We start from the raw sequence: 144,179 nt of genomic DNA on the forward strand, positions 1-144,179 counted from the left end.
AACTTGTTGATTGGATGTCCAAATGAATCGAACCGCACTATATATATAGGCTTCTTGTGGGTCGAAATGCTCCCTTTCAGGATGACTTCATCAGGCAAGGGTCGACTTGGTGTGGAGGTGACAAAATTCATTTTTGACTAAAAAATAATTCTTTTTACATAATTCAAAAGTTCAAGAAGGGTCCCATAAAATATACAATGACTCTAATGACTCAATATAAATCCTAGGAGTCCATGGGGACTTTGACTAATAAAAAATGACCCAAGAATGAAACCCATGCTTTAATAAGTCATTGTAATTGTTATCACCCCAAGAAACTCTCCTAGGTTGTAGCTCGGAGATGCTTGGGACATCACAAACTCAACTTAATGTTGGAAACGGATGAATGGAAGGAATGATGCATATTCAAGCCAGATAACCACTCCTACTTTGCTTGACTCCAGACATGCGTGAATACCCCCAGACAACAAGGTTTTAGACCACCAATTACTCACAGCTTAAGGATTAGGTGAATATGGAGAATACTGACCACACCAGCAGATGCACAGGACCCTGTGATGGCCAGCTTGGTGGGCTCCAATATTGTAGCAATAATGCTACAACTCCTGGAGCTTCCTATCTCTAATTTTATCAACCCGGTAGTTCGTAACAAACTTGGCAGCGACGGTGTTGTATGCACAAGTACTAGCTCTTGTCGCAGCTATCACTTGGCCAGCTGGCACAAGTCCGCTAGGGCTCAAGCCAACTTCTATATGCTCTCAGAAGAAGCTTTCTAAATGATGGACGAAGGCTATCTCAAAGGAAATTAACCTACTTTGCAATAATGAACTGAAAGCCAACAAAATAGGGAAACCCTAGTAAACCCTAATCTGACTAGTCTAATCTCTATGATGCAATGGTGGGAGTGCAAACTTCTAGAAATGATGCCATTACTTCTAGTGATATGAGATGCATGAATTTAAGCTACTTCTACTGAAAAGAACATTGTTTTTTTTATTTTTGCTTAAGTGGTTGGAGTTATTATGATTTTGTTTCTTATTAGGGTTTGACTGTGCAGGGGTAGTTCGAAGGGAAAGAAAGCTTGGGAAAGGTCAGGAGGGCTAGGAGAGGTTCCAGGGGATCCCTAACGTCGTTCCACAGAAGTCCACAACGTTCAGGTGCTCGGAAACCGAGTTTGCAGGCTTCTACAGGATGTCTGCAGGGGATCCTACAGGAAGCTCGGGATTTCTACAGGAAGTCTGCTAACTTCTACAGGATGTTCTGTGGTTGGAGTTTTGGGTGATGGAGGAGTGGAGGAGTTGTATGGGTGGATAGGTAGGATGGAAAGGGAGCTAATGATGGCTCAGGGACGGAGATATGAGATGAGGAAAGAGTGGGTACAGTTGGTTGGTGGATAGAAGGGTGGAAGCAATGAAAAGTCCAAAAAGATGGAGCTACGTGAACAGTAGAAGTGTTGGGAGGCCAACGAGCTAAACAGAGGTTGGGTAGGTGGCTTTAGGCGTGGTTGAGAAGAAGAAGAAGATAACAGAGTGATGCAACGCAGTGTAAAGGAAACAAATCTGCACAAAACCGAGAATTCATCAACCTATCCTAACTGTGTTATTAATTCAACGAACAGCAATGTAAACTTCAGAGAAAAATCGTGCATGGAGTTGGAATGAAGAAGTACTGCTCAAGATCAGAATGCATGGATGGATCTACAATTGAAATGACTGTGTTGCAGCTTGAATGAAAGTATAAGACTGCGTTTCTTTGGTGGTTAGTACGGTCTTCACCCCCAATCTCTAAACAGAGATGGCAATGAGTGCACTGTCAACCTTTTCTTGGAGCTCTAATGAATGCTGATCCTCCTACTCTAATCTAAGCAACTAAAAGCACTTGAACCGTAAAATAATCCTACTCAATCACATAAAAGAAATCAAATCAGCAGACTGTAATTTCCAAATGCATGTCAAAACAGAGGAATAAAGTACTGAAAGGAAAGACAAGTAACAATAAAAGGAAGAGGAGGTCTATTGCTCTCAGGTTGGGCCCTAACCTGAGAGCTATATCTCCCTTAAAAACTCATAATTGAATCCAAAGCTGCCTGCCTTTATTGAATAATCATGAGTCTAACATCATGCCAAAACTGGCTTACAAAAAGCAAAAACCGAGCTGTAGCTCGTGCTTAGAAATTGCAATAGTAATTCAAAAGTTCAAAAAGCTCCTATCAAAGGCCACGGCCTTAATATTTATACATAATGAGGATCAAGCTGGCTTCCTCAATTAGTGGAGCTCGGCTGTCCAACTAAAAGTAAACTGCTGTAAACTGTTGTTCCTATAGAATCTGTTGGCTGCCTTTAAGCTCGGTGGGGAGAGCTGTTGGAGCTCGGAGTTAGGGTGGAGATCACGAGGGAGGTCATTTAAGGTTGTAGACAACCTCCCTATAAACCTGCAATGCCACCTTTGTTGTCTCCTTGTCTCCTTCTGTGTGGTCTTTGCTCCCTTTAATGCCAAAAAACCTGAAATCATCATGTATTAGCCACATAGATATAATGCCTGCCCTTCTTCCTACAAATAACACGAATATACCAAGAAATGAATGCATAAGTGATAAAAGATGAAGGGTTGAGCAAGGTAAATAGGCCAAATGATCCCAAATTGTTACCAAAAATTGGGGCTCATCATCACCCCCCAGCTAAAATATTTGCTCATCCTTGAGCAACTTAGTCCAACTCTTCATCCTTCATTGCTTTTACTGCTACCCTTACATCCCAAGCCTCTGTGGTAGTGTCCTCCTTATTGATATGAAACCCAGATTTCCTGTTCACCTCTTCCCATTGTTCACTGTCATCCTCCTCTGTGATGCCTTCAGTCAATCCTAGCAGCAGTGGTGGGCTGATCTTAAGGCCAATCCAGCTGGCCTGGAGGCTTTGCATGGATTTCTTGTAAAGGTCTACCCTTACCAAAGCTTCCCTCATCCGAGTTGGAGTATGGTACTCTCAGATTTTCAAACTGTGTGCCAATGTATTCCACATGCGTGTGCATGCTTGGGCAGCATTTTCTCCTAACAGTCTTTCCATGTCTTCAAAATGAGCTATGGCTTGGGCCTGTTGATCCATATATCTCAAGGGAGCTGTGGGATCAGTAGACAAGTGTTGGTGTGCTGAGATGAGTGCAACTGGATCCTCTGGTTCTGCTCGAATGAACAATGGCTCGTTCAATTCTCGGTTCATGACCGATTTTTCTTCAGCTGCTCTTTGATCCTCATGGTTCAACCATGAAGCGAACGCCATCAATTGCATATCACCCAAGGCAGTATTGGGATCCCAGGAAACTTCATTAGGCAAGGCCAAATTGTGGAGGTAGAACTCTGCTAATTTGGCTTTATCTTCTGACGAACTAGTACTGCACAACTCAGAAAATTGTTGTGGGTATTGGATCTGAGAAATACCTCTTCGTGCCAAGATATTTATTTGGAATTGCAGCCATTGGTCTTTCAAGTACATACCATAGGATTTTGCAGGTTGTCTGCACTGTATTGCCTCCATGGCCCAACTGGCCATGCAGGCCAATTGTGCTTCCTTTTGCTGCAGCTGTTCTTTTAGAGCTTGCACTTCAATTTTTGCTTGTTGCTCTGCTTCCTGTAGAAGTGTCATTGGCTCCTCAAGACCGGTGGTCAGCTCCTTTTTGCCTTATTGTTCTTCTGTGGTGTCTTTGGAGGATGTACCTGCCCCTGCCCTCAGCTCCTGTAGCTGCAATCTTAGCTTCTGGTTTTCTTCCTGTAGGTACACTCTTTGGCAATTAGCCACATGTTTAGCCATGGCTAATTCACTCCTAACCTCCTTGAGTTGCTCTTGTAAGGGACCTATGTCCGCCACACCCTTTGACTTGGCGATCTTCATCCACGTGTGTGTACGGACTCTTTCTTCCTCTAATGCAAAAAACAGGGGTACAGTAAATTTCTGCGGTATGATTTTGCCCGCCTCTAGAAAGGTGTAGTATGAACTCAGACTAGGCTGAGGGCTGGGCTCTGGTATATGTTCTTTTTCAGCCTCTTTAGGTGGCTCTACCTCGCCTTCCCCTAGTGGTGATGAGGGTCCTTCTCCTTCCATCTTCTCTGTTTCCTGTAGCCGGGCCAGAGTGTCCTGTAGAACATTTTCAGCCTCCTGTAGCCGAGCTTTTTCAGTCAACAGGTCTAACTTTTCTTGCCACGTAGTTTTCTTTGGGCTCCCCCTCTCATAGGTGACTGATATCCTCGAGGGGGACGTTTCCTTGGGCGATGTAGGGGCATCTTCAATAATAATCGGGTTGTTGGACAGAGGCTGTGGCTTGCCCGTCTTTATCCTAACACTTCTTCGAGCTTTAAAGTATAGAGGGGTCTCCCTCTTCCTTTTCTCTTTTGGATTAGGTGGCGTGCTGAGGGCGGCCAGCATAGCTGTTGCCTCCCTTTCACGACTATCAGCTTTCTTCTCCTTGGGTTTCACTTTTTCAGGGCTTCCTATAGAAGACCCTGTTTTAGCCAATTTCGGGCTTCCTGTAGAAGACCCTTTTTTAGTGATTTTCGGGCTTCCTGTAGAAGACCCTTTTTCTGTTAATTTTGGGCTTCCTGTAGAAGCCTGCTTTTTCTTTCCTGTAGACACAGGTGTCACCACTTTGGCTTTCTTGGTTGCATGAGTTTTGCTTTTTGGTTTGGTTGCGGGTGCTGATGAGGTACTTTTGCTGATGTGGACCTTCTCAGCTTTGTCTGTTCTGCTCTGCAACCTTTTCTCTCTTGCTGACAAGATGGGTGTGTCACCTTTTTCCTCAGCATCCTTTTTCTTTTGTTTCTTCTCTTGCTTTTTCTTCTGCACTGTGGTCGGGGTCTTCTGGCCTATTTCTTTCTTTCCCGCGACCACTGTTTCTTTCTCCTCACTGCTGGAGGAACCACTTTCCTCGGTCAACATCCTTATGTCTCCATCTCTTGTCAAATTTCTGAATGCTTCCCATGAGAGGGGAACCTTATATGAATGAAGCGCATCCTCCACGAGAAGTTTGATCAATCCATGGTGGGCTACCTGATCTGGTATGCCTTCTTTTAACTTTGTGGCACACTCAATTAGAGACTGTAGCAGGAAATAAGGAATGCTCAGTTTATTTTCTACAGGAAGATCAATCTGGTGCCTCAATTCAGTGAGCAACCGAAAGTGATACCCGTACACAATGCTAAAACGGCCTTCACAGGTTATATACTTCATGATTTGCAGGCTAACTTCATTCCATGGTGGCAGCAAACTGGTTCTACGCACCCCATTTTTGTCCTCTGAGAATTCCTCCTCAGGTGGAAAGAATTCTTTCTTTGCCTGCTGGCTCAACTTCCTTTCTTCCTTATCCCATGGAAAACCCATTGGAAGTTCAGAAATTCGACTGATATATTGCGGGGTGAGCTTGAGGCTTAGGCCCCTGAAGTTCACGGTGGCCAATGTTTTGGATTTCGGCCTCAAAGCTTGTAAAAATTCTTCTACCAGTTCGTCGTCATAACCCTGCAACTTGTCACAAAAGGATATCCATTACACCCGTGTGAAGAGCTCCACCACCTCCTGGTTTTCTCTTAACTTTGATGAATCAGTGGGTTCCCGTCTAATAAACCCACCCGGCATGATAAAAATTGTTGCTAGAGGTGGCGAATGCGGAAGAAGTTTAGCTTATTGGGACAGAGCGTAGAATTACGCTTCCGTCATGCAAATAATCCACAAAACTTATCCCTGAGGACCTTAACACAGTTTAATTACACTGACATCCTGTAGAACGATAGTCTATGCACAGCAGACAATACTTGCAACAACACCAGACTGTAGACGACGATTCGGCCACCTTTAAAAACCAATTGCATGGAGAGTTCAGGGTTACCTTTTTATCTGCCACATTTTTACGTGAGGAACCCGCCTTCCTGTAGAAACAGCTTTCCTGTAGGAGCAGCGCGTGATTCCTGGGGAAGACTGCAGTTGGTCTGTGCTCTCGGTGTTGCTTCACAGCTGTTCTGATAGCCAAAGGCTCGGAGTTTCGAACTATAGAGGGACCCGAATGTTCACTCGAGCTTCAAACGGTGAATGATAAATGCATGCGGGCAATCTAGCCGATTAGATTTGAATCGGCGGAATCCATGGCGCGGGGGTGAGCTGTCCCCGCCGGACCGTTGGATGACGTCGTTCCATCATTTATCTGCGAGTTCACTTACTACTGCATCATCCCTCCAGCAGATCCGCCGTCGTTTCTTCTCCTAAATCCGTTTTTCCCGACGAGGATTGTTCTCACGTGTGTGCTGCCCATTCCTTTTGTCACGGCCGCCACCCAAACATCCGAATGGACCATTAACCAGTCGATGTGGCCAGTCAACTGGCCATACATCCGCTCAACCCATTCACTTCACACTTTGCAAACAATTCAAAGTAAAATTCATGCAATCTGACGGAAGAAAGGGTCGAGACACTTACCTGCGCGGCTGCAACACGATTTTTCGGGTTTTGGACGATGATGAATGGATCTATCTGCTGCTGGTGAATTTGCACAGGCCCGGAGGTTCACGTTTACAGGCTGCCGACGATGGAGTTGATGCTTGGCTGCATGCGTCCGCGTTTCCAGTGCATATGGCCAGCGCTGTGAATAGTATACACTCTAGCGGGCTTAACTGTTACAGGACTCCCGCGGGATGTCTTGTAACAGTTCTTCCTCCTTGGGTGCATGCTACACGACGGAGGATCTGGCCTCCCGATCACGCTCCCAGGGCTTCTGGATGACCGGAATGGATATTGTATGAGATCTCAGCGTTTTTTTTTTATTTAAAAATTGATTTTTCTTGATAACTCATCGATCTGCTTTGTTGGTGCAGGTAACTTCGTTGCATGTCGACAAGGATGGCAGGACGAGGTTACAACAATGTGCAAGGGAGATAACAATAGCTTGCATGCGTCCAAACCGATCCTTAGTCGTTAGATCTCCTCATAAAATGGATTCTGGGCCGTCCTGAACTTCTACAGGAAGTTTCCTGTAGAAATACAGAGCTTCCTGTAGAAAGGTTGCGTTTCCTGTAGAGAGTCTGCACCTTCCTATAGAAAATCTGCATCTTCCTGTAGAAAATATGCATCTTCCTGTAGAAAATCTGCGTCTTCCTATAGAAGACTCAAGCCGTGATAAAATTGCACGTACCTTGGAGAAAATGAGTATTCTTGGAGGAGGTGCTGGTGAGGTCTCCTGACAGCATGATAAGGATCCTTGGCTTTGAGTTGAGAGGCTTCCTCTCCTCCATAGAACACCTGCAACCTGCATGCAACTTTACATTATGAATTTGCTGACCTTGTTTTTTTCTTATTGTTTTTTCTTTTTTTTCTTTTTCCTTTCTTCCTTTTTTTTTTTTTGAAAGATAACAGGGGCACCTCAATGAGATTTTCACCCTTACCATCTGCCTTAAGCGCCTCAGAGAGATTTTCACTCAAGGATCTTTTTTCAAATCTCTTTTCTTTTTTCTTTTTTTGAAAGACAATAGGGGCGCCTCAATGAGGTTTTCACCCCTACCACCTGCCTTAGGCGCCTCAGAAAGGTTTTCACCCAAGGATATTTATTATTTTATTTATTTATTTATTTATTTATTTTTAGATCTTTCAGGGTATGCCCAAAGGAGAGGCAGAACCCTTCTCTATGACCAACACTGATTTCTCCATAGTTTTGATGAACTCTTGTCTTGAGAGAGGCTTCCTGTAGATCTTCAATCGATGCCCATTGACAAGCATGGGGATGGCTTCCTCATCAATGGTCCGAATAAGAACAGATCCATTGTCATGATATTTTTCCACTGCATATGGTCCTAGCCATCTGGTTCTCAGCTTCCCCTTGAAATTTTTGTATCTGGATTCATACAACAAGGCCCAATCTCCCGGCTGAAATTGCTTGTCATGGAGATGTTGGTCATGCCACACCTTTCTCTGAAGTTGAACCACTTCCGAGTGAAGGAGGGCCTGCATCCAGTGCTCGTCCAGTCCATTCAGCTGCAATAACCTTTCTTGTTGTGCATGGCTGAGATCTAGATCTAGCTGAGCTGCCATCCTCAAAGTGTTGTATTCAAATTCAATGGATAGCAAAGCTTTCTTCCCATAGACCAGCTCATAAGGTGTGAAGCCGGTGGTGGTCTTCCAGGTTGTGTTGTAAGCCCATGTGGCCTCAACCAGGCGATCTTCCCAGTCCTTTCTGCTGCTGCTCACCACCTTAGTCAAGATCCCTTCTAATGCTCTATTGGTGACTTCCACCTGCCCATTTGCTTGAGGGTGATAGGGGGTGGAATTCCTATGCTTGATCTTGTGATGAACTAGTAAGTCTTCAACCAGGTTGGATGTGAACTGGCTCCCTTGGTCGGTGACTAGCTCTCTTGGGTAGCCAAACTTGTAGAATATGTTTTCTCTTAAGAACTCGGCCACCTTTTCTTCTGTTGCTGCTTTGATTGCTTTAGTCTCTGCCCACTTTGTCAGGTAGTCAGTACACACAATGATGTAAGACCTTTGCCTCGAAGGAGGGTTGATTGGACCCACAAAGTCCATACCTCACTTCTCAAATGGCTCAAGAGTCACTTGAGGTTGGAGAGGCATCTCATCCCTTTGAGTCGGTTTCCCCATTCTTTGGCATTGGTCACATTGGCTGATATATCTTCTGACATCTTGATGAAGTGTGGGCCAATAGTAGCCTGCCTGCAGGATCTTGAAGGCAGTTCTCTTTGCTGCAAAATGTCCTCCACAAGGCCCATCATGATAGGTGAGGAGGATATCAAAGACTTCCTCCTCCCTTACACAACTCCTTAAGATCTGATCGGGGCCAAGCTTGAACAGATTGCCCCCAATCCAAGTAAATGAGGCACTTTTTCTGATGATTCTGCTCTTCTCTCTTGAAGATAGGTGCGGAGGGAACTATGCTGAAACAAGGTAGTTTGCTATATCAGCAAACCATGGAGAGAGTGATGAGATAGCAAACAGATGTTCATCGGGCATCTGGTCATCCACTGTTCCATCCTCATCTGCAGACAAATCCAATCTAGATAAAAAGTCAGCAACAACATTTTCTTTACCTGGTTTGTCAACAATGGTCAAATCAAACTGCTGCAACAAAAGTAACCATCTAATAATATGAGCATTCACATCTGGTTTATTCATTAAATATCTAATTGCAGCATGGTCTGTGTGTACAAATGTTTGATAGCAAATGATATAATGTCGGAACTTGTTCAGTGCATGGACCACAGCCAAAAACTCTTTCTCAGTTACAGTGTAATTCAGTTCAGCTTTGGACAAGTTTTTACTAACAAAGTAAATGGCATATGGAAGTTTTTGTTCAACTTGTCCTAAAGCTGCACCTATGGCTTTGTTCGAGGCATCAGTGTGGATGTGGAAAGGTAGGGCCCAATTTGGACCTCTCAAGATTGGGGCTGACACCAACTTGTCCTTTAATTTATTCAAAGCCCTCTGACAATCGTCAATCCACTTAAACTCCACATCTTTTGCCAACAAGCTAAACAATGGCGGGGCTAGCTTGCTGAAGTCCTTAATGAATCTCTTGTAATACCCTGCTAATCCTAAGAAACTCCGAACATCCCTTACCTTTTGAGGAGGTGGAACCTTCTTGATGAGAGCAATTTTGTTAGGATCCACCTGTAACCCTTAGCAAGAAATGGTATGGCCTAGCACGGTCCCTTCAGTCATCAAGAATTCACATTTTTCAGGACTAAGGGACAGGTTCATCTCAATGCATTTGGTTAGGACTTTTCCCAGATTGGACAATGCTTCCTGGAAGTTGGCCCCATAAGGAGTGAAGTCATCCATATAGATTTCCACTGCATCATGGACCAGCTCCGAGAAGATGCTCAAGACAGCTCTCTGGAAAGTAGCAGGAGCATTGCATAGCCCAAAGGGAACAACTCGGTAGGCAAAGGTACCCCAAGGACAAGTGAAGGTGGTCTTATCTTGGTCTTCCGGGCTGATTTGAATCTAGTTGTACCCGCTAAACCCATCCAGGAAAGAGAAGAACTTCTTTCCTGCCAGTCCATCCAACACTTGATCTATGAAAGGTAGAGGGAAATGGCCTTTCTTGGTAGCTTTGTTCAGTTCTCGGTAGTCCACACAGATTCTCCACTTCCCATTTTTCTTGGGAACCAACACCAGAGGGGACACCCATTCACTATCTGAGATGGGGTAAATGAATCCGGCATCCAACAGTTTTTGCAATTCTTCCTTGACAATGTCCTTAAGGGCTGCATTCATTCTCCTCTAAGGTTGCCTAACCGGTTTACAATCCTCTTTGATGTATATGTGATGGGTACAGACCGAGGGATGGACTCCTTTCATCTCCTTATAGCTCCAAGCAAAAGCATCTAGGTGACTGGCCAGCAGGCTACACAGCTCCTTTTCCTAGGAAGGAGATAGGGAGGAGTTGATCTTTAACGTTCTCTCAGGGACGAACTCCAGATTTTTGACTCTGGGAGTGACAGGGTTGGTCATACAAAGATCCCCTAAGGTGCTGGCTTGGGCATCCTCCACCAATTTTTCTAAGGATAGTGCACTGGAAGATGGATTCTGGATCAAGGTCTCAATCAAGTCATCCTCGGTTGGGGGGTCTCTTCTAGTGGTATCTAGGGTGCACAAAGGTGTTGAGTACACTTCATCCTCTTCTCCTTCCTCCAACCAAAGTGGTAAGTCATGCTCTAAGGAAGGTTGGGCAGGAGGGTATAGGACTAGCTGCTTGGACATAGGACCATTTTTTATGGTCATATTTCCTGCACGACAAATTATGTAAGCATCTGCAGTGGCTAACCAAGGCCTTCCCAAAATAAGAGGATATCCAGTAAGCTTTGCCTTGGGTTGCAGAACCAAGAAATCTGCAGGGTATTCCCAAGAGTCGACAGAGACCAAGACATCCTCCACAATCCCTTCGGGAGTCACAGTGGAGAGATCTGCTAGTTGTAGAACTGTCGAGGTCTTCCTCAAGGAACCCTGAAGATTGATTTTGAGCATGGTATCCCTGGTCATCACATTAATGGCAACCCCCAGATCAATCAAGGTGTGAGGTATGATGGTGCCATTGATGTGGACATCTACTACAGGACTCCCAGGATCTAGATACTTTGGGCAGATGACTTGTCCTAACATAAGGTCAGACAGTTGTCCTAAGACATCGATGGTTGAAGCATCTCTCTTTCGCCTGCCTGGGTGTTTAAAACACTTTTCCTTAACCAGTTTGTTGTATATTGGCACATCCTTGATGGCTTGGAGAAGTGGTATTTTCACACACAACTGCTTGAGCTCACCCAGGAGCTCATCCTCCTCTGGGTTGGGTTGTGTGGTGGCTGTTAGTCTCTCAGGAAAGGGTGGAATAGCCTTTGGTTCACTTTCTTGTTTATCTTCCTCATCCTCTGGGGGAGGAGGTTGGCGATCCGGAAGAGTCTTTCCAGATCGAAGATTGATCTCCTGGATCTCCACAACATAAGTAGGGCATGATGTTTCCCCAGTGTATACCTGTTGGGCCTGTCTATTGTTGGGGTTCGGGTTCAGTTGAGCAGGTATTTGAGGTTGCCTCGGAGGAGCAGGAGGTAATGGTTGAGGTTGAACTAGTGGTGGAGGCAAAATGGCGAGAGGAGTGTTGTACTGGGGCCTCCACCCCGACTGAGGTGCATTCCACTGAGGCTGTGGCTGGGCATGTGAGTGATAAGAATGAGAAGTGGGTTGAGTAGGGTACTGAGGTGGATAAGACCATGGAGGAGGCATAGACCAAGAAGGATGAGCAGGGGGACCCCAAGAAGGCATAGGAGTCGATTGGTTGGGGCTGTAATAAGCTTGAGGTTCCCCTTGCATCCCCTGCTAGTAAGGTCTAGGTCCTTGCGGCCTCCTTTGGTTGAGGTAATAGAGAGGTTCAGTGGGAGCTTATGTCCCTTGGTACATGGCTTTAAATCTAGGTAAGGTTGGACATTGGTTTGTGGGATGGTCCTCCTCACAAACGAAACACACTTCAACCGAATGCAATGGACATTCGTTCTTAGGGTGTCTCCTGGTACATCTAGGGCAGAAGATAGCCAAGGCTCTCTCAGCTTCTTCCTTCTTCTGCTGGATCCTGAATGTGTCCAGCTGCATGGCAATGGTCTATCTCACCTCACTCTTAAGATCTTCTAATTGATTTGCAAACTCATGTTTGGAGAAAGGGACACCAGTTGAGAGGAGGTTTCCTCTACCTCGTTTCTGAGCTGCCCTGGAGTGGTTTCTAAACACAGTCTTGATGTCCTCATAAGGCAGTTGGTAAATGTCCCCCCCAGCTAACATGTGAAGGGTATCTAAGAGGTCTTCAGGGACTCCTCGGAGCAGGACCAACTTGAGGGATTCAGGGTCAAGTGTGCACCTGGCCCGCTTATAGCTAAGTTGGAACCTCTCCTCATAATCCTCTAAGGACTCATCACTTCCCATGGTCATCCGAAAGATTTCTCCCTTGGTTTCCTTGGACCTACAGTAATCCCGGTACTTGGTATTGAAAGCTTACTGCATCTGAGCCCAAGTGGTGATACTATTCCCAGGTAAGCCCATGAACCAGCGTAATGCTGCATCCTTAAGAGTTGAAGGGAAGAGTTTCAGCTTCTGCTCATCTTCAGTATAGTCATAGGTTCTACAAAGGACAGCAAACTCAAACAAGAAGGTATCAGGATCTTCAGCAGTCAGTCCATGGAAGTGAGGTAAAGCGGAGGGGCTAATGTTCTTCATTTTCATCTCTCCATTGGTCTCTCGGATGGGGAAGGCACCTTCTATTCTCTCATCTTCTCCTCTATTGTCAACCATAGCTTCAGATGGGATGGTTTCTAATTCTTCTTCTGCTATAGGATCTTCGTATATCTCAGGAGGTTCACCTATAGGTTCTTCTGGATCACTGTCACCGAAGAAGAGAGAAGGGTGACTCAGTGATGTGGTGGGGGTGTTGGGTAAGAATTTGCCTGTTTTATCTCGATTCCTACGAGGCATGAAATGGAAAGACTTTTTTCTTTTTTTTAATTTCTTTTTTCTTTGGTACCTGCAAAACTGAAGCAGATTGATCTACAACTAACTATCTTACTGAAATAAAGATGCAGAATTAAATTGAAAGCAGGAAAGAACTAATCTACTTTGCTCAAATGAAATTGCAGGAATGGAAATGCTAGTCTACGCTTGCAGAATTGAAACACTAATCTACGCTTGCAGAAATGAAATGGCAGAACGGAAATGCTAATCTATGAAAGCAGGAAATGCTAATCTATGAAAGCAGGAAATGCTAATCAATGAAAGCAGGAAATGTCTATGCTACTTTTGCAGAATGGAAATGAAATAAACTACTTAGCAGAAAGCAAGAGTAAGAAAATAGAAGAAAAGCAACAATTACTAATACTCTGACGCTTCCCCGGCAACGGCACCAAAAAGATGGTGGGCTCCAGTATTGTAGCAATAATGCTACAACTCCTCGAGCTTCCTATCTCTAATTTTATCAACCCGGTAGTTCGTAACAAACTTGGAAGCGACGGTGTTGTATGCACAAGTACTAGCTCTTGTCGCAGCTGTCACTTGGTCAGCTAGCACAAGTCCGCTAGGGCTCAAGCCAACTTCTATATGCTCTCAGAAGAAGCTTTCTAAATGATGGACGAAGGCTATCTCAAAGGAAATTAACCTACTTTGCAATAATGAACTGAAAGCCAACAAAACAGGGAAACCCTAGTAAACCCTAATCTGACTAGTCTAATCTCTATGATGCAATGGTGGGAGTGCAAACTTCTAGAAATGATGCCATTACTTATAGTGATATGAGATGCATGAATTTAAGCTACTTCTACTGAAAAGAACATTGTTTTTGTATTTTTGCTTAAGTGGTTGGAGTTATTATGATTTTGTTTCTTATTAGGGTTTGACTGTGCAGGGGTAGTTCGAAGGGAAAGAAAGCTTGGGAAAGGTCAGGAGGGCTAGGAGAGGTTCCAGGGGATCCCTAACATCGTTCCACAGAAGTCCACAACGTTCAGGTGCTCGGCAACTGAGTTTGCAGGCTTCTACAGGATGTCTGCAGGGGATCCTACAGGAAGCTCGGGATTTCTACAGGAAGTCTGCTAACTTCTACAGGATGTTCTGTGGTTGAGTTTTGGGTGATGGAGGAGTGGAGGAGTTGTATGGGTGGATAGGTAGGATGGAAAGGGAGCTAATGATGGCTCAGGGACGGAGATATGAGATGAGGAAAGAGTGGGTACAGTTGGTTGGTGGATAGAAGGGTGGAAGCAATGAAAAGTCCAAAAAGATGGAGCTACGTGAACAGTAGAAGTGTTGGGAGGCAAACGAGTTGAGCAGAGGTTGGGTAGGTGGCTTTAGGCGTGGTTGAGAAGAAGAAGAAGATAACAGAGTGATGCAACGTAGTGTAAAGGAAACAAATCTGCACAAAACCGATAATTCATCAACCTATCCTAACTGTGTTATTAATTCAACGAACAGCAATGTAAACTTCAGAGAAAAATCGTGCATGGAGTTGGAATGAAGAAGTACTGCTCAAGATCAGAATGCATGGATGGATCTACGATTGAAATGATTGTGTTGCAGCTTGAATGAAAGTATAAGACTACGTTTTTTTGGTGGTTGGTACGGTCTTCACCCCCAATCTCTAAACAGAGATGGCAGTGAGTGCACTGTCAACCTTTTCTTGGAGATCTAATGAATGCTGATCCTCCTACTCTAATCTAAGCAACTAAAAGCACTTGAACCATAAACTAATCCTACTCAATCACATAAAAGTAATCAAATCAGCAGACTGTAATTTCCAAATGCATGTCAAAACAGAGGAATAAAGTATTGAAAGGAAAGACAAGTAACAATACAAGGAAGATGAGGTCTATTGCTCTCAGGTTGGGCCCTAACCTGAGAGCTATAGCTCCCTTAAAAACTCATAATTGAATCCAAAGCTGCTTGCCTTTATTGAATAATCATGAGTCTAACATCATGCCAAAACTGGCTTACAAAAAGCAAAAACCGAGCTGTAGCTCGTGCTTAGAAATTGCAACAGTAATTCAAAAGTTCAAAAAGCTCTTATCAAAGGCCACGGCCTTAATATTTATACATAATGAGGATCAAGTTGGCTTCCTCAATTAGTGGAGCTCGGCTGTCCAACTAAAAGTAAACTGATGTAAACTGTTGTTCCTGTAGAATCTGTTGGCTGCCTTTAAGCTCGGTGGGGAGAGTTGTTGGAGCTCGGAGTTAGGGTGGAGATCACGAGGGAGGTCATTTAAGGCTGTAGACAACCTCCCTATAAACCTGCAATGCCACCTTTGTTGTCTCCTTCTGCATGGTCTTTGCTCCCTTTAATGCCAAAAAACCTGAAATCATCATGTATTAGCCACATAGATATAATGCCTGCCCTTCTTCCTACAAATAACACGAATATACCAAGAAATGAATGCATAAGTGATAAAAGATGAAGGGTTGAGCAAGGTAAATAGGCCAAATGAGCCCAAATTGTTACCAAAAATTGGGGCTCATCACAGCTGCAACCAGTAAAAAGGTCTGCAAATCTAATTCCCTAGTGAACATACAGGATGACAGATCTCTGTCACTGAGTGAAAAGAAACCTAATCAATACATTCCCAGATACATGCAAGATCCAAACACAGTGGTGGGATGACAACCCCTCTAATGCTAAACATCAAGAGTTCGGGAAGAAATGCAAATCAAGCACAGCCTAGAACAGAAAAGAGATGGAAAGTGAGTAATTAACAACAAAAGAAGCTTGTATTAGCTGAAAATTCCGATGAGATGCTGCAAGTATCAAAGTAGTTACAGTCTCCAGAAGTTGAACCTTACATCAAAACAACAACCATCAACCCCCATTACATCTATTTTTTGGGTATATATAGAGTTTGATTACAAAAATGTTCTATTGTTCTATGCGTGGAGGGGTCATAATGGACCACCAACCGCTTTAATTGTCTGATATAGTTTCTGATGAAATCTTCCTGCTTTAATGAACAAAATTGATCTTCTTGGATGCTATGTTGTCCTTCTCAGGTAGGTGGAGTGTTGTATAGAAGAAGTTCCATAACTGATAAATGTTGTGATCTGCTCGAGGCATGTCCTTCTCATTCTTGGTCATACTAACCTTGAATGCAGTTGTTTAGGAGTAACTGCGCAGAGTAATGAACACTGGCCACCTTCGTCCTTCGGCTACATGGTACAGGTCAAGGACACAAAGACTGCATGGCGGATGAATGGAGGAGGAAGATCTGGCTGTTGGATCGTGCAGATGGACGGTGGGGATCGTTTTGCAGGAGGAATTGGGAGATACGGGATCGGGATGGACACAGGCCGTTGGATCTCAAGCAAGTAGATCCAATGGCTATCGGGAGTCGAAGGTACACGAGAGATAACGAGCAGGAAACACAGTTCGCACGGTAAGTGGTATTCCCCACACCGCTGTTGGGGGTCGGGCAGTAATCGTATGTGGGCGCGCGATCCCATTCAACGCGCAACACGTGGATGACGGGACGTGGCAGAAACCACTTTATCACGAGTTAAAGAGTGGTTAGTTTATGGTCGCAGGGGAAGCGGATGCCGTTGGATTGCGCGGTAGATGATCGGACAGTGGAGGAAATAAACGGGTGGATCATTCATTGATTGTAGCGGGGACCGTTAAATCAAGTTGTGGTGATCAACGGCTGGGATCAAAAGGTGGTGATGGACTATGGGAGCGTAGGATCACATGAATATGGTTGTGCGGGGGCTTAAGCTTTGCGCTCAAGGCTTGGAGAAACAAGGTTTATACAGAGTTTTGGAGGAAAAACAAAGGTGGCAAGGGATAATGAGAGTGTAAGGAAAATGAAAGGGAAGAATAAAACGAACTGCTGCGAGCTCCCTTTTAGCATAAACACACAGCCAAGCTGGTATTTGGCCCTTGAATCATCAAAGTATGTAGCAGAGCTAACACTGGCTCCTTCTGGGGATGAGATCCTCCCTGTGAGGTCTCAAGAACCTGCAGATCAATGCCTTTCCTGTGAAAACCAATTAACAAAATTTCCTAGTGTTCCATTGGGCATGGAGTCTGACTGAACCTACACTAAAAACTGATAAAATAACATATTTACAACCTTAAGGCCAAGAGACCTTAAATAACATAAATTTTCAGAAAATGCCCATTAACTGGGCCATCAAAAACTGCTTCTCCTCCCATACTCTGCAATATAAAGGTGTTGTTCCCTTGGATCTGTGAAATAATAAAAGGCCCCGTCCAAAAAGCATCAAACTTCCCATGGTTGCCCTTTTTCTCTTTCAGTGCATCCCACTTCAGAACCAAGTCTCCCACCTGAAAGTTGTCTGATTTGGCCTTTCTGTCAAAAGCTTCCTTGATCTTATTTTGATGGGTTACAGACTTTTCAACCAGCTGTTCTCTTATTTGATGTACCTCTGCTAAATCAGTGATCCTTTTTGCCATGTCTTCTTCCTCATTCTGCGCTTCTTGTAGGAACTTGACCACAGGGAGAGTTAACTGAATCTGGAATACAACCTCAGTGCCATATACCAGCCTAAATGGAGAATTCCCTGTGGATTTCTTGGTGGTCACTCTATCAGCCCACAGTGCGTATTTCAGCTTAGAATCCCAATTCTTTTTATTGTCTTCTAGTAGCTTTTTAATTATCCTTATCAGGGTTTTATTGGAAGATTCTGCTAGACCATTGCCCTGAGGGTAATAAGAGGTGGAATGAACTAGCTTAATGCCCATTGAGTCACACATATCCACCAACTCTCTTGCCCTGAAAGCTGTTGCATTGTCTGTGACTAATTTATGTGGGCAACCAAATCTGGTGAAGATATTCTCTGTTAAAAACTTGATGACCACATTATGATCAGCCTTTCTGGTAGGGATTGCTTCAATCCACTTAGTGAAATAATCAGTGGCAACTAGTATCCACCTGTGCTGGCCACTGGAATGTGGATTGATTTCCCCAATGAAATCCAAGCCCCACTGCTGAAAAGGACCATTTGTATGTATTGGTTTTAGGGGTAGGGACTTTAGTTGTTGCTTTCCTTCAAATCTTTGGCACCTGTCACAAGATTTAACAAATGAAAAGACATCAGAGAACAAGGTGGGCCAATAATACCCATTTCTGAGAATTTTGTGGGCTGTAGTTTTCCAATAATGGTGCCCTCCACACATGCTGGAATTAAATTTCTGCATAACCTCAATAGATTGTTCTTTGTCCAGACGCCTCAAAATCATTCCAGATGGGTCCCTCTAGTAGAGCAGATTTTCATGAATGCAATATTTTGCTGCCCTGAGTTTAACAGTTCTAGCTTGAATTTGAGTAAGGCCTGGAGGGATTTCTAGCTTCAACAAGAATTTAGCTATTGCAGAGTACCAATCACAAGAAGCTAGATTTTTTTCCAATGACTGTCATTCCCCTGGTTCAGTTGCTTCTTCTTCTTCTGTTTGACCATTTTCTGCCATTGTACCCATGAAATCTATGTCCAACGATCTGCAATTTTCTTCAGCTAATAACGTGGCCAGGCCCTGACCTCTGACCAGCTTGGTGGGTTTCAATTCTATATTAAATTCAATTAAATTTGTAATCCATTTATCCCTTTTTCCATCAACATCAGGCTGTGTTAAGACATTTTTTATTGAAGCAGAGGGTACATAAGCAATTATCTTGGAATGCAGAATATAAACTTTGAAAGCTTTTAAAGACTTGACAAGAGCATATGCATGTTTCTCCGTAATATCATACCTCAACTCAGCATCCCTCAATGTCTTTCTAAAAAAAGCCACTGGATGCTCTGAGCCTTCCTCATCTGCTTGCAATAAAATTGTTGCAAGGGTGTCTTCAGAGGCAAAAGAAAATATGTGGAACTCCTTGCTGTAATCTGGACTTATTAAAGTGGGAGCTTCCATAATAGCCTTCTTAATAGACTCAAAGGATTTTCTTGTTGAATTAGTCCACTTAATCTCTGACCCCTTTTTCAACATGGAGGTAATATGCTTTACAAGTTCTGCAAATTTTGGGATAAACCTCCTCACAAAGTTTATTTTGCCCAGAAAGGACTGGATTTCTTTCTTTGATCTCGAGATAGGAAAGGTATGTATTGCTCTCACTCTTTCTGGGTCAATCTTGACACCTGCAGTAGAAACAACATGTCCTAACAACTTGCCCTCCTCTAAAGCAAACTGTGGCTTTTTAGGATTGACTGAAATCCTAAACCTTCTGCACTTCAGGAACACTTTCTTCAAATGTTGTAAATGGTCATGATGACTGCTGGAGTATACTATTATGTCATCAAGGTAAATAAGGACAAACTTATCCTTCTCCCCCACAAATGCTATATCCATGGCTCTCTAAAAGGTGGCTCCAGCATTCATCAACCCAAAAGGCAACTTAGCGTACATAAAAGTGCCCCAAGGAGTGGTGAATGCAGTCTTCTCTTGGTCATCTGGATGTACAGCAACCTGGTTATAGCCTGAAAATCCATCCAGGAAAGACATCACTTTGGCTCCTGAGACCTTTTGCAGCAAATGCTCCATCTTGGGTAGAGGATAAATGTCTTTTTTAGAGCACTTGTTTAAGTTTCTGAAATCAACACAGATTCTGATTTTTCCACTTTTCTTCCTCACCACTACCAAATTGGCTACCCATTTGGAATATCTAAGAGGGACTATGATTTTGGCAGCCAGTAACTTATTTATTTCTTTTTCAATCAAAGGGAGGAACAAAGGATTTATTGGTCTCATATTCTGCTTGAAAGGGATGGTGTCTTTCTCTAAATGGATTTTATGCTGGATAATCTTTTTGTCATAAGTTTTCAGGTCACTGTATTCCCAGGCAAAGACATCAACGAACTGCTTCATTAAATTGCAGTATTCGGCATTTTGGGCAGCATACAGGCGAGTAGACAAACTTATGTATCTTGGCTGATCTGGATTACCTACATTATGTTTACAGACTACAGATTGGTCCTCTTTTTGGGCAGCGTTATAAGGCACATCATTCTGGTCAAACAACTTTTCTAGCGGAATTAGACCCTTAGGTATGTGATTACTGGGGAGTTGGACAATGCTATCTTTTCCAATTTTGTTTCTAAGCTGGGATTGGGTACTTTCTTCCAAGGCTTCATTTTCTTGGTCAATTTTCATCTCGGAAAATTCATCAATGACTTGCAGGAATCTATTCACTTCATCATCATCTTCAAAAACTTTCCAATGCTGGACATTATCAGGCAAGGATGGCCTATATTTCATTTGGACTTCATAAACTAGCCTGGGAGGCATGGGAGGGATAAACATGCTAGCAAACACAGTAAGGGAATTAGTAAGCTGATTTTTGGTTCTAGGGATATATGAGATACAAAAATGATCAAAAGAATCTCTGAGTCTCCATACCTCATCTCTGTACGCTTTCAGCCTTGGATGCTTTGCTTGAGATGTTCTGTTTACTTGCTGAATGATCAGATCAGCATCTCAAAACACCTTTATATTTCTGATTCCTTTGTCTTTAGCAGCATTGAGGCCCAATATCAGAGCTTCATACTCTGCTATATTGTTGGTGACTTGGAAAGCCAGCTTAAAAGACAGATGTGTGCTTTCTTGTTCAGGATATATCAACACCACCCCTGCTCTTGCAGTCTCCTTGGAACATGCTCCATCAAAGAACATCTCCCAAACCTGACTTCCTTGCTCTCCCTTGGTCTGATTGACTGGTTTCTTGATCTGCATTGTGGCCTTCTAGGATTCTTCTATTTGGAGGATACATGCTCCAAAATCGGTGTCCACGGCATAAATGGGATGATTAGTAGGATTCTTCTCATCACTGATGATGTATGCTAACTGTGCTTCCCTGTACAATCTCCTGCTTTCTCCTCCAAAAACTGGGACAGTGGCATAAGATAAGTCATTCTGTAATGTCCCACCTAGTCTCTTAATCCATCCTCTAGACAGTAGCATGCCAAACTTAGGAGGGACATCTGCTACCACAATATCCATCATCATACTCTTCATGGGAAGCTGAGTTAAGGTAATGGCCAGGTCTTTGATTAATCCTAGGCATTTCACCTTTCTTCAATCAAATGAGAATAAATCATGATATGGTCTAGTGATATCAAGGCCTAACTCTTCCATGATAGCTTTAGGTATCAGATTGTGGTTGGCCCCTGTGTCTAGCAGGCAATTGTGGAGGATTTTGTCATGAATGGTCAAGAAGACATAAAATGATGGAGAATTATTATCAGTAGGTTCGATCATAGGGCTAAGCACAACTGCAGGCTTGTCATCTTGCAAATTGACATAGTCAGTGGAGGTTTGTGTGGCTTTCAGCTCAAGAGCCTCAAGGATAGGCTTTCTAAACACTTCACTCCTTACAAGTTCTAACAAAGGCACAGATATCTTTAACTTCTGGACTTCTGATTCAAAACTGAAAGGGGAAAGGGACTTATCAGGACCCCTTACCTCTTGAGCGGGTGCTTTGAGGATGATTGGATCAGTTGCTGGTCTTTTCTGTCTGATATTCTGCGATTCTGTCTAGACAACAGCTCTTTGGGCAGGATTCTCCTTAACGTTGTTTGCTTTTGACCTGAGATTATATCTTTATTGTTCACCAGTCTACAGAATAGCCTCTGTGTCCCACTCTTAACTATTTTGGTCCATTAGTAAAGCTTCTTCATATGCAACCAATGTCAAAAAGGTAGCACTACCATTATCTTCCATGCAATGAATTTCATCCTCCTCTTCAAACTGCTCCTCCTCCTTGACTACGTTTTGGAAAGGAGCCTTAACTTTTTGTTCTTCATTTGCTTCTTTACCCCTTTGAATGACTTGTAATTGCTCATTTGCTCTTTCTGAATGGATTTGGATTTCTTGGAGAAAATGTGTTTTAGAACCTTGTCTTCCCAGAACTCTACTCAACTTTCAGCTTAGATATCTCAGCAGCCAATGACTCTATCATTTTAGTCATTTTATCTAGTTTAGGTTTTGAAGATGAAGCAGAGGAAGAAGAAGCCTCACCTCTCTTCCTTCTTCTATCAGCATGTGTTTTAAGCTTTTCTGCAGCCATAATGTTTGATTCCACCTCCAGTGTTGCATCCTGCATGTCAGCTAGAGTGGCACATCTTCTTTCTCTCAAAAGCAGGCAGAAATCCGAGTCAAAGGCATTGGCATAAGTGAGTTTGGCAGAGGTGGGGGTGGGCTTTACTTCAGCTAGTATCTTACTATACATACGGTTAAATCTTTTATTAAAATCAGGCAAAGATTCCCATTCTCCCTCTTTAGGTTTCCAAACTTTGTATGGTAGTAGAGCAGGTCTTTTCTATCTCCCCATTGCTTCAGGAATGCATCATCCAATGCCTCAATGTCTATTATGGACCTATGGGGAAATTCTCTGAACCACTTTCTAGCCTCTCCATCAAGGCTCTGAACAAAAACTCTCATCCACACATCATCTTCACTGATATCTAAGTTATCAGCATAACTATAAAAAGATTCCAGGTGTTCTTCAGTTGTTATTCCCTTTGTACCAGTGAATTTGGGCATATATTTCTAATATTCTCCTACAGGCATGGAATTCAAAGGAACATGCAAGACCAAGGGTCCATACCTAGCAACTATGATCCTTTCCATCTTCGTGGGAGCTTGCTAGCCTGCCATGACTGGGCTATGTGGAAGGGTACTGGTAGATCGAATGGTAGGAAGTGATGAAATAGATGACAGAAATGAGGGAAATTGATGGACTGTATGGGATGCTTTCTTTGGACTGAGATCCAAAGGGGAACTGACTGAACAAGGAGCTCTATTAATCTCTAAAGGTATTTCTTTACTAACCGTGCTGGGCTCTAAATCTTCAAACTGTATATCCTCGGCTACAACCCTATCTTTCAGAGATGGATAAGTTCTCTTAGGCTTACCTGATCCTGATGCTCCTTTCTGTGATGTTTTCTTCTTTAGAAATCTTCTCAGGGTCAGGCACTGGGTCAGCTGGTGATTTCTGAGGGTTTCTTCGAGTATGCCTCACAAACTGAGCCAGAATTGAAACGTGGAGTCGCCACCAGGTAGGTTCTCCAGTAGAGTCGCCAGATAGATGATTACAACCAGAAATGTGTCCAGACTTTGTCTATCATCAAAGCATGGAACTGTGTCATTCTCCCAGGGAAGCTGAGCTTCAATCTCCTCTCCCTGGCAACGGCGCCAATCGATGTTATCACCCCAAGAAACTCTCCTAGGTTGTAGCTCGGAGATGCTCGGGACATCACAAACTCAACTTAATGTTGGAAATGGATGAATGGAAGGAATGATGCATATTCAAGCCAGATAACCACTCCTACTTTGCTTGACTCCAGACATGCGTGAACACCCCCAGACTACAAGGCTTTAGACCACCAATTACTCACAGCTTAAGGATTGGGTGAATATGGAGAATACTGACCACACCAGCAGATGCACAGGACCCTGTGATGGCCAGCTGCAACCAGTAAAAAGGTCTACAAATCTAATTCCCTAGTGAACAGACAGGATGACAGCTCTCTGTCACTGAGTGAAAAGAAACCTGATCAATACATTCCCTGATACATGCAAGATCCAAACACAGTGGTGGGATGACAGCCCCTCTAATGCTAAACATCAAGAGTTCAGGAAGAAATGCAAATCAAGCACAACCTAGAACAGAAAAGAGGTGGAAAGTGAGCAATTAACAGCAAAAGAATCTTGTATTAGCTGAAAATGCTGACGAGACACTGCAAGTATCAAAGCAGTTACAGTCTCCAAAAGTTTAACCTTACATCAAAAAATCAACCATCAACCCCCATTACATCTGTTTTTTGGGTATATATAGAGTTTGATTACAAAAATGTTATGTTGTTCTATGTGTGGAGGGGTCATAATGGACCACCAACCGCTTTAACTATCTGATAGAGTTTCTGATGCAATATTCCTACTTTAACGAACAAAATTGATCTTCTTGGATGCTCTGTTGTCCTTCTCGGGCAGGTGGAGTGTTGTATAAAAGAAGTTCCATAATTGATAAATGTTGTGATCTGCTCGAGGCACGTCCTTCTCGTTCTCGGTCATACTGCCCTTGAATGCAGTTGTTGAGGAGTAACTGTGCAGAGTAATGAACATTGGCCACCTTCGTCCTTCGGCTGCATCGTATAGGTCAAGGACACAAAGACTGCATGGCGGATGAATGGAGGAGGAATATCTAGCCATTGGATCGTGCAGATGGATGGCGGGGATCGTTTTGCAGGAGGAATCGGGAGATATGGGATCTAGATGGACACAGGCTGTTGGATCTCAGGAAAGCAGATCCAACGGCTATCGAGAGTTGAAGGTACACAAGAGATAATGAGCGGGAAAAACGGTTCGCGTGGTAAGCGGTATTCCACGCACCGCTGTCGGGGGTCCGGCGGTAATTGTACGCGGGCGCACGATCCCATTCAACGCACGACACATTGATGGCGGGACGCGGCGGAAACCACTTTATCGCGAGTTAAAGAGTGGTTAGTTTATGGTCACGTGGGAAGCGGATACCGTTGGATTGCGCGGTAGATGATCGGACGGTGGAGGAAATAAACGGGTGGATCATCCATTGATTGCAGCGGGGACCGTTAAATCAAGTTGGGGTTATCAACGGCCGGGATCAAAAGGTGGTGATGGACTATGGGAGCACGGGATCACATGAATATGGTTGTGCGGGGGCTTAAGCTTTGCGCTCAGGGCTTGGAGAAACAGGGTTTATACAGAGTTTTGGAGGAAAAACAAAGGTGGCGGGGGATAATGAGAGTGTAAGGAAAATGAAAGGGAAGAATAAAATAGACTGTTGCAGGCTCCCTTTTAGCATAAACACACAACCAAGCTGGTATTTGGCCCTTGAATCATCAAAGTATGTAGCAAAGCTAACAGTAATAATAATAAAAAATTCCTTTTTCATTCTTTTGACAAGTACATTACATAATGCCTCATACATTTATGAAGACGGAACATAGTTACATTTTTCAACATCCCAAACCCCCCCACATTCTCAATATGTCTTTGTGGATTTCTTGTTTAATTTGTCTAGACTTTCCTCCCCGCGCGCCCGTCGCCCCCCCGCCACCCACCCCCCCCCCCCCCCCCCCCCCACCCCCACCCTCTTGTCCTCATCCCCCTTCCCCTCCTAAAGTTTGATGTATCCATCCCTATGATGGTTGTCTCATCTCTCTCCTCTCCCCTTCCCTTTGAAATCACCTCACTCTCCTCTGGCTCTAGGACAAAGTACAATCTTTTTTCTAGAAAAAGGAAAGCCTTCTTTGAACCCCATATTTGAGGGTGACCTTCCCCTTGATCACAATTTTGTAGGGGGTTTGGGGACTCTTAATGAATCAGAGTTGAAACCCTTTATTAGAGGCAAGAATTATTTTATCTCTCTTGCTCAAAGACAAGAAAATATGGAAAATTAGATCCTGGAAACATAAATCAATCATAGGGGCTCTTAGAGCACCTACCCCATCATAGTAGTCCAAATTATTTCTCTCTTACTTAATAACAAGGAGCTCAACCCTGTTAAAAAAATGACAATAGAGCACTTGGTGGTTTCTCACAAGCCATAGGTCACTATCATTCAATAAATGTTATAGAGGGAGACAAAGCCACTCATGTTCTATACTTTGCGTTGTCAGACTGGGAGTTTTTAGCAATTTACGCAATCATTCGTTTGGGTGGTTTGATTTCTGGTTGGAAATGAGGGACCATGAATCTCATAAATGTATGGTCCATAAAATATGGAATTAGGGGAATTTTGAGGTCTAAAATGGGCCTCCTAAAGAAATTATAAAATAATAATGAAAATAATAAAATAATATTAGATTACATCATCAAATTTTAGAGGGAATAAAGAAAAAACTACTTTTTGAACTCGTATTTTCAACTTATCTTCCTATGGGTTTGCTCAAATTTTGAGCAGGAACACTCATTGGGTGCATAATTTGATTCCTCATCCAAGGATTACCCATGCTACATACTTTCGATGGACCTTGCTACATGAAAAATGAGAAATACATGACAAACATGATTGCAATAACATTTTTTCATGTATTTCTCATTTTTAGTGTAACAGAGTCCATCGAAAGTATGCAACATGGGTACTCTTTGGATGAGGAATTAAATTTTTCATCCAACAAGTATTTCCACTTGAAATTTGAGTAAAACATTACGAAGATAAGTTGAAAAAGCAGTGTTATCATTTTTTTATTTTTTTACGTTTTTACTCCAAAAATGGTGAATCATCCCCCATGGTTGACATTATCATCTTGAATCCTATTTGTTCTTATAAAGTTTATTTTGGTTGTACTCTTTCTTAGGAGCCCCATTTTAGACCTCAAACTTCCTCTATTTTTTATCAATTGAGTTTCATGCAATGGACTTAGATTTTAGTTTTCCTCTACATAAATTTGTATGGTCCATATGCTGAAAGAATTTTTTTTGGGAAGCCACATTTCGGAATCCACTCCTTCATGTTGGAAGAATTATCCTAGGAGGAGACATGAATTTTACTTTAGGTGCCAACAAAACTTACAATCCAACTGCTCACATTGACCCCCTCTTAGACTTCCTCCTAGGAAACCTAGATTGAGTTGGCCTACTCAAGATTGAACTATTGAAGTTGTCCCCAACCAAGATGAATAAAAGGGTGGGCGAGGAGGGAAAAAGGTTAGATATATTCTTAACCTAACAACCTTTCTTAGAAGACAATTTGAGAATCTGTCAATGGGTGTATTATGGATGAGATACAAACCATATCGTATTATCTTGGAGACAAAATCATCTATGCAAAAGTACCCTTTCCTTTTCAAATTGAAATCCCATTGGTTTTAATATCCTTCTTTCTTTCAAGTTCTCAAAGTGGCTTGGAGGCTTCTAGATCAATAAAATAGGGCTTTTCCCTTATTCAACTCTAGGAAAATCTCAAGTGATTAAAATCTATTACTTAATCATGGGAAAAACAAAAGACGAAAATGGACTTAAAACTTTTAGATGACCGTAAAAGTAAAAAAAAGGTCATTTGTCAAGATGTTATGAGGGGTGGAGATACTCTTTAGTTTAGCATGGGACCTTCTAAAATCCCTAGAATATCAATGAAGGAAAATGTTATTGGATAGGGAGAAAGAATCAAGGATAAAAATCTAAGCTCTATGGCTCCAATAAAGTGACAAAAATGAAAAAAAAATCCACCACTTTAAAAACCACAAAAAATCCATAAAATCGATTTTGTATTTCAAGATTGGATGGTAGTGAAGCTACGTTATTTCGGAACTAGCTAAAGAAGATATATCATACTTTAAAAATATACCCAAGGAGGAATTGAGGGCTACCATAAATCCAAGTAAGGATTTTAATATGTCCTTGATAACTTTCAAAAAAAAAGTCCATGTCCTTATGGGCTCCCAATTGAATTCTATTCGAATGTTTCAAATTTTTGGTTGACGACCTACTTAATGGAGTGGAATATTCTAGGACCTCTAGTCAAATTTTAGGTCCTTTCATGACCACTTTTAGTTCCCTTATTTTGGAATTTGAAAATCCTTCATATTTCAAGCAATTTCATGTTATCTCTCTTTGTAACTCTATTTAAAAATTTTCTAAAAAAATATCTTCAAATCACATCTCCCCAAAGTAATTTGGTTTTCTTAAAGCATGACAAATCAATAAAGCAATTGATCTTGATCAAGGAGGCATACACCCCATCTAGACTTGCAATCAGAAAGTTGTAGTTTACAAAGTTGATCTCTCCAAGGCTTTTGATAGAGTTATTTGGATTTATATATGTCTTCCACTTATCCAAATTGGTTCTCTCATTATTTTGTGGCATAGGTATTAAATTTCATCAATCCTAGTTCTTTTTTTATTCTTATAAATGGATCCGCCACCACTTTATTTCATGCAATAATGGGATTAAGACAAGGTTGTCCGCCCTCGTCACTTCTTTTCCTTCTTTTGATTGAAGGTCTCAGTAGAATAATATTTGATCCTTTGTCCATGAACGTATTCAAAGGAGTATATATTAACCCAAACAACTTATTTTCTCATTTACTTTTTGTTTTTGTTGATGATGTTTTTATTCTTTATGAAGGGAAATTGAGATTCATTATGCAAATGGAGGAACTTCTTGGCACTTTCTTCTTGACCACATGTATGACTATAAATAGATAAAAATCGTCAATTTTTTCTTGGGAGTTGTCAATGGAAGAACAAAAATCCATCTCAAATCTCACCTCCTTGAAAATTGAGGATATTGGCCAAGGTTTTAAATATATAGGTTTCATCCCAAAGCCAAATAGTTACAAGTAATTGGACTGGTTATGGCTAATTGCAAAAAAAAAAAAAGTTCATAATTTGTGCAATAGGTGGCTCTCCAAAGCGGGAATATTGGTGTTAATTAAACTAAAATAATTATTAATAAAACAAATAAATTAAATATTATGAAAAATAAATTAATTAATTAATTGATTAATTGATTAATTAGAAAACTAGGGCTAAATAATAAATAATAAATATGGTAAATAACAATAAATAAATAAATAAAAATTATGAATCAGATTAAACTAATTAATGAAACTATAAACTAATAAATTAAATTATATACTAATAAATTAATCTTTGAATAAAATAATAATAAATTAAAATAAAATAAATAAGAAATCATACATATGAGTGTCGGCTTCTTTAAAAATTAGGGATCTAGGTTTATTTATTCCCAGGTCATTTCACTCTTCTCTCAATAAGCTTTCATTCATATTCTATTAGTCCTAATGATGGACCCTCTTTGGGGTTTGAAACGTCGACAGAATGAACACAAAATTGTGGATAATCCGGATCATACCACTGCGAGGCCATCCTTGTTTATAAAGAAACATTAGAAAATATCAAGCAAATATCCTCTTGTTTTCTCTTGGTTGGCAATGAGGGTAAACAAACTATGGTTCTTTCCTCTTGGAAAAAAATTAGCAATCCTAAAGGACTAATAAGGTTTGGGTCTCAAAAACATATTTTCATTTTCAAAATCTTTTGTTACAAAAATTGTCTAGCATTTGATCAAAGGAAAAGGACTCTAGCTCATGTAATTAAAGAAAAATATATTGATTAACTATTTAGAATATTAAACAAATAAGCTTTTTCCTTTAGGGATCAAATTGCATGGAGAGATATGCTAAGGGGTACCACTATCTGGTTATATTGATTCGACTTATAGCTCAATGATTAAATGTCTCATGTTTGGTCACAATACACGCTTTCCCTCCAAACCTCCTTTGTTTCTCTTTCAGATACTCATGATCAATTAATTTGGGCACTCAACACTACTGGAAAATACACTCCCAAATTCAAATACTCAGCTTTGGATCAAGACCATCAACAAGGCCTAGATCCATGGTGGGGGGAAAGGCTATGGAAGCTAAAATGCCTAGCAAAAGTAAAGTTAGTTATGTGGTTACTCATTAAAAAAATATCTCTTACTAGGGACAATCTTCATAAAAAAGACATAGGAATCAAACATTTGTATGTTATGCAAACAAAATGAGGAATCTATTGCCGACCTCTTTTTTTCTTTTCCATTCATCCAATATATTGGGGGGATTAAGGAAGGGTGTAGGCCATTCCTATGTTTGGAATGGGCTCTCCGTAGATTCATCCCTCTCATCTTGGATCTCCTCCTAGCACAAGAAAAATCTGAAATCTATTTCCCTAAACATTCCATAGAGATATGGTTGGCTCAAAATCAAGTTATTTTCATAATAAGGAGCCTTCAACACATACTGTGGCTATAAACTACAATGCAATCCCAGATGCTTTCCATCAGCCTACCAAGTCAAAGAATAAGGAGCCCCATCCTACCATGTAGATTCAGACTAGCATTCCATGGGATTTTATTGATGGGGCAACCAAATGCACCCCCAATGTAATGGGGTGCCGGGGGGGGTCCATTTTCTCTCTAACTCTCACTCCATTGCTTTCTCAACTAGTATTAGGTAATCTGTGAAAACGCTATGTAGAACTCATGGCTTTAAAACTTCTTCTCCAGATTGTACATGAGCAAGGCATGTCTCAAATTCGTATAAATGGGGATTCTTTTCCTGTCAAAAACTAGATGAAAGAAACCTAAAATATTTAAAACTATTCTCTTCAGCCACTCTTTCATCACATCCAATAACTTACCTCATATTTTTCTTATATCACCTATGATCATGTGTAAAAGGAAAGAAATCGAGATGTTGACTCATTCTCAAAGGCTAGACTAGCCTTGGATAGAGGCACATGGAAGATCAAAGATATTAAAGAGGGTGTCTAGTTATGATATTTTCACAACACTTGACTTCACTTAGTTTCCTAATTGTTTTTGAGCTACAAGAAAAATCTTTTGCTTCTATATGATTAATATAATCTATCTCACTAGACATTGAAATGAAAATTTGTGATATAAATTTGATTATTAGTGACTGGTGTATATCTATTTTGACTATACTTGGATGACAACTTTTAGGAAATGTTTCTCTGGTTTATGATATTTTTTGGGATCAACTATTTTGGACTCAGCAATGGGTTTTGACCCATCTGTGTACTACATGCAATTTTCTCTGTAATTTTTTATATTAATAAAAAATTGAATGATTTTTCTCATGAAGAAATAAAAATTATGTCCATATCTTTCTTTTTGGTGTTGTTGCATCTCTCATTTGCCACATTGCCTCGTTCTCATTCTATTAACTTAACCATTCACAATATAAGATTTAGGAACTCTAAAACATCAATTGGCATACTATACCAAGATGCATTAGATATAAAACTATATGTTAAAACCACCCAAAAAAACCCATAAATACACCTATAACAACCTTTGAAAAATAAGGAGCCAAAGAAATATTTATTTAGGGTCATGACTCTAGACCTTACAAAAATGTTCCATGAAATATAATTGATACTTGCAAAGAATGAAACATCCAATGGAGATCCATTAATGGGGTATGCCAAGTGAAGGTATAAGTTATGCCCAAGAAGATGGGATCCAAGGGGCCACTCGCTACTTGTCTCAAGTGCCCTCAAAATCCCATTAAAATCTACCTAATGATAAGCCTAGGACAGGCCACTAAGTTTCCTATTCACGTCAAGGACAAGGGATTATTGGCCTCTTGAATCAAGGAATACAAAAGAATTGAATGATTTGATAGGATCACACACATCACTAGTCCAACCTATAAGTATTTACAACAAAAAAATGGCGCATTGCTTATATTGGAATAACACACTTTCTTGAAAGGAATTTGAAGCTCCCTATGGCAATTTTTATGTTTCATTTTTTTCAATCTTGGAGTGATATTTGGATGTCTAACTCCAAGGTCATAACCTAATTTAACACATTTTGTAAACTTTGTGTGCAAAGAGTGAGGTGATATTGTTGAACATGAAAAATTGCTTGAAATGAAATTACATAAATGATAGATTCTTAGAAGTAAACATACTTCTCTTTAATTAATCCTTTAAATTTATAGTCTTATGTCTACATAGTTTTCCTTTATTAGCTTAGATGCCAACACTTGAAATGATAGATTCTTAGAAGTAAACATACTTGTCTTTAATCAATCCTTTAAATTTATATTGTCTTGTATCTACATAGTTTGTTTTTATTGGCTTAGATGCCAACACTTGCATCAACATATTAGGTAAGTTGCATTTCCACTTATTTCATTTGGAAATCCTAAATAATGTAGCTAGAAACAACCATTAAAACCATAAATCATAATTATTGTCATGTTCAACGAAACAAGTGCGTGCTCCTTGGTGTGTTGTGACATGGACTAACCGCATATCACAAATCCTTAACTATGGCAATGAGTGTGTTGACTAACACTTGCAGGTTTCGGTCTAACGATAATCATGATTCCAATAATCGATATTAGAGAAGGCTTCTTCAAGAACGATCTAACAACTAAAAGAACAGGGACCATGTCTAGTCGAGAAGCATCAATCAAAATTGTTATATTTGTTGGAACACATTTTTCTTTTTGGAAGATAAGAATGAGAACCCATCTGATGCCTCTTGGTGTTGAAGTTTAGCAATCTATTACAGATGGATATTAGGTCCCATCTTTTCCTCCAACTGATCAAGATGGGAGAAATGATTATGTATCCAATGCAAAATCTATGAACTCCATTATAGGTGGATTTTTTTATTTAGAATTTGTTAAAGTTGTGCAGTGTGAATAAGCTAAAGAGATGTGAGACAAGCTTGTAGGCAACTATGGAAGAGATGACAAAGTAAAGAAGGTAAAGCTTCAGACTTTCCAGATACTATTTGAAAGCCTAAAAATGAATGATGGAGAAGATGTTGTTGCTTTTCTTTGAGTAGGTGAAGTGGTTAATTCTCTCAAAGGAATTGGTGAAAAGGTTGAAGAAATTAAAGTTGTTAAAAAAAAATTGAGGTTTCTTCCTTTGTGTTTTGATGCCAAAGTCTCTACGATATAAGAATTAAAGGATTTAGAGAATCTTAAGACGGACGAGCTTCATGAAATTCTCTTTGCAAACGAAATGAGGACAAGAAACTCATCACATAAGGAAGCAACATTTAAATCATTTAAGAAGTCAAGAAAATGCAAGTCCATTGATTGCTCTAGGGATGAATTCGATACAGAAATAACTCATCTAGTCTGAAAACTAAAGAAAAGATCCAAATTTGAAGGTAAGTTACCTCTCATCTATTTTAATTGTGGTAAGATATGACATTTTGTTGCTAAGTGTCCTTTTAAGGAAGATAATGATGATGAGGAAAAACCCAAAGAAAAGAGTTTTCAAAGGAAAATCTTCGAAAAAGAACAATCTCTATTCTGAAGAGGATAATGAATTTTTTTAGGAAGAAGAATAAGATTCCAATGATGAGGAAGAGAGATCCTATTTTTAGCCACAAATGAAGAATCCAACATAGACAAATTAGAGGAGCAAAAAGAAAAGGCATAAGAAGAAGGGGTTGAAGACATAGTTGATCTTCAAACAAAACTTATCAATGCATTAGAAGAGATTGATAACCTCAGGAAGAAGAACAAAACACTATCCAAGGAATCATATTCATCAAGGTTGAAAAAGAGGAAGCAAAAAGCGTGGAAGAAGTGTTGAGAAATCAACTAAAACAAAAGGAAGAAAATTGTAAAAATCTTGAAGCATAAATTATCTCATTAAGGAAAGAGCTAGATAAGCTCAACAAAAACATGAAAAGCTCTCAAACCCTAGATGTTATTCTCAATAATCAAAGATCACCATATGACAAGACTGGCATTGGTAATATGGGTGAGACTTCAAACAAAAAAGAAGCAAACAAGAAGTAACCAGGTAAGGAAGTTGAAGAAAAGACTGAAAGCTCCAATCTCATCAAGAGCAAGGACAAAAGTTGGGAGGAGTCTAGAAACATTGTTATACCAAGAAGCAATGTTAAAGTGTTAAAATTGCAAAATAGGGCCAAATTCCACCTTAGGACATTTCATATGGTGGAGATGATTATTGCATTGGATTCCTCTTTTCGAGAGGTCCAATTTTGATATAAATATCATCTCATTCTGACAAGTAGAAGTGGAATTTTGAATTTATTAACTTTCATGCACAAAATGTCAAGGTCGACCTCAGTCAAATGTAGGCTCAAGAAGCCCAATGGATGTGTCTCCTCACCCTAAACGAATTGTATAAATAGGAGTGACCTCTCTTCTCAATTGGACATCTATCACACACAACATTCATCTTTATATTCTCTTGATTGGTTCATATAGCTTGGGAAACCCCTCTCTCTATCTTGCACGTGTGGCAGGAGACTGAAAATTTCAGGGATAGAACAGGCCGAAATTTTAGAGAATCTAACCTGCGTTGACCAAGGGTGATTTGACAAGTTGACTTTGGTTTTCAGGGAAGAATTATGATTTTCCTAGGCATGGTTGTTGGGCATAGAAACCAAGGTGTTTTGGGCAGGTTGACCAGCGTTGACTTCAGATTTGACCGCAGTAATTACAGCAGTATTTCTCTCTCCTTTGACCGAATTGTTTTGGGTTGAATTTGACTCTCCTTGAAGGCCGAGTTGGATTGTTATTGACCAAGCTACTTGGAGGATGTTTTGGCGCTAATTTGACCAATGTTGACTTTTTGGTTAGGGTTGTAGTTGACTGTTGTTGACTTCTGATTTTGATAGGGTAGTTTTGATTATGTATTGGGCAAGTGAATTTGATCTATGTACTCACTCTCTCTGTTGAACTATTGAATAATAATAGGAATATTTGATCAAAGGGTTTTCCCACATTGGGGTTTTTCCCTGGCATCCGCCATATCTTGTGTCCTCTTGTCTTGGCTTGTCTTCAACACTTGTTTTAATGTTTTATCTACATTTACTGTCAAAGTGATTAAGTTAATGTGATTGCTACTGGAAATAATTGGAAATTGTCATTGGGTTGATTAGGAACATTGAATTAAACCGTCTTAAAGCATAGAACATACAATTGTCATCTAAAATTAACATGGTATCAGAGCTCAGGTGAAGACAAAGCCCAAGCAAGAGTGAAGAAAATCAATCACTAAGGGAAGCAGTTGGACAAGAGCTTGGAACTAGTCCCAATGACAACTACATCTTACTTCAAATTTGAGGACAAGCTTAAGTACAAATCCAACTATCATGCATGGAAGATGTATCTAGATTTGACTTTGGAAGAAAATGATGCCATGGACTATGTCAAAGGAAGAGTAGTGGAGCCTCCTTCAAATGCATCCGTAGTCGCACAAATAAAGTACAAGAAAGGTGACATTAAAGCTAAGAAAATTATTGTTGATTCTATTCACAAGCCTTTGGTTGCCTATATCTTTGATGTGGAAACATCTAAGGAGATGTATGACAAGCCGGTTGGGATGTTCAAAGTAAATAATGCAAATCAAGTACTCTTTCTCAAGAACAAGTTGAAAGACATCAAAATGGATAGAGTAGAATCCATTCAATGTTACTTCATGAGGATTACCGAAATCAAGAATGCTCTTCTATCTATTGGAGAAGTTATTGGTGACAGGGAGCTCACTCTTATTTCACTTGGAGGCCTTACAAGAGAATGGGATGTTTTTAACACTACCATCCTCAACAATGACAGGATTTCGGGATTTGATAAATTATTGACTAGATGCACTCAAGAAGAAATAAGGATTATGGAAAGAGACAAGCCCTCAAATGGAAACAATCCTACCGCCTTCTCTGCTCATGCTAAGAGGAAGAACAATGTTGGTCCAAGAAGACAAGGTCAAGGGTTCAAGTCGGAATTTAAAGAAGGAAGAAAATGAATATGCTTCAATTTTAACAAGTTTGGCCACTTCGCTAGAGAGTGTTCACACAAGAAGGATACTCCAAGAGATTATGACAATAATAACAACAACTACAAGGGCAATGACAATCAAAGGAACAATGGGTTCAACAATAAGGGAAAGAGGAATGCTCCCGCTACCCTAAATGGAAATGGTCGTCCTCCCAAGAAGTCGAGAAACTCTAAGTATGAATAAGTTAATGTTGTAAAGCAAAAACAATTATATCTTATTTCTACCCTCACCACTGCCTCTCCTCTGGATACATTGGATCATTGGTTGATTGATAGTGGTGCCTCAAGGCACTTAATTGGGTACAAATATGCTCTCTCAAACTTGATTGAAAAGAAGACAAATATGGATATTATACTTGGGGATAATGCCTTATCCCGTGAAAGGAATTGGGACTATTACTCTTCACTTAAATCAAGGTCAAACCATTCATTTACAAGAAGTGTTGTATGTACCTGATCTGAAAAATAGCCTGATCTCTATTTCTGCGATGGAAGATAAAGGTTTCAAGGTGACATTCATTGATGGGAAGGCTCATGTTTGGCAAAGGAACCCAAGAGATGCATTCACTCTTGGATTCAGGGTTGAAGGTATTTATCAGGTTGGAGGAAGTATGTTAGGAGCAATGACTTGCGATACTTCTCTTCAATCCGAATTATGGCACTGAAGATTTTGTCAACTTCATTACAAAGACTTACCTGATGTAAGAAAGATGGTCACATGTATGCCCAAAATCAACTTAGATCATGAAGGAGTTTGTCAAGGTTGTGCAACTGGAAAACATACAAGGGGACCATTCCCCTCAAGTCAAAGTCAAACTACCAATATTCTTCAATTGGTCCATTTTGATCTACCAGGTATGTTGCTCGTGGCATCTTTGGGTGGATATTTGTACTATGCAATTTTTGTGGATGACTCCTCTTGTAAAACATGGATATATTTCTTAAAGAAGAAGGACGAAGTGTTCAAATGGTTTCGCTCTTTCAAAGCCTTGGTCGAGAATCAAACAAGAAAGAAGATCAAAATATTGAGGATCAATCATGGGACTAAATATGAGTCAAATGAATTCATTGATTATTGTAAAGAATCAGAGATTAAGAGGGAGACCACTACTACATACACTCCTGAACAAAATGGTGATTATGAAAGGAATAATCGAACTATCATAGAAGCCACCCATGTCATGCTTCCTGACCAAGGTCTACCGAATTTCTTATGGGGAGAAGTTGCTAACACTATTGTGTATGCTCAAAATAAATGCCCACATCAAGCATTGGACTTCAAGACACCAGAAGAAGTTTTCACCGATAATAAACTTGATGTTTCTCATTTTATAATTTTTGGTTGTCTCGTATATTTTCATGTGCCAAAAGAGAAAAGAAACAAGCTAGATGCATCTCGAAAAAAAGGAAAGTTTGTGTGCTACAGTGAAACTTCGAAGGCATATAGAATCTATGTGCTTGGTCAAAGGGAAGTGGAAATAAGTCATGATGTCACTTTCAATGAAGATTATGCTCTTAGGAAAGTCCGAGATCTTCCTATCCCTAGGAAGGACAATGATGACGATGATGCAAGAAAGCAGGATGAACCTCTGTCTGATGACCTGATGCCCGATGTGGAAGGTCCGATGGATCCCATTGATCCACCTCCTAGTGAGCCCACTACTTCAAGAAAATGACCTTTGTGGCTCAAAGATACGCTTGAAGGCACTGAGAAACACATTTCACTGGGGGGACATTTTGTGAAAGCAAGAAGCCAAACAGGTACCAAGGGTACTTAGTTTCCATAGTACCATTGTACAATCTAAGCCTTGTACATTCGAAGAAGTTGTGAAACAACAAGTTTGGAAGGATGCGATGAATGAGGAGTATGAGTCGATCATGAAGAATGATGTATGGGATGTGGTTCCTAGACCCAAGGACAAGTTAGTGGTCACTTCAAAATGGCTCTACAAGATCAAACATGGAGCTGATGGGAGTGCTGAAAAGTTCAAGGCTAGATTCGTTGCTTGAGGCTTCTCCCAAAATGAAAGAATAGACTATGATGATATATTTGCATTGGTTGCCCGATATACCACCATCTGTTTGATCATATCCCTTGTTTCCTCGCAAGGTTCGAGCCTACACTAGATGGATGTCAAAACTGCTTTCTTACATGGCTCACTAAAAAGGAAGTCTATGTAGAACAACCTGAGGGGTTCAAAGTTCAAGATCATAAGACACATGTATGTCGGTTGAAGAAATCAAGCCCCCTAGGACTTGGTATGAGAGGATTGATAGTTATCTTATGAAGCTCGGATTTACAAGGAGAAATGTTGACTCGAACCTATACTTCAAGTTTTAAAAGGACACGCCTCTAATTCTGGTCCTTTATGTGGATGATCTCTTTCTAACAGGTGATGACTCTCTCATTCATCAATGCAAGAGGGAGTTGGCTTCTGAGTTCGAGATGAAGGACCTAGGACTGATGCACTACTTCCTAGGATGAGAGGTCTGGCAAAATCCAAGTGAGATTTTCCTTTCTCAAGGAAAATACATTGTCAAGCTACTTGAGAGATGTGGGATGGTGGACTGCAAGTCCGTGTCTACTCCGATGGAACTCAACTTCAAGAAACTATGTGGAAGTGTTGTTGGGCCTAGATTAGAGAACCCTTCCGAGTATCGTCAACTTGTGGGGGCCCTAATGTTCTTAGTGAAATCTCGTCCTAACATATGCTTCGATGTGAACACCTTGAGTCAATTTATGGTCAAGCATCATCACATTCATTGGATTGCTGCTAAGAATCTCTTGAGATATCTTCGGGGCACAACCCACTATGGACTGAGATACACTGTCGGGAACTTGAAGCTACATGGATATTCAGATGTTGACTGGGATGGTAGTGTGGTGGATCGTAAGAGCACGTCTAGGTGATGCTTCTCTTTGGGGTCTGCTTCAATATCTTGGATGAGCAGGAAGCAGAAATCGGTTGCTTTGAGCACCTTCGAGGCCAAATACATTGCTGCGAGTATGGCATGTTGTGAAGTTGTTTGGTTGAGGAAGCTCTTCAGTGAGCTATTTGAGCACGTTCTAGATACCACCATGATCTTCTATGACAACTAAAGTGGGATTTTCCTATCATAGAATCTCGTGTTCCATGATCGCACGAAGCACATTGATATCAGGTACCACTTTATTCGTGATATGGTACAACTGAGAGCAATAAGGCTCCAACACATCAGGACAGATAAGTAGTTCATAGGTATTCTCACGAAGCCTTTGGGGAAGGTAAAATTCTTAACCTTCCGAGAGAGAATTAGAGTCGTGGAAAGACCCTCCTATGAGGGTCTCGTATGAGTTGAACACTAAGCTCTGGGAGATCCTCGGGGCTTGGGGTACTTCTTGGAGCTATGAGCGACCATAGGGTGAGTGGTTTACCTTCCCCTAGTGGTGCGCTAGATATAGGGTGAGTGGTTCACCTTCTCCTGTGATACCCCATGATGGTTGACATGTGCGTTGGGTGATTGGTTCACCTTCCCCTACAAGTGTGAACACATGTATGTAGGGTGAGTGGTTCACCTTCCCCTACGATTTTCATATGCTTAGGATGAGCGGTTCACCTTCTCCTATGGCATATGAGCAAGATGAGTGGTTCACCTTCTCCTGCCTATGCCCCAGTACACATCCTACCCATGGAGTCTGGGAGTCATGGGAAGTACCTCTCATCTAGCCAATGAGTTGGGAAAAGTGATTAGGGACCATAGCACTACCGATGGACGCATCGTGTATTATCGTACTCCTTATGACTATGATGCATGGGGTTCAACAACTTGATCTGAGATCATGAACTGACTTTTGTCAGTGGAGAGTGGTAAGGTCTTGTGACTCACTCTCGATCACTTCTTCATTATTACTTCATGGTTCAGAAGAGTACAGTAGAGAAAAGTAGTGCTGACAGAGATGGTACATAATGATAAGATGGTATGATGATAGTAGATGGATTGGCAGGTGGAATTCTCCCTAATTGAGAGGGAGTGTTAAAATTGGCAACTAGGGCAAATTCCACCTTAGGAAAATTCATATGATGGAGATGATTATTGCATTGGATTCCTCTTTTCGAGAGGTACAATTTTGATATAAAGATCATCCCATTCTAACAAGAAGAAGTGGAATTTTGAATTTATTATCTTTCATGCACAAATTGTCAAGGTCGGCCTTAGTCAAATGTAGGCACAAGAAGCCCAATGGATGTGTCTCCTCATCCTCAACGAATTGTATAAATAGGAGTGACCTCTCTCCTCTGGACATCCATCACACACCTCGTTCATCTCTCGTCTCTTGATTGGTTTGTATAGCTTGGGCAACTTCTCTCTCTATCTCACACATGTGGCAGGAGGTTGAAAATTCAGGGACAAAACAAGCCGAAATTTTAGAGAATAAGACCTTCGTTGACCTACATTGACCAAGGGTGACTTAGCCAAGTTTGACTTCGGTTTTTAGGAAAGAATTCTGATTTTCCTAGGCCGAGTTATTGGGCGCAGAAACTGAGGTGTTTTGGGCAGGTTGACTAGCGTTGACTTCATATTTGACTATATAAATTACAGCAGTATTTCTCTCTCCTTTGACTAAAATGTTTTAGGTTGACTTTGACTCTCCTTGAAGGTTGAATTGGACTGTTGTTGACTACGCTGCTTGGAGGATGTTTTGGTGTTGAATTGACCAACGTTGACTTTCTGGTTAGGGCTGCAGTTGACTATTGTTGATTGTTGATTTTGATAGTGCAATTTTGACTATGTATTGGGCAAGTGAATTTGATCTGTGTACTCTCTCTTTGTTGAACTATTGAATAATAATAAGAATATTTGATCAAAGGGTTTTCCCCACATTGGGGTTTTTCCCTGGCATCTGCCAAATCTTGTGTCCTCTTGTCTTGGCTTGTCTTACGCACTTGTTTTTATGTTCTATCTGCATTTATGGTCGATGTGATTAAGTTAATGTGAGTGATATTGGAAATAATTGGAAATTGTCATTGGGATGATAAGGAACATTGAAGTAAATCGTGTTAAAGCATAGAACATACCATTGTTATCTAAAATTAACATGATGCTCTCAAGAATTCCATTCACAATGCAGTTAGCAATACAATAAGGGACAAGGACCAATAATCTTCTCTAATGTAGATCAACTCCAAAAGAATTGTATGATATTTCACACGGAACTAATTTAGAAAGACGGAGAAAACCATGCTCCTGTGCGGCAAAAATATTTCGCTTTTGGTAACAAGGATCTTCCACTGTGCAGGGACGAGGAGGCTGAACCCTAGCCGCCTCTACCCCCGGTTTCACCTCTGCATCTTGGTCGGGATCCGATGGTTATCGTTGATGCAAACAATGCAAGTTTCTCATGCATTGACCTCTCTTTTGCTGAGATTTGGAGCGTTGAGGGAACATGGGCGTGGAGGACCTGGCCGACACTGTTCTTGTTTTGTGCCACTGCAACTTGGCTGGGTGTGCTGGGGCTTCTGAAGGCTGTTGTGGAAGATAGATGGCAGCTTGTTTATTTTTTGGTTCGTCTGATACAGGAGGAGAGTTTGAGGGGGCGGGGGAGGAGTGACTACCCAGGCAACTTTTTCCCCCATTTCATGCCTCTCTTTATTGTTTGGGTTGCCAAGGTTTGAGCTTACCTGTCACGGATTCTTTTCTCAAGAGTGTTTTCACCTGTGGTGGTTTGGTGCTGAGTCTGAGTTGTTCATGGTCTAGTTGGTTCTGTCGTCTCTCTCTTGCGGTTGCACCACTGCTATTTATTTGATGTGTTTTGCAGTGGGTATGGTGTTTCTCTGTTACCCTCTATAAGATTGCTCCGAGTCTCAGTATTTTTCCGCTTTGGGGTTTCTGGGCACTTGTTTCTGCAGGATTGTTGGGGTTTTCATGCCCTTTTTTTTGTCTTTGGCCCTGAAGACTGTACTTCGGGCTTTTTCATGAATACTCCATTTGGAGTATTGAACTGTAAGTGGCTTTGCCCACTATTCTACATATGTTTTTTGCATCTACAACATGTAATTTTCTGAAATCAATGTAATTTACGCTTTTCCTCTGATAAAAAATAAATAAATAAATAAAATTAAAAAAATAATAATAATAAAATTAAAAATAAAAAATAAAATAAAATAAAATAAAGGTTGTTTCATTAAGGAAATGATACACAATCAGGTATCAAACTATTTTTCTTGGTCATTGTTTCTAATGCAAAATTTTGGACAAGAAGCAAGAGATTCTAGACCTTATAATGATTATGACAGAGGTTCTCACCAAACCTCTAAGAATAATATTATAACCAACAAAATCAAAGAATATTGATGGCTTCAATAATATAAATCATAATTCATTTGCTCCATTAACCACATATAGTACACAGTGTTACTGATGCAACAATTTTGGACATATGGCACAAGACTATCCTACAAAATCAAAAGAAAGGGTCTAGGAAGAGAGAGCAGGAAGAACTACCAATAGAAAAATGCGAACTAGTTATGTATGCTCGAAAAAATCAAACTTAGTGGTATCAGAGTTGTAGCTCAAGAGTTCAATACACACTTGGCTTGCGCCAGGGGGGAGATTGTTGCATGAAACAATTCAACACTTCTAGGTGTGTCATGACTTGGACTAACCACCTCTCATGGATCCTTAACTTTAGTGATGAGTGTGTTGACTAACACCTATGATTTTTGGTCTAGCCACAATTGTGATTCCAACTTGTCATGCTAGAATTAGAATGGATTTTCCTACACCAAGCATGGGAGAGTCTACTTGGGCTTCTCTTTCAAGGATAACCCTTGCTATTGATGCTAGGAATTTCAACCCATGGACAAATTCCATATGTTATGAATTGCAAGTCTATTTGGGCATGTTTTTCGAGCATAACCCTTGCTATTGATGTTAGGAATTTCACCCCATCAACAAATTCCATATGTTATGAATTGCACATGGGTGAATCACAGTGAGCTAACATGTATTTCACATGGACCAATGAAGAATAATCACAATTACCTTGTATAGGGCATACTTTTGGATACAAAATTTGTTTGAGGAAAATATCTTGCCACTAGAAAGTTCTCAACCTATAGAATGTAATGAGGACCTCCAAAACATATGTTCTCAAGATTAGTGACCTCAAAATATTGTTTTAATTTTTTGAACCGGTAGTTTTGATCCAATAGAGTGGTACTAATAATCTAACCTAAAGCACCACATATAGGTTTGAAATTTTGTCTTCCTCATTCCAAAGTATAAATTGAGCAATATAAAAACTATGTTGATCCATTTTGGAGCAGTGTTTGCCCATTCACTCTTGTTTTTTCTAGGGGTAACATTACCTTCCCTTCATTGGGTTGTCCAACATTGTGGCCTTTTCTCCTATTACAATTTTCCCATGGTCGAGACAAGTGACCTTTCCTTCCATAACTTGTTTAGCCTTGTTGCATGCTCCCCCTTGTTCCATTTATGGGTAAGTTTCCCCACCTTCACCAATTTGTCCAACATTGCCATCTATTTTCTCCAACTCATCCTTGCTTTGATTCAAGGCAAGGTCAATTTGCCTTGGTTCATCTAGCTTTGTCACTCTTTTCAATTCTTCACCCTTGCTCTTCTTAAGACAATCTTTTCTCTTGCCTCCTTTCTCTATACTTCCCTCAAGGTGGTTCTCATTTGTCTTTCTTGCCTTCCTTGGGGCAAGCTACTAACCTTGTGTTCAAGTTGTTGTTTGTCTCACAATTATATGTGAGCCCCCTTGGCAGCTTCAATAGTGCCTTAACAAGCTTTCACATGGCAACATCGACACTTAGTTAAGTGTAGGGATCATGCTTCTCACCTTATTCTCTTTTATTCTCACATTCACTATTATAGTCTAGTTGTTGTTGGCTTGATCATGTGATAATTAGATCTGTTTTACTTGTTCCCTCTCTTAGCATGTCGTGCTTGTCATGCATGGATGTTTGCTACATTTCTTCTCTTTTATGCATTTCTTACTAGCATAACCCCATATAAAGCACATTTGTAGTTCTCTTTACATTGATATTGGACCATGTTGGGTTTCCATGATAATTATCAAGTAGGGTAGCCTTATCACATGGTGAATTCCTCAAGTCAAGACATGTGTTCATGCCACCTTAATGGGTACCCTCATGTTTTCTCGTGCATCTTTGCTCTACCGACTTTTGTCACTTTATCTTTTTCTTTTCCTTCAATTAATTCCTTGCCCTTTGATCTTCAACATGGAAACTCCTTGCTCTTGCATTTTATGAATTGCAACTCCTATCATGGGGGGAAACACAATGTATAGTTTTTGCACTTTGTATTGAACATAAACTTATTTCATTTCATATTTATGTGTGGGGCATTTAACAATGCATTGGCCATGCATGGCATGCCCAAGGATGACATTAAGGTCCTCCTATCCATCCTAATGATGGATCAAGGGTGTTACATCCCTTCACTTAGTCTAAATGTATGATTGTGTTTCTCCATTCGATATTTACTGCCATGGTAGGGTCCTCTTTCATCTTTGCCTTCCTTGGTCTCATGTTTGGCTATAGTAAGAGCTTTGGCCAACCCATTCGAGTCCCTCCACTAATTAAGATCTTGCTTAGGCCTCATGCACTAGTTGGAGTTTTGGCTAGTTGAGGAGCCTCCCTTGGGCCCTTAGATGTCCCTAATTCATTAGGGCAAAGTTCTTAAGATGCTTATGTCATCTAATTTCCCCCATCTTTAGTGGCCTTGGCACATGTCTCAACCATGATTGTTTTAAGCCTACCATGCTTGTTTACAATCCTTCATGCTTTCTTCTAGTATTGAGCATGGGATTTTCAAAAAATACTCGCAATTTAGCTTTGACGTTTACAATACACTAGGTTAGAACTTGTACTTCGATATTTCTTCAAAAATTACATGCCCAATGGTTGGAAACAACCCTTGAGCATCCCCAAAATCTATTTATCACATTTTCCCTCATTGTAATGGTCTATGATTTCTTTCTCTCATGGTCAAAACTCTCTCAAATTGAACACTCGCCTTTTAATCTCCTTCCACCTTTCACACACTTTAACTTGTTGGGATTCATTATCACCATCAGCACTCCACCTATTTGGACCTTGTTACAATGGGTGCTTCCCTCTCCATTTGGATGAGGTTTTCCTTTGTTGCTTTGGTTGATTCAAATGAGGAGCATGGCTTAATCTCTTATTTACATTTGATCATCCATTCTCTCCTCCTCAAAGGAAACTTTATCGCAAGCCCATGTGCGAAGAGGTAACCTTCTCACCCAGGGACACACAAGACATTTGCACTTGCATTTACAATATTTATCTTTAGTTGTATCCTCAACTTATTTGTTTCTCTCATTCCATTTCATTTAAATATAAGATATCATAGTTTATTTCCACATGAAAAGGATTGTTACATAAGGATAAATAGTAGGTTCTAACCCTCTTTGATGTTTACTGTTCATCTATTTTCCTCGAGCCCTTGTAACTTGTTGCGGAGCTAGTTTAGAATACAATCGTTTAACTCAAAACCTTGCTAAAGGTTTTCACCCACCTACAAAAGTAATAAATCCTAGGCCCCTTTCCAACTTTCTCACACGTCAGGGTAAATATGTTAATCAACCTTAATGCATATTGTTTGTATACTTTTATTGCACTGAGAACGTTAGATAGATGACACTAAAGGAAAGGGGAGAGTTGACCCTAGTTAGTTTCTTTTCCTTTGCTAATTTGCAGATTTTGTTCTAAATTAACCTAATCTACTCACACATATAAACCCTAAAACAATAATATGCAATTGTGGATAATAAAAATCCCTTAATTTAGTGATCTACCTCTTCTCCCATTTTGGTTTTCTTTACTTCTCCCAAAAAAATTGAACATTGTGTTTTATCAAAACTATTAATAAAATAAAAATATACAATGTAACTAGGTAGTTCTCCTATAAAACTGGCAAGTATTGTGGTTATAAAACTGGGAAGTATTGTGGTTAGTTATACAAATATCTCAATTGATGGAAGTTAACCAATAAAAATTATTCAAAGTGGTTTGTGTTTTGTAAAAAGAACCGCATCATATAACAAAGAGTCCCTTAACTTGAGGAGTGTCAAAATAAGAGGACACACTCAATCTTGATTTAGGTTTGAGTTTTAAGAGAAAAATAGCAATTGCTTAAGAGAGATGAAGATTTAAACATTAAGAAAATAATTTTTAAGGTTTTGAAAGAAGAGTGAATTAACTTAATGATATAAATTTATATCATATAAATCATGTTTGTAAAGCATAGAATTAAAAAAACAATAAATAATGTAGAAGTTAAGTGGTTAACCCGACATTACTATATAAAAATTATAAAAATTATGTAATTTTATGAATATGATACAACTTTTAAAAAATCACATAAAAGTTAAGTGATTAAACCAACATACTCTTCATTTCATTTTGCAAGAATTGAACCAGATGGAAAGAATAATAGTGGTTCCTCTCATCCACCTCAGATAAAACCCATTGACACTTGATTTTATAACTTGCTCATTGAGTTCCAGCATATTTCTGAGGAATACATTCTATTTATAGTGAGTAATTATTACATTCTTAAGGAGCCATGCATGTTGAAGGAAAGCTGGCAATTCCTTCTTAAGGAGCCATGCATGTTGAAGGAAAGCCGGCAATTCCTTCCCAGGAAAGCGAGTAGTTTTTCTGTTCCATCATACTGATTTGGTGTTAAAATGAACTTGACTTGTCAAGTATACTCTTTTGAACATCCCGAAATTTTCATGTTTGTTTCCTAACATGTGGGTTTGAAAAAAAAACTTGAACATTGCAATGCTTTTCGACTCTGGAATAAAAAAATTCACACATTAATGTTTCAATGCATACATTTTTAGTCCATTAGTGCCCTGACCGCACTTGGTCATGGATAAGCCGTTTTTACAAACACACTTGATGCAATAAGCAAATGCACCTTCCCCGGCTAACAAGCTTTTACCTCGGAAGCCTGACTACAACCTGTGGCAGGCACCTCAATTTCATATAATTAACTTAAACTCAATTCGTTTTGCATATATATTTCGTCAATATTCATTTCACTCCCTCCCAGACATGCAACAAGACTGCTATGAAAATTTAGTATCAATGACGACAATCTACTCTGATTTTAACCAGAAAGTGCAATGCAAAAACTCTCACCGCGCATAAAAGTTTCAGGAGTTTGACTTCAAGAAAATACAGATAAGGGGTATTGAGTAAAACATTATGACTGAGAGGGTTTGTGACCAAATGGAAGATAACCTGCATTAATTTCCTTCCACTAAAACGAACTTGCTTCAAACCTTATTATCAAAACCTTTGAGTCCGGATTCTTAATTCCTACACAACCACTACCACCCAAATCCTCTCCCGCTCGTGGTATTGTTGGCAGTGGTAAACAACAACAAATATTCTCTCCATGATTACGATCAGACAATCCATAAATAAAGGGCATTCAATTCAATTCAAGTACATTCTTTAGCAATTAGGAGAATGTCTTTACATGAGAAAATGGCATACACCTGCGCCGTGGTCAACCTATACACTTTCTAGATATGATTTTTCTCTCTCGTTGTTCTGGCAATGACAGCTTGCTACTGAAAGGATCTGAACCTTTACAATATTAATCAGCAGCAAAGGAGAAGATAAATAACAGGAGATATGACTTACTTTTCCTAGTCCATAGATCTTTGAAAAGTCCATATATTATTGTTCCTTCAATATGTGTCCTGTCAATCTAAGATTCAATTCATTTATGTCACCACCTGAGAAAAAGAGTGCCACATCTCTTTGTATAATTAGTCCGTCACTACTGTCATGAACTTTCCTGTGACAATCTCTGATGCTTCGAGGAACCCCATGCCAAATCAGTTTCCGACCATTGCCTCCAGTCTCGAGGCAATAGCTAAAGTTTTTAGCTTCATTATCATCTCCCATGAAAATCAGAAAAGCTATATATACAGGGGCCATGTCTAATAGAAACGCTTCAAAATGTAGACAAAAGAATTGCCCAAAACAATTGATTACCTGCAAATGAAACAGTATGATGAACAATGAGTACAATTCTGAGTGTATAATACAAAGAATAAAAACAACGAAAAGACATTATGCTCAAACTATATGAAAGAACTCACAGTTGGCATCCAAATAGCATTCTCAACCTCGAGTGGATTTGACTTTACATATCGATGATCAAAGGTGCAACTATTATGCAAATAAACTTTGTGATCATCTCTTAAATGAGCCACCAAAAAGGGAATATCTCCAACTAGCTTGCATTCGGAGCCAGCATAGGGGCAGTTGTATGGCCTAAAATTGCACTGAGCTTCATGTCTTAATTCACTGTAGTAAGGATACATATCCTCACAACCATAGCTTTGATACATGCAAGTAAGTTCTTGAGATGATGTCTCCGTTTCAGGAGCTAAGCACCTAAAATTTCCAAGGTTGCATCTGCAGGACGGACACCAGTTGCTTAACCTGGATTTACATCCAGAACATACTGTACGAGTATTTGGGCACTGCATAAACATTTAGGAGAAAGCCTGGGTCAGACAAACAAATTCTCATGAGAAAATTTACTAAACTGATAAAACTTTTCCATCACTCATCTCCGAATGGGAACAAGCTTGCAAGGATTAAATGAAGAAAATACAAAGTAAATCCATAAATCTTCTTACAAACAATAATATGCAATTGGAAGGGCTTCAACAAAGGCAATATCAAAAATGTCCTTTCCAGAAAAGGAAGATATAAAAACAGTTGAGAATATAAGCTGTATAATCCAATGTTCCACCAAGACTCCGGTGCGGGGAGACGCGGGTGCGGGGAGACGCACAGGGGGGACGTGTGGGAGTACCCTCAAATTTTAGGGAAATTTCGGGGGTGCGGGGAGTCGTCGAGGTGTATATATATATATATATATATATATATATAAAATTCAAGTTCATATTCATTGTTCACTATTCAATAATGAAAGCATAAAAATATTAAATAGACAATTGAAATTTGAATCATTGATCGATCCTCATCATTCATTTTGATACATACATCATTCATATGACATACTCAAGTGACAAGTCTCATTATTGAATTAATTATTATTCATACATACCATGAGATTCAGAAAACAAAAATAAAAATCAATAATAAAATATTCAAATACATTGATCGATATCATTCATCATTCAATGGTTCATCATTCTACAATCTACATTGATTTAAAAACTAAATTCATCATTCATCATTCTAGAATCTAAATTGAAAGCAAAACATACTAGTATATTTTCAAAGTTTGAACACTAAATCTATATAACTCAAAGTTTCAAAGTTCAAACTCAAAAATAGTTAAGAGTGAAATGGAAATGACTTTGGGTTGAAATGAAATGAGCTTTTAACTTTAAGATTTAGGCTTTTAAGTTTTAGTTATTTAGTTTTAATTTTAATTTTTTTTTTAGACTTTTAAGTTTTAGTTATTTAGTTAAAAAAAAAAAATTTAATGGTTTTGATTTTTGAATTTTTTATTTTGAATTTTGAATTTTTAAGTCTTATTAGACAAATTTAAAGGGGGACGCCCAGGCGCACCCTTTTTGGGGAGTCTAGACTCCCACACTGAAGGGGGACGCCCAGAAGCACCCTTTTTGGGGAGTCTTGGGGAGTCTAGACTCCCACACTGGGGAAACGCACCCCCTTGCGTCTCCCCAAGACTCCCCAAAAAGGGTGCGTGGGGAAACGCACCCCCAAGAGACTCCCCGTCCCGGGTGCGTGGGGTGCGAGGGGTGCGCGCACCCGACCCTGGGGGACGCGTCCCCGTGGAACACTGGTATAATCTTTGCAAAAGTATGAGCTTCCATAATCAGTAATAGACAAAATACAGCGTCAAATAATTTATTTTTTGGGAAGCAGCATGTCCTCGTCATTTTTAAAAAGGCCAACTAAAATTCTATGACATATATGGATTCAAACAATCTTACTTTCCACACCAAGACCCATGTAACTTAGAGATGCTATTTAGTTCATGATGTAGTACACCACAAGAATGAATTTGTAGTATGACTTCTTCACCTAGAGCATTGAATATTTGCTCTTATTTACATTACTGTGTAATAGCAGCACTGTATCTAACATGAGATACTGGACAAAAGCAGATTAAAGTCAACAGCAACATAACTAACCACCATAGTTCAAGCTTTTAGAGATGAAGCCATTCAATCTCAGTTCATAGACTTTAGAAGCATAACAAGGAGAAATTTCAACATCCACACATTATTCATCCTAATGGTCATCACTGGCAACATTGAATACCTCAGTCAACACATGTGTCCTCTTATAAATCTTAGAGCTTAATGGCTAATGCCCATAATGGGCAAAGTGATCCGGGTGGATATTGGTGGCCACCTGCCAAATCCACTTGGACCCCCACCATTGTTTCTCTCAGATTTTTCAGTTTCCTTAATTGTAGCACAACTTACTATTTTTAGCAGTTTTTCGGGTCCTGAACTTCCAGAGCCGTTTTGAGGCCCTAAACGACGTTTTTTGGGAAAATTGGGAGCAACATGTGTCCATGGACCGATGTTGTTCTTCCCAAAGTTGTAGTTCTCTGATTGATCTTTCTAACAAGATATTGTGCGCGTCAAACAGGGATCATATGCCAAAGTTACGACCCCGAGAAGTTGATGTACCAATTTACCCAAACGGGGCCCACAGTTTGGCGTTTCATCTTCTAAGGTTAGATTTTTGGATGTTTAGGGTTTTCCATTGCTTTTCAACAATAAATAGGCCTTCGAGCCTCATTGTAACACAGTTCAGAGGCATGTAACCACCACATCTCTTCTCAGAGATAAGCTACCATCGCCCTAGCTGGTTTATTTCCATCTCTGTTTGTAAGAATATTTCAGTATTTTACATTAATGAAATGAAGTACATTTCCGCTACATCTCTGTGTTTATGGTTATCTCTATAATTTGTTGCGTTCCTGTTTAAACCCGGATTAGTGGTGTCAGAGCGGTCTGCTTTTCTTCTCTGGCATGTGCCCAACGAGGTCGGGATATAAGGAGTTAGGGATTATACTGGTCAAACCTTTGCAAGACTAACCCCGCAAATCCCGACGACCTCCCATGGCGGATGAAAAGAAAGACGAGGGAGCAGGAGATCCTATCAAAATCTTGCTCGAAGAAGCCCTCGAGCGACAAAGGAACGCGATGACGAACATTTTTTCCCAGATCCTTCAGCAGCTACCCAAAGGCGACGCATCGGCTTCCAGCAGCTCCTTTGGAACCGCCACGCCCTTTAAGGTACAAGTTAATTTGGAAATCCCCATCTTCGAGGGTCAAATAGACGCACATGTCACAGATAAATGGTTAAATCTGCTAGAGGGTTATTTTTTTGTTCATGATTTTTTAAGTCGGGAAAAGATTATTTTCACTCTTCTCAAAGCAGCCCCCCACGTCAAGGACTGGCAGGAAACCTACTGCGAGCTGAAGGATGAAAGTACAAGCTCACTATTTTCAACTGCACCCATTTGGGATTCATTCCGGGATGCCATCAAGGAACAATACTACCCTGTCGGAAGCTATGAGGATCAATACATAAAGTGGACCACATTGCGGCAAGGAAGGGACCAAGACGTGCCAGAGTTTACCAATATTTTCCATACCCTTCGCACAAAGTTGGGTATCAAAGATTCGGAGCAGCATTTGGTACTCAAATACCGCGGCTGCATGCACAAGTACATCCAGGAAGAAATAGAATTCCTGAACATCCCCTCGCTCGGCACGGCATATCGATATGCCGTCAAGGTCGAGCAAAAGTTTAAACAAAAGAAGCGAGACTTTGGATCTGCGAATTCGAAGCAAGGGAAAGGTGCCCCCAAACCACAGAACAAAGGACAAAGCCAAGGCGGGACGGCCCAAGACAACCCGCCAAAGCTGCAAGCAAAGAACAACGCCGTGAAGCTGAAAAAGGACACAGGAAAGTGGTGTGAGTTCCATAAGAGCTCCACTCACAACACAAGTGAGTGTCGGGCCAAGCAATCACTGGTGGCCGAGCTAAAGGTTTCAGAATCAGATGCATGTTCCGACTCTGAGTCAGAACCCGACAAGGGGAATGACAAAGGGAAGCAGATTATCGATGCAGATCCCAACGCCACCATTGCCACCACGAAGATACAGAAGGAGGAACCCGAAGATCCAGAGGAGGAGGAGCGTCTCTTCCACTCCCAGATGTGGGTAAAGGGCTCCTCTCTATAGTTCATTGTCGACAGCGGAAGCCAAAAGAACCTCATTTCGGCAGAGATCCTGAAGCGGTTGGACTTACCAACCACAGCACATCCACAACCGTACACTATCTGGTGGCTTCACCAAGGACGAGATCTTCGCGTGAGCCAGCAGTGTCGCCTTCCATACAACATCAAGCCCTTCACGATGAGGTATTGTGTGACATTGCTCCCCTTGAACAGTTCCTGCTGAATATCAAGTATAAGAAGGGCAGCACCAATAATGTTGCAGATTGCCTCAGTCGACCACCGATCATGGCGTTAACCACCGTGCTCAACTCTTGTGGGCACGAGACTTCTGATTGGCCACTTCTCTACAAAAGCGACTCAGAATTCAGCCACAGATACCAGGCACTCTTGGATGGTTGGCATGTTTCAGATTTTCACCTCCAGGATGCCCTGGTATGCCACCTGGGTCACCTTTGTGTTCCTTCAAGCGAGCGTGCCAAGATGATTTGGGAAGCACACTACAGTCGGGCTGCTAGGCATTTCGGGGTCAAGAAAACGGTGGCAGTACTGCAAAAGTATTTCTATTGGCCGAATCTTCGACAGGATGTCGGGAAGTACATCAGATCATGCACTGCCTGCGCCATTGCCAAACCGACCATCAAGAAGCAAGGCCTCTATACCCCGTTGCCTACCCCTAGTCAACCTTGGGAATCCATCTCCATAGATTACATGTCAGGCCTTCCTTCCACTAAGCATGGAAACAAATGTGTTTTTGTGGTCGTCAACAGGTTCTCGAAGATGGCCATTATGGCGGCCTGCAAGAAGAATATCACAACAGAAGCCACTGCTAAACTCTTCTTTGAACGAGTGTGGGTGCACTTTGGGATTCCACAGTCTATCATCTCAAATCGGGACAGTCAGTTCCTTAGTACATTTTGGTCCAGTCTTTGGTCGATGTTGGACACCAAACTCACTAAGTCCACAGCATTCCATCCTCAAACTGATGGTCAGACAGAGGTTGTCAACAGGATGATTGTACACATTGTGCGCATGTACAACTCAAAGCATCCACGCACATGGGATGAGAGCCTCCCCTATGTTCAGCGCAGCTACAACCGAGCTCTTCACAGCTCGACTGGCCACAACCCTTTTTAGGTGGGCTTGGGATTCTAGCCACTATGTCCCATTGATGTGGCCATGCCATTTGCAGCTACTCATACAGATTCGACTCATGTCCAGTCCGAAACAGATAAGGCAACCAGCTTCATTGAGCACATCCAACATATTCGCCAGCAGGTCCATGACATTCTGGAGAAATCAAATGCCAAGTACAAGCAGTGACATGATCAACATCGGGTGCCACACAAGTTTTAGGTGGGCGACAAAGTTTGGTTGCATTTGCAAAAGGAACGCCTTACTGGAGCCTATCGGAAACTGAGACCACTCCGATATGGTCCTTACACCATTACCAAGGCTGTGGGAGACAATGCATTTGAGCTCAGCATTCCCCCATTCCTTGGCCTGCACCCAGTGTTCAATGTGGACCGCCTTCGGCCATACTTTCCACCATTACTAGACACATCCGACATTGCAGAACAGCTCACACCCATAGAATTAAATCCAGATTGCATTGAACAAGCTGCAACTGATCGGATCATGGACACACAATTCAAGCATACTCGCCAACAGAATATCCAACTGTATCGAGTTGTCAAAGCAGGCCAACTCCTTCACCAGGGCAAGTGGCTCACCAGGGACCAAGTTCAGCAAAAGTTTCCTCATCTCATGGAGGAACTCAATGCAATGGGGACCATTGCTTCCTAAAGGGGGAGGAATGATCCAGGTGGATATTGGTGGCCACCTGCCAAATCCACTTGGACCCCCACAAGTGTTTCTCTCAGCTTTTCTAGTTTCCTTAATTGTAGCGCAACTTACTATTTTTAGCAGTTTTTCGGGTCCTGAACTTCCAGAGCCGTTTTGAGGCCCTAAACAACGTTTTTGGGAAAACTGGGAGCAACATGGGTCCATGGACCGATGTTGCTCTTCCCAAAGTTGTAGTTCTCGGATTGATCTTTCTAACAAGATATTGTGCGCGTCAAACGGAGATCATATGCCAAAGTTGTGACCCCGGGAAGTTGATGTACCAATTTAGCCAAACAGGGCCCACAGTTTGGTGTTTCATCTTCTAGGGTTAGGTTTTTGGATGTTTAGGGTTTTCCATTGTTTCTCAACAATAAATAGGCCTTCGAGCCTCATTGAACACAGTTCAAAGGCATGTAGCCGCCACATCTCTTCTCAGAGATAAGCTACCATCGCCCTAGCTGGTTTATTTCCATCTCTGTTTGTAAGCATATTTCAGTGTTTTACATTAATGAAATGAAATATTATTTCTGCTACATCTCTGTGTTTATGGTTATCTCTATAATTTGTTGCGTTCCTGTTTAAATCGGGATTACAAAGTGACAAGTTCGTAGCACAACCAGGCATCCTTTGTTTCACTGGAAGACCTTATTCGATTATTAATGTTATTGGATGAGGATCAGGCCTGAGTTAGTATAGAAGGCTTTCAAAGAATTTTGTTTTTGAAATTGCCTACATGCCTATTTTGGGATTGGTAGGACTGGATATTCCAAACTGTACAAAAGGTTGAATGGTTCTGATTGCAAGTAAGAGTTTGACGGAGATGCACATTGCAAAGGTGGTGATTTTTCTGCATATATGCTACATTTTTATCTTCAATAAGCAAGATGAAAGAACTATAATTGGGCATCATTAATTCAAGATTTACTGCATATCATTGCTAGGCATGATCAAAGACTAAATTAAACTCAAAGAATGGCATTCATCATTTGATTTTGGGCACTAACCCAATAGGCTACAGGATAGCATCGATGTTCTTCAGGATTCGACAATCATTATCCTCTATTCCTAAAGCGAGAATCTTCCTTGTGCTCAGAGAAAGCAATCAATTAGCAGATAAATTTACAGATAAGGTAGTTTTGGAGAAAAGTGATATCCAAGCCCTCACAATCTTGTTGCTCGCTCGGAAAACAAAATGGGTCAGATTCACACATATAACCCAATATGGTGGGAAATTAAAATGACTAGGAATAGGACAATTTTGCCAAAATATGATTCAAGTTATGGACCTAGAAATCCCCCAGCGAGCCGTCCAATCCCCAATTGTGTTTATGATCTACAAGGAAATGAAATGAGAAATCGCCCCACAAATAGCCCAACTGGACTGATAAATGAAATAAGCTACAATCACAGAAATAATCCAATCCAGGTAGCAAACAAAATCAGCTATAGCAGCAAAAGAAGCTCAATTCCTCTAGCAGGTTGTCCAATTCCACATCCTTTGTCTCCAAGTGAGTCAATGACAGAGCATATCCTTTCTCTAGCTAATTCTGGGGCTCCTATAGCTGAAGTAGCTTCTAAAGTGAACATTGCTCTCACATCCTGTGAGGAATTTCATCTTCACTGTGTCCGTTGTGGCAAGAATGGACATGAAACAAAGACATGTAGTATCCCATGGTAGAGAACCAGAGACAAGCAAGAAGAAAATGGTAAAGCTCCTAAATCCACTCAGTCTGTTATTGTTCATTGCAATACCACATAAATGAAGATTTATTCAAAACTCCACTTGCTCCTTGGAGAGATGCTTGGTTGCTTGACATTGGTACAACTTGTTGCTTAATTATTTTGGAAGTAAGCTATGTTGAAGTTTAGGAAAAATCCAATGTTATGAGTCGACACTCCAGCCATCATCACAGTACAACTTGTCACATGACTTTTCAGAGAGAACCCATTAAACAATTAAATGGCAATGTAGATGGTGCAGTAAACTACGTAGATTGATCCAGACACAAACCTATAGGAATTAGCACCATCAGGCTCAAATTGTCTGGATTCTCAGGCTTTCTTTTGTTGGATACCTAATCCTTGAGATTATGGTATTTTGTAAGTAGCGTTGTAAATATTAAATTAGGAATATGAAGAGATGAATGTCAAGAGTCATCGGAGGTCTTGGAAGATGAAACCAAGAGATATGTCCAAAATGTATTCATGTATGGCTCAATCCTCATAATTGATAGTGGTATGGCTTCATAACTATATTGATGGAATTGTTATGTATTTTGTATCCGTAAGCCTTGGTCCTTTCATATTTATCATTGGAAGTGCAATGTCTATATCCCTGCAGATAGTACACCTTCAAAATAAAAGATCTTCTCGCAGATAATGGTGACTATGAAAGCCATGTCTTTGAATTCTTATCTTCCTACACTGTCCGATAATATGAATGAGAATTGTTAGACAAAGTGTTTTTCCAATATAAATGAAGTTGGGTGGCCTTCTTATATTTTATTTGCTACTCTATACTTAGTGCTGGTTGAGTTTGGGATTTACTAGATGCACAGAGGTTTACTGACATAAATGTCTTTTGTTGAATGAATCTGAGTTGGTTGCATGGTCACCAACGGAAGATAACTGCTAAAAGCACAAATGTCCCTGAAATGAAGCATTGCAAAGCCAGAAATAGATCTTCATTGTGTCTGCTGTGGGAAGAATGGAAATGAAGTTAAAACTTGTAGGATCCTGTGGGAGATCTCACACAAGCAGAAACAAAGCAAAGGAAAATGTAAAATTCCTAAACCTGCTCAAGCTGTTATTGCTCATTGCAAGACAAGCATAAATGAAGATTTGTTCAAAACTTCATTTACTTCTTGGAGAGATGCTTGGTTACGTGTCAAGTTGTCACATGACATTCCAAAGATATTTCTTTGAAGGATTGAATGACAATGTTGAAGATGCATTAAATTTTGAAGATAGTTCCAGTCCTAAACCTATAGGAATTCGCACCATCGGGCTCAAATTGCCTGGATTCCCAGATTTTATTTTGCATAATGTTCTCTATCTTTCTGAATCGCAGAGGAACTTGTTGTCTCTTGTGCACATTACACAGCAAGGCCATCCCATTCACTTGTTCAATGGAAAAGTAGAAGTAAGGAGGTCTTCCAACAACATGGTTTTCATGACAGGATGGGAGGATGAGAAACTGTTGAAGCTGAAAGGGACATCTGCGCAGGCACGTAATTCTGCATGCCTTGCACACCATGATGAAGGTACGTTATCTTCTAATCTCTTGTGGCATGCTAAATTTGAGCACATCAATTATGATAGTCTTTGTGTGTTGAAGAGAAATGGTGTTTTTGGTTTTCCCACCATTCCAAGGAACTTGAAACAATGTGAAGCGTGTATCCTTGGAAAACACAGCAAGCAAACAGTTCATGATTCTACTTAGAGCATGTAGAAAGCTAGAGTTGATATACTCTGATTTGTGTGACCCCATGCTTGTTCCATTTGCATTTGGTAATAGATATATCATGACTTTTATTAATGACTACACCAAAATGTATTGGGTTCATTTGTTGAAAAAGAAATCTCAAGCAACTAATAATGGAAGGGAGTTGGAATGCTATCTTCACCAACATGGGGGTCAAGCATCAAAGCACTATGCTACACAATCCTTTGCAAGGAATGGTGTAGCAGAAAGAATGAACAAGACACTCCTGTTCATGGTATGTTCAATGTTATTTTTCAAGAATGTGAAGTTGATGTTTTGGGTTGATGCATGCATATATGTGAAAAATAACTATCTATCTCATACTCTTGGAACAAAATGTGGCATGGTTACATTCCTTCGACAAAGCATCTCAAGGTATTTGGTTCCACCTGCTATGCCTTAATTCCTAACGAGCAAATAAACACACTTGGTGCAAAGAGTTGAAAGTGCATCTTCTTGGGGTACTCAAGTACCACCAAGGCATATCATCTTTACAATGAGGTAAACAAAAAGTTCATTTTTTCCAGAGATGTGGTTTTTCTCGAATCCATTCAGAATGACAAGACTGTTGCATCGTCTATAAGTGTTTTTCTTTGATTTTGCTCTTGAGCAAGAGGGTGTTTCCCTTTACTTTTATGACCTTATATAGTAAAAGGACCTAGCTATGGGTCAACAAAAGTAGACAACATAAAGAAAACCCTCTCACATATAAACAAGCAGCATAGGACTAAGACACACAACTTGAAATGAAAAAAAATGTTACAATTCAAAGCATATATTAACATGATACAATATAAGAGTGAGCAGTATGCTCCAATATATCATTTTCATTTTTTGGAACAAATTGACAAGGGACAAGTTTGCTAACTAGATGTAGGCATTCCCAAGCAAATGATATCCCCACGTCGAGGTGATCATGTGACAAATAGTCCCAACATACAACATAGTAGCTTTCCCTAGCTAGCCTCTACCAAGTCAAGGTATCACAATGGACGTTAAAGGTTTCGTCAGTAATCCCAAGCTCCAACCAAATCAAGAGAAAACAGTTCTAGCACAAAAATAGTGCTTTATGGCTCCTACCTGGTGTTACAACTCATATTTGTATGAGGTTCCATCTTGTGATTTTCATCACATTGACAGAGACTACTTGTTGGTACTCCTGGAGCATTAGACCGACTAGAGGGATATATCTTCATGGAGCCCTTTTCTCTTCATAGCATTTTATAATTTGTTGGAGATCTTTGGTTGGGGGAATCTCACTTCTCCTTGGTTGGACAGTGATTGTGCTTGATGCTTGGTGGTCTTTTCACATGTGCTTGCTCTGTTGATCACCCTTTGGTTGCACTTTTGCTGGATGTGGAACATAGTATCTCATTATGGTGGTTTGGTATAAATGCTTATCTTGGATGTGCATCATGGTTCTAACTACCCAAGTGGTTATATGAAGATAGTTAGGAAATATATGTTTCGTGATTGTTGAAGTTGCCTAGTATTACATGATGATGTGGTATTATTTGGAGACACTAGGAGGGGCATTCTAAATGGTCTTCATATGTTGGATGTGTGATGGGGGACACACTTGATGGTTGGATGGTTTAACCTCATTGTTATGTCCCTTTCTCTTACGATGTTTTGCCTTTGTGGGATTTCCTAGGTGATTTAACTTTATATTGTCACATTTGCTAGACATCATCTAAAGGGGAAACACATTTCATGATGTTAGTACTCTCAGTGGTATGTAATTACCTAAGTTTGAGTTTGATATGGAGTATTACATTAGGATTTGATGGTGATCTAACATTTTCTTGATGTTAGATGGTATTTTGATCTAATACCCCCTTAGTGGTGGTGCATTTTGGGTTGGATCTTATGTTTTATTGTTATCATGCATGGGTTTTGCTAGGGAGAACATCTTTTATTTCCACAATAACACTTTATTAAAATGCACCCCTTATTGGTACACATGTTCATGGTGATTTAATTTGTCAATGACTAATTGCAAGGAGGACATTGGTTATATTTGAGCATTAACATTTGTGCACAAATGTTGAGGTTGCTTTAACTACTAAATGGTTAAATTAATCTAATTTATTGAAATAAAGGTTAATAGCTTGGCACACTATTTTATATGCTTCCTTTTTATGCTTGAAGTGGTTATTTGGAATAAGTTGGAGCTTTCTAGTGGTGCACCCTCTTCTTGGGCACAACTCTCAAGGCATGCAATATTTTATTGGTTTCTTAGAGAGGTTAGCACACGTCTCCAGGGAAAACTCTTCACTTGGATAGATGGCATAAGAAGGATGATTTAATCAATGAGTTCTAGTCACTTGGGGACATTTTCCTGAGGTGCACTTCACATGGAGAATATTTATGATTTGTTGGATGCTCAAGGTAGTTACATGGCACATTTTTCTAGGGAACACATCTCCTAGGTGCTCTCTCATCTTTATGTCATGCATATTTCAACTACACTTGGCATCTTTGGCCTTCATTGGGGACAACCCTCACCTCTTTGACTTGGCATTATATATTTTTATGTTTGGGCTGGTTATGGAGGTTGTTATTCAGAGACATGCGACACATGAGGAGAGTCACACACGAGACCTAGCACACTTTTGCACTTGGTCTTCATGCTATTTATGGGAGTTTATTTTTGGAGGGTGCACATGTGGAAGGTTTCTTCTTATTATTTTTGGATATTCTTGAAGGGCACAACTATGGAGACATTTGTTACTATTCTTGGATATATATATATATATATGTCATGGAGTTTTGGCATGGTCAAAACCCTAATTCACCTATATCTTCTTAGTTTGTCTTTGTGGAAATGGTCCACTTGCTATTAGGGGTTTTGACTACATATTTTCTTGTGGAGTGTTGCATCCACATGGCATCTAGCACATTCATGCATGGAATTGGTTACCTTGAAACTCACAAATGTGGAGTGGTTGCATGCATGCACATTCTTGTAGAGCACATTTCATGTGGACACTTGGCAATTGCCTTGATTTAATACTTGTTTTTGGTGGTGCATCCCCTTCATGGGCATTATTTGGTGCATATTCTTACTATTTTTGGATGAGGGTGAATTGCCTTAGAGAGCCTATTTTCCACATGTTGTAACATGGTCAAACATGGATCAACAAGAGATATCATATAACTACTCCCCTATTATAATACCATTTTGGGTTTTCATGTAGTTAAAAAGATAATATATTTTATTATATGAGAGATTTAACTCACTCTATATAAAATGGATTTTCTCTCCATTTCATTAGTAATTGGGTAATTGGCAGTTGAAGGAATGTCAGTAAGGATTGAAAATTAGATCTTGGAGAAGATGGTGTTAGATTCCCATGTATATCAAATCTAAATAGTAATGAAGGATGAGGTAATACTGCTTTACAATAAGATATTCCTTAAGCTATTCATGTGTTGTAAATCTGACATAGGAACTTCTTGTTTTCACTCTAACGTAAAGGCCTAGTAATGAGAACATTATTCTTCTAGGAAAAAGCAATGTTAGGAATTTTCCCTTGTCTTATTTGCTGTTTTTTCTGCTTTTATTACCTTTCTTCTATCATATCTAGTCTTATTCCCTTGTCTTATCTAGTAGTTGACTGGGAAATAATTCAGTTAATAAACAACACCTTTATGTTGGGTTGATGTGTGGCAAATCAAACTCTCCAAGACTACTTTCCATATCATAATTTCCAACAAGCATCTTAAGGTTCAACATATCAAATGAGTTCACTTTACCGTAGGTACACAATTAATTGATGAAGGTATCAAACTATATCTTTAAATTCTGTGGGAGGTGTCAAATTAGTCCTTTCACCTCACAACCTACCTTAAAGTACTCATTTTGTTACGACTCCATTAGTCCGTAGATGGGATAGGCATTGGTCCCTCATCATCCCATTTCCTTGTTCCCCTTCCTACTTTCCTTTCATTTGGATTTCCATTCATTTTCCATTTCGCTACAACTATTTGTTTTGCTTAGGCTAAATATTCACAAAATCACCTTGAGCCTCCACTCTATAGCCATAGCAATCTTACCTTTTATGGAAGCCCCCCTTGAGTTGGAGAAGAGCCAACCAAAAGTGTGAAGAAGAACTATTGAGGTGGCAATGGGTAGCCTTTCAAAATTGCACAAAACTAGCCCCTTAATGCTTGGAACTCGCTAGATTTTGTTGTAATATTTTGGTGTAGTTGCAAGGGATAAAGACCTTTTTTACAATGACATGCTTTGATTATGGAATGTTTTTGAAGATATATTTCTCATCTTGGTGACTCCACAATTGATGGCTTGTGGATTTTGGAGGTAAGGACAGCAAGCAGGCACTCGAAGAATTCACCTTGGCGACTCCACATTTCAGATATTGTATAAGGTATTACAGTATCCATATATTTTCAAAATCTAGCATCTGAAGATTTGAATTAATGGCTCCAACCAAAAGGAAGTTTTAGGGAGATTTATTTACCCCTTTGGATTTTCATGTATTCTTGGATCTCCAAGTCATCATTAACCTTGGAAATGGATTCTGGAAGCATCGTGTTCCAAGATTTTAAGGACAACCCCATTTGGCCTCTATTGATGTGTGTAAACCCACTCAAACAAAGTTTTACACATAAAAGGAGTGTAAAAATACTAATCTCTGACTGTATTTTATTAATCAAAAACGAAGGTCATATAGTTATACACAATGTTCCACCAAGTTTTTGGGACGTGGGGATGAGGGAGCGGGGATACGCAAGAGTGGCTTGTGCAAAAGATCCCCACCATTTTTTAAGAAACGTGGGGGGACGTTGAAGTCTTAAAAACTTATAAATATAAAATATATGATATATCATTGAAATTTTAATATTTATAATGTATAAGTCTTTATCATTATATAATATATAACACTTACATCAGGAAGGAAAATATATAACACTTACTGAAACAAATTTAAAACGAAAAGCATGATATCATATAACCATACATCATACATGTAAGTTTGTACCTGTATAGTGTAACTACTAACAATGTACAATGAAAATAAATGTTTAAAGTTTTAAAGTTTAAACCATATTGATGTTCCAACTATGAATACTAAATATCGAAATAAAAGTCAAGTCTGATACATCAAGAGTCAAAATTTTATAGAGTCAAGACTCAAGTCTAATATATCATATGACATATATCAAGATTCAAAATAAACTAAAGTCTAAAACAGAAAAGAAAACAAGTTAATAACATAAGAACATATAAAATGATAAATGAGCATAATTGCTCAAGGTAATGCCCCACTAGTCTCTGCATCGAGTTGTTGCATGAATAAATCAGGATCAACCATGTCACCATCTGAATCAGAATCACTTGCATTCTCAAACATGCTAAGTGGCACACCAACCAACCCCATCTGTGTCTCATCAAGTCTCTCCTCCATATCTACCCGTGCATCATCCTCTGGATCAACATCCCATCCTGTTGATGGTCCCTTCAAATACCCAGGTGTCTTCCTATGCTCAAGATATAGGGCACTGTGCACAACAACTAACTTCTCATCTCTTTTAGAGGTAAGCGTGTTCCTCTTGATAGAGTGGATGAAGCTATATGTGGACCAATTCCTCTTTGTTGCAGAGGAACTAGCAATCTGAGACAACAAACGCATAGCTAGTTGTTTGAGCCCTAGAGCGCCATCCCCATTCATCCTCCACCAACCAATCGGGTCATCTTCGGCTAGATCTATGTGATCTGCCCGAGCACCACGTGTGTTGAAGGGGCCACTAAGAGATGCAAATTGAACAAAGTGTCTTCGAAATTTTGCTCCCTCCTCATTGTACAACATTGCACTTGCATTTAGGAAGCCATTCTTTACCTCAGGATCATCAATAGGAGACACTCTCCCAGTCCTTTCAACATACCATTTTGGGTTTAATGCATATGCTTCCATGTGCAAAGGTGTGTTCATGCGATCCCACCTATGCTGAATGATGGGTCAAATCTGGGATGTATAGAACTCTAATGAGGGCTCCCTCCATTGAATGGTTGCCTTCACACATAACCCAACATGCTATCAAAGGTCTCATAGATTTCTCCAAGACTAAGAGCATCTAAATCAGTGTAACGAATGACCTCCACAATAGGGCCCAAGAATGACACCAAATAAGAACAATTTGCCCACCAATCATTGTCCAACACCTGAAGCATGACCTTCTTCCCCATGTCTGTCTTTGATTCTGACCACCTTCCCCACTCTAAACTCACAACCAAGGATTGTAGTTGTGCTTGTACCTCTAGCATCATCTCCAATAAGAGAAAATAGCTAGCATATCTATTATCGGTGGGCTTGAGGACTCATGTGAGCCCTGTACATGGCCAAGGAAGTGTGGTGGTTGCAGATAAACATCTGCACATCTCTAGCAGTTGTCACCAAGTCTGATATCCACGGAATTTTTCCAATGTCCTTCAATGCATTATTGAGTGCATGCACACAACAAGGAGTCCAAAAAATATGTTGATACCTACTTTGAATCAATAATCCAACTGATCTACAAACTGTTGTTGCATCTATCACAACCTGCACCACACTATCAACCCCAACATCCTCTATAGCTTCTCAAAGAAGCTCAAATTGGAAAGATGCATCCTTGCGCTTTCTAGAACAATCAACAGCTTTAAGAAAGAATGGACCCTCTGCAGATGTCACTATGGTGTTAATTAGTGGGCATTTTCGAATGTTAGTCCATCCATCCATAACAATAGAGCAACCAAACCTCAACCATGTTTGTCTCATTCTCTCTTTTTGCACATTAATTTTGAACACTTGTCTATCTAATTGTTGTTCTTAGCTTATGTTCTCCGGGCGGTACATATGAAGGCCCTATTCTTGCAATTGCTTGGACCATTTCCTTGTAATAAGGAGAACGAACAACATGGAAGAGAATTCCATTGGCAAAAAGAAATTTGCCAATTCATCATCTGTGTCATCTCAATCTAGAACATTATACATCCCAGACATTGTAACACCCATTGCACAAGAACGAGATGCACCAGTAGAACCCTTTGTCTTTTCTGATGAAGCACTGGATGGAGGCATATTTGTGCATGGATCAACATTTTTGCTAGAAGATAGTGTTTTTCCACTGACTGCCCTTTTAGGCTCCAAAGTTGTTCTCTTTGAGTTGGATTCAGGTTCTTTGAGGGACACATATTGACTCCTTTACCTGTAATAGCCAAAATATGTTGCTTCACTCTGGTATAGATGCCAACAAAGTGATGCCCACAAATATTGCAGAACCAATCACGTGAGCCACCACCAACCTTTGGATTTTTTGTCGAAAATCTAGTTACATAGTTAGAAGCGGTTTTAGAGGATTAAATGTCTCCTTTGCAAATTTTGTCAAATCTCTTGGTGGGCCTTTAGAATCTACACCATACAAAGGCCTATTATGATTTCCTACTCTCCTGTGACTGCTTTCAATTTCTTCTTGTGCATCATGTGACTCACTACCATTGTAGTTGTTGTCATTGTTCCCATTGTTCCAAGAATAACTCTGACTCGTAGTTGTAACTTGTAGGCTGCAACAAGGGTTTTAATTTTTCAATTTTGAAATAATAAATAATAAATTTGATTCTTGAATTGATTTTTAAAAATTTAAAACAATAAATATTAAATTTTATTTTTAATAAAATAACAGACATTTTGGTTTATGCATATGCGACTATTTGAAATTTTTAAAGTACAGTGAAAAATTAAAAATTAAAAAATTTGCACAGCCTAGGCCGCTACAATGTACAACGTTACTCACTGTGGATGCGGTCGGTGGGCTGAGACTCCAAAGGCTGTGGAGTCGTCGGTCGACTCAGGACTGAGTGCAACAGGCTAGCAGCAGTTCATCGTTCAGCGAGAGGAGTTAGCCTTCAGGAGTGAGCGAGTTCAGCGAGAGGATTTGTCGGTTGGACAACTTGGACTGAGCGAGAGGAGGTAGTTGCTGGCAAAGGTCGACCAAGTGGTGAGCGAAGGCGGTTGGCCCACAGAGGTTCACCGAGTCAGCGAGTGATGATTGTCCAATGGACAACTCAGACTGAGCAAGAGGAGGAAGTTGTCGGCAGAGGTCGACCGAGCAGCGAACGATGGCGGCTGGCCGACAAAGGTTCACCGAGTCAACAGGCAGCACCGAGAGGATGTGTCTTGGACTCTTGGTGATGGCGGGCAGAGTTCGGCAAGAGGACAAGAGTGTAAAATGAACATTGAAAATAAACCTTAAAGTTGAAACCCTTCCCAATTCATAGAAATCTGGATATTTTTGTTTCATTAAAAAGAATTGATTTTTTTGTCTAGGGAAACGACCCCATTTGGAGGATTTGACCCCGAAAATCGAGGACACTACCCCTTACAAGTTTCCACCTGTACCCTGCTTTTTGGGAGCGTGGGGAAACGACCCCCAGTCATCCCCAAGTCCCCGAAGTGCGAGGGAGCTAGGAAACTCGACCCCCAAGTGGGGGAAGCAACCTCATGGAACACTAGTTATACATTAAGAAATAATAGAGATACGACTTTAACAACCTCCTAGAAACTATAAACTGAACATAATAATAGAGATAGTTGGACATATTATCTCAACTGCTCCATGAGACTAGGAAATACTCCATGGAACTACTCCATGTGACTAGGAGCTACTAGAAGCTACGTAACTCTCACACTCATATTACAATGGAAAAAACATATAGACTCAAACTATGTATTAGGCACTTTATTGCCTATCGCTCCTCCCATCCTAAGAAGCAATGGCCTCTAATGCTTTCAGGATCTATTGGTATAGTCGAAGTGGAACAAAGAGGATGTAGATGTGGACCAGCTGAAAGAATAGTTGCTGAAGAAGAAGTCAGGTTCTCGATATCCCATCTTGCCTTCTGATATGTGTTGACAATGTCATGCATGCTCAACTGATTGGAATGGAATACTTTGGATGCCTGAAAGGAAGCTTTTGTTTGTTTTCTTATGAACCAGACATCAAACCAATGAAAAGAGAGTACCATAAGAAGGTCCTACAGAAGTGGTGTTGGGAGGCAACTATGGCCAACAAGCAACTACTGATGGAAGAGTGGAAAAAGAGTGCAGCAAAGTGGGTTGCTGGATGAATGCCAAAGAACGCTTTGGAAGAACAACTAGTTGTGGTAGTGCCAATGTACTACGAACAAGATGCTCAAACTCACCTCTACACATAAAAGAAGTGTCGAAATACTAATCTCTGACTGTCGTTTATTAAAAACCCAAGCTTATATAGCTACATATCAAGAAATAATAGAGATTCGACTTCATGATAAGAGAGATATGACTTTAACAACTATGGAGACAAACTCCTAGAAACTAGAAATTGAACATAATAACAAAAAATAATTGGAGAGATTCTCTCAACTACTCAAAGAGACTAAGAACTACTCAATGAGACTAAGAGCTACTATAGGCTACGCAGCTCTCACGCTCATATTATAATGAAAAAAACATATGGACTCAAACTATGTATAGGGCACTCTATTTCCTATCATCTATGTATCTTTCATCATTCATGAAATTTATTATTGAAAACAATGTTGTCCATGAAGATGTATTGATGACAGTTTTTGTATTTTCTTTGAATGGAAAGAATGCACGGGAGTGGTATTTTGATTTCAACCCTTAAGAGATAAAGCCATTTTCATACTTGTTAGATCTTCTGGACATATAGATATGGTATGAAGCATATTTTGGGCTTGATATTTGTGTTAAAGTAGAAGAGAAGGTTGTTGGTTTCATAATTGTCCATCAGAAGAACCCTTCAAGTTCTCTCTTGGTTGAGATTAAGATGAGAGATGACAGTTATGTTTACTTGGTAAAATATATAAAAAATTATAATCTTAAGGATAAAGTGCAGCCTCGATCACTGTCCACGAGCCACTTTCATATTATATTGTAGAAATGGGTGACGTATTTATTGAAGAACATATTGCAGCCCCACATGCAAAAGACATTGATCATGAAGTTTCCACCTCATACTCACATGAAGACAAAGGTGATGTAAATTGTAATTCATTTCAGAATTCAAATTTTGATGATGTAAACGTTAATTTGGTGAGTGTTGTTTCTGAAGAGAAGCCCTTGTATGGTTATGAAAAGTTAGATGAATGTATTTAATCATGTGATGAGAATAAGGGAAGCCGAGGTTTTGAAGTTAGTAAAGAACATTTTCAGTTTGATAGCCATAGTTTGGGGAAGGATTATTGGGCATACTTTGGGGATCCCATCAACGACACTTATGGGGATGATTCGAAGGAGGAAAATGCAGATTATTTTGCCTTTGAAGCAGCCATCTTTAATAAGTGCATTTTCTAAAAAATCTACGATTAATTTTTAACCATGTTTTCTTATGGAAAATTCAGAAAAAATTCAGATTAAGATGCATGTTAGTGATCATGAAAGTGCTGGAAATTTCGAGTCACTCTATTCTTCAAATTTTTGTGAAAGTAAATGTGAGCTTTCAGCTGGAAATCATGTTTTTGGCACTAAAAATTGTATGGAGCAACAAGATATTGAATGCAGATTTATAAGAGTCATTTTCAGCCACCACATTGTGAGCAGGGGCATATTTCCAAATCTAAAATTTCATCTTATGCCTCATCCTTATGCTTAGTTGAAGACTTTTTCTTGTTAGAGTAGCCGACATCCTCTTTGTTTGAGGGTGCTGACAATCTTTTTATTGCAGATTTGTCTTTAGACATTTTTTATTTCAAAAGAGCGGATAGGCATTTGCATTAATATAAAGGGCTGGTTTCTGGGCCAGAGCCCATACATTGGTCTACATGTTCAATAATTAAACTGCTTTCAGGTGTCCATACTATGGCTAGCCTATTCTTATGGCTATTTTTGCCTACAGTTCCAAAAAGATGCCCGCTATAAACCTTACAAAAAAAACCTAACAAAGATATATATCTGCATAACATCAAAAAGATTCTAACTGTGGGGATTTATCTGGCAATGGGAGACCATTCTTCAACAATTGTTCCATGCAGCCAGATGCATCAGTCTTTTTCTGCTGTATTTGCCCCCTGAGCTAACCTGGCTTTTTTCTTTTTTGGCTCCCCATTGGTCCCAGCTTCATCCTTGTTGAATTGAAACCCGCTGCTGGAGTTTTCTTTAATTTCAGTCACCTTGCTGTCCATAGTTGCCAATTCAGTGCAGATCTCAGCTTGGAACATCTCCACCTTACTTTGCAATAGCTCGAATTTGGTGTTCATTAGAAGCTGGTAAGTCTCCCTCTCCTTCTCTTTTGCGGATCCCCTATGATTCAACACTTTCAACAAACCTTCAAGTGACTCCAACGATTTCGACAAGAGCCGATTCAAATGTGTCTGATCCTCCTCATGAAATGAAGTCCCAGGCTCTGCCATGGAGGAGAATCGCCTTTGCACTCTGCAAATCCCAGAAGATGGCAGCCACTTCTGTTCGCAGAGGGAGATACTTATCAAATACGAAGAGCTTAGTTGGAGAAGAACAAGTGTGTGCCGTATATAACCTCTACTACATCTATTCCGCCATCCTGTAGCATTGAATTGCATTGCATGCGAATCCATACTTGAATCCTGACTGAATTCTTGGACTGTCATTCGAAACAAACGCCAGATAGGTAACATTAACTCCAGTCTGTTACGGATTGAATGCATTAACGAAACCAAGGCATTGATTTCTTGTACAATATCATCCCCTCCTTGAATTCTTAAAGCTCGAGGCCACCTTTGCCCGCGTGCTATATCCTCCATACGACAACTGTTGATCCAAAAAAGACAGGCGCACATGTTTTTTGATATGTGTGGCTGTAGAGTTATTGCTGGCTGCCTATCCATCCTTACAGGATCCTTATTTTGACAAAATTTTCAACCTTCGTGTTATACAATGTGATCAGGGAAGGAGTGAGTTCAATTCACATTGATCCACTTCTAGTGTTCCCTGCTCCATGATAGTTCCTTTGTTTGCAAGGGAATCAGCTTTATCATTTAAATTTCTATAAACATGAAAAAATTCTATTTGCTGAAATCTCAGAATTCGCAAAGCAATTCTTTGTAAAATTGAGGGAAGAGTTGAACTGTGCGAACCTTTAGTTTTCCGCCCCTACTGAATTACTATCATCGAGTCTCCAAACAGAAGGATTTTGGTAATATTCTTTTCTATTGCTATTTCCAAACCCTTCCATAGCGCAAGATATTTTGCTTGATTATTGCATGCTACTCCCAGGGCCCAAGCATATTGAGACTCTATTTGGTCACTGGGTCAAAGAATAACCCCTCCCACTCCTGCCACCCCTTATTGCAGATTTGTCTTTTAAAAGGCCCATATTTGTTAATTTGGAGGTTGATAAAGGGCTGCCATGTACATTTTCCAATACAGATTTCAGCCCTCTTCAACATTGAACTTAGTTAGCATGTGCTGGAACACACTATCCTATTTCATATTTTTATATTGGCTGTCGTGTATGTATTGTAAAATTATTTGCAGCCATTATGTACTAAAGATTCCAACATATATTAAGGTAAACAGTGATGTAAATTTGTTTTGGTTCATTACCCACACAAGGGTAGATTTCATGGCCTTAATATTATGCTTGGATGGTTGCATCGGCTATTTGATTTCACCTAGCCTCTTGCCTCATCCTAAGTTAGAGTAGGGTAGGATGAATAAGCTTGACACTATGAGCATTAGTTGTTGCTTTCATGTTGTCATTAGCACTATTAGCTTATGTATTTTCCTTGAAAAGTCAATTTTGAACTCTTGATCTATATCAAAAAGAGAGAATAAGTATGCGGTGTTTGTCGATGTTGATTTGTATCTTTCCTACCACATGGTCTTGCCTCTTTATTCTTCTTGACAGGTTCAACCAAAGATATGTGGGGTACTCATGGACTCCCAAGAAGAGTGCATTTCCCCAAGTTGGAGCCTATCGTTACAACTTATCTTGTGTGAAGTTGCGTCTTGTCATCTTCATCACATTGATGGAGATTTGTTGCTAATACTCTAGGAGTAGTAGACCGACTCGGGACATACATCTTCATGGAGTTCTTTTCTCTTCATGGCATTATATTATTTGTGGAGATCTTTGGTTAAGGGAGTCTCACTTCTCCTTGGTTGGATGGTGATTGTTCTTGCTGCTTGGTGATCTTTTCGTTGAAACTTGATGTTCTATGCTGAAAAAATTACTTAAAAATGAAACTCCTTCAAGCTGCAATATCAATTAAGCAATTGTAGATAGAACATACACCATATAAACAATATGCAAAATAAAAGAAAACCAAGATCACAATGAGACATAGAGAATTTAGGTCCAATGACCAAGGAAAAACCCACAAGGGGAAAACCCAACCAGATTCTTCTTTTATTAGAAATCAATTGTTCAGCAAATAAACAAAATACAATGAGAGAATGAAGAAGTTCACCCAAATCTGAAGAAGATATTTGATAGCAGCACTTGATGCAAACACTGAATCATTTTGGCTCACCAAGTTCTACTCTTACTCTCCAAGTCTCTGTCTCACTCTCTCAATCCTTCTCTAGTCTCTCCAACTCTCTCTTTCACATGTTCGAAGTCTCCTTTCACAATGCACAAATGAGTAAGTGAAGATGAGAGACACATATATATAGGAGAAGCAAGGAGTTTGAGCCATGAAGGAGGAGTAACTAGCATGCCCTGAGGGAGAGCTACATATGCCATTTAGGGAGCTATGCATGCCTTTGTAACTCATGCCATAAAGGAGGTGCGCTTGCCTTTGTAATTCATGTCATAAAGAGGAGTACGCATGCCTTGAAGGAGAGAGAGTAAATTATGCATTGAAGACTGAGTAAGAGGAATCTTTTATGACAAGTCTTTAATACGCGTAAAAGAATGTAAGTGTGCAATGAATCCATTAAGAAAGAGAGAGAGAGGGTAACGCATCATTAAGTTGGAGAGAGGGGTACGAGTGCCATCAAGGAGAGAGAGGTGAGAAGTGGCATGATTGAGTGCCAAGTAAGAAAGGTGGCATGTATTTCCATTTTGATAATAATATTATAGTATCATAAGGATAATAATAATAATATTAATGATAATATTGACGATTAAGTAAAAATTGAACAATTAAGATTGATTAAGGATAAGTTAAGTTCTTTTCCATCATCTATACTTGATTACCAATTGAAGAAAGGAGATTTACTAATTTTGGAAAGTCATGCTTGAAATGATAGACATGACTTTCTATTTTTAGAAAGCCGCTCTAGAATTGTCATAAATGGGATTTTATTCAAGGAAATTCATCCCTTAGCTGCCAATTTTCAACACTTTTCACATGTGCTTACCTTGTTGATCACTCCTTAGTTGCACTTTTGATGGATGTATGAGGGGTGACTCTAAATGGTCTTCATATGGTGGATGTGCAATGGGGGACACGGTGGATGTATGGATGGGTTAGCCTCTTTGTTATGTCCCTTTATTTTATGATGTTGCTAAGGTGGGACGATTCATGTTGCCTTTGTGGGATTTTCCTAGGTGATTTAACTTTATAATGTCACATTTGTTAAGCATTATCAGGGGGAATATATTTCATGTTATTAGTACCATCACCTAATATATTTCATGATGTTAGTACCATCATTGATATGTTATTTTCTTCAATTTGAGTTAGAGAGGGGCATCACATTATGAATTCATGGTGATCTCAAGTTTTTCAAAGGTTAGATGGTGATTTTGATCTAATAATCCCTCGGTGGTGGTGCACTTCAGGTTGGACCTTGTGTTTTGTTGTTATCATGGAGGGCTTTTGCTAGGGAGAACATCTTTCATTTCCATGGTAGTACACTTTATTAATGTGCACTCCTTATTGGCACACATGTTCATAATGATTTATTGGGAAGAGGACTATGCTTATATTTGAGAAATAACCTTTGTGCATATATGTTGACGTTGATTTAACTATTCAATGGTTAAATTAATCTAATTTATTCAAATAAAGGTTAATAGCATGGACACCCTATTTTATCTGTTGCCTTTCACACTTTAAATGTGTATTTGGAACAAGTTGGATCTTCCTAGTGGTGTGCCCCCTTATTGGGCACAACTTTCAAGGCATGCAATATTTTATTGATTTCTTGGAGAAGATGAAACACTTCTCTAGAGCGTAGTCTCTTGGGTTGGACACATGGCACACAGGGGGTCATTAAATTGATGAGTTCTAACCACTTTGCCAAATTCTCCTAGGGTGCACTTCACATAGAGAATATTTATGATTTGTTAGATGTTTGAGATAATTACCTAGCACATTTTATTATTATTATTATTATTATTATTCAATTGTTGTTTTATTTATGCTCTTAGTACCTTTCATTTATCATATCTAGTTGATTGGAAAATAATTCAGCTAATAAACGACACCTTTATGTTGAGTTAATGTGTGGTGAATTAAGCTCTACGAGACTAGTTTCCATATCATAACTTCTAGCAAACATCTTAAGGTTCAATGTATCAAATGCGTTCACTTTACTTTGCGTACACAAGTAGTTGATGAAGATATCAAACTAGATCTTTTATCTAAGTTGGTGGAAGGTGTAATATTAGTCCTTTCACACCTCGCAACCCACCTTAAACTACTTGATGGTGACAAACAAGTCCATTCGTTCATGCAATATTTCATGACTCCATTAGACCATATATTGATAAGCATTGGTCCCATATCATCTGATTTCCTTGTTCCTTTTTGTTCCTTTAGTTCATTCCCATTTCCATTTTTTTATATGCTATAACCTATGTTTGTTGAGGCTTATTCTTCATACATCACCTAGAGCCTCCACTCCATAACCTCAACAATCCTACCTTTTAGGGAAGCCCCCTTTGAGTTGGAGAAGAGCCAACCTAGGGAGTGAAGAAGAGCTATTGAGGTGACAATGGGTAGCCTTGCTAAGTAGCACAAACTAGCCCCTTAATGCTTGGGACTTTACATCATATAGAGGTGCTAGATTTTGTTGTAACACTGCATCAAGGCCAGAGAAAAATTTGGGTTATACAACGTTATTAGACCTTACCAAGCCAAGGTATGGAATACGACTAGTCGAAAATTTTGCATGGAAGGAACTTCTCCTATCAGTTATATGACAACATTAATCAACATGAATAGATGAATTTCTCCCTATCAACCAAGTTCTAGTGAAGGGCAAGCCCAAATATCCCTTTCCCAGTGAAATCAAGGACCCATATGCAACCTTCAAATAACTACTACAACAACAAGGCTTCCAACATACTAGAAGTCTAGATGGAATAAAACTCTCTAGACCACTATGGCTATAAACTACAAGCAATGCACGAAGGTTAACACAAACATTTGACAATGATAACTAGTAACAACTTGCAAAGATGTTGGCTCAACAATGTAGTAGCATAGAGCTAGGTTATGATGAGCTTGTGTGTGATTTGCTTCTATCTATATCACCATTCCTCCATGTCCTTCCACTTTAGTCAGCTTGTGTAGCCTTCATTGGCTTGCCACCTCTAGCCACAAGGTTGTTGAAAGCCAAACATGGCTTCTCCAAGGCAGGTCATTTGATTCCCTTCAACTATGGTAATTCACTTTAGTTTTGACGTTCATAACTGCAAGCACAATGGCTACTCCAGAGGCACCCCCAAAATTAGTTCCAAAGATCTACCATGAGGTAATTACAATTCTCCCAATGTTATGCCCATATTACTTTATCTAAGTATCATGATGCTTGTAACACTTATAAGAAGCAAGGAGGTATGGAAGCCACATAGTTGGTGTTCCCTTAGCAAACATTGCCTTAAGAAAAGTCATTTTCTATTTTCTTTCCTTAAGGAATTGCACAATGTCACCATCATTTCCTATGGACATTGACTTTTGTTGTAATACCTCATGGTAATTTTGCCACGGGTCAAAGTGGCTTTAAGTTGAACAAACCACCTAGTTATATCGTCTTGTATGGGTATTGTTACCACTCAAACCAGCAGAAGGCCTAAAGGGGTTCCAAAGAGGACAACCGCTAGGTTAAGGGCAACGATGGAGGCTTAGCCCATTGTCACCACAGCTAAGTCTCCTTGCTCATTACAGACTTTCACCGATGGGAGGAACCCAGTAGTGTAGGGATCACTTGTAAAGTATATGTCAATGGATAGATGAGAAGTGACCCTGAAAATCCTTTCCCAAAGATGGAGTGAAGAATGGAACTTGCTTGCTCTTTAAGCAAGGGACTTGGTCCACCAGGGGTAAGGGGTGAGGATTGGAGAGTTGAGGGAGAAAGGATAGGCTTATAAACAAGGTTCTTAATCCCTATAATCCTTGGGAAAATTGGATTACCAAAAGGTCCTTGACAAATAATCTTAAGTGGGACCACACGGGGCCAAGTGGACCCAGCCCAAGTTCAAGGATGGAATGCAATAGCCAATGATGTTCCTATCCTGGACAAGGTGAGGGGAAAGGACCAACCAAGAATATTTACTTCAAAGGTTGAATTGATCCTATTGAGGTCTAGCCTTGGGGATGCCTAGGCAAAATTCGATCCTAAAGCTAGGGCTTGGGATTCCCAAAGATTCCACCGTTAGAATTGCCTCAAATTTGAAGGAGAGGGAGGGGACCCGCCAGTGTAGTAGCCTCTAGGAGATCAAAGTTTTTCCTTGGGTCAATTCCCGAGAAATTGATACCCTAAGTGACCTAAAGGGGCTAGACCTAGGGAAAAAGGGGAAAATGGTAAAAAGAGGGTTAAAATGATCACCCCTTTAAGGGACCAGTGCCTAATTCACTTGGGAATATAGAGTCAAGGATGATGATGAGTAAGAACTTGGTTTCTTGATCAAGGAGGCCTAGAAAGTCAACTTCATTCGATGTTGAGAGAAACAAAAGAAAAGTGGCCTTCAAGCATTTATACTTCAAAGAAAACGATGCAAGCTTATCAAGACAAATAATCTCTAGGACATTTCATTCATATAACATTGGCCCATACATTAAATTAGCTAAAATATGCTCAATTCCACATTTTGATTATGCATCAACTAGCCCTAATTTTAGCAGTATGCAACAACAAGAATAATAACAACAAAATTCACTTACAATGTTATATAGTATATCCAACCAGCGTTTCATTCACAAGACAAAGCTCCAAGGCAAGATAAATATCCCAAATCTATACGTCAAAATTCATCCATCTCCAGAAAATATCCTCCAAGGAAAAAATGAGAAGTTCTCTATGATTAGAGAGATCTCAAGTTAAGTGATGGTACAAAAGAACGTATCTAACATCAATATATAGCCTCCTAAGGAGTTCGGATTAGCCTATGGGCCAACATTAGCCCCTAATGATAAAATAATGTGCAAATAAAACCCCTAATGGTGACAAGCCCACCAAACTAGGTCACAAGTGGAAAAATAAGCCTTACAAGGGGCCAAATAATAATATGTACATGTCGTAGGGCCCTCCAAAGGCATAATAACATCCAGAAGTGCCATATTGAGGAATAAATTCCTCGGAATATGATGGACAAGGGGGTGGCCCCTTGTTCTCCAAGTAGTAACCCTGTGGTGCTCCCAGTGGGTCTGAGGGCACATAAATGACCCCCTGGGTTTCCATATGAATCGGAGATCCCTGTAGATCCTCTGCAAGGGTCCAAGTGGTGGAATGAACGCTGCCATGACATCGTACAAGTCCTGGGACACCTGCAAAAAGTGTAGGGCTCTTGTGGGGGCCTACTAGGCATAATTACCAAGCATATCACCATCATCCCAAAAGTGGATCGCTAGTAATCTCTGAGCATCCATGAAGATCCGTGGAGTGCTTTCTGTTGTTGTGGAGGCCAATGGCTCTTGATGAACACTCTACATGTGCTAATGTAGACCTCTAGGGGTTAGGATCCCATATAGGGAGACTAAACCCAAATGGAAACCACCTGTAATCCTGCATAAGATCCAATGCGTCCCCTAGGCTTCCAGTACAACCTGTCGTTAAAATAATCAGGTAAAAGAGCTTATAAATCATGGATAACAGCATAGGTCACTTCATAATGGCATGCCCTTCCGTAGAGGGCTTTGGCATGTGCTAGAGTCTCCAAGCTCCAAAGGGGGTTAGCCAAGTACCTTATTTGGTGGTTTCAACCCTTGAAGGGGACAGTATGTGGTACATCCCTCTAATGGGGGTGGCAAGTGACAAATAAGTGGAATGCAATAGGAAATGAGAGGGGCAATCCTGGGCCACATAGTGGGGCATAGGGGTAGCTAGATAAGGGGAAGCCCACACTTGGGTATGTAATGTGTAGGAGGGAGAAATTGTGGTACATGAGGTGACCCGACCTTGATTTTTCCACCCTTCTTTATATGTCTTTTGCCTTTTATGAATTTCTTTAATTAACTGCTCGGGGCTCAGAAGAGAAGAGCATGATATGTAAGATATAGCAGTGATTACCCCCTTTTAGGTAGGGCGATTCATTACCCTCCAGGGGTTGGGACAATCATGGGTTCCTGAATGATAAAGGAGGCTCATCTAGGGCCTATGGAACCAGAGTGATGGCCATGGATTGGGGTAGAGCTCATGCATTGGCTTTTGCCCACGTGCTGATTATTTTGTCCCAGACATATTTTGCATTTTGTGGTACAATATCCTGTTAAATGTGGCCAATTATGCTTTTTCTTTTTCTTTTAATTGCTTCAACCTCTGGGGCAACATTCTAGGCCTAGCCCAAGGTGGGGGCAAGGGGATAGGGAGGCTAGTCCTATGTGTACCTAGGTGGGAGAAATGATGAATGGCGTATAGTGAGTGGAAAGGGAGTAACATATGCGGGTAAAGGAGTGAGACCACGCAACCAAAGTTTCCCAAGTAGTACCACCCTAGAACCAAATGGTCAATAAAGGAGATCACACGGGACTAAGACCCAAGAGTAACAACCAAAAGAGATGAAGGGGACAGGAGCACAAATTAAGCTCGCTCTTTCCGCCAAATCCCCCCATCAATCCATACCTAGAAGTATCCATGATAAGTAAACCCAATACTCAATTACCAAATGACAAGACATACCTTTAGATTTGGGAGGCCCACCTTCAAACATACGATCAATATAAGTGGGTGAGGGACCACATGGCTAGCTCAGGGGGCAGAGAAATGGCACAACGAGCTAGCAGGAGGCATCAAGGGGTTGTTGGCTGCCGGCTGAGGTTCATCATGGAGAAAAAATTCTCTTGGGAATATCACCCACAAAGTGGTGGGTAACAGGTACAATTCTTGGTCTTCTCATGAGATGTTGGTTGTGCCTAGAGCACATCTCTACAGAAATATGCAAAATTATATGCCATAATCCTCCCCATTTTTTAACTCTACGCACCAATCTATATAATATTTAACCCGTATAAAGACCTTAAGGAATTTGTCTTCATCCAAGTTACGAACAAAATGACCAATTAATCGGTCCAATATATTAACCTAACCAACACTTGCTTCTATTACCAAAGACCAAATCACTAGATTCATGCTTATTCATTCATGGCTAAGCCAAACCCATGTGTTTCTCTAACCAACCAAGCATCACAAACTCATGCTCACTCACTTGTTTAAGACATTGATGACTTTGATGGTGGATGGGTTTAAATAGTTCATAAGAACTCCTAAAATTAAAAGACCACTACAACCCAAAATGTAACAAAAAATTCATGTTTATATTTGTAATTGTATAAATGTATTTGTAGATAAATAATTATAGAATGAATAAGAATGATGATATTACAATGAGGGCCCTCAATATAAATACCTAGGCTAGGTGCCTTATCACTAATGGACTTGTCTTTTTTATAAGTCTTACCTTTTCATTACTAATTAACTTATCATTATTTATTATTATTATGCTCATAACATTACCATCCCCTTTGAAAATTCTTTGTCCTCAACGCAAAGGTAATTACTAATAAGGATATTGTCGACGAGAATTTTCAGTTTTCCATGATGAATCTACTTGAATTAATAGTTCGGTGTTAATCTATTTCCTTGAAAATGAAATTAACTAGATTGACTTGTAAAACTTAAAAGTTTAGGTCACTACTAACTTCAACTCGGTTTACCTTTTCCATGTGTAATTTTAAAGTCCAATGATAATGCCCCAATCTACTTGATAATATTTTTCTTTTATGAATTATATTAATCTAATTCCCATTAATATAGCCCTTAGCCATTGTGAATTATGTTAAATATAAAAAAAAATCACAATGTTTGACACTTGGTTATGCCCCTTCTATGAATTTGACAATGGCGCCACAAACCTTGAAATTTTAACCTCGAAATCGATGACGAGAGCAACGAAGTGTTATACTTCTTGTTGGGGCGAATGAGGTTTGTCGCAAAGGGAGAGTGTTGCATAGTCCAACACGGAGAAGATTCAACTCATTAGACCTACATAGGTCATGGCTTCAAGGGGCATTGGCAATGATGAAGGAAGAGTTGGACCCTCGAATTAGCTTCAGAGCCTAGAGGATATTGTTTGCAACGGATGATTGTACAATGCCCCAGCCATCTTGGTTTGCATTGGCCACACTAATGGAGCCACTGCTTGTGAAAGACAGGGATGCTCAAATGAACCCTCTATGCCCTAGAGGCCCAAGATTATGTAGAATAATTTGTCAAAATAGATTTTTCTCTTGAAAATTTGACCACGGTTAGGTGAGAAAATGTATGAAGACAAAGCTCATACAATTCCATTGCTATTAATTATATGCTCCTCCGATGACATTATCGAATGGATTAAAATGTATGAAGACAAAGATCGTATGATTCCACTGTTATTAATTATCTGCTCCTTCGACAACATTATCAAATGGATTAAGTTGACCAAGCCCAGTTGAAGGGCTACATCATGAATACCAACACATTCTCTGTTTAGAACATATATCTATAGTGTGATAACCATCTGTTGAATCGCATCATTCAAGCCAACGTAGAGTCTTTCGCAGGTGACAATTACAAATTTCACTTCATTAGGACTAAAATAAATATCTAGTCGAGGCCCAACAAGATCTACCCATTGATGCATGAAATTTCAACCAGGATCAACACATTATGCAGCAACAGATGTTAATGTAGCAAACTTGATGACCTTGAGTAGGACTTGGTCATCATTATGAACAAACATTTTTAGTAGATCTCATAGCAGATGTTTGATAGTCCTTGTTGCATATTGTTCAAATTGAGGGGTTGTTGAATCAAGCCAAGCATAAGCGTCGAGTTCAGCATCATTGACAAGTCCAACAGAACACCTATCTTGGTTAGTGACATCATATGCAAGGCTACAGACAAGAGTAGAGGAATAAGACAATTCTTTCTCTAATTCTTCTTTACTAACTTCTTTCTCATCAAGTTTGGTTGAATCCCCTTCCTGGATAGCAACTTCCTTAACAAAGTTATAGGTTATAAACTGAAATGTATCAGATGCTTTTGCCAACTCTTCATTATGAGCCTCTTTCATGTCAAGTTCGATTGAACCCCCATTCATGTTAGGATTTTCTTCAATGGTAGTTTCTTTCATGTCAATATCCCTTTCTATTACAAGCGTCGGGTCCAACATCTTATGATCCTCAGGCCATAATTTTTTTAATTGATTCTTTTATTTCTTGTAGCACTTCCTTTGTTGATTCATTGCTTTCCCTTAAATCATTGAAAAATGTTTTAGTTTCTGTAATTTGAAGATGTAAAAACATAATGATAACCAAAGCTTGCCTTTGTTAGTAATGTAACAAACAATTTTGTTTGTATTTAAGACAAAATATTTGTGATTGTATAAATCATAAATGTATTTATAGATAAATAATTGATAGAATGAATAAGAATGATGATTTTACAATGAAGGTCCTAGATATAAATACCTAGGCAAGGTGCCTTTTCACTAATGGATGTATATTTTTATCAGACAACTTTTCATTACTAATTAACTTATCATTATTTATTGTATTATTATTATTATTATGTTCATAACACATGGATCAACCTAGTAAGTCAACATCCTCCGGTCAGTTGGCACCTTCCAAACCCACAATCTTAGTCACTGGAAAGGAGGTAGCACACCCCTCCCAATTTCCTCTTCTCAAGGAAGTGGTATGAGGGCTCATTCCCTGCCTCCCTTTTTGCAGTCCCAAGAAGTGGCACCCAACTCTAAGGAATCTCAAGATGTTCCTAAGGTGTGCACTCTAAAAGATTGATTCCATGCCTTAGTATTAAAGGTGCAACAACTTCAAATGCTCATAAGGTCCTAACCATGTTAGAAGATAATCTAGATGACATAATTATGGACAAAATTGCTATAGATCCCCAATGATGGTAGTAACATGGAATATTAGTGGTTTTACTAAACTTTTTAAGAAATCTATTAGGTAGGATAAGGACCTTGTTTCAAAACTCAATATCGTAGTAGTTTATGGGTTGTTAAAAACAACATTGAATTTTATTTGTTTGCATGATGTTTCTTTTGTGCGAAACCATTATGAAGGCTAGGGTGGTGTTGCAAAAATGGTCTCACCCCAACTTACCTCTTTAGCCATGGGTTAGGAGATTGAACACTAATAGAGAATGGTCTAGATTGTTGAAGGAAGTGTAACTATGTTTGGTCTTCATAGATGTGTTAGAGTCGGTCTAGTAGCCCTCCACCAGAGATCAAAGCTCTTTGAATTTCATGATTAGGTGTCCCATCAGTGTGATCATGTTGCATTCCGTTAGGCATGCCATAACTCTGGTGGAGGAGTTTGTGTCTTTTATTCCCCTCCTGTTTGGCACTGTTGGTTCAGGTTTGTTTAAGTAAATAAAATCTTCAAACGGTCATTCATCTTGTTTTAAATTTCGAGGTCTTAGGTCTAGGGTTGAGTCAATTTTTGTCTTGAGAGGTCATAAAGGACCAACAGGCCAGAGGGATGTCCTTCATAAAACATCATTTCAATAATTCTCATTATTGTACAGCTAAATTTTCACCTTGTTTTCAAAACTCTGTTTTTGAAAAACAAAGGTCATTATCTCGTTTTTGTAAAAAATTGTCAAAATTTCAAATTCTCCAAATGTTGAAGCGCAGCCTTGGTCTCCTTTGCCAAAGCATCTCAGAAGCCATCCCTGCAAAAAATTTCAGAAGAAATCATCATTTCAACCAATTTTTTTCAAAAAAGGAAACCAGAAGTCAGAGCCAATTAATTCAAAAAGCGTCAACACTCAAACATTATAAAGTGGGTTTTGGGCAAATAAAAATCAAAAATGAGCCTATAAAAGCACATCACTCTTCATTAGCAACTCATTTGCCTCTCACAAGCCAAGTGAATCCTTGCAAAGGTGATTTCAAGAGTCATTGAGCAAATTGGGCAGTTTCAGGGGCGCGCTACGCATCAGCGCGACTTTTCCAGTGCATTTTTACTCAGGCGCTACGCACCAGAGGGGCGCTACACGTTGGGTTTTTCGCTCAATAAACTGCCAGCAAGCTACCAAATCCTCTTTTCTCTCAAGCAAATTTCAGGTAGGCCTCTCCTCCATGGCTAGTTTTGGTTTTGCAAGATGAATGGGAAATTAATATGTTAAAAATGCCATGAAAATGAGAAGTTAAAACCCTACATTGCTGTGGAAAATTTAAAGACTTAGTTGTGCTAGGGTTTCAAAGTATTTTGTTGTCCAAGGTTGCCCATTTTTTATCCCTCTTTTCCCTCATCTTCACCAACATTCTCCTTCAAATTTTCCCATAAAATTTTATAATCTTCCTCTCTAAAATCCCTAAAACCTACTAAATTCCCAAACCCTACTTCACCTTAAAATCCCACAATATTATGATTTCCCATGTTGCCTTCCCTAAATTCCTTATTTATGTTTATTGTCCCTAATTCCCTCATGTTCCCCTTTCCCTAACAATCCCCTTGTATTTATGTCCCCTTGGTGACAGCATTTGAAAAAGTCAAACAGCAGTTAATTGGGTGCAAAGTCAGCAATACATTTCAGCCATCTTGCCTTCAAAACCATGTCAGAAACCGAATCAGATTATGAGCAGAGTTATGACAGTGATTCGACACCGGAGATAGAAGTGCCAAGGAGGCATCATAAGGGTGGTAAAGGTGGTCGGCATGTCAGGGAAGAGCCCACTTCTTTGGCTCAGTTGCAAGCTTATCCACTTGCAATGACATGTTTTCAGTATCAATCATGCTTTGGATATTGTGAGCGGATCTCGCAAATTCAACATCACAGAGAACTAGTCTGCTTGTTTGTCCTACATTTGCACAATGGTCAGGTGAACCTTGCAGGAGTGGACTTCACCCTATCACCCGAAATTGTTGCTCAAGCCACCGGGATACCAAATGTTGGGGAGGAGTGGAACAAGCGCCAGCAACTAGACAGATTTCATTATGAACCATATATCAAACCCGGGTGTATGAGACACCTAACTGCTGTTTTTCCCTTCAGATTCCTAAGGGATGAGTATGCACCCTTGATGAGGCTCATTATGCGCTATTTCACTTGTGAGGGCAAATTTTCACGTTTATATTCGTACCATATCCGTTTGTTGATGCATTTCACTCGGGTACGAATGATGAACATTCCATTTTTCATGTGCCGAAATATAGAGAGGATGGTGCCCTTAGTGCAAAGGAAGAACCCCGCACAGCAACACAAGAGTATATATCATTATGCACTGATCGAGATCATAGTGATGCATCAGTTGGCACAGCAGGGTATTGCTTGGGAGGATTTCATCTCTCGCGACTTCTTCACGGTGCCACAGCCACCCCCTGAGATTGTCCATGATGAGGGAGGGCCTTCACATCAGTTTCACATTCCAGAGCCCGAGCATGTCAGCACTCCAGCATGTGTTACATATCAGAGAGGCCACAGGGCCTTATTTGCATCTGCACGGCGAGTATTATCTCCACACCAGGTGGAAGGGGTCTCGCCTTCTTCATCAGCACAGCGAGTGTTATCTCCCCAGTAGGTGGAAGGGGCCTCGTTTTCGACAGCAGCACAGGTACAGGAGAGAGGCAAGCAGCCCATGATTGATGAGGGACCATCAGGTGATCCGGACATAGACATTATTGACCTTGACATCAGTTCTCCTAGCTCGGAGCTAAAGGAGATCATTCAGCAACAGAAGGCTGAAAATCGCTTGTTGCAACAGAAATTGGAAACGGCCAATTGGACAATCAACTACTTGGAGCAGCGTAACAAGCAGCTAGAAGATGAACACACTTTTGATGAGTTGCGGCGAATCCGAGAAGACCGAAACTTGGCCCGCAAGAGACCCGGTGATTTGACACCTATTGAGCAAGGGTCTATGCTCATCCGGGTGAACACTCATTTAGAGAAGTTGCTAGCCAAGGCAAACAGGGACAAAGATATGCTCCGCCACATGAAGAATCATTATTGGGCCCGCATGCATGTGTGCAAAGCGAAAATGAAGGTACTCAAAGGACGATTGGCCAAGGCACTAAAACGGAGGAAAAGGCCCGATCCACTTCAAATTTTGGCCGAAGCCTCCTTGAAGGAGCATGGTGCTCAATGATACACCCCCAGCTCAAAATTCAGAAAATTTGGAGCAATTTTGGTCAATTTTGAATTTTTTTTTGTTAAAAACAGGGTTTTGCCCTCAATGCGTAGCGCGTCGCGCACTACCCTGAAGATGGGGAGGTCCATTTCACAAAAACTCTGCATTTTTGGATTTGTCATGACAAATTACACTTGCTCAGCCACTGCCAAGACATTTCATTGAGGTTTGGGCCCCCAAAAGGTCAAAAAACAAGCAAAAAATGACCTTCTGCCACTTTTTGGACACACAGGAAGCAGTCTTGGGAGATTGCATTTTTGGAGGGGCAAATGGGCACCAAATTGAGAAATTCCACTTGGGCTGGAGAGTAGACATCCAGACCTTTCCAACAAGCCCACTTGAGCCTCATTTGGATGCCGGGAAGTGCCCCAAAAGTGGGCTCAAAGGCGCGCTACGCATCAGGGAAATTTGCCAGTTTTTCATCTACAGCTCAGGACAACGCAGCTTTTGACTAGTTTTGACTTTTCATGGGATTTTTCACCCTCTTTGATGTAACTAATGTATTTTCATGATGACATGACACTTTTTTACCTATTCTAGAAGATTCATTCATAAAATAGCAAAAAATTAATGAATGAATTGGTTTCCTAACTTATACAGACAAGTTGTTTTGACTGCCTAGATTGTAGTGCTCAATTTAGAATTGGTTGAAACAGCTCCTAGGATGATGAGCTCGACCCCTAGAGGCAAGGAAATGTGTTAGCTTGCCTATATTATGTACTTTCTTAGTCATTTTCATGGTTGGACTCTTGGGGGATAAGCTTAGACTGTATTACACATTGTATCTCAGCAATTTTGGCAAAGGAAAGACCAGGGTTTTGCAGCACTATTTGGGATTCCTGTGGTTATTTGTGTTGATGGTGTGTTTCTCTCATGTACTTGTAAGTTTGTTATGTGTATCATTTTCCTACTATTCTCTTCTGCAAATTAAACAAATGAAGTGTTAAGGTAGAATTCATAATCTTGTATGCTCTGCCTTTAAGTTTGTTTAATATCTATGTTTTCATCTGTTTAAGGAGAACTCCTGAAATTTTCTTGCTCTCCTTAGCTCCTCACCAGTCATTTCTATCCATTCAATTCCTTTAAAGACATCAGGACGATTGCCTACCTTGCCCCAAAAAGACCTCTGCAAAAACTGTGTCACATCCCCGCACCCAAAATTGCCTTTCCCTGTTTTCCAACAAAACCCTAAAAATCTTAAATCAAACTATCTTATCAATTTACTAGCCTAAAATCAGTATTCATATCGGTCATCTCAGCCCCTTTGAAGACCTCTTGCCGAGAAAGAACCGGAGAGAGCCCTCTTTTGTCCTCGTAGGGCTAGCTACGAGGCTGAGCTTGGTTTGATGTTGCCTTGAGTTTCGCCTTCCTCAGCCTGAGGCAAATTCGAGCGCTAACAAGATGTACTTTTGATATTTGTACTTATTCAAGAAAAGAAATATTATTTTTATAATATATGTCAATGAGTTTCTTGCTCATTGAAGTAAGTCTAGCACATGTCAAAGTGTTATAGGTGAGTCAAATAGTCAAGAGAAAATATTGAAGGCCTTAAGGGCATGTTACACTATGAATAAATATATATTAAAGTCAAAGGGAAACCTCCAATCAAAGTCAAGTCTAATCCTATGTAATGACACCTTCAAGAAGCTCCTTCAAGCATGCTACACCACCATGAAAAATGTGTGAAGTCTACTCAGCAAATCAGCCACCAAACTGCCCTCCAAATCAGCCTACAAACGGCCCTCCAAGTCGAACTGCTAGTAGCCAGTCAAGACGGCCTACAAGTCGACTTAAGTGGAGGGACAGTCCTCTATTTATAGAGGTTGTCCACTCCAAACATAATTTTCTACTCAAGCTTTGAAATCCGCAAAGAAAAGAAGACAAGGAGGAACAAAGGAAGCCGTGGAAAAAGGTCTATAAGGTGCAGCGAAGAAAGAAGAAGGGACAGCGAGGCAAAGAACTGTTTCTAGGGCTAGAAACAGTCACACATGCAAGGAAGAGGAGGAGAAATCTGCGGTTGTAACAACAGGGACAAACAGTCCACAGTTTTGTGTTGTTTGGGTTTGATACTATGCTCACAAGGTCTCTCAAGACAAGCGAAGGAGCCCCTCTCTCTAATGAAGGAAGAAAGACCTAATACACTAAGGGTACTCTCCACATGTGCGAGAAACTAGGGCAGCAGAACAATCATACACTCAAGAAGGATTTCGGTTGGTCAAAGTTGAAGTATATTTGAGCAAGGGATCAAAGAAGAACATCTCATCTAGAAGACTCAAAGAAGAACAAGATTCATAGTAAGAGGACGAAGTGTCGGAGAACAAAGGGACGGAAGAAGTGCCGAGGTATATGGTGCAGAAAGGAGTAAAGACTTGACTTGTGCTTGGAGGATCTCTTAGTCAAGAGTCTAGGGTTTGGCATTGATCAATAGAAGCTTCAATAAGAGAAATTCACTAAAGGGTTTTCCTCTCAAGAGTAGAGAGGTTTTGGCCCTGGCAGAGAGCCAACATCTTGTGTTCTTGTTTTTATGTTTTGGTAGCAGTTTGATGAAGTACACACATATGCACTAATAAGAAGAAGAAGAAGAAAAAGCTAACAAGAAAAGTAAAAAGACTCCACAAATTGTTATCAAGCAACGAAGAATCACACTACACTAATTTTCCCTAGATTCTTTAACATAGATATTGTTAACTTTAGAGAATAAAATCGTGAGGCCAACCAAAAACCATGCTTCTAATGATGTTGTGGGGCAAATGAGCTTCCTCTTGGAAATCGTTTGTTGATAAGCTCCTTGAAGCCCATCACATTATGTGTGAAGATTTTAACATGGTTGACACCTAAAAGGGTAAGGAAGGCACACTGCTAAACAAGATGTCTCACGAGGAGAAAATTGTCTAGAATACCCTCAAGGACAAGATTAGGCTATATCAACCTAATTGGCAATAAATTTAAAGGAAAGAATCCTCTCAACTCTAATTTACTTGGTCCAAATTTGGTTATCAAGACATTGGACCAAGCTATGTTGTCTAAGAAGAACAATTTTTACTTTGATTTACATGGTGTAAGGCATGTCCAAATTCTAGGGGAGGTTACTCTTTCAAGCCCTTCACCAATTTACTTTTATCTCCTAAAGAGAATAAAGTGTGAACGCATAAGGCATGCTTCCTCATGAACGTGTCTCACTTAAATCAAAGATGTCTAAACTATATCAAAAGAGTGTGGAATTTCATGCCCAAATCCAAGGGTGAAGATGATTGAATTGCATTGTGGGAAGATGTCATTACGTGTTAAATTTCCATGAAACTTTGCAACTACTTAGATGAATAATGGAAAACTGAAAACTAGTTTACTTTCACCAAAATACAAAGTTTCTTAACAATTCATAAGTAGTGGAATAAAAACATCAGAGCTATAAAAACACATCACACAAATTGACACAATTGTTTTCTCAGGAAACCCAATAAGGAAAACTTGCTTCCGTGATGTGGAATTTTATTGATTATTGTTGAGAAATTGGATCTATTACAAAGCAATTTGTTTCTCTGAGAAAGCGCTCTGCTTCTTCTCACAAATCTCAGTTGATACAATTGACTTCGACTTGCCTTGATCATTGCTTGATCTCGGCCCTCTAGCATGTAATTGGTCCTCTGTTGCCTCCTTGACTTGCTCTGGAAAACCTGCTCTCTTTTGTGCACTAGAATCCTCCTAAATCCTTGTGCACTATGTCCCTATTTCCTAGTGCATAAGAGGCCTCTAAATCCTAGAGCAATTCCTCCTATTTCCTTGCGCACTTTTTACCTCCTATTTCTTAGGACCCCAACTCCTAAAAACCTACGCACAACCAATTCTCCTAAATTCTAGCACACTTGTGATCTCCTATTTCTTAGGACACAAGCTCTGTGCTCTCCATAATCAAAGATACTCTCACAAACTCATGAATTGTCTTGTCTCACAAACCTTGTGCAAAAAACTTATGATTTCATGTGCCTTCGTCCTCCTCTTTATAGACCCAATTCAAACGTACTGTTGAGAAATCAATGATAGGGATTAGGGTTTGATTTCTTCTTTCTTGATAATTACTTGTGAATTATGTTGGCTTCTTTTACTTCTTTATTATATTATCTTTCATCAAGCAATTACCAAATTACGTGTGTATGAAGATCACAAAAAACACGAGACACAAGATGTAGGCACTCTGCCAGGGCAAAACCCCTCTCTAGGGGAAAACCCAGTGAAAATCTCTTCCTTCAATAGTTTTTCTTGAGACTCTTCAAACTAGACACAGACCTCCTCCACACCAAGTCTGCCCTTACTTTGATCCAGAACTTCGACCTTCTAGCAGCAACAACGCTTCGACCCAGCAACTTCGACTTGGCAACAACAGGTAGCAACTGGCAATAGCAGCAACTTCGACTTGATAAAAGACTTTAATCTCCTAAAGTAGCCCACATGTGAGAGAGAGAGATAGACCAAAATTTCGATTTTCTTCTTCTCTTCTTCCTTAGCCAAACTCGCACTTCTTTTGACCTTCTTCTCCTACTTCGCACTTTTTCCCAGCTTCTTCTTGGATATCGAACTTGTGAGTGAGTGTGTGTCCAAATGAATTCGAACTGCTTCAATATATACCCTTTTAGTGAGGTCGAATTGCCCAGTTTGAGGCCGACTTGATCTCCTTTAGGATGACTTGGTGTGGAGGTGACATAATACATATTTGGCTCAAAAATAATTCTTTTTACATGATTTGAAAGCCCAAGAAGGGTCTTATGAAAGGTACAATGACTCTAATGACTCAATAATAATCCTAGAAGTCCACGGACTTTGACAAATAAAAATGATGACCCAAGCATGAAACAGTCATTGTAATAAAAATAAAAATAAAAACTTTTTCATTCTTTTGACAAGTACATTACATAGTGACTCTATTACATTTATGAAGACTGAGCCTAGTTACAATTTTCAACGCTCCCTCTTAACTAGGGAGGTATTCATAAGGAAGATCTAAAACTATATGGACTATGAAGATTTTAGGCACCGCAATGCCATGGACTAGATTCCTAACCAGGGAAATCTATCCAGGTGGAGAGATGGTACTAAGATGGACTAAAGCTTTCACCCTGTCTAGGTACCATCAGGCTTACTTGCTAACCATCAACCCAAGGATCCAGGTGTGTATCTGAGGTCAGAGTTCCAAGACCAACGCCACCCTCTCTACTTTGGGATCTAGACCTCAATACATAATGCCGACCTGATGTCCTCCCAGGCAATGCTTCACTCCCAAAGCCTCAACAATCTCTTCCAAATTTTTATCAACAAGATCAGCAATATCTATTAAACCAAGCATTTTCCTAAGATATTCAAACTTCTTATTAGGAAGAGACTTTGTTAGTGTGTCAGCTAACTGTTCATCTGTCGGAACATACTCCAGCCTCACGATCCCATCCTGGACCAAATTCTTGATATAGTGGAACTTATTGTTGATATGCTTTGTCCTAGCATGAAACACAAGATCTCCAAACATCTTGATGCAACTTTGGTTGTCACAATTGATTACAGTAGTACCTAGAGGGTTCTCAAACAAATCTGTCAAAAGCTTCCTCAACCATACAACCTCCTTTCGTACTTTGCATGCAGCCACATATTTTGCCTCAACACTACTCAATGCAACGAGATCTTGCTTCCTACTCATCCATGAAACCATAACAACGCCCAAACTAAAGCATCCACCTGTAGTGCTCCTTCCATCGGTCTCACTGCCACCCCAATCATAATCTGTGAATTAGCTTGACTTCCTTGCTATCATACTTTAGGTAGTGATGTATAGTGCCACGAAGATATCTCAATATTTGTTTGCAAGTTATCCAATGATCATGACAAGGCTCCAATTGGAACTAACTAAGAATGTTTACAACAAAACATATATTCGACCTAGTGTTTACCAGATACATCAAGGAGCCTACCAACTTTCAATAGGAGGTAGGATCCACGAGGCTTAAGTTAGAGCAACTCAACTTCTTGAGATTGGTGATTATAGGAGTAGTCATGGGTTTGGAATCCATCATCCCAAATTTCTACAAAAACTCGATGATGTATTTTCCTTGCCCCAAATATATCTCCCCGGGTTTCCGCCATACTTCCAGACCCAAGTAATAGTGCATTAGTCCTAGATCCTTCATCTCAAATTCAACTGCGAGCATCTTCTTGCACTCTCGAATTTTTTGCTCCACACATAGTAGATTAATGATTGGCTCATTATCCTCTACCTTGACGTAGAGATTTGGATCAGCATAACTCTTCACGAACCCAATTCTTAGAAGGTATGCATCCATTCTTGCATACCATGTCCTAGGTGCTTGCTTCAAGTCATATAGGGCCTTCTTGAGTCGACATACATGAGTATCTCTATTATTTACTTCAAAGCCTTCAGGTTGCTCTATGTATACTTCCTCATCAATGGTCTCATTCAGAAATGTTGTCTTCACATCCATTTAATGGATATTACATCCCATGGTGGTAGCCAATGAAACCAAAGATCTAATTATAGTATACCTTGCAGTGGGTGCAAAGGTTTCTTCATAATTTATGCCTTCCTTTTGAGAGAAACCCCTTGCAAAAAATATGACCTTGCATTTGTCTATGCTTCCATCAACAGCTTGATCTTATAAATCCATTTAGAGGTGACAACTAATTTGTCACTAGGTCTAGGAACAATTTCTCGAACCCCATTCTTCATGATGGATTGATATTCTTCATGCATTGCCTTCTTCCAAACCTCTTGATGAGCAGCGTCTTCGAATGTAGATGGTTCAACTTCAATTAGTTTTGTTATATATGCAACATATCCAGAGTATCTCTTCGACCTTTTACTTTCTCTAAAGTTTCCTTTTGAGCTTCATGTCCTTCAATGTCTCCGAGAGTTGCTTTTAACCAATTTAGCCTTTTCCTAGTCGTTGGTATGACCACATGTTGAATAGGCTCACTTGGTCCTTCTTCTTCTTCTTCTTGAATAGTAGTGGTGTACTTCTTCTTCTTCGAATATAGGTATGTCTTCGTCATCGGAATCAATACGATCATCCTTGGATCTTTTGTAGGCTTGATTCTCATCAAATATGACATCCCTGCTTACTTCAATATGTCTTCCTTCTTTGATGTAGATTTTATATGCTTTTGAGGAGAGACTATAGCCAACGAAGATTCCTTTGATGCTTGTAGAGTCTAACTTCTTTCGCTTGTCTTTTGGAACATGAATGTAAGCAGAACTCCCAAAGATTCGGAGATGATCCACAGTCCGCTTCTTTCCTGTGAATGCTTCCTTAGGTGTGATGTTCTCAAGAATTCTATGAGGGCTTCTATATTGAATGTATACCGTTGTCATTGTTGCTTCTCCCCATAAGAATTTTGGTAAGTCTTGATCAAGGAGCATTGTTTGAATGCCTTCTTCAATTGACCTATTCTTTCTTTCAATTACCCCATTTTGTTTGGGATTGTAGGGAACAATGAGCTCCCTCTTAATTCCTGCTTCTTTACAATATGCAATCAATTAGAAGTGTATTCCCCACCATTGTTGGATCTCAGAGTCTTTATTATTCTTTCGGTTAGGGTTTCCACTTTAGATCTAAACTCCTTGAATTTCTCAAATACTTCCTCCTTTTTCTTGAGAAGGTAGAGCCATGTCTTTCAAGATTGATCATCAATGAATGTTACATAGTAAAGATGACCTCCAAGTGATTTTTCAAACATAGGCCCACACACATCAAAATGAATGGGGTATAATATTTCTTTAGACCGTGTTTCACTATTTGAAAACGGTTTTCTTGTATGTTTACCCAAAGAGCATCCCTTGCAAACTCCTTCATGATCTTCTTTGATATTGGGGATGTTGAAATTTCTAAATCTGACACATCAAAAGTCCCTACTACATTATCTGGTTTATTATCTCCTACTTGTTCTTTCCATTAACAAGTTATTTATAAATATAAATACCAAAATAAACACAAATGCAGCCTCAACACATATACAAATCAGCAACTGAAATAACTGAGACAATCACACAAGGGACACCGTTATTTTTGGACAATTGTCCCCGGAAAAAGCCAATGTGGGAAAACCGGTGCAACATATATGAGGGTTTTATTATTATGCAGTTTTTGAAAACAATTAGGGTGCTAGAAATGGCTCACCCTTCAGAGAATTTCCTTGGCATAAGTACCTCCCCTCAAAGACAGATAGTTTGGTTGATCATCCACCGAATGATCAATCCCACAACAACTACGGCAACTCCTTAGCTGGACAGCGAAAGCTGCTCCAAGCTTCTCCACTGCTTCGCGTCACTCTCCTGGGACTGTGTCACCCTCTCAACCCCAGTCTGCCCCATGAAAATCTCCAGTGCTGCCTCTTGGCCTTGCGTCAGCTTTGCTAGCCTCTGCGCAGCTACTGTTGCCTTTGTGTCAGCCCTATGTGTCACCCACGTTGCATCCCTCAGCCTCTTAGTAAGTCCCAGTTGCCTCTACGTCAGCCTTCCCAGGCTCTACGCTATCTCTTTGGCACTATCTCTGCCTCTCTGTTATGTATTCTCGGCCTTTTGTCGAACCGCCCCTCACTGCAATAGATCACTGGTTCAATTCTCTCAACAAACCCCCGCTCCAGAAAATCGAACTGACTGATCAATTTGGTGTGTCTCCAACTGACCCTCAAGCCTCCTCTTATACTTTTCCTGTTGAGTCTTCAACGGCTGAGATTAAGTCCCTAATCAACGGCTAAGATTAGATTTGGCTTGATCCTCGTCTCTTGGAACCTTCTAACCCAAATTATATTAATACACATTAATATTTTAATTTTCCTAAGTATATACTTAGGACCTCATTAAAAATATTAATTATTTTAATATCACCTCATCCGGGTAGAATTTCTCCAAACGATTTCTGGGTTTTGGAGATCTCATGTGCTTTAACCTCTCCATCAATTTTCATAGCTAGAGCACATCTGATGCTACCACAAATCAACACTCCCTCTTAGCGAGGAATGTGCTCTAGTAATGCTTCACCATGGAAACATCACACTGATTCTCCGCACTAGTCCCTGTGTTGATGCTTGGCCTACTGCCTCACATCATCTGCATTGTTGCTTCCTGTACTGCTGCCCATGACACTGCCATTGCTATTTTTGTACTGCAACCCCCTCTCAATATGTTGCCCATGTTGCCCCTAGCACTACCACTACTAACTGTCGCACTGCAACTCAGTTACCGAGAAGTAGGTAACTGACTTCTCCCAAATGCTGACATCCCAGTTAATCTGGAAGCCTCGTGAAACTGAAGTTGCCTTTGTTTCTATCCTGTGCCTCTGCTACCACTGCATTGTTGCATACACCATTGTGCCTCTCGCACTGCTACAACCTCTATTGCGTTGCCTCAGATTTCTGCACCCAAGCACTGCCTTGCTACTCAACTACACTTTGCTCCACCTGACCCTTGTCATCCTACTACTGTCATTAAGGGCTCCCATAGTTGGATATGATCCAAGAGTTTGGGCACCTCAAGGATCCTGCCCCTAGTATGTAGTCCTCCTTACTACAACTCGATGTCTCCCCGCCTCTTCTCTAGAGGTGCATGAGCACTCATGGCACAATCGTCATCAATCTTGACCTCTTTCTCTGCCTTCGCTGGAGCTGCCTTTGAATCGGAAGCCTTTCTCTTGTTTTTCTTCCCAGGACATTGGGAGGCATAATGTCCCAGTTCCGCACAATGGAAGCACTTAACCTTGGAGATGTCCTTCTTCTTCCTTTTCCCTTGTTGTCCCGCAGATGCTAGACCTGCATCCTCCTCCTCCTCTTTCTTGATTCGACTTCCCTTGCCACTACTCCTCGCCCTGGTCATCCCCCTGATCTCTTCCTGGCGAATCTCCTCCCAACCGGGAAGAGTAGCTCTGTCCAAAATACTTTGGACAAGTGTCTCCCACTCCTCGGAGACTACATTCAGGGCAGTCTTGACCATAAATTCTAGATCCAGTGTAGACCCCACAAAAGTAAGTTGGTCGCGAATCTCCTGCAACCTGAGAAGGAATCGATCTATCTGCTCTCCACTCTGCATCTGATATGATCACAGCTGATTCTCCAATAGCATCTTCCTTTGCATGGAAGAGCCCTGGTATAAGGTGGTCAGGGTGTCCCACATCTCCTTTGTTGTGTTCTTCTCAACAATAGTGGTATGACATGATCTTTGACCCTGTCTAGGATCATGCACTTCGCCCTTGCCATTGCATCCTCATACTTCTTGTTGTCATTTGGGTCAACCAAGATAGCCACTGTTCTCAAGGCAAAGTCCTTGATACGATGTCGATCCAGGACTGCCTAGATCTTGGCCTTCTAGATGACAAAGTTGGAAGCCCCATCCAACTTGTCTTGATCCCTCGGTCCGTTCACTGCCATTTTAGCCTCTCTTCTAGACTCTCTCTGAGTCTTGACTTCCCTTCTGGAAATCCTCTAGCCAACTATTGAACCGCTCCTCTCCAGTCCTCCTTGCAACTGCAACTCGGATCTGGATTTCTTGGCTGGAAATTCGTCAAGGTAGCGATTCCCTCTACCTTGGTTCCATCTCCTTAGACATTGTTCTACTTCGACAAAAACAACGTCCCACCAGCTCCTTATATCACAATCTGCCCACAGCTCCCCAAGCCCCAACGACCGAAAAAACTGAGCCTATCAGGTTTTGCGCAATCCTGGCAACAGTTGAATGTGCAACTCCTGGCCACAGCATTGATCCTTCCAGGCTGAGAAAGATGATCGGGCACTGCGTAGGTCTGATCTGCCCCTCTCTACCTCTGTGTTGACCCTCCTCCTGGCTCGAAATGATGACGCAAGCTCTGCATCACTTCCTCTCTAGCTGCTTCTGCTCTAGAACAACGTTGTCTCTCGAGACCGTTGCTACTGCTACAAATTCTTCAAACTACTACTAGTGCCTTCAATTCTCCTGTAATCTGCAATGCTCTGATACCATGTTGACATTTCTAAGTCTGACACATCAAAAATCCCTACTGCATTATCTGGTTTATTATCTCCTACTTGTTCTTTCCATTAACAAGTTATTTATAAATATAAATACCGTAATAAACACAAATGCAGCCTCAACACATATATACATCAGCAACTAGAATAACTGAGACAATCACACATGGGACATCATTATTTTTGGACAATCATCACCAGAAAAACCCAATGTGGGAAAATCGGTGCAGCAGATATGAGGGTTTTATTATTATGAATACAACTAGGGTGCCAAAAATGGCTCACCCTTTAAAGAATTTCCTTGGCAGAAGTACCTCTCCTTGGAGACAGATATTCTGGTTGATCAGCCACCAGATGATCGATCCCACAGCAACTACGGCAGCTCCTTAGATGGACAGCGAACGCTGCTCCAAGCTTCTCCACTGGTCTGCATCACTCTCCAGGGACTGCACCACCTTCTCACCCCTAGTCTGCCCAAACGAAAATCGCCAGCACTGCCTCTTGGCCTTGCGTCAACTTTGCTAGCCTCTGTGCAGCTACTGTTGCCTCTACGTCAGCCCTCTAGCCCTCTGTGTCACCCACGCTGGCTTCCTCAGCCTCTTCGTAAGTCCCAACTACCTATGCGTCAACCTTCCCAGGCTCTGCACTGTCTCTCTGGCACTATCTCCCCCTCTCTGCTATGTATTCTCAACCTTCTGCCAAACTCCCCTCGTTGCAATAGACCATTGGTTCGATTCTCTCAGCAAACCTCGCTCTAGAAAATCGAACTGACTGATCAATTTGGTGTGTCTCCAACTGATCCTCAAGCCTCCTCTTATACTTTTCCTGTTGAGTCTTCAACGGCCAAGATTAAGTACCTAATCAATGGCTAAGATTAGATTTGGCTTGATCCTCGTCTCTTGGAACCTTCTAACCCAGAACTATATTAATACACATTAATATTTTAATTTTCCTAAGTTTATACTTAGGACCCCATTAAAAATATTAATTATTTTAATATCTCCTCATCCGGGTAGAATTTCTCCAAACGATTTCTGGGTTTTGGAGATCTCATGTGCTTTAACCTTTCCACCAATTTTCATGGCTAGAGCACATCTGATGCTACCACAAATCGACAGGGGATGCCATGAACTAGTTGATTAAGAGTAGAATGACCTTGTAATGTAGATGACCATATCTCCTATGCCATAGCTTAATGGCATTGATTTCCATATGAACCAAAGCTTGAGGAGGTGGTGCAATGACTCTATATAGGCTTCCTTCACGAACTCCAATAACCTTAGCTTTATCGATACTTGATTCTTTTCCCCAAACCAAAACTTTTCCATCAACAAAAGCAACTCTATCCCCTTTATCTTCTAAAATAGAAATAGAAAGAAAAATCTTTTTCAAACTTGGAACATGTAGTATATTGTTGAGATATAGCTTAGCTACATTTTCCAACTTCAAAGATGTTGATCCCAGCCCTTTAATAGCATAGCTTTTGTTGTCTCCCAATTCTACTGCATGAGAAGATGGTTCCTTTGATAGAGTGTGAAGTTGTTTGCTTTCTCCGGCCTTGATGCAAAGTATCAATAATCCATGCATTATCATCACCAAGAGAACCTGTAAGAGCGACCAAGGACCTTTGACTCTTGACCTTGTTGAATAAGTAGTGGAAGATTTTCTTGATCCAACTTCCTGCAATATTAAATCCCATTCTTATATAGCTTGTCATAGAGGGAGTAGAAATTTCCTTTGAGCCAACAAAATGATCTTCAATCTTCCTTGACCTTAGCTCCAATACCATGTCGAGAAATCAATGTTAGTGGATTAGGGTTTGATTTCTTCTTTCTTGATAATTACTTGTGACTTATGTTGGCTTCTTTTACTTCTTTATTATATTATCTTTCATCAAGCAATTACCAAATTATGTGTGTATGAAGATCACAAAAAACACGAGACATTAGATGTAGGCACTTTGCCAGGACAAAACCCCTCTCTAGGGGAAAACTCAATCAAAATATCTTCCTTCAATAGTTTTTCTTGAGACTCTTCAACCTAGGCACGGACCTCCTCCACACCAAGTCTGCCCTTACTTTGATCCAAAACTTCGACCTTGTAGCAGCAGCAGCACTTTGAGCCAACAACTTCGACTTGGCAACAGCAGCAGCTTCGACTTGATAAAAAACTTTGATTTCCTAAAGTAGCCCACATGAGAGAGAGAGAGAGATAGAACAAAATTTCAATTTTCTTCTTCTTCCTTAGCCAAACTCGCACTTCTTTTGACCTCCTTCTCCTACTTCGCACATTTTCCCAGTTTCTTCTTGGATATCGAACTTGTGAGAGAGAGTGTCCAAATGAATTTGAACTGCTTCAATATATACCCTTTTGGTGAGGTTGAATTGCCCAGTTTGAGGCCGACTTGCTGTAAAGGTGACATAATACATATTTGACTCAAAAATAATACTTTTACATGATTCGAAATTCCAAGAAGGGTCTTATAAAGGGTACAATGACTCTAATGACTCAATAATAATCCTGGAAGTCCACAATGGAGACTTTGACTAATAAAAATGATGACCCAAGCATGAAACACATGCTTTAATAAGTCATTGTAATAATAATAATAATAATAAAATTATTTTTCAATCTTTTGACAAGCACATTACAAAGTGATTATTACATTTATGAAGACCGAACCTAGTTACAATTTTCAACACATACAAAGGAGGCCCAGTTCTATTTTAGAACTTGAGTTCTGATTGAGAGCTACTAAGAGTTCTTCTCGTCCTTTCTCCAATCTACACTGGAGTTCTTAACTCATTCTCTCTCCAATCAACACTAGAGACTAACTTGTTCTTCCTTCAATCAAGACTGAAGACAAACTAGCTCTAACAGAACTGGTAACTGCCACCTCGCTCTGCAGTCAAACAGATGAAGACTCCACTTAACTGAAGCTCCAACTCTACGCATGCTAACTTGATGATTATTCTAGTAAACTAGAAATAACTCATCCTAACTGAAGTCTAACTCATGAGCTCACACTCATACTAAGAGAAAGACAATTCGAGGTCTTCATTGGCTAAGGGACAAGCCAAAACACCTTTACTTGCTACATTTTCAACACTCACTCTTAGCGAGAAAGGAACTTCTGGAAGAACCTCATCTACCTAGATCTGTCTTCGACACCATCTGTTGTTGTAGTTGCTCCCTTTGAACTAGAAGACTTCCCTACTTCCAGTTGCGGAATCTAATCTGAAGACATGTTCCTTCCAACCATGTTCCTATGATCCAAGTCTATCATCTCAGTCATAAGTGCCATGTACCCCTTGTATCTCTGTGGCTGCTTACTCTGTGTGAATGTGATACTGGGAAGACCAACTCTCTCCTAATCTCCCCTAAACAACTTGTCTACCCAATTGCCTCAAACTCTCCTTGTATTGGGAATCTTTGACTGAGTGGTTGTCTACACTCGCCTTGGTCTCTTCTCCTCATCATCCCACTGGTCGGCCCACTTGCCAACTAGCCGAGACTCAAACTACGACACTGGCTAAGGCACCTTCTTGGGAACTCTAACCTGCTCTCACTCTAAAGACTCCCTCATAGCTCTGCTTTCCTCAACCCTCAAGTATCTACTCTACACACTTCTACCTTGTTGCTCAAGGTTGAGCCTGTCTCAACCTGTAGTAGGTACAAATTCTTCTTTCTCACAATTATCTGCTTCTTACATCCAAAAGCTAAGTGCTTGAGGTAAGCCTTACCTCTGTTGAAGATGACATTATAACACTTGTCCTCAAGGGTAGCTACTAAAACAAGGTTCTGCTTTAGGCGTAGAGCATAGAGGGCATATCTGAGATGGAGAGAGATACCTGAATCCATCTCAATACTAACAGTACCAACTCCCTTAGTTGAGTACTTTCCATCATCTCCTAGCTCAATTTGAAATTGCATGTCCTCCTCCTTCAAGTGGTTGAAATACTCCTTGTTCTTGGTCATGTCGAAGGATGCTCTTGAATCAATATACCATACATTGTTGTCTGTTGAGCTTGGCATGCAAGCTATCAATGAGAAATCTTTCTCGAACTGAGCAGAAAATGCATCTATCTCAGTTGTTGCAGCTATTCTGACTAGAATTTAGGACACTTAGTGGCATAGTGTCCGAACTCATGGCAATGGAAGCACTTAATCTTGCTCAGATCCTTCTTCTTCTTCTCACCCTTCTGACTGGACTCGACTTCTCCTTGGCCCCTCTTGCCCTTGGCTTTGCTACCTTTGCTTGCCAAGGAAAAGTTCTCCTCGTCCTCTTCCAGAGTTGATCTCCTAGCTCTTGTCCCTCTATGGATCTCTTCTTGAACACAGTCACTCCATAGTCTTTCCCAATTGGGAATATTCTCTCTACCACTTACTGCATCCTGGAAATTCTCCCAAGACTTATGAAGTCCCAGAAGCGCAAGATTCACAAGGTCACTATCTGCTACAGTCACACCCACACCACCTAGCTCATCTTGAACCTGAGTGAACTTTGAAAGATATGTGATGATTGTCTCTCATTTGCTCATATGGATACTCCTTACTCTTAGCTTCTCCTTGAGAGCAAGCTTCCTGGTGTCACTGGAACCTTGAAACAAATCTAAGATGGCTTTAAACATCTCATATGTTGTCTTTTTCTCATGGAGATGAGGGATAATATGGTCTCTGATCCCCTCAAGAATGATGCTCCTCGCCTTGGTGTCATTCTTGTTATGTTGGATCAATCGTTGGGCATCTTAAGGTGGAGCTATTGCCTTCTTCACATACTCAAGTACTCCATTATCTTCCAACACTGTTAAGATCCGCTCCTTCCATGAGCAGAAGTTCGAGGCTCCCTCTAAACTGTGATTTGACCTTAGTCCTTGGAATGCCATACTGCTATCCAAAGAACAACTCTACTCTTTAAACTCTCGCACAAGCCTTCTACTTGATATGTGTTATCCACTAATTGGTCAATCTAGTGCTGGTATTTATACTAATCTCTACTTTGATACCATGTTAAATTTCCATGAAACTATGCAACTACTTAGATGAATAATTGAAAACTGAAAACTAGTTTACTTTCACCAAGATACAAAGTTTCTTAACAATTCATAAGCAACGGAATAAAAACACCAAAGATATAAAAACACATCACACAAATTGACACACTTGTTCTCAGGAAACAGAACAGGGAAAACCCGCTTCCTTCATGTGGAATTTTATTGATAGGTCTTGAGCAATTGGGTCTATTACAAAGCAATATGTCTCTCTGAGAAAGCGTTATGCTTCTTCTTACAAGTATCAATTGATACAATTGATCTCGGCCCTCTAGCACGCAATTGTTCCTCTGTTGCCTCCTTGATTTGCTCTGTAAAACCTACTCTCTTTTGCGCACTAAAAGCCTCCTAAATCATTGCGCACTTGGTCCCTATTTCCTAATGCACAAGAGGCCCCTAAATCCTATTGCAATTCCTCTTATTTCCTTGCGCACTTTCTACCTCATATTTCTTAGGACCCCAGCTTCTCAAAACCTGCACACGACCAATTCTTCTAAATTCTAGCGCACTTATGATCTCCTATTTCTTAGGACATAAGCTCTGTGCTCTCCACAATAAAAGATACTCTCACAAACTCGTGAATTGTCTTGTCTCACAAAACTTATGATTTCTTGTGCCTTTGTCCTCCTCTTTATAGACCCAATTCGAACATGCAAGGATGCTCAGTTCTATTTTAAAAGTCGATTTCTGATTGAGAGCTAACTGAGAGTTCTTCTCATCCCTTCTCCAATCAACATTGGAGTTCTTAACTCATTCTCACTCCAATCAACACCGGAGACTAACTCATTCTTCCTTCAATCAATACTAAAGACTATCTCGCTCTAACTGAACCGGTAACTGCCACTTCGTTCTGTAGTCAAACTAATGAATACTCCACATAACTGAAGCTCCAACTCTTCGCATGCTAACTTGATATGATTATTTCAGTAAAATGTAAATAACTCATCATAACCGAAGTTTAACTCATGATCTCGCACTCATACTGAGAGAAGGATAATTTGAGGTCTTCACTGTCTAAGGCACAAGACAGAAGACCTTTAATCGCTCTTAGCGAGGAAGGTGCTTCTAGAAGAAACTCGTCTACTTGGATCTGTCTTCAACACCACCACGTTATCCGCTGCTACAGCCACTCCCTCCAAACTAGCAAACTTCCCTGCTTCCTGCTGCAAAATCTGATCTGAAGACATGTTCCTTCCAACCATGCTCCTATGATCTAAGTCTATCACCTCATTCATAAGTGCCACGTACCCCATGTATCTTTATGGCTACTCACTCTTCCTGAATGTGGTACTAGGAGGTCTAACTCTCTCCTAATCTCCCCTAAATAACTCATCTACCCGCTTGGCTCGAACTCTCCCTGTACTGGGAATCTTTGACTAAATGGTTGTCTACACTTGCCCTAGTCCCTTCTCCTCATCAACCTGCTAGTCGGTCCACTTGCTAACTAGCCGAGACTCAAACTATGATACTGGTTGAGGCTCCTTGGGAGCTCTAACCTGTTGTCGCTCTAAGGAATCCCTTAGAGCTCTGCTCTCATCAACCCTCAAGTCTCTACTCAACACACTTCCTACCTTTTTGCTCAAGGTTGTGTTTGTCTCAAACTGTAGTAGGTACATATTTTTCTTCCTCACACCTATCTGCTTCTTACATCCAAAAGCTAAGTGCTTGAGGTAGGCCTTTACCTCTTGTTGAAGATGACATCATAACACTTGTCCTCAAGGGTAGCTACTAAAACAAGGTTTTGCTTCAAGCCTGGAACATAGAGGACATCTCTGAGATGGAGAGAGTTACCTGACTCCCTCTCAAAACTAACAGTACCAACTCCCTTAGTTGGGTACTTTCCATCATCTCTTAAGCTCAAACTGAAACTGCATGTCCTTCTCCTTTAGATAGCTGAAATACTCCTTGTTCTTGGTCATGTGGAAGGATGCTCTTGAATCAATATACCATACACTGTTGTATGCTAAGCTTACCGTGCAAGCTATCAATGAGAAATCCTTCTTGAACTGAGCAAAAAATGCATCTACCTCAACTGGTGCAACTACATGATCCTTACCAAACTCCTTCTGATTAGGACACTTAGTGGCATAGTGTCTGAACTCATGGCAATGGAAGCACTTGATCTTGCTCATATCCTTCTTCTTCTTCTCGCCCTTCTAACTAGACTCAACCTCTCCTTGGCCCCTCTTGCCCTTGGCTTTGCTACCTTTGCATGCCAGGGTAAAGTTCTCCTTGTCCTCTTTTGGAGCTAATCGCCCAGCTCTTGTCCCTCTCTGGATCTCTTCTTTAACGTAGTCACTCCATAGTCTTTACCAACTGGAAGTATTCTCTCTGCCACTTACTGCATCCTGGAAATTCTCCCAAGACTTATGAAGTCCCATAACTGCAAGACTCACAAGGTCATTGTTTGCTACAGTCATGCCCACACCACTTAGCTCATCCCGAACTTGAGTGAACTTTGAAAGATATGTGATGATGGGCTCTCCTTTGCTCATCTGGATACTCCTTAGCTTCTCCTTGAGAGCAAGCTTCCTAGCATCACTGGAACCTTGATACAGATCTAATATGGCTTTAAACATCTCATATGTTGTCTTCTTCTCATGGAGATGAGGGACAATATGATCTCTGATCCCCTCAAGAATGATCCTCCTCACCTTGGTGTCATTCTTATTATGTTGGACGTTATTTCCTGCTTCACATACTCAAGCACTCCATTATCTTCCAACACTACTGAGATCCGCTCCTTCCACGAGCAGAAGTTCGAGGCTCCCTCTAAACGGTGATCTAACCTTAGTCCTTGGAATGCCATATTGTTATCCAAAGAATTGCTCTTCTCTTCAAACTCTAGCGCAAGCCTTCTACTTGATCTGCGTTGTCCACTAATTGGTCAATCTGGTGCTGGTCTTTATAGTAATCTCTGCTTTGATGCCATGTTAAATTTCCATGAAACTCTACAACTACTTAGATGAATAAATGAAAATTGAAAAACTAGTTTACTTTCACCAAGATACAATTTTTCATTACAATTGATAAGCAGCGAAATAAAAACACCAAAGATATAAAAACACATCACACAAATTGACACACTTGTTTTCTCAGGAAACCCAACAAGGAAAACTTGCTTCCTTGATGTGGAATTTTATTGATTGTTCTTGAGCAATTGGATCTATTACAAAGCAATCTGTCTCTTTGAGAAAGCGTTCTACTTCTTCTCACAAATCTCAACTGATACAATTGATCTCGGCTTGCCTTGATCACTGCTTGATCTCGGCCCTCTAGCACACAATTGCTCCTTTGTTTCCTCCTTGACTTGCTTTGCAAAACCTACTCTCTTATGCGCACTAGAAGCCTCCTAATCCTTGCGCACTAGGTCCCTATTTCCTAGGTTACACGAAGCCCCTAAATCCTAGCGCAATTCCTCCTATTTACTTGCGCACTTTCTGCCTCCTATTCCTTAGGACCCCAACTTCTCAAAACCTGCGCACAAACAATTCTCTTAAATTCTGGTGCACTTGTGATCTCCTATTTATTAGGACACAAGCTTTGCACTCTCCACAATCAAAGATACTCTCACAAATTCGTGAATTTTCTTGTCTCACAAACCTTGTGCATAAAACTTATTATTTCCTATGCCTTCATCCTCCTCTTTATAGACCCAATTCGAACATGCAAGGAGGCCCAATTCTATTTTAGAAGTTGAGTTCTAATTGAGAGTTAACTGAGAGTTTTTATTGTCCTTTCTCCAATCAACACTGGATTTCTTAACTCATTCTCTCTCCAATCAACACTGGAGACTAACTCGTTCTTCCTTCAATCAAGACTAAGGACTAACTCATTCTGACTAAACTAGTAATTGCCACCTTGTTCTGTAGTCAAATTGATGAAGACTCCACTTAATTGAAGCTCCAACTCTACGCATGTTAACTTGATGATTATTCCAGTAAACTGGAAATAACTCATCCTAACTGAAGTCTAACTCATGAGCTCGCACTCATATTGAGAGAAGGGCAATTTGAGGTCTTCACTAGCTAAGGCACAAGCTAGAAGACCTTTACTCGCTACATTTTCAACATTGCTAGAATTGCCTCCTTGAGAATAACTGGCAATGAATTGCCTCCATCTAACGGAAACTACACAAAGCTATGAATAAAGAATTAGAGCAGATCAATCAACACATTCAATTGCCTTTTTGATGAAAAAATCCACACTAGAGTTGTTAAGTTTCGACACTTTCTTAGAGTGCATGAAGTTAATTAAGTCCAAGGGGGTCAATTTATAGCCCTCATCCATTGGCTAAAGACAAGGGATCAACTAACAAATGACTTTTTCAAATCCCTTGCTACTAAGGAAGCTATGAAAGAAATCTATATGGTGAAAACAATCAATAGGCAGCTTAGCAAACAAGAAGAGTCGTTGGACAATGAGGAAGAATTTGTCAATCATTATGAGTTGGTGTTTCAGTTTCAAGTCTATTAGAAATAATGGTCATAATTAGAACTTAGAAGTATTTATTAGAACTTAGGCATGTAATAAAGTCTTGACACTTAATAAATTATTTAATGTAGTAGTTCATGTAATATTTAATTGGGTAAGGCATTTGAGAGCTACGTAACGTACTCCTCTTTTCCTACCATGTAATGAGACATTGCATCACCTAATTATGGATCAATCAATCCACTCATTCTTATGTGTATTCCTGTCCCAATCATGATGGATGGGAGCCCACAAAAAAGGGCAAGGATGACCCCACCTAATTTTGGTGTCATCCCATCAGCTACCTGATTTATGATTTTTGCTATGTGTGCTCTTGATCATGTGTGTTAGAAGGCCACAGCCTTACTGTTTATGATTCTATGACAGCTAGACTGATTGTAGTGGTTATGTATGCTCAAATGGAAATTTTGATTCCTATGGTGCTCTAGAGTAATTTTGATAGTGGGTTACTTAGTTTTGAGAAAAGTTGTGGTGCTAAGCAGCGCACTTTTTGGTTATAAAATGACTTGCATGTACATACATTATCTATTTATATTAATAGTCAAATGAGATGTTTTATTCAAAGAAAAACAGTGCAATACATGACAGTGATTTAAGGAAATGAACTCCACTTCTCTGCTCATGGTTACACATTGCTCTATGGCTCAATCATTACAGTGGTCACGCATTGCTCTATGGCTCAATCGTTACAGTGGTCACACATTGCTCTATGGCTCACATCATTATGTACATTTTGTTCTGCAGTGGCATCAAATCACATCACTATCTATACTCTGTTTTGCAATGGCTTGTAGCAGTGGTTCTTTGTGCATCGTATCTAAGTCTATCTCTATGGATTCAATGTGGCTACAGGCAGAATATTTTTGTGGACTCAATGCGGCTACCTCAGTGTTACATTCAACCTTCTCTATGACATCTTGTATAACTACCTCTGCCCTTTCTGAAGGAGTTAGTTAAGTGTCTTGCAAGGAGATATTTGCAGCTTTCTTGAGCAATCTTCATATGCCCTAATCCTCTGAGGTTAGCTATAATGTATGGCAGAGATTATTGTGATATATATTATTAGATAGTTTTATGTGTGACTGAAATGTATGACTAAACCCTTGTATAGCAGCCCCTTTATGACAATGATGGATGGCCAATAAGTCTGACAGGAGACACTTATGATGACAGTAATGTTAACCTAGTTATATGGCAATGACCTCAATAAATGACATGATAGTGACCATGATCCATGATTACAGTTACCTTGTTATTATATGATGGCAGTGATCTACATTGACCTTGCTCCATAATGTCAGTGATCTTACTTTTTATACATGATGACAGTGATAATGGATGTCAGATGTAACATTGTCTCTATGGCGGATGTGATATTGTATATGACAGTGATATAATAGGCAGCTCTCTTGGACTCGTTTTGTTTAGTTCGCAAACAAAGTTGTGAACTGACTTGGGCAAGCCTGATGTGATTATTATATCTCAGTTGAACATTTGATGAATATCTAATTGAAGAAGAATCTGGTTGGGTTTTCCCCCTTGTGGGGTTTTGTCCTGGTCCCTGACCTAAATCTTGGTGTCTCTATTGTGCATATTTTTCTTCTGTTGTTCTTTACTGTTTTGCTGCATTGTTGATGTTATTGTTCTCTCTACGTAGTTGCTAATGATGTTATGATGTTATGGGGTAAATGTAATATGTAAATGATGAAAAAGTTTGAAAATGCAATTATATATAGCAGAGAACAATCTAGCCTTAAAATTAACACATATCCCCAAAGTGCACATCATGTTTCATTTGTCACATCATAACCTTCCCATCACTTGTCAAATCCTTGCTATATTCATAACAATTTGACCTCAAATCAAAGCAAACAACATCTAGTTTGACGTGTACACTTTTCATAGAGAATGTGGCCTTGACATTTTACCTCCCATTTGGAATGCTTTTCAATATCAAATCCTCAAGATTTAATTATAGTGAAAAATTTTGCTTAATTATGTGGAGATGATATTTTCAATTTTGGGGGGATATTACATATTATAATTAAAAACTTTCATACTTAAACCATTGACTTAATTATTTGAGTTTTATATATTCAGATGTTGAATTCCATTAAGGGCTTCAAATGGGTTGTCTTAATCAATCAAAGTTTGGGTCATCCAAAAGGCAACATTGAACATATTTGTAATAACTATTTATAGATGAGATTTTGGATTGGTGCCTTCATCATTCCTATGTATTACCTTTCATTTGATATTGTCAAACTTGGAATTCAGATACTGGATCAAAAGCTAACAAGTATGATCAGTTTATCTAGCAGTCCATCGAATAAATGGGACGCATCAGGATGGCACAAGGGCTTTTTGACTTCATCCAAAGAACCATTGGGGTAAAATAGGGATGCCCTCTCTCACCAACCCTCTTTGGGATCTATATTAATAAGATAGAGTCTCTCCCTCATGAGCATATCCAAGAAGGCAATGGTTGTCTTCTACATCAAGTGTTGATCTGAGTTCATCGATGACTTGGTCTTGTTGGCCTCTACTCCTAAGGGCTTACAAAGACAAATCAACGCACTAGCCATTTTTTGTGAACCTGGGTAAAACTAAGGTTTTGATCTTCAATGCATCAAAGCACTCCTTTGCAGATTTACATTTCTACTACCAAGGGGTTGAGATTGAGATCAACACAAATTACACTTACCTGAGAGTACAGTTCATGGGGTCTCATTCTGATTTATCGCAAGCCCTCCAGCCTCAACTTAGTAAAGGGTATGATTCGCTAGCCCTCATCAAGAGACAGTGCTTCCAGGAGCATTTTCGAGACATCTCTACTAAACTCTATCTCATGGAGGCAATTATTAGACCCACAATTCTCTATGGCTTCGAGATCTAGAGACTGCGCTTGTTAGATACAGATTGGACTAGATTGGAGAGTACAAACCTTGTTTCTCAAGCACATCATCCAATGTAAGCAGACAATTCCACAACCCATCATACAAGTAGAGATTAGTGTCCACCTTTTCCATGTCAAGGTCATTTTTCACTTGGTTTGTTTCCTTCATAGAGTCCAATCTCTTGGAGACTTTTTCATTGGGCAAGAGAGGTATCCCTACCTTGCACTTTGTTCCTCAGAGGCTCTCACCTTAGATCCTTCCCCGGGCTAGGCATGAGGTTGGTACTCAGAGGCATCTCAGCTTCTTTAGAGGATTACTATTTCCATAGAGCACCTTCTCCCATTTTGATTTGTCTTGATGCCCCACACCATTTCTTACCGACTAGATAGGTATTGAACTAGGCTATCAAAGAGGAGATCTATAGATTGTACATTCAAGTCACTTGATCTCATCCCCAATGCCTAGGCTCAAAGAGTCTTTCTACCTAGAGCACATTTTGGAGTTATGTGATGGCATGATCATCTACCCCCCATATACAGTGTACACATAGACAGTGGATGCACTTGCTTAGGATCCCTTTGGTACAACTCCAGGTCGACTCCCTTCGACTCTAGATAGACACAGATCACCATATACCACAATCTAATAGCCAAGTGTGCCACTTGTAGGAGCCAAATATAGAGATGCACCCCATACCATGAGATCAAAGGATGCTATCACTACCTCAGTATCGACTCATGAGGCTCCCTCTCTACTTTCTTTTGATACTAGGATCAAAAATGCTTAGCCCTCTTCATCAAGGATTTTCAGCCACAAATATCAACTCCTGCATGCCATTCCCCACCCTGGGATGACTAGACTCATTACCTCACACTTCCCTATTGATCCATCAGGTCAAAGCAACAAATATTAGGTAGAGTTCATGAGCACACCCAATTGTAGGATGGTGAGACATCGGGTTTCTCCTTAGCCTCCCCCTCTAGGGGACATCACAATACTATCAAGACCGGTTCAAAGATGTTGGAATGTACATCAGGCCACACAGATCAGCTCCAAACGGATCTAAAGCAAAGCACGCCTTTCCCATCAAACTACCTTCCAGATCTCAAGGGGCAATCAAAGATCTATTCGGAGCTGCCTTCTTTCAACCTCAATTGTTAAGAGTATACAACTAGGCTCCTCGATGGTCCCAGAAAACTCGAACAATGAACCAATGCCCAATTCGCTCCCCTTGCCCCCGCCATCAGACTTAGGAGACCTTGACAACATTAGCCCCATCATCCAATCTCCCTCTCTCTCACTCTTTCATTAGATAGGCTCTTGTGTTGGGTTGCCCACCTTTCCAATCTTGGAAAAACTCACTTAGTGTTTTATATCACCATACCTTCATCACAGTTATATACATATATATAGGTTTCTTTCCTTGTATTATTTTGGCATTTTCTAGGAGTTGCACTGGCACTCCCAAATTGTTTTGATACTGGTTGTATTCTTCAGTCCCATTGACCTACTTTTGTGGTCATTTGTTGGACAGTAATACAATTATCTTATCTTATCTACCCACGTCAAATTACATAAACTAAAATAGAAGAGGCAAGAAGTATTTGGAACCTACTAGTTTATCACTGCAAATCATATACTTACAATTTCCATGGATAAAGATTGACTGTCTTTGAAGGTGTGACGGTGACCTAAACAGCAAAATGGCACATTTTCCCCATGCTGGCAAGAGTTCAAACCTGAACAATAAACTCATTAATTTCAGGAAAAAAAATACAACTGGGAGAGCTAGTTCAGAACATAGGGAACACACCTCTTACCATTGTCAAGGACTTATTTTATTGCTAGGAATCTTTCGTAATGGACATATTAATCCTATACCCTAATTGTGTAGCTGATCGAAGCCATCTTGGTAAACTTCAAGTGGCCATAGACAAAACAAATGTCCCTGGAAAAAAAGGAATACCAAGAAGCACCAAACCAGAAAAAACAAACTGTGCCAAGTAAGAAACTTTAGAAAAAAGAAGAGGAAAAGGTGGTTTATTGAAAACATTAAGAGAAGGAAGACGGTTGAAATTCTTTTCATTCACGGATGGTTTGGATCCTTTTGGGGAGGGTTATTTGAAGAGTACACTGGATCACTGGTATTGCTATGAGAAGAATCATAAACAGACAAACTATAATGATAAAAAATTCATTAGCAGCCATATATACCTCCCAAAACACAGTGAGGACATGGATGCCTAATGAGCCTGGAGTGGCCATCAAGCCCTGATCAATTCTCAAAATTGCAACCTTTACGGCCTATCAAAGTGCTTTCAACTCATCGTAGAAATATTAAGCTATATGCCGGTGAAAAAAGTCTAAAAATCTGCCTCTAAAAATAGAATTGCAATCAATAATGCAAAGTATCCAAAAGAGAGGTGAATCCAATAATCATTAATCGAGGATAAATATCTGCTATTTGCATTATGCACGTTGGTGAGTTTCATGTTCGGGAGACTAAGATTTATATAAAGAAACTATTTTGAGGGCCATCTTTGTCAACCGTCTCATCAGGTTTAGTGATTTTGACATTTTGTATGGTGTGCTTTGCATGATTTTCTAAATACCAAAAGATGTAGATGTATGGGCCTGTCTGTCTATGTCTATGGTTAGAAGCCTTTGAATCGGGAATGGGAAGCAGTGCTTAAGTTGATCAGCACTTTCTAACATTGTCTGTTTTGTAGTGCATCCAGGAGTGGGATTGTCACTCTGAGTCCGGCCTAGATTAGAGATTATTACCAAGGATAAAAATCAAGCCCTGACAAAAGCCTGCTACTGAAATGCGTTGAGAACATGCATCTCGAGAATTGCTTCTAAGCTCTGTGCCTACAGAATTAAATTGAGAGAAGACGAGATGATGCAGGTATCGAAGGGTGGGGCCATTTACGCATTGGACGGATTCGGATGCTTTAATACGATCTTAGATATGCTAAAGCGGCCTTGGTAGAAATCCAGGAGCAGCATTTGATGCAGCAACGGAGATTGAAACAACACTATAATATAATTTTCTTCCAGAGGCATGGATCTTAGAAGGAGAAGGGAGATGGAGATGAGAATAAGAATAGAGATGACCATGGCAAACCCCGCCACAAGTGCCACTGCCGGCATTATCCAGGTTTGACAGGCGGTACGTAAGTCCATATTGATATGGACGCACTGTATTGCTTGGGCTTCAGCGTTGCCAACAATCACAACTAGGGCACTCTGGTAGTGTTCGATTTGGATGCAGATACCATTACCAACACAGATACTCTGATCAATTTAAAACACGTTTGGTATATATGTCTAATGCAATATCTTGTGTTTTCCGATTGTGCAGCATTTGAGGGATTGGTTGATTTGTTTAATTGTTCTAATGTTTTGTGGATCGAATCACTGGATTTTGATCCACAAGAACTAGGTTTAAATCTGTTAGACAATGAAAATGCAGCCCTTTCTTCTTCAAACAAAACCCTACATGAATCAGATTTTGGTGATAATGTATCTGAGAACAGCAGATGATTCCTTGAAAAGAACCATTATCCAAAACTATCAGTGCTATTTATGTTTTCATTTGTCGAATAACTAAAGCAAGAGTGGACACCTTCTCTGATCTTAGATACACGTTTTAAAGATCATATTTTTCTCAGTCTATAATATAGATTTTAAAAGAGAATTAAAAAAAATCCCCTGAATTGAAAGCCTAATTTAGACTATAAAAACAACATCAGATCTATATATATATGTGTGCCCGCGCGGTCAAAAAGAGCTTCACTTTATCAAACTTTTCTTTTCGAAAAGACAAGCCCTTCAAACTAAACCACCATTCATCTTCGATCCCTGACCCTGTCCTCTTAAGATCGTCGACCAACACCAGCTAGCTGGAAAGTGGAAAAAAGGAACCAAACCAGAGGCAAATATTAAACTTGTCCAGGAAATTAATTCTTTCATAAACGGACCATGAAAATAACTGTGAAAAAGACTGAAAAAAATTGGGGAAGAGGGGCAACCAACCCCAATGAAACATTCCAAAACTACCGCGAATAAAATTAATTCTTTCATTCACAGAGTATGAGAATAATTGTGAAAACACAGAGGACGAGAAAAAGGCTACCTCTGTTATAACAATTTGGAGGGTTTCTCTGCCAGGAGTTTCTATTAGTGAAGCTCCATCCAAATCCCCAAATGATCGCATCGAAACCTGCTCGGTTCTGTCCCTAACAGCAGGAAATCTGCGGTGATATTTGTATTGAGCTCCCTTTGTATTCTCGGATTCTTCTTGTGTGGACTTCAGTAAATGTTCACGAGACGGAGGCTCAGATTTTGGGCTTTTCTGCTTCTTCTTCTTTCTAATGAATCCAAAACACCTGTGGAACCAACCCATCGCTTATTTTCACACAAAATGATGAGCAGCTAACGATTCAAATATGTTCAGCAGAAGAGCAGTATTGAAGACTAAATCACTCAATCATTATGCTGACTGTAGAGGAAAAATAGCATCAATGAGGTGGCATGCAGAAACTGAAAATTTGGTTAATCCTTTTTGGATTTGGTATCCATGCAAGTATCCGATTGGTTAACCATCTTAAAATTCCTTCCACCGTGTTTTCAAACAAGGGCTTGAATTTTGTCAGGGAGTCAACTAACTTTAACTATGATTACTATTTTGAATGATCAAACTTTCTTGTTACAGATGCATATCTTTCTGGTGGATTTTTTTGCTATTTTTGCATGTTTTGTCTGGATATGTGAACACGGATGTAGATATTTTATCAATAATTCTATATATAAAATAATTGTGAGGTAGGATGATTTTAAAAATATTATTTAATATACAAGTTTTTTAATATGGATGTTGATTTTTAGAATATAAAAATTTGGGATATATATTTTAAATTTATTGTGATGATACTCTGTGTCATGTTGATAATGGTGTGGTTAATAGTTTTGATAAATATTTTATAATTCAGATAGTTTTTAATTTATTATTATTATTATTATTATTAGGTTAAATTATTTTTATTAAAAATTAATTTTTAATTAATAAAAGTTATTTTTAATGAAGAGATTTAATATCTTTGTCAATTAGAGTAGTTAGGAGGAAGGAGTGGAATCTTTTTCACTTAATTTCAATTCTTATAAGTAATAAGACAAATGTTTCTTAAGAGTGACATGATAGATGTTGACAATGTTGACACTACATATATATTCTACCTCATATAGAATATAGAACTATATATTCCTCCTTATATAGAATATAGAACGTTGTATCTCAGGAGGAAAAAAAATAAATAAATAAATATATATATGTTTAATATCTTTAAATATTTTTATTATAATTAAATTATAAAATTTAAAATCATTTTTACCTATTTTGTGTATTAATTTTTTCATTATTTTAAATAAATTGTAATTGTGAAATAAAAAATTATTATTCTAATATAAAAGTAATTAAATATTTAAATAAATTGTAATTTTGAAATAATAAAATTATTATTTTAATATAAAAATCATTTAATATTTAAATATTTTTATATAATTGAATTATAAAATATTAATAAAAAAAATTGAAATTTTGTTAAACTTTTTTACTCATATTATTTTTCATTATTTTAAATAAATGCATTTATTAATACATCTAAATCATTATAAGTTTCGCATACTATATATTTAAATAAATAATAAAAACAACCACCACAGTTTAATATATATTGAAATTTGGTTGCACATTAATATTTCTTGTTTATTTATTTAAAAATAAGTAAAGAATGCCCGATGGGGTGACGAACTTCGAGATACATTTGACGCATGTGCAATGAATGTTTACATAAGGCAACAGGGAAGGAGGACAAGTTGTCGGTCCTCCAATTCTGTAAGGTGTAAGGTGAAGGAATCGGTGCACCGTGCGAGCCTTCATTCCTCCTTCTTGGGAATGTGTGTTGGTAAGGTCAGTGGGTTGATGACGAATGTCGGGGTCATGGAATGTTATATTACGATGACAGTGGGGAGACTGGTAGTTTTTTGTTTGAGCAGTGTTAGTCTGTATGGATTCTTCGGCCCGTGGGTAGTCTGGGAGTGGTGGAGGAAACGTCGTCGTCGCTTCCTCCAGTGCGAAAGGTCTGCAAAAGCTTTAAGTTCTTATGTATGTCACTGGTTCATTGCTTTTGTCAGTGGTTTGAGGGTAATTGGCATGCTAAGTTTTTCGGTCTTAGTGTCCCTGCCTGCATTGCTTGATAGCTTTTTCCCTGAGTGTTTTCAGTGGTTGGGATGGTGTTTGGGTATTTTGTCCACTTGTAATCTTTTGGTTTTTTCTCTTTCTAAGGTCTTACCATGAATTTTGAGACACATCACTGGGTGAGCAGCAATTGGTCTCGGAGGTTGCAGGGAGGTCTGGTGGGAGTCATTTCGGCTCCTATTTGGCTTAGGTTTAGCTCTTGTTTGTTTGTGCTCAGGCGTCAAGGCCTTTTCCTCGGACCTCTGTTCCCAAGAGCTTCCCTCGTCATTGGAGTGGAAGAGTCATCAAGCTGGCCAACGTGATTCTTGTTTGCATGTGTCCTTGCCTCCCTCCTTGCAGGAGCGTGGTCACTGTCAGTTCTGGGGGGAAGGCTCTTGCAGGTTAATATGGGGTGGGGTCAGGTTTGCTTTGGTTCTCGGCTTGTCAAGAGGTTTGTAGATCATTATTGGCCTTGTCTTAGGGGCGTCTTCTTTGGCTTCCGCTATGCGACCCGTGTCACGTAATTCTCGTTCCTAGCCCATGCAAAGGGGAGCTCCGCCCAGTCAGGGGGGCTCCAGCATCGAGCAGAAAACGACACTGTGGGGTAGGGCTATGGAGAGACCCACGCGGGGTGGTCGTGCTACTAGGGATGGGATCAAAGCATCGTTAGGAGCTTGTGGAGGCAAATGTGGTGTGAGTTCAATGTGAGGTGGACGTGCAACTAGAGGAGGTAAGCCAGGTGGTGCGGCCTGTGGGGGTGGAGCAGGTGTGCGAAGTTGGAGAAGCAGGCAGAGGCGCATTGGAGTTGCTAGCCAACAAATTTCACTATAATGTCGTTCGTGATCTGCTTCAGTATGTTTTGGATCGCTTGGTCGCACACAACAAGATCATAAAGGAAGAGCATAAGGTTGTCATCACCACACTAAATCAGTTGCATTACTTTTAATTCCATGTCAAATAAAGGATTGTGATGGTTTGGCAAGGTCAAAATCTGCTTGTTGTAAAGGTCGAGAAGTTCGAAACATGGTTGGCCCACTTCGAGCAACATGTTCAGTGTTCATATCACCCCCCTCCCCCTCCAGGGACTCGGCGAGACAATCCAACGTCAATTACTTCTGATGATTAAGCATGGGCACATGTGTTATTCTAGTTTTGTTTATCTTTTGGTGCTTTTGGCTTGTCACATGGTGGACTTCTAATATGTCTTTGCTTTTGTTTTTTTGTAATATGGTGAGAGCATTGGTTAACAAACCCACTTGGAGTGAGACTATTTGCATTTTAATATCTATGTACTCTCCTTTTGATTAATGAATAAAACCTTGACTTACAAAAAAAAATCAAGAAAACAACTATCATATAAAGAATATATTGTAAAAACAACCATCATGTTATATTATATTAATGTGATGAGAGTATGACAATGCAAATTTTCAAATTTATTCTAGATTTAGCCAATTAAATTTTAATATTTTATTATTTTGAATGAAAATTGTTAGTGTCATTTTGAATTTAATAAAATTATAAATATTAAATTTTAATATTTTATTATTTTGAATGGATATTGTTAGTGTCATTTTGAATTTAATAAAATTATAAATAAATTCAAAATTATAAATATTAAATTTGATAAATTAAATATTATTATTTTATTATTTTGAATGAAAATTGTTAGTTTTATTTTGAATTTAATAAAATCATAAATATTAAATATTATTTGACATGGTTGTAATTTTGATTAATTATAACAAGTGCTACATAGTAACTAGTATCTACCACTTAGTTTAAATATAGCTAAATTGAGGGAGAAAAACAATAAAATAACTAAAATTTCATTTTGCAGAGAGATAAAGTGTAAGAGATATCATTTTGTATAAATATTTGTAATTTGTTTATTAATAATATATTTATTTACAAGAGATTTTTCGGCGAAAATCACAACATCTATCATTTGTTGACGCGTCTCGAACCAACTAGTGTGGTTCATTGTTAGGACAAGTTGAAGAATCATAACCAGCTATGCATGTTAAAAAGCTTGAGCAGAGCCTCCAATGGCTAAATAGATCAACAGCTAAATTTGACAAGAGACGAGGGTCAACAAATCAGTTATTAATAATTAAAAGGAAAATAATTAAAATAAGGGACCTTACCTCTAAATAAATAAATAAATTATATGTATAAATTAATTAAATTTAATTGAATGTAATTTAATAGTTAGTTAAATTATATGTATAAATTAATTAAATTTAATTGGATGTTAATTTAATAGTTAGTTAAAGGATATTAAATTTCATAAAAAATAAATAATAATAAGGCAAACAACTAACTATATATAGAGTTAAAACTAACTAATAAAATTATATGTATTTATAAGTTAAGCTTTAAAAAAATAAAATAGAATAAATTATATATATATATATATATATATATATATATATATATATATATATAACATAATAAAATGGATGGAGTCTGCAGCGCGAGGAGGTTTTGGTTAGGGTTTCGGCGTAACCCTAGTCTGCAGCTCACCGTGCCCGTACCCGGTTACCTCTCCCGGTTCCCGCACCTACGCCCTCATCGCGGCTAAGAGTCTACCCTCTATCTGACGCTCTGCAGTCACCGACTTCGCATCGACCAGTTTACCTTCCGTTTGTTTACCCTCCTCGCCGTTACGCCTCGCTACCGATACCCGCATCTCGCCTTGGTTACCTGTGCTCTGAGGTTCCGTTTGTTTACCCTCCTCGTCGTTACGACTTGCTACCGATACCCGCATTACACCTTGGTTACCTGTGCTCTGAGGCTCTCGCCGTATCGAGGGCTCCGCTAGCTGGCAATATGGAGGAACTTGAGGCTGTCGACTACACCGAAGATCCTTTGAACGACGTTTCCATTTGGCGTACCCCCTCCTCCAGCTCACAAGGTATGTATCTCCCGGAACCTCCAGTCGATTTTGCTGCCTACTCTGCCGGCGACTCCCCGCAACATCCTCCCGTTATTCTCCCGGATATTCCCCCCACATGGCCTGCATTGTCTACTCCTCCCTTATCGCCGGCCTCCCTGGGTTTCGTCGCTGGGTTCCTAAACCCTAACCCTAGTTCTTCTCATTCTGCAGTGTATCAATGGCCCTCCACTTCCGCTCTGTTTTCGACTCCCGCTCCCCCCGTCGTCGGTTCACACTCGGGTTGTTTCACTGATATTCCCCCTCTCTCGGATCCTCTCCCCGTCTCTGGTACCTTCCCCCCTCCCCTCGCACCTAACACGAACCCATCTCGCGACATCGTCTCCTCCCCTGCTCTGCCCCCCCTCTGCCTCCTCCACCGAGAACTGGACCGGGTAAAAAATATCGTTGCTTCAGATCCAGGGAGGAAGACATATTCCTCCGACTCGAAGAGGACATCCAGTGGGGAGATATCATGGAATTTGCTGATAGGGTTCTGGTGGGTCGCATCAAAGGACGGAATTACTCGGCTGCACGTTTAAAGGCTTGGGCTACTGAAGTTTGGGGACAACACTTGGTCGACATACCCTTCGTGCAAACCTTTGTGAGGGGATGGTTTGCATTGCGCTTCGCTCGTGCCAATCACACAAATTGGGTACTTTCCTCTTTCTGGCACTTTGAACATTCTCAGGTACTTCTCAAACGTTGGACTCCCATGTTCGATCCGGCCAAGGAACAGATCGGAATCGGCCCTGTTTGGATCAGACTCCCGGGTCTTCCCCTGCAATTTTGGTCCGAAGATATCTTTCGCAGAATTGGCAATGCAATCAGGGTCTACATGGATTATGATAAATCATATCTTCATACTGGCATGATGGCATATGCGCGGCTTCTCATCAATCTGGATACCAGGGGGGGTCTACAAGAATTTCTCACTATCCAGTGGAGGGACTTCTCCAGGAAACAGATCATAGACTATGAAGGGATCCCTTACAGGTGCCGCCGTTGTCATAAGGTTGGTCACCTATACCGGGACTGCCCACTTCTGAGAAAAGGGCCGACACCAGCACAAGATGCGGCACAGGATCGACCTTCCTCACCTCCTAGTCAACCTCAGACTGCGGTGCCCGCGGGGACTCCAGTACAAGCTGAAGCTGATCCTCCCTTACCGACTGCATCACTGGCGGAAGCTCCCACCCGTGCATCGCCTGCTCCCGTCCCAGATGTCTCTAAACCGGCGGGCGACGATACACCGGGTATGTCAGTTGTCTCCGCTTTTAATTTACTCTCTTCTCTGCATGATCTGGCTGCATCTGTCTCTATGCATCGGGCTGTACCCTCATCCTCCCTCGCATCGGCACCTTCCTTCCCCTCCCCTCGTGTGCCCTTTGCTTCGCCCTCTCTCAATTGTCCCATCCCCTCCCCCTCTCTCTGTGAATCGCCTTGTCCTCCATCTCTCCCCCCGCTGGCGACTGAACAGCTTCCGGAACCCATTTCCCCGGCACCCCCTCGGTACTCTCTCCGCCCCCGGGCTAGAGGGATTGGTACAGACGCTATTGGGCTGGTTCTCGACCCACCGCCTTCTCTCCAGAAGCTCTCGCGAGGTCAACCATCCCGTCTTTCAAAAGCCAGACATGCGGCTGATACCGATGTCGCACTTGGTCGACAACAGACCATCTTCAGGGCCCTTAGAGAAAAAAGCCCTGCCACACATCCGACATGAAGATCATATCCTTTAATTGCAGGGGGTTTTCTAGTACACCCAAAAAACTAGCCCTTTGGAGACTTCTCTCCCTTTCTCTTTTGGACATAATCTTTCTGCAAGAAACGCTCTGTAATGCAGACTCCCTTATACCATCCCTCGAGGCCTGGTTACCTAACTGGACCTTCCACGCTATAGATGCTTCAGGGAGATCCGGGGGTCTGGCAATTGGTATCAATAGCAGAGCGTTGAGAATAATAAACACATGGGGTGGCAGAGGTTTCATTGGCATGGATGCCTATGTTCAGTCTATGGAAACTGTCCTTAGGCTCATCAATGTATATGGCCCTTGCTCTGACAAAGAGGCCTACTGGCACTCTCTCTTATCCTCTTCTCTCTTTCAACAGGATAACATCATCCTGGGAGGGGATTTAAACTTCACATTAGGCTTCTGCGAATCATGGGGGCATGCTGCCAGGATTGATCCTTTCTCAGATACCATATCCACCCTACTGGAGGAACACCACTGGATCGACACCCCCATGTCTAAACTGCAACCCACATGGTCAAACAACAGGAGTGGTGATTAGAGTCTAGCCAGGAGGCTTGATAGGTTTCTTATTAAAGAACCCCTCCACACCAGGATTACTCGTATCAGGCAATGGGTGGGATCTGGGGGCATATCCGACCACAGACCTATTTATCTGGAACTCTTTGATATTCATATTAAAGTAAAAAGCCCCTTCAAATTTAACTCCTCCTGGTTAAAAGACCCATCCTATATTCAGCTGGTCACAGAGTACTGGCAGAGCCACCCCATAGAAGAGGAGGAACATTTCACTGAGGGCTTCATCAGGAAATTATCAGAGCTTAAAAGGATCTCCAAGGCCTAGGCACACCAAAAGAGACTCCGTGATGATCAATCTTTGCAGGAGGCTGAGGACTTCATTGTTGCCCACGAAGAGGAGGATGGTGGTATCTTCCCCACACAGGAAAGAAAAGACCTTTACATGTCTCATATTGTAAAGAGATCCAAGATCCCGAAGGACAGGGAGGAAAGCTGGAGACTTCGCAGCCGAGCCATTTGGCTCGCTGAAGGGGACGACATCACTCGTTTCTATCATAGATTCGCTAATGGGAGAAAGGCTATCAATACCATTTTGGAACTGAAAGATGAACAGGATCATGTGGTCACTTCACAGAGGCATCTATCTAAGCTCGCATCATACCACTTCAGATGCATCTATAAAGCCCCCCGTGAATCTAACATTCTTGAAATCATGAGAGTGGTTGAGCATTTCCCTAGATTCGTTGATCCTGAGGAACATGATGATCTCACTAAGGAGGTGACTTTGGCAGAGCTGGAAGCAACTATCAAGTGGTTCAAAAAGGATAAAAGTCCAGGACCTGACGGCTGGACCATTGAATTCTATATTGCCTTCTTCGACATTCTGGCAGATGACCTATTGAAAGTCATCGAACTCTGCAGACAATCGGGCAGGATCTCCTTGGCCATCAAATCCACCTTCATCGAACTTATCCCCAAGTCTGATCAACCTGTATCTTTCAATGATTTCAAGCCCATCTCGCTTTGCAATTGTCTCTACAAGATTATTGCAAAGATTATAGCCAACCGACTGAAGCCTATATTATCCCGCCACATCTCATCTGAACAATTTGCCTTTCTTGACCATCGTCAGATTCATGAAGCCATTGCCACTGCACAGGAGCTCCTCCACACCCTCCATATTAAAAAGCAAAAAGGCATGATCCTCAAAGTCGACCTCACTAAAGCTTTTGATAGAGTAAACTGGTTATACATCAGACTACTCTTGACTCACCTCGGCTTTCCCTATACTTACATTAAATGGGTCATGTGTTGCATTTCTGAGGTTGCCTACAGTGTCCTACTTAATGGGGAGGCCACCCCCTTCTTCACCTCGGAAAGAGGTCTCAGACAAGGCTACCCCCTCTCTCCTCTTCTTTTCCTACTGATCATGGAAGGCCTGAGCAGACTCATCATATCTGCTAAGGACAGACAACAGCTCTCGGGTATTTGCATATCCAATAATTTTCACCTCACGCACTTACTGTTTGTGGATGACATTCTCATATTCCTCAATGGAGGACTGAGTGACACCACAGCTCTCCACAATATATTTTATCTATTTCAGCTTGCTACTGGGATGTTGATTAATGAGGGTAAATCTTCTATCACGACAGTTGGCTGCTCTCGCCAAGAATCTGCTTATGCAGTCCAGCGGTTCCCCTTCACCTCAACCAGGCTATCTGATGGCATCAAGTACTTGGGGTACAGGCTGAAACCCCTTGGCTACAAAATAGCAGATTGGACTTGGCTCCTTGCCAAGGTGGAGAAAAGACTCCATATCTGGTATCATAGATACCTCTCTAGAGCTGGTCGTCTCACACTCATTAAAGTTGTCATCGAAGCCACGCCTGTATATTGGATGACACTGGCTTGGTTACCCCGAGGAGTCCTAAACAGATAACAGACCATATGCTCTAGATTCTTATGGAAAGGACAACAACTTGGGAGAATCTTTGCCTGGGTAAAATGGGACACCATTGCCAGACCTAAAAGATGGGGTGGCTGGGGTATCAAGCGACTTGATCTGTTTGCGAAGGCCCTAGCTGCCAAACTAGGCTGGCTACTCCTGACTACAGACAGCCTCTGGTCACGAGTGGCACAAGCAAAATACATCAGACCCTCCCATCTCATGGACTGGTTCTGTCGACATCACAACCCAGGTCCCAATATCTCAAATATTTGGAAGGCTGTTTTACTCTCCCTCCGCTTCTCAGGGAAGGCATCACTTGGCGCATTAAGAGTGGACAGGATGTGAGGATTGGCATTGACCCCTCGTTAGGATGTGAAAACCTACACAGGCTCTCAGATGACCTCATCGGACACCTTCATGACAGGGGGATATCTCACATCAATCATATAGGGGACATTGTAAACTCTTCATTCCTTCAACAGGCCTGGTTCACATCCGAAACCTTAGACATCCCAGAACATTGGCAGCCTGAATGGAGCGCTTATACTGAGGCCCTCACTCAAGCCAACATCAGACTATCTGAAGGGCCCGACGAACTCATATGGGCCATCGCAAAACATGGGCATTATACTCCAAAGGAGGGATATTTGAAGCTTATGGAACCTTATAAACCCCCGGACATCAACCCTCAATGGAACAAGATCTGGAAATTGCAGGCCGCTCCTCGTTGTCGTTTGCTCATGTGGAATATCATTTTCGACAAGATCCCCACAGGAGTAAACCTCTTGAAGAGATCCTTCCATGGCCCCTTCAGATGCCATCTCTGCTGTTGTGAAGAAGAAAACATTGATCATCTTTTCATCCACTGCTCTGTCATACGAACATTCTGGCACAACATATCTGCTCATATACCTGACCTCAAGGATTGGCACGGAACTAACAGCATGGAAGCTTGGAGCAATTGGATTAAAGACCATGCGGACAAACTCATTAACTTACCCCTGCTCTTCTGTTGGGCCATTTGGATTGCCCGTAATCACCTCATCTTTAATAACAGGCCCCCTAACTGGCCATCCATCCTGATTCACACTATTGTTGACTTCAATCTTCTGCCTACGCCTGTGAGGAGCACACCTACCCGCACTATTACCCCCCTCACCACAGACAGAACCAAGCCTTGGGCCTTCTTCGACGGCTCTGCCCAGGATACTGGATTTGGCGGGGGTGTTGTTCTTTATTTGAATGGATCCCACTGTTTTAAGATACAGATCAAATACCCAAACGGCGACTCCCAGATTGTTTGCAATTGGATAAATTCTGCATCACATTATAATACTTACTCTTTGAAAAATATCCTTGATGAAGCCAAAAGACTGATCACTTCTTTTGAATCTTTTGACTGTCGTCATATCTACAGGGAGCATAATGAATAAGCGGACAAACTGTCAAAAGAAGCAGTGCACAGCCACCTAGAACAATGGCTGATACAGGAGAAGATTGATGGAACCTTCCATCAATATTATCACCGGCCCTACATAGATCATAACAGGAATGGGTCACCGACCCATCCATAACTATAGATATGGAAATGGCTATCTCTTTTTGTGATATGGTACCTTTTTGTTACAGTTTATCATGACTATTACAGTACTCCCTGCGTGGAGACAGACTTTGATATTTAAAAATTTTGTATATATAACATACAGACTCCCTGCGAGGAGATCCAGAACACTCAAGTTATTTATTTTTGCTGAACTCAGGATGGTCAATGGCCACATATGAATATGCTATATGCATATGCAAAATGTAATTTCTCCCTTTTAATAGAAATTACGACTTTTTCCTAATGGGAAAAAAACATAATAAAACTAAAAAAAAAATTAAAAATAAATAAATAAATAATAATAATAATAATAAATAAAATATAAAATAAAAATAAAAATAAAAATAAATAAATACATAAAATAAAACTATTTAAGGCAAAAAAAAAAATTGTGGGAACATAACTAATTATTATAAACATTTAACAGATTAAAAACGAGGGAGGGGAAAAGGTAGAACGAAAGAGAGCGACTAGGAAGAGAGAGTTGGGACCCAACACCAACTAATTTTCCAGCCATCCTCTATTGAGATTGCTCGGCCTCTTTTCAATCTCAAGAGCTTCCCTAAATTTCCGATGATGGAACTGCGAAACTCTAGCAATGACACTAGTCTCCTCAATACAAACATGATGATTGGTTTTTTCTGCATGCTTAGCTAAAGCAGAAGATTTTGATCTCCTATGCTTAAGGTCAGCTGCGTGTTCACTAATCCTTTGATTGATGGAGCAACCCGTCTCACCAATATATGGGGTCCCACAGGAACAAGGGATAATATATACCCCGTTCATATCTTTAGGGTCGATAGGATCCTTCACTAATCTGAGGGACATACGAATGGTGTTAAGGGGCCTAAAGGTTACAGGAACACTATGCATCTTGAGAATTATTGCAATCTTATCAGTGGTCCCTTGAACAAATGGAAGATGGACACCTGGAATCCGCTCCTTCGGTTCCATTTTAGCAAGAGAATTATTGGCGGCTTTTAGGAAAACCTTCTGTCCCATGTATCTACTATAACCATTCTCAACAAAGACATCAAGGAGATGGGATTTTTCTCTCTCAAAACTCTTTTTATTCGAGATCCTTAAGGCTCAAGTAGCAAGGGTATTGAGAACCCCCATCTTCTTGTTGGAAATAATACTGAGAGGGGGGGTGAATCAGTATTATCAAGTTCTTTTAATAAATCTTCCTTATTTATTCTTTGAATTATTTTTGCATGTCAGTACCATAAAATAATGAGCATGAACAAAGAAAACAGATAGTCACACCAAAGAACACAAGATGTAAGGTGGAAACCCAATGTGGGTGAAAACCACCTGCTGCAATATGTCTCTATCTTCTTTCAAATTAGAAACTCCTTTTACAATGGTTTTGTACTGGTGCAGTCCTTTACCAGTACGCAGGCTGCAACCTGCAGAGAGCTACAACTCTCTCTCGTTTTCCAGTCTCTCCTGGAAGGGAGCTACAACCCCCTACTTCTTTTCTTTCAAGGACCAATTTTCATAAATTTTCAAACTGGATCCAAGAACATCAAAAACCCATCAACTACACTTGCATCATCAATCTCTGATTTCACCAAAGCCAACCCGCATACAGATCTGAAAATATTTCCTTGTAACTTTGCAGTTGTTACATCAGACATACCCAAATCATAACATGTGTAAAATAAAACATGCATCAATAATTCAGACCCAGATTATTAGATTTATAGATCAAGCGTATGCCACATATCACAGATCAAAATCATATAGAGATACCACTATTCCAGCCTTAAGATTTTTACCCATCAATAGAACTTATCCTTCTCCTTACGCTCAGGTTCCTTCTTCATTCAGATCCAGATCTGCACCAAAACCCAATCACAATATTCCAGATCTAGCACTTTATCAGATATTCGATAATTCAGAAGATGCTTTACCAAATGATCTCCTTCCTCTTTTATAGTCTTAGGCCTTTCACAATACCACGGGCCAAAACCATAGGATCAAAAAACCGTTGGACTGATACCATGAACCAACCATGAAAGTACGTGAGATCAACACTTTTGGATGCAATACCACGGGCCAAAACCATAGGATCAAAAACTGTCGGACTAATACCATGAACCAACCATGAAATTGCGTGAGATCAACACTTTTGACGAGGTACCATGGTCCAAAACCATAGGTTCAAATACCAAGGACTAACTACCATGGACCAAAGGTAAGTTCTCCAACATATATGCGCTTTTCCTTGCATGAAAGTGCGTACCATGGTCCAAAACCATATGTTCAAATACCAAGGACTAACTACCATGGACCAAAGGTAAGTTCTCCAACATATACGTGCTTTTCCTCATAGGTTCAAATACCAAGGACTAACTACCATGGACCAAAGGTAAGTTCTCCAACATATACGCGCTTTTCCTTGCATGAAAGTGCGTGAACTTTTCTCTACATGAAATAAACTTTTCTCAACATATAAGTGCGTGAACTTTTCTCTACACTATAATTTATTATCTGAGATGAGTGGGTTGCCATCAAGTACAACATATGTATCATAATGCCAACACTTCTGAGCTGGGAAATGGTATACGGAGCAGTATCTTCATGCCAGTTCCCACCATTTCCCAGCTCAAAAGATGGGGGTTCTCAATACCCTTGCTACTCGAGCCCTAAGGATCTCGGATAAAAAGAGTTTTGAGAGAGAAAAATCCCATCTCCTTGATGTCTTTGTTGAGAATGGTTATAGTAGATACATGGGACAGAAGGCTTTCCTAAAAGCCGCCAAGAATTCTCTTGCTAAAAGGGAACCGAAGGAGCGGATTCCAGGTGTCCATCTTCCATTTGTTCAAGGGACCACTGATAAGATTGCAAGAATTCTCAAGATGCATAGTGTCCCTGTAACCTTTAGGCCCCTTAACACCATTCATATGTCCCTCAGATCAGCAAAGGATCCTATCGACCCTAAAGATATGAAAGGGGTATATATTATCCCTTGTTCCTGTGGGACCCCATATATTGTCGAGATGGGCCGCTCCATCAATCAAAGGATTAGTGAACATGCAGCTGACCTTAAGCATAGGAGATCTAAATCTTCTGCTTTAAATGAGCATGCAGAAAAAACCAATCATCATGTTTGTATTGAGGAGACTAGTGTCATTGCTAGAGTTTCGCAGTTCCATCATCGGAAATTTAGGGAAGCTCTTGAGATTGAAAAGAGGCCAAGCAATCTCAATAGAAAGGATGGCTGGAAAATCAGTAGGTGTTGGGTCCCAGCTCTCTCTTCCTAGTCGCTTTCTTCTGTTCCGCCTCTCCCCCTCCCTCGTTTTTAATCTGTTAAATGTTTATAATAATTAGTTATGTTCCCTGCAAAAAAAAATTTTGGCCTTAAATAGTTTTATTTTATTTGTTTATTTTTATTTTATTTTTTTAAAGCTTAACTTATAAATACATATAATTTTATTAGTTAGTTATAACTCTATATATAGTTAGTTGTATGCCTTATTATTATATTTATTTTTTTATGAAATTTAATATCCTTTAACTAACTATTAAATTAACATCCAATTAAATTTAATTAATTTATACATATAATTTAATTAACTATTAAATTACATTCGATTAAATTTAATTAATTTATATATAGAATTAATTAATTTATTTAGAGGTAAGGTCCCTTATTTTAATTATTTTCCTTTTAATTATTAATAACTAATTTGTTGACCTTCGTCTCTTGTCAAATTTAGCCGTTGATCTATTTAGCCATTGGAGGCTCTGCTCAAGCTTTTTAACATGCATAGCTGGTTCTGATTCTTCAACTTGTCCTGATGATGAACCACACTAGTTGGTTCGAAACGCATCGACAAATGATAGATGTTGTGATTTTCGCCGAAAAATCTCTTGTAAATAAATATATTATTAATAAACAAATTACAAATATTTATACAAAATGATATCTCTTACACTTTATCTCTCTGCAAAATGCAATTTTAGTTATTTTATTGTTTTTCTCCTTCAATTTAGCTATATTTAAACTAAGTGGTATATACTAGTTAGTATGTAGGACTTGTTATAATTAGTCAAAATTACAACCATGTCAAATAATATTTAATATCTATGATTTTATTAAATTCAAAATAAAACTAACAATTTTCATTCAAAATAATAAAATAATAATATTTAATTTATCAAATTTAATATTTATAATTTTATTAAATTCAAAATGACACTAACAATTTTCATTCAAAATAATAAAATATTAAAATTTAATTAGTTAAATCTAAAATAAATTTGAAAATTTGCATTGTCATACTTTCATCACATTAATATAATATAACATGATGGTTGTTTTTACAATATATTCTTTATATGATAGTTGTTTTCTTGATTTTTTTTGTAAGTCAAGGTTTTATTCATTAATCAAAAGGAGAGTACATAGATATCAAAATGCAAATAGTCTCACACCAAGTGGGTTTGTTAACCAATGCTCTCACCATGTTAAAAAAAGACAAAAGCAAAGACATATTAGAAGTCCACCATGTGACAAGCCAAAAGCACCAAAAGATAAACAAAACTAGAATAACACATGTGACCATGCTTAATCATCAGAAGTAATTGACGTTGGATTGTCTGGCCAAGTCCCTGGAGGGGGAGGGGGGCAATATGAACACTAAACATGTTGCTCAAAGTGGGCCAACCATGTTTCTCGACCTTTTCAACAAGCAGATTTTGACCTTGCCAAACCATCACAATCCTTTATTTGACATGGCATTGAAAGTAATGCCACTGATTTAGTGTGGTGATGACAACCTTATGCTCTTCCTTTATGATCTTGTTGTGTGCGACCAAGCGATTCAAAACATACTGAAGCAGATCACGAACGACATTAGAGTGAAATTTGTTGGCTAGCAACTCCAGTGCGCCTCAGCCTGCTTCTCCGACTTCGCACACCTGCTCCACCCCCACAGGCCGCACCACCTGGCTTACCTCCTCTAGTTGCACGTCCACCTCACATTGAACTCACACCACATTTGCATCCACAAGTTCTTGACGATGCTTTGATCCCACCCCTAGTAGCACGACCACCCTGCGTGGGTCTCTCCATAGCCCTACCCCACAACGTCGTTTTCTGCTCGATGTTGGAGCCCCCCTGACTGGGCGGAGCTCCCCTTTGCATGGGCTAGGAACGAGAAATATGGAGCAGTATCTTCATGCTAGTTCCCACCATTTCCCAACTTAGAAGATGGGGGTTCTCAATACCCTTACTACTCGAGCCCTAAGGATCTCAGATAAAAGGAGTTTTGAGAGAGAAAAATCCCATTTCCTTGATGTCTTTGTTGAGAATGGTTATAGTAAATAAATGGGACAGAAGGCTTTCCTAAAAGCCGCCAAGAATTCTCTTGCTAAAAGGGAACCGAAGGAGCGGATTCCAGGTGTCCATCTTCTATTTGTTCAAGGGACCACTGATAAGATTGCAAGAATTCTCAAGATGCATAATGTTCCTGTAACCTTTAGGCCCCTTAAAACCATTTGTATGTCCCTCAGATCAGCAAAAGATCCTATCGACCCTAAAGATATGAAAGGGGTATATATTATCCCTTGTTCCTGTGGGACCCCATATATTGGTGAGACGGGTCGCTCCATCAATCAAAGGATTAGTGCACGCAACTGACCTTAAGCATAGGAGATCAAAGTCTTCTGCTTTAGCTGAGCATGCGGAAAAAACAATCATCATGTTTGTATTGAGGAGGCTAGTGTCATTGCTAGAGTTTCGCAGTTCCATCATCGGAAATTTAGGGAAGCTCTTGAGATTGAAAAGAGGCCGAGCAATCTCAATAGAGAGGATGGCTGGAAAATCAGTAGGTGTTGGGTCCCAACTCTCTCTTCCTAGTCGCTTTCTTCCGTTCCGCCTCTCCCCCTCCCTCGTTTTTAATCTGTTAAATGTTTATAATAATTAGTTTTGTTCCCCGCAGTTATTTTTATTTTTTTGGCCTTAAATAGTTTTATTTTATTTATTTATTTATTATTTATTTATTTTTTAAATTTTATTTTTATTTTTATTTTTAGTTTTATTATGTTATATATATATATATATATATATATATATATATATATATATATATATATATATATATATATATATATATATAAGCTTAACTTATAAATACATATAATTTATTTATTTATTTTTATTTTTTTTTTCACAAAGTCGGTTGCTAGATGTATTCAAAAAAGGAGGGGGAGACTAAGCTCCGAAATTACATTGGAAGAGCTCACAGTAAGAGCTTGCAGCTGAATTACATTGTGACATATCACTGGAATGCTTTTATAAACCGATTGAAAGATTCTAGCACAAGTGTAAATTCTGATAAATTGGGACAAAAGCAAGTTGATTTTACAGTACATCTAGTCTATACTTATGTGACTGATCTGCCGAGCAGTGGAGTCCTCCGGGTGGCTGTCAGCTTCTGCGACTTTTGCACTGGAGGAACTGGTGCTTGGGGCGTTGAGCTTGTCCATCATAAACTTGAGAATCTCAACAGACTCCTGAATGTGCGCACAGGTATTTGAAAGAGCGCTGAATTGCTCCTGCAGAGAAGAGATGCGGTGAAGGAAGAGGTTGAGATCGGCCTCATATTTGGCTGTGAGAATCCTAGTAGCAGCATCGATTTTTTCGTCCAGAAGGCACTGATGCATTCTGACTTGTTCAAGTTCAGCTTGAAGATCACGACAGTGCAGGCAATCCTCACTTCTGTCCATCAAAAAAACTTCAAAGCTGGCCTGGAGCGGCGCTGGAAGAGGACTCTCACCAGCTGTTGCGGCAAAACTGGGAACAGGTCTGAGGGAGATATCAGACTTGGATTCAGAAGCTGAGACCGGGCAATAGGAAGCGCTAATGACCAGAACAGGGGAGCAGTGAGGCAAAGAGGCAGATCTTAATAAAGCGATTAGGAGGGGTCGGGCATTAGGGAGCCTGAAGAAGGAGGCGAGACCAATAATAGAGATCAATAGCCAACTGATAGCCACTGCAGAGGAGGCGAAGAAAGCAACGAACATGGAGATTGGAGCTTGCAAATGAAGGGGAGGCTTCCTGAGATAAATAATAGGCGGGCAGAGTCTAGGGGAGTACCGGATCACGTGGTAGAGGCATGGGCGATCACAGATGTTGCAGACAAAGTTTAGGTTCAAAGGAGCAGCATATCCTGCGGTGAGATACGAATGGATTGTCAGCGATTTGCGACAGTATACATTAGATTTGCTGTGGATTTGATCAGGGTACTTTTTTACAAAAGCGCGGTTCGATGGGAAAAAACAGCTAGAAACAATCATAGATATCATGGGATGAATTGGTGTAGGACCTCATTGTTGCATAGGATGCTTCCTTTAGGCCGTGAGCAAGCTTGACTGGCCCTTTTGTCGGCTTCTTGATTATTGGAACGGAGGACGTGGTAGAAGTGGTACTCCTGGTCATGAGATATCAGGCTTTTACATCGACTGATGGTTTGTTGCAAAAAGATGTTGGATGCTTGCCGTCTGTTGTTCATTAAGCTGATTATGATGGCGGAGTCGCCAAAGATGAGGGCTTTTTTAATCCCCTGGGCCTGTAATTGAATTATTCCTTGGTAGAGGCCCAGAGCTTCGGCTCTGTTATTAGAGAGGATTCCCAATCCCCATTCATAGGAGGTTAAGGGTTCACCTGAGGGGTTATAGATGATGCCCCCTGCTCCCGCAGCGCCTGGGTTTGATTTAGAAGCTCCGTCGAAAAATAAGGAATGAGAGTTGCTTGAGTGGAGCCAGTTGGTGAATTCGTCCTGCTTTAAACGAATTTTCCAACTGAGACTGTTTGCTTTGCCCAGGTTACTGCAGATTTTCACTGTTGAAGGGATACTGATCTTGTCAAGTAGATTTCTTATGAAATCTCTTTCCTCAGTCCAGAGACTAGTGATATCAATTTTTTTGGTGATCTTGGAAGCTATAGTTTCGGTCGCCAGACTTTTTGCCTTGATGGAAAGGTGCCTGATCGAGGTCTCTTTGTCTCTAAATATCATGTTGTTCCGAGCAATCCAAATCCTCCATAAAAGAGCAAATGGGAGGGCGTCCCACACTCTTTTAGCTGGGTTATGCTTCATGGATTGCCAAGGGTAGTTCCTTTTCCAGTTATTTAGAGCTTCGTCAATGGAGTGTTGAGAGTTCCAAATGGAAGGCATGGAGGGGTTGATGCTAATCCAGCATGAAACTGCAAAGGGACAGGAGATGAAAAGATGTTGTATGGACTCCTCTGCTTCTTTGTAGTTAGGGCATCTGGAGGGTCCAACAATGCCTCTTTTTTTGAGATTCTCTGCAGTGAGAATTTTTCCTTTCAAGAGAGTCCACATGAAGAATTTAATCTTTGGAATTGCTTCTGCTTTCTTTAAAATCTTCCAGTGTATCCATGCTGGCGCTGGGTGTTCCTTGCTGCTTAAGTAGTCATAGCCTGCTTTGATTGAATAACTGGTTCCTGTAGGGTCCCATCTAAAATCATCCTTGTCGTTTTTGAAGGTGGGCGCAATACTATGCAGATGATTGCAAAAAATGTCAAAGCTGCCTTTGAGATGATGAGGAATGGGAGGAAATTTCCAACGCATCCAAACATGGGTTATTGCATCCCATTGAGAGATTTGGCCTAAATTACATATACCTTTACTTTGGAAATAGAGAATTATGGAATCCATACCTAGGAGGTTGTTGATGGGTGGGTTTCCCATGATTTTATCAGAGCCGATGTTGACAGTCATACCTCCTTTTGGCACTTTGGAAACATTCTGCGCTGACTTTTTTACAGAGCTTCCAGATCTTTGTACAATTTCTGCTGGGGATCTCAGTCGTAAGCAGATGCAACCTTGGTTGATTGAGGTATTTTGCCTCCAAGACATTTTTCCACCAGGTTGTTTGATTTTCCATAAGTCTCCATATCATTTTTCCACCAAAGGCTAAATTCATGAGTGTTGGAGATCTAATGCCAAGGCCTCCTTTCTCTTGATTTTGGATGACTTGTTTCCACCCCACTAGGTTGAACTTTTTCTTCTCGTTCTTCCCTCCCTACCAGAGAAAGAATCTGAGAACACTGTCCATTTTGCGAAGGAAGGATGCTGGAGCTTGAGCCAGGGAAAATTGATAGAGGGGAAGAGAGGAGAGACCCGATTTAAGAAGCACCAGTCGCCCAGCTGGATTGAGCCATGAAGTTCCCCATTTCTGAACTTTTCTTTTCATTTTGTCTAAGGTTAGATCCCAGACATCTGCCCTTGCATTCCCTATACTCACCGGCATACCCAAGTAACTGAAATAGTCCCAGTTTAACTTACAAGGGACACCAAAAATGTTAGCAATACTGTGGATCGTTTGAGCTGAAGCATTCCATCCGTAAATGCAACTTTTGAGATGGTTAATCTGACCCCCTGAGTATCTCATGAATTTATCTAGCAAGGATTTAAATCTTCGAGCTATAATGGTGGTCGCCCCGCCTAGCAATAGAGTATCGTCAGCAAATTGAGAGTGGTTGATATTTTTTGTGCCATCTTCAAATTTAATGCCAGTGATGAGGCATGCCTGCCTCTTATGATCAAGCGCACAACTGAATGATTCTGCCATTAATATAAAAAGATATGGAGATAAGGGGCAGCCTTGTCTTAATCCTCTTGAGGATTGGAAGGAGGGTCCAGGTCTACCGTTGATAAGGGGAGCAATCCATGGGCCAGAGATACAGGCTCTTATGATGTTAAGAAAGAAGGGAGAGAAGCCCATTTTCTGGAGAACCGCAAAGAGGAAAGAATGCCTTACCCTGTCAAAGGCATTGGCCAAGTCTAATTTCAAAATAAAGCCTTTTTCATTCCTTGAATGGCTTGAATGTATGGCTTCCTGGACCAAGAGAATAGAGTCCGAGATTTGTCTATTAGCCATAAAGCCTCCTTGATTTTCAGAAATTAGCATCGGTAAGAGGGGTTTGAGGCGTGAGGCTAAGATTTTAGTGAAGATTTTGTAGGAAGTGTTGCATAATGATATTGGCCTGAAGCGGGAGAAATTGGAAGGGTGGTTCTCCTTTGGAATGAGGGCCAGATGAGTAGAGTTTGTATAACCTCCTATTTTGCCTTTTCGCTGAATCCACTTGAAGTATTTGATGAGATCCTTTTTTATCAAATTCCAATATTCTCTATAAAAGCATATTGGGAATCCATCCGGTCCAGGTGCCTTGTGAGGCTGAAGGCTCCAAATTGCTTCCAATATTTCTTTCTCTTTTATCTCTTCTATCAAATTTTTGTTTATATCTGTTGTGACCTTGGTTGGCAGGTGTTGCAGGAGGTCATCATATAGTTCTTCCTCCCCTGTTTCAGTTAAGAGCTCCTTGAAATGGTCTGAGGCAGCCCTTTTGATATCTGCTTGTTCATTATGTTGAGTCCCTGCACTGTCTACAATGACTGTTATGTTATTTTTGATTTGCCGTGCAGTGGCTTGTTTGTGAAAAAAGGAGGTATTCTTATCTCCGCTTTTCAACCAGATTTGCCTAGACTTTATGCGCCATTTTTCCTCCTCCTCTCTTTTGAGCCTGCACAATTGATTGTAAAATTTTTCTTCTTGAACCTTTGCATTCTGACAGTACTCCTGTTGTTCTATTACGCATTGGAGGTCTTCAATTTTAGACTTCAGCTCACGTTTTTTTTCTTCAGGTTCATTGTATTGCGTTTTGGCCCAATTTTTGAGCGCTTTTTGCACATTCCTTAACTTGTTCTCCCATATAAAGCCTGGAGATCCTTCAATATGTTGACCCCAGGTTTGCTGGATGATATTTTTAGCTGCTTGGTAATCGCTCCATATGTGATTATATTTGAATGGAAGAGGCCCGAGGGGGCAGTGCATATCCATGGCTAACGTAATTGGGTAGTGATCTGAAACTGCAAAGGGCAAAATGGAAGAGTTGACAACTGAAAAGGATGAGAGAAAGGAGATATTGACCAGGAAACGATCCAGTCTCTCCATTATATTGCTGCTGCCCAATCTGCGGTTACTCCATGTATATTTTCGGTTTTTTGGAATGATATCTATCAGGTCACCGTTTTGCATTATGTCTTCCAGCTGATTTCTGAATGGATCTGGCATAAAGCTTCCCCCACGCTTTTCATTGGCATGTAGAATTAAGTTGAAATCGCCTCCTAAGATGATGTTGCTGCTGTCTTCTTCCATTATGTTTTTGCTGAGAGAATCCCAGCAAACTTCTTTGTCCCTGTAGTGGTTAGGGGCGTAAACATTAAATATGACAATCTGTTGTTTGCTCATGTTGTTCCTCAACACTGTCTTTATCCAATGTTGTTCTGTTAGTTCATCTTCACTAGTCCACTCTTCTTGACTCCAGATGGTAGTAATTCCGCCAGAGGCCCCTCTGGCTTCACAAGTACTTCCTTTATAACACTTATGGCGATCAATAATCTTGTTGATTTCTGACTCTCTTTGTTTTGTTTCCTCTAATAAGATAATGGATGGTTTCTCCTGAGTTATAAGATCTTTTAGGGCGTTGGTTTTGGAAGGGTGCCCAAGTCCCCTGCTGTTCCATGAAAGGATTTTAATCATTTCGAAACTGTGATTCGAGGAGGTGCTCTACCTCCCTTGTCTTTGCTTGCTGTTTCTTGATCTTTTGTGCCCTGAATGTAAGATTCTATAGGGTTCTGGAGTCCTAGAGCTATATCTTTTTGTGCGTTCTCATCCCTGTGCTGTTTGGAAGTCTTTCTTCCCGGCTTCTTTTGACCATCTAGAGAGGATCCCTGATCCTTGGAGTTGCTACGAGTAATTCTAGGAGGGAGGGGGTCTGATAATAGGTGGGAGGGAATGGTCATAGAATGTGGGGAAGAGGGGGGTTCAGAATGAATCAATGGGGTAGGATCATCTTCGGGGAGGGAGAGGACGTGGAAGGGGTTGGAGGAGGGAGAGGATGGAAGAGGTTTCAACATGTCAGAGGATTGGGGCAGATGAGGAGAGGAAGGAAGAGGGGACGAGGGTGGGGGGGAAGGGTTATGAGAGGAGGGAGGGGGACGAGTGGAGGGTCCAGCTTCATTAGGCAGTTTGGGGCCAGGGACTGATTTTTTCTTTTTGACCACTTCCCATTGCTCTTCTTGCGTATTATTATCAACATTAGAAAGCTTAGTGCAGTGGTTAGCAAAATGACCGTACTCGTGACATACCTTACACTTGAAGGGGATCTGCTCATAGTCGAGTTGCTGTATGTGCGACCAGTCGTCAACTTTGAGCTTGATGGCTTCTGGAAGACCTTTACCCAGATCGACCTCGACACAGATACGGGCACATGCCTGCATGTTATCTCTTGGCTCGCTCCTGTCAATGTATTTTCCGACCGCATTTCCAATGGCGTGCACTGATTCATCTCCCCAGCAATGTAATGGGAGATGAGGGAGACGAACCCAAACAGGAACCGCATTAGGGATATCTAGCTTCGGGTCGAAGTCCGACATCCATTTGTTTAAGTACAGACCTCTGGAATCCATGAAGTAAGGGCCATTGCGAAATATTAAATCCTTGTCTTCCTTTGTCTCAAAGTGAAAAGTGAAGTATCCCTTCCCGCAAAATCTAATGGAAATTTTCCCTTGAATTTTATCTGTCCAGTTCCTTTCCACCCACCTCTGAATAGTTTTTGGTGAGGGCCAAAGACCTGTAAATTTCCCTATCAGTCCCTTTTCCGCCAGAGCAAGAGCTGCCATTCTGGGCAAAGTAGGGGGAAGAGAAACTTCCTGTAACCCATCAATTTTTTTAACGAACTTGGAAATCGCAGGGCGAGCTCGTTGGGGCGGTAAGGAGTTTATTAATGCAGAAAAAGCTTGTTGTTGAGCTGCCTCCTTCGGTGGAGCCTTCGGAGGGGCCATCTGAGCGGCTGCGGAGCAATCTAGAGGGAGAACAGGCGGGCTCACGCGCATCAATTAGTTGCAGGCGGCGGTAGCAGCAGGAGCGCGTGCGCTAGGTTTACGTGGAAATAACCACAGATGCCGAGGTTTTTAGATGAGGCTTTCCCCAGAGTATTCTTCTGTGTTTCATGTGTGATTGAATCTTCATATAATTTTATTAGTTAGTTATAACTCTATATATAGTTAGTTGTATGCCTTATTATTATATTTATTTTTTATGAAATTTAATATCCTTTAACTAACTATTAAATTACATTCAATTAAATTTAATTAATTTATACATATAATTTATTTATTTAGAGGTAAGGTCCCTTATTTTAATTATTTTCCTTTTAATTATTAATAACTAATTTGTTGACCTTGGTCTCTTGTCAAATTTAGTCGTTGATCTATTTAGCCATTGGAGGCTCTGCTCAAGCTTTTTAACATGCATAGCTGGTTCTGATTCTTCAACTTGTCCTGACGATGAACCACACTAGTTGGTTCGAAACGCGTCGACAAATGATAGATGTTGTGATTTTCGCCGAAAAATCTCTTGTAAACCTGATATGGATCACAGAAGCCTCAATTCAATAATATATCTATTTTTAAAATAATAAAGAGTAATTAAAAAAGAGTTAATCTTGTAATTTATTATAACCCAAATTTAATTAAATAATTTTTTATATAATTACATTTTAAAATAGTAAATCTTTTATATATTATTAAAACATATTTGAATGCTAAGATAAAATTTCTAGTAAGTGATAAAAAAATAATACTGTCTAGTAAGTGATAAAAAAATAATATTCATTGATATCTATTTCTCAAACATCAAAAATATATTCACTTTTGAAAAAAATAATAAAAATAATATTTCTAATTAGAAAATAAATTTAAATTAGAAATATAATTTATCATTTAACAATGTGTCATTATACTCCAAATATAAAAGGAAATAATTTTTAAAAATATATTATTAATATATTTATTTTTAAAATAATAAAAAATTATAAAAATAATTTTCCAATTTCTATAATAAATTTAATTAAATATTTTTTATATAATTATATTTTAAATTAATATTTGCTTTTTATGTATGACTAAAGCATAAACATGCATTGGTAAGTGTGTAAATGGGAGGGTACAAATGAACCATGTCAAATGAACATATGCCACTCTTATTTTAGGAGGTTGGAGGAAGGTGAAAAGGAAGAAAAGAAGGAAGACACAACTAAGTATTTTTACTTGGTCCCAATGGTGGTTTTCTTCACTGTTGTAGGTTGTTGTTTTACGTCACTAGTTTCTTTTGCTCCACTAACTTCAATTGGTATGATTGAAAACTCTAGAGCATATACAACATGTAATTTTAATTTCTATAAAATTACCATTTTTCCTTGGAGAAAAAAGTGTGTAAAAACTAAACATCACTGTTCTAAAAAAATTATGAAAATAGGTTTAAAAGTGTGTAAGCTATTAGATTTAAAAGACAAAATGCCACTTTTCACTTATATATGTTGTAAAAGATATTTGAAAGACACTCTCCAATGTAAGATTTGAATCCAAACATTTGGTAAAAAATAAGTAACAAGCCAAAAATAAGTAAAACAATAATACTAATGAAAAACACTTTTATAAAATATATCTTGTATATTAATTTTCCATTATTCTAGTTTTTATTTCTTTAGAATTTCATTTAAAAAATAAAATAATACCAGTTTTGAAGCTACTTGGTTTTAGTATTATTATGGTAAAAGGCTAATCAAGAGTCATGCAAACAAACTAATCCATTTATGTGGGAGACAGTGCACAACCATGCATTTTCAAATATGTAAAAAATTATGGTAGAAAGCTAATCGACAATCATGCACAAAAGCTAATCCACTTATGTGTTGGACATGGGACAAACATGCATTTCCAAATATGTAAGACTCTCAATACAAAATTAAAAATTTAAGATAATACAAATTTCAAGTTTGTGTTGTTTTAGTATTATTATGGTAAAAATATAATATGTAAAAAAGGTAATATCAATTTGAAGTTTGTGTTGTTTCAGTATTAACATGGTAAAAGGCTAATATCTAAAAAAAAAAGATATTTTGCAACTATTGTTAAACTTACACTGCAAAATAAAAAATCAAAGTAACACCAATATTGAAATTGGTATATCTTTCAATATTATTACTATAAAAATCTAATCATTGTTCAAGAACAAAAAATAACAACATGTTTAGAACTTGTATGGTTAAACTTAAATACAAAATTCTCCTCCTAGCTCTTTGGTATTTTGTAAAAAAATATTTTAAAATAACCTTAGACTTCAAAATTTAAAAGACAAAATTGAACACTTTAAAAAATAAAAATAAAAACACAAACACAAACAAAAACAAAAACTCTTTCTAAGAAATCATAAATTTCACTATTTTGAGAAAATGTAGCAAACCAATAATATGTTAATTTGTTGAAATCTAGTTGAAAAAATCAACTAAAATCCCATCACATTGTGGTTGCTCTTTTGTAAAAAAATGTGTTGAAAACTATAACTTACATAAAAACTTGTTAACTACCTCAAAAAAATTAAAAAAATACAGTTAGCTAAAACTAACTTAAAAAAATACAATTAGCTAAAACCAACTTTGTTTAGCTCAGATACAAACCGTAACACCAATCAAATATTAAGCTTTCACAGATTTCTAAATACATGTTATGCTTCTCATCACCATATAAAATGAGTAATTACTATTGACTAAAAGCAATGACAAGCAAGAAGAGACCTTCTCATCCAAATCATCTCCACTTAGATTGGTGGCAATCTCGAGGAGGTGTGAGGTTTTAATGCACTTTAATTGTTTCGGACTGCCCTTTGTATTGGCCTTGGTTTCGCAAATGTATTCATTTCACACCTGCCGAGGGAAACTAGGAGTTGGTCTCCATTCTTGCATCCGTTGTTGGTCCGGTTCAGCTCTATGTGTGCGTTGTGCCTTCGCTTGTTTCTTGTGGTGGTTTGTTTGCTAGTTCTCAGAGGCTTCAGGTCGACTTTCAATCTGCAAGTTGTTTCATTTATTCTTTGTTACCCAGCTTATGCTTCGTTTCTACTCTGCTCGTGGTGATTTTCGATGTTGGTTCTAGTGTTGATCTGGCTCTGTGTAACCATAGGTTCTTCCCTTGCTACTTCTGTGGGTGGCTCAGCAAACACTACTTTAGGTAATTTTTTTGTTCTGGTTTCATTCCCTCATCTCGTTTTTGTGATTCTAACCCTCTGGCTCCTTGGTGAGCAGGTAAACTTACCAATGGCGTTCTTGCTGAGAGAAACCCTCTGGCGAGAGACTCGGTTCTCGTCCTCTAGCTCGGAGACAAGCCTTTTCCAAGTAAACCCCTGCTCCTCCCTTCTTTTATCTGTTCTCTGTCACTTTGTTTTGTCTGCCTTTCCGGTTTCTTGACTACCCGTCTTGTTTTTGTGGTGATGTGCAGGTCGTGCCTGGAGAATGCTGCTCCATGGCCTCGTCCTTGGGAGTCTTTGCGGCTTGGAAAAAAAAATAGGGTAGGATCCCTCTGTGATTGTCTTGTGGTTTTTGCTTGCGCTATCCTTAGTTAGGCATAACCCTTGGGGTTTCGTTTTCTCAGTATGTTTTGTATGGTTTCGTGGGTTTCACACCCTCGCTGTTGGACTAGTCTTGGCCTGCAAAGCGTTGTTTTTGGTGTTCATGGGTTTCGAAACCCTCTACTGTTTTGGTTTCATAAATGTATATTGAACTGTTAAATTTGGAAATGTAACAAATGCACAGGTGTGCTTGAATACTGAATGTAAATGTACCTGGTTTTTTTGTTGAGAAAGAATGTGATATCTTTGTTGGCTTTGCCTTTGTCTGGTCCTTGGTCTGAGATGCCTTCAGTCACAAGATTTCTGTCGATGTCATTCAACCTCTTAATGAAATACTTCACTATTTTGCTTTAAAACAATATCTGAAACATTAATGCACAAGAAAAGAAGAAATTGTCTTTCGTTCTTAATGACAAAGATTTTAGATTCCTTTGCTTTCATATATACTCAAGAGAATTGAATTTCAATTTCTATGTCCTTTCTTCTCTCTGGATGGAAGCCCTCCTTCATAGGGAGGATTTGGCTTTGCTTTTAATGCCTTACTAGCAGTCTCTTACAATTGAGGAATTGTCCTTTAGTTACCTTACAATTTTCTAACAATTTCTTTAAACATACTCTTAACTAATCTTGTTTTACTTGCTTGCTTAATTTTTAAAGGAAAATGGTTATATCAACCTTAATTTAAGTAAAACAAAAATAAAACAAAATTCGAAATGTTTTTCTTCCTTTCCAGCAGAAATAAAAAACCATTTCCAGTTGTCACCTTTTTCAATCGGATGCTCCTACATCAGGCTCCCGGGGTAAATTAAACTCATGGCTCCTGTCCATGAGCTCTTCAATAGAGTACCTGATGCTTTGAATCTGGCCAACATCTAACCAAGAACTATCTTCAATAGGATGGCTCTTCCACTTGACTAAGTACCGCAAATATTCTTTTCTTCAAGTCCGTCTGGCCGCTTGGGTATCTAGGATTTGTTCGATCTCTAAAGGCTTTGATGGGGGCATATGTTTAATCCACAAGTCGTTCTCATTCTGGGTGGTCTGTGTTCTCTGAAATCCTCTTCATTAGCAGCAATGTATGGGTACAGATCTACCACATTAAAAATGGGCGAGATTCCTATACTTAGAGGTAACTGTAACTCATAAGCGTTCACATAAAACTTTCAAAGAATCTTGCAAGGCCCAATTTTCTTCAATCTTAACTTGATCTATTCGCCTTTAGGAAACCTCTCCTTGCGTAGGTGTGCTAGTACCAAGTCCCCTACGTTGAATTGTACCTCCCGCCTTTTCAAATCTGCTTTCTGTTTGTATCTTTGGCTATTGTCTCGTAATTTTAAGTTTACCTATTCATGAAGATCGTTGATTGCCTTTGCGAAATCTTCACCATCAGCACTCATGCGCTCCAACTGACCCAAATCCCGTAACTCATGTACTCCACATGGGTGCATTCCGTATAGGATCTAGAAATGACTACTGCCCGTGATTCTATTGGGCGAATCGTTATAAGAAAATTCCACTTGTGCAAGTACAAGACCCACTGTCGAGAATTTTCACCAACCAGATTCCTTAGTAGATTTCCCAGACTTCAATTCGCCACTTTGGTTTGCCCATCGGTCTGTGGGTGATGAGTTGAGCTGAAGTTCAGTTTGGTGTCTAAATTTTTCCTTAAGGTTCGCCAAAAATGACCTGTAAACTTTACATCTTGGTCCGAAATAATAGACTTCGGCAAACCATGTAATCTGACTATCTCTATGAAGAACAAGTGTGCTACATGTGTGGCATCACTGGTTTTCCTACAAGGAATGAAATGTGCCATTTTGGTGAAACGATCCACCACCACCATGATGGAATCGAATCCCCACTGTGCCTTCGACAGACTTAAGACGAAGTCTAAACTGACTGAGTCCCATGGTCTGTTCGGAATAGGTAAGGGCGTATACAGCCTTGTGTTCTGGCTATGTCCCTTTGCAAGTTGACACACTTTACATCTAGTCACAAACCTTTGTACATCTCTATGCATCTTCGAGCAATAGTAAAATTTACTCAACTAATCCAAGGTCTTGTCTATGCTAAAATGCCCGGCTAAACCTCCATTATGCTTTTCCTGGATTAAGTTCTCTCTCATAGAACATTCCGGGATACACAACTTCCCTCCTTTGAATAACAACCCTTCCTGCATATTATAGTCCAGCCATGAAATGTTATCCCTCAACAGTGGATTTTTGCAAGCTTCATAGGCTTCCTTAAAATATACATCTGTTTCATACAAGTCCTTAAGATGTTCGAATCCTAATACTTGTATCGTACTTTCCCGTAGGATCAAATTCCTCCTGCTTAACGCATCTACCACTTTGTTGGCTTGACCGCTGATTTTTTTCAACACAAATATAAAACTCTGTAAGTACTCCACCCACTTCGCATTTTTATGGTTCAACTTATGCTATTGCATAATATAATGTAATGCAAATTTGTCTAGAAATAAGACAAATTCATTGGCCAGTAGATAATGTCTCCAATGCTTTAGTGCTTGGACCACTGCATAAAATTATTTGTCATAAGACGTGTACTTCTGCCTACTTTCATTTAATTTCTCACTGAAATAGGCTATTGGCTTGTCTTCTTGGTTGAGTACTGCACCAATGGCTATCCCACTGGCATCACAACGAACTTGAAAAAGTTTGTTAAAGTCTGGTAATCTTAAAATTGGTTTTTCAATGATCTTCCTTTTGAGCAACTGAAAACTCTTCTCAGCCGATTCTGTCCAATGAAAAGGTTGATTTGCCTTCTTAATGGTGTCCACCATGGGTGCACAAATTCCACTAAAATTTTTAATAAATTTTCGATAAAAACTCGCCAATCCATGAAAACTCTGTACCTCAAACAAACTCTTGGGAGATGGCCAGCTAACTATGGCTGCAACCTTTTCCGGATCCATTTTTAGTTCATTCTCGGAAATCACAAATCCCAAATAAATTAATTCTTTCTTGAAAAAAGAACATTTCTTCAAATTTATCAGTAATCTATTTTGCTGCAATTTTTCCAATACATACCTCACATGTCGAAAATGTTCTTCCTTCATTTTGCTGAATATAAGTATATCATCCAGATATACAATCACAAATTTACCAATGAATTCTTTCAGCATCTCGTTCATCAAACGCATGAATGTGCTGGGGGCATTTCTCAGTCCAAATGCCATAACCAGCCATTCATATAAACCTTCATTAGTTTTGAAATCTATCTTCCACTCGTCACCTTCTCGAATCTTGATTTGGTCGTAGCCACTTTTCAAGTCTATCTTTGAAAAATATGCCGCTCCACTCAAATAATCCATCATATCATCCATCCGAGGTAAAGGAAACATGTACCTGATAGTGTTCTTGTTAATTGTCTGGGAATTTGTGCACATCCGCCACTCACCTCCTTTCTTGGGAGCTAAAACAGTCAGAACTGCACAAGAGATTAGACTTTCCCGAATCAACCCTTTATCCAACAACTCCTGTACCTGCTTCATGATTTCCTCATTGTCCTTCGGACTCATCCGGTAAGCAGCTTTGTTTGGAAAAATGGCTCCTGGAACGAAATCAATATGGTGACTAATGCTCCATTTTGGTGGTAATTTGTCTGGTAGATCATCTACCACAATATCACTAAGTTCTTGCAGCATGTCCTGTATCTCTTCAGGTAAGTCAATAATTTCAGTATGGATCAATACTATTTTTGGCCTTCGCACAACTGCATATTTTACCTTATTATCCTCAATCTGTCGCAGAAACTCTTTTCCACTTAACAATAATGCTTTTGTTCCACTGGTTTCTAGAGCATCCTCTTCCTTCATGGGCATTAGCATATGCTTTATCCCATCTTTAACAAACTTGTAACAATTTATTTCCCCATCATGGACGAACTTCCTATCATACTGCCATGGTCTACCCAGCAGAATATGGCACATGTCCATCGGCATGATATCGTAAGTCACCTTGTCCTTGTACTTGCCAATATGAAACTCTACTTCGCATTGCTCATCGACCAACAGTTGGTGTCCTTTCTACAACCAAGACACCCTATATGGAGTTGGATGCTTCAAATTCTTCAAACCCAATTTCCCCACCATTTCAGTAGCTACCAGATTATCAATACTTCCACTATCTATGATTAATTTGCAACAATTCCCATGTGACTTGCACACAGTCTGGAACAATGCTTTCCTCTGTGTCTGATCAACTACTTCCTTAGTTGGTTTCAATAATACCTTGTTCAACACCAATGCTTCCTCGGTTTCAGGCATGTTTTCCACCTCCTGTGGCGGTGCCTCTGCTTCATCAGGCTGAGCAACATATGCTCTCCTTTGTCTAGTTTGTTCATTTTCAGGACATTCAAAGGACTTGTGTCCCCACTTATGACACTTGTAACACTGATAGGCATTCCCTCTGCCTTTTCCATTACCTCTTCCTCGCTAGTATGACCTTCCTCCTTTGGTGTTACCTTCTCTTTCCGTCTTCCCCGAAGTTTTCGAACTATTGCCCTCTTCATTGCTGTTGGTAGTTCTACCTCTGCCAAAGGAATGTCCCCTACCTTTGCCATAACCACGTCCTCTTCTGGCATTCTGTTTCTTGGCAATCTTTTCCTCTGCCTTCAAAGCACTTTGATAGGATTCCTCTATGGTCTTAGGGGAAAGAATACTAATTTCGTCTAGGATCTCCATCCGTAGACCATTTACAAACCTCGTTGTTTTCTCAGGGGTATCTTCAACATAGCCAGCTCTCAAGTTTACTTTATAAAATTCTTTAGTATATTCCTTTACGGTCATCGTTCTTTGCCTCAGGTTCTGTACTTGTCTATAAAGGGAAATTTGGTAATATTTAGGCAGAAATTTTCTCTTCATCCTAGCAATCATCCTGTCCCATTTTTTAATCAATGGTTTGTTCAATCTTCTCCTTTTTGCCTGCACACTGTCCCACCACAGTGCTGCATGTCCTTTCAATTTGGTGACAACAAACCTGATCTTCTTGTCTTCGCTGATTTCTTCATATTCAAAATATTTATCTAGTTCACTTATCCAGTCCAACAATGCCTCTGTGGACAAACTGCCATCATAATTAGAAAGCTTCGGTCTTGGCTTGCTACTAGCTAGCAAAACTGATCTCAACAGTTTAATCTCTGGTCCCTCTTCATCTAACCCATCTGTCGTGGCTGTGTTTTCTTCCTCACTATCATCCCCACCTTTCGAATCTCTGTGCCTTCCTGCTTCCACTGATGCCAAACGTGCAGTTAAGGTCCTAATATCTTCTCGTAGCTCTTCATTTGCTATTCTTTTGATGGCTCTACCTTGACCTCTTCTTCCTACCTCCATCCTTAATGAGAAAAAGGAACAACTTACTCTGATACCAAAAATTGGTGGCAATCTCAAGGAAGGACACGTATCAACGACCGTTTAACTTCGTAGATTTTCCGAATAAAAAAACAGGGTTTTAGGTGAGAGGTTTTAACGCACTTTAATTGTTTCAGCCTGCCCTTTGTACTGGCCTTAGTTTCGTAAATGTAGCCATTTCACACCTGCCGAGGGAAACTAGGAGTTGGTCTCCATTCTTGCATCCGTTGTTGGTCCGATTCAGCTTTGTGTGTGCGTTGTGCCTTCACTTGTCTTGTGGCTTTTGCTTGCACTATCCTTAGTTAGGCATAACCCTTGGGGTTTCATTTTCTCAGTATG

General features: G+C 40.0%; 1 protein-coding gene across 2 annotated transcripts; it reads right to left on the minus strand.

The window, feature by feature from the left end:
* Positions 1-46,674: 46,674 nt before the first annotated feature.
* LOC149215107 (E3 ubiquitin-protein ligase DIS1-like) lies at positions 46,675-111,640 on the minus strand. Of its 2 annotated transcripts, none has more exons than XM_089392520.1 (3): positions 111,111-111,640; positions 47,527-47,913; positions 46,675-47,419 (listed from the first exon to the last, which is right to left on the minus strand). In XM_089392520.1, the coding sequence occupies exons 1-3, from the start codon at positions 111,378-111,380 to the stop codon at positions 47,099-47,101; spliced, it is 978 nt and encodes a 325-aa protein (XP_089248646.1). In that variant the 5' UTR covers positions 111,381-111,640; the 3' UTR covers positions 46,675-47,098. The 2 variants fall into 2 exon arrangements, with proteins under 2 accessions (XP_089248646.1, XP_089248647.1); XM_089392521.1 differs by lacking the exon at positions 111,111-111,640 and adding an exon at positions 108,617-110,664.
* Between the last annotated feature and the right edge of the window lie 32,539 nt (positions 111,641-144,179).

This window comes from Pinus tabuliformis, chromosome 1_1, assembly GCF_031772625.1.
Source record: "Pinus tabuliformis cultivar Carrire ecotype Pingquan chromosome 1_1, CPIR1, whole genome shotgun sequence".
Classification (NCBI taxonomy): domain Eukaryota; kingdom Viridiplantae; phylum Streptophyta; class Pinopsida; order Pinales; family Pinaceae; genus Pinus; species Pinus tabuliformis.

Bases quoted from the DNA above. Each gene is read 5' to 3' on its own strand.
- LOC149215107 (XM_089392520.1), bottom strand. From the start codon at position 111,380: ATGGGTTGGTTCCACAGGTGTTTTGGATTCATTAGAAAGAAGAAGAAG. The intron at 47,914-111,110 runs GTAGCCTTTTTC...ATGTTTATGCAG, and splicing joins TCCAAATTGTTATAACAGAG to TGCCCAAATACTCGTACAGT. The intron at 47,420-47,526 runs GTGAGTTCTTTC...TTTCATTTGCAG, and splicing joins ATGCTATTTGGATGCCAACT to GTAATCAATTGTTTTGGGCA.